The sequence below is a fragment of the Rhinatrema bivittatum genome, chromosome 12, assembly GCF_901001135.1.
Source record: "Rhinatrema bivittatum chromosome 12, aRhiBiv1.1, whole genome shotgun sequence".
Lineage (NCBI taxonomy): Eukaryota > Metazoa > Chordata > Amphibia > Gymnophiona > Rhinatrematidae > Rhinatrema > Rhinatrema bivittatum.
The window spans coordinates 31,568,074-31,712,252 of NC_042626.1; the positions used below are offsets into that span (position 1 = coordinate 31,568,074).

At 41.8% G+C, this 144,179-nt stretch overlaps 1 long non-coding RNA gene across 1 annotated transcript; it reads right to left on the bottom strand.

Annotated features, from left to right (window-relative positions):
- Nucleotides 1-16,579: 16,579 nt before the first annotated feature.
- LOC115074556 lies at nt 16,580-106,951 on the bottom strand. The gene is made up of 4 exons (XR_003852273.1): nt 106,898-106,951; nt 33,586-33,762; nt 25,638-25,733; nt 16,580-16,787 (listed from the first exon to the last, which is right to left on the bottom strand). It is a non-coding gene; the product is annotated as an uncharacterized LOC115074556 (long non-coding RNA).
- Nucleotides 106,952-144,179: the final 37,228 nt, after the last annotated feature.

Sequence of the window (144,179 nt, forward strand, 5' to 3'; positions counted from 1 at the left end):
CAAGCCAGGAGATTCACGCATGATTCGGAAGTGCGTGGGCCGTGCAAATTTTAAAAGGCCTGCGGCCACGCACATATCTCCCAGTACGTGCATTACAAAAGGTAATGTGGGCGGGCCAGGATAGCACCATGAAGTCAGTATCGCGCACACGTGCATGCTGGGATCCCACAACCGCGTAAATTTGCTTCTGCTACACAGACTGCGTGTAAGTACTGAAATTAAAAAAAAAAAAATTAGAGTAGTCCGTGGGGTCGAGGCTAGTAGAGTAAAAGGGAGGCAAGTTAGGTAGGGGGTTTAGGAAGTCCACTTCTTTACTGGGGCGAACTGGGAGGGGATAAGGAAATAAGCCTAACGTGTTTCCGTGCGTACCAACTAAAATTCCGCCCACTTATGTGCACGAGACTGCATTCGCAAGCACATGAGCTTGTCAATATAAAATCATGCGCATGTACATGTGGGTAGCCGATTTTATGACATGCATGTATAAAAATGCGCATGTTATAAAATCGGTGCACCCATGTGCGAGCTGGCAAATGCACAATGTGTGCACACGCTCGGGTATTAAAATTCACCTAAGTAAAAGAAATCAAAATGACACAAAAATATCCAAGAAAAGTGAAAATACAGTGGCAGCTAAGAGGAAGAGAGAGAGTATGATATTTTCACTTCAGCTGAAGAAGAGAGACTGAGGAGGATTGTGCGGCAGTGGCTGTGTGGGAACACCCGTGCATGCTCGGAAAAATTCCCAGTACTTTCTGACCTCGAGAGAGCGTGCTCCATGTCGTTGCCATCAAACGTCGTCACCCACCTGTGTGGTTGAATTCATTCTGCTTGTCCATGGAGAAAATTGGTTTTCATCAGAAAAAAAATTCTTGAGAATTTATGGGGCTTAAGTTGACAAAAATCAATGGACAAATCAAATCATATGATATTTAGAACAGCATCACAAAATGAAAACTTTTAATGATCAATTTTTCTTACCTTACTTCTACATTACTGTAAATGCAGTGCATAGCTTATTGACAGACCCATATATTTCAGATAAAGTTTAAAAATATTTTCTAATCCTAATGGTTTCTTGCCACCTAAATTATTATAAAACCACAGAAAGCAAGACATACAAAATTTGTGCAGTGTTGACCCAGCCATAAATCCTCCATTCCCCTCAGGTCTTTCATTTGACTGGGTTTTAAATAAATCTATAACAACTGCACCACGATGGGTACCACTGGGCATTTTTTCTTCTAACCAGGGCATGTACAGACCATGGCTGAAAGGTGGATGCTGCCAGCAGAAACCCAAGAGCATCTGCAGACAATCTGCAACAGAGCTGCCTTCAGGTATGGGCCACATTTCAATAGACAAAACTGCATGATCAATCTTTGCTCTCTGAATGAGCAAAAAAAACTGTATTTTGTAAGTAGAAATTGAATACTTTAATTGATCTTTCCATATATTGTAGTGCAGGTGACACAAAGTGTCATACTACATCTTACCTGGTTCCTTCTGTCACGAGGAAATAAGTTCTTTCACGTCGTTTTGTGCAAGCCCCAGGGAAAGCTAGGAGGTTGTAGAGTTATCTCCCTTGGTATAATTCTAAACTATACAACCTACTACCTCAACTTGGATACTTGCAGTCAAACAAGCTGGAAAACACCATACAGTCAATGCAATTTCATTCTTATTTAAGGGAAATATATAGTTTTTAACATGCTTTCCTCTAGCCCTCTGCTTCATTTTTTTTTTAACCTGTTCAACTACTGCACACAATTGTGCAATAGGACTTAAGACAGTTTTTTAAGGGATGATACACTGGGTAGTTCCAGCCTAATGTCTACTGATAGCAGCTCATAAAAGTAGCAGTCTGAAGATTGCAATCCTCTGCAATAATTTATTTTCCCACCAGGTTATTTTAAATCTTTAAAGGGGAAAGATTAGTTCACTGCCGACTTCCTGAATTTAATCTGCAGGAAAAGTTGTGGGGAAAGAACAGCTGGGATGGAGAAAAATTATTACATGCTCAGCGTAATCATGCATGACCAATGTATCACATGACCAGTGTAAATGGCAGAGAAGTATCTAACATGTGGTTTATGAAGTGGCTTGATTATGAGGACACTACAAGTGGAAGACAGGCAAATTAAGTGTCAAAAACATGATTGCAGATTAATTGTGAATTACTAGAAATGTAGGGCAATATAAACATCTCAATTCCTCCTAAAATCCTTAAATTTTTTTTTTTTTTTATTCCTCCTAAAGGCTTGAGGAGATCGCAGCTACTAGTATGAACTTCATGTGGTCAGTAGTTTTGCACGTTCTGAATAGTACATTCACTAGAGAACTTAGGAACCAGAAAATCTTAGAAAAGTACATTGCTTGCTACCAGAATAAATTAGCAATAGCATCAGCATAAAGTGAATGAAGGTAACCTGAAAGAATATGTCTGCTTTAAGAACAAAATCTGAGAGTAGTTTAATCCATTTTAAAAATCAATGCACCTTTCAATTGGGTAATCCTGTCGCTTCTCAGCACTCAATGGGGCCGATGTAATAAGACCCGCGCTGAAATCCACGCTGATTTTCCTGCAAAGATTTTTTTGGACGCAAGCAACAAAAACCAGCGGAAGCGTGGGATATTAATAACTACCACGTAGGCCAATTAGATATGCACATAAAATCCACGCACACCAAAACATATGCGCCATAATGCACACAGTAACATGCACACTCATGGCCCTATGTAGTAAAATGCGCAGACTTCCGCACAGAAACCCGTGTGGACACCCATCGGTGTGTTAACACCAGCAATTGATTCTTGGAGCGAAGGCCTTTCTTTTCCATAACAATAAATAAATTAGTGGTCCAGAAGTTGAGGTGAGATGGGTAGAGTAATAGCTAACCCCTTGATGATCAGACTCAGATCACCAGCAAGGGCATGAAATGCAGATCGGCGATTCTGCCTTCTCTCTACCAGTTCCATCCGCTGCTTGGCTGACCTGCAAAAGCATCAAAAAACTGGTCTCTACACCAACGCTTTCACTTATTTCCTGCCCTGATCCAGGTGCTAAAAACCCGGATTAAAAAACATGCACTAACCCGATCTCCCTGCTAGCGCAGCACCCTGCATTGACTGTAAATAGATAATCGCCTCCTTTGCATGCCATTAGCATGCACTCGCACAGAAAAACCGTGGGTCTGTAAGCGCACTTGTACGCACTTTATTCCTGCGCACAAAACCGTTAGTAGATACCCATCTAGGGCTTTGCATGGGAAAACGCACGTTCCAATGCACACAAACCCGCAGCAGCTTCAGTGCACCTTATTACATCGGCCTCAATATCTGCAAACATTGGTTTCTTTACTCTATATTCAACTGTAGCATGTAATGGTAAATCAGGGGTCTCTGTAGACAGCTACAGATTTATAACAATGGTCCCAACGTTTATGCTTTCACCAATATTTTGAATTCCATAAAGAGAACTCACCTTCAACAGTTTGAGCATCTTTCCTAGTCTCCTTTTTGAAGATGCTTGTGAATCTCGATACACAACACGACAGGATGACCATCCATCACACTCCCAACCTGCAGTATCAACAGATCCTTAAAGCTTGCAGACCAGACATTGGTGTAAGATCTCAACGAGCTCCTGGGCTACTCTTGTTGAACTGGAAGGAATATGAGGCACATGCAATACATTTTTCCTGTTCTGAAGGAAATCCCATGGGAATACTCACATAAAGATGCAATCTGCGCCAGTTTTCTACCCTTCCTCTTTATAGGACATTGCAATAGATTTTTCTAAGGGTATTTGCCACTTGCTTACGAGAAGCAGCAATCCAAAGCCCTTGTACATACATAATGTTCTGTTATTCACATGGAGTTGGATTGATCAAAGGTTTTTTCCCCCCCACAGGCACACAGTAGGAGAAAGCCCTTGATGAATCAGGCACATCACTCCATGGAACTGTTCTTTGGGATCATATTGCGAAGCGTTTTCAAATTAGCCAGCTTATAACAAATACTTTTCAGAAGACGAGTAAGAGAAGGGTTCACGAACAGTGTGCCAAATGGGGACATATGTTATATGTGGAGGCAACTTTCAGAAAAATGATAGGTACTATACCTACTTTGTTTTCTAGTAAATGATTGGTTTGCAGAAAATGTGCACAGATTTAAAAGTCTAATTTACACATATTGCTTATGAAACCCGCTCTCCCCCCCCCCCCCCCTCCCCTAGGAATGCCACTTCTGTGCCCAACCAGATGTATGTGGAGTCTGGGCCAGTTTACCGGGGTAAGAGAGCAAGTTCCAAAGCCTTTATTTTCACTACCATAGAACTTTAGAGATTTGCCCATTTCCACTTTTTACATCAGGAGATTGGGAAATATACTTTCACAGTAGCTAATCAAAAGCATGTTGGAAACACAAGTCCTCAGACTAGGATGTGGCATAACCATAACAAAATTTCTCCTCTAGCTGAATACCAAGAATGCATCATAGCTGCCCACAGTTAGCAACTGTGATTCTTCTGCTGGGTTTGCCACTCTGTGATCCAAGTGGTGTTATAATATAGAATACAGGAGTTTCCCTTACAGAGAATCCATAACAGGCATCTTTGGTTATAGAAAGTGAAAGCCTTGCTCCCCAAATAGTTCTTTCACTGTGTTTAGAGCCAAATTCTGCTATAATAAATGTTCTATATAACTAGGGACCTTTGTTTTCAGTTTTTATTTTTCCTGTGACTTTATCAGTATGTATTATAACAAGAACAATAAAGATATATACCAGGAAAAATGACATCTTGTTTCCACTTCATTTCTCCTGTTTTGGTTATAACAGACTCATAAATTATGAAACTATGATGGAAAAACAAAACGAAATATCAACATATATAATATGAGCATAAGAATATGCACTGTCATAGACGTATAATGCATCATGCAACAGTTACAAATGGGACATATTATCAGCTGCAGCATGAGGTCACCACAATACATGAGATACTGCAAACAAAACAAGGACACTGGAACTGCGCCTCATGGTATCATTAGGACATTCTCCCATGGAAAGGTATTATAACAGGGCCAAGAGGCAGAATAGAGATGCAAGTCAATGAGGCAAAGATTAAAATTAGGCATTATCTCCTAGTTAGAGATGTGAATTTATAAATAAGCTTGCAAATGTGCTAAAACCTGATGGAAGTAAAGCATAGGGCAGGGCTCTTGAAAGGTGTGAATGACTTTGAAAAGGAAGTGCTGGTGGTGGAGTGGGGGTGTATATATGGGGATGGAGAGAAAGGGGTGAGTGATAAGTAGAAGAGAAGGTCACAAAGTGCACTAAAGGATCAACTGGATCACATTTTCCCTGTATCATCTTCACTGGCTCCTGGAGCTTACAGGGGTTTCTTCACTTTCCCTTGAAATATTGCCTATGAGAAAAGAAGGTGAGGAAGAGGATGATTGCAAGAACAGCATTAGGTATCTTGGCAGCTTCTTTCTGACATGGACTTGCTATAATTACTATAGCAGTTTGCATAAATTGCATTGATTTATTACCACTGGTAATTGTGATTTCCGACTGTGTTAAGCTGCCTTCTTTGCAATCAATCCTTGCATAATAAATATATATTTTTTTTTTCTAGCAAGATGGCAGGAATAGATGAGTACAGGCATTCAGGGGTCAATATGATTTGTTCCATGTAAATGGCCATGTTAACTGTTCCTTGTAAACTGTTCCTTGTAAACTGTTCCATGTAAACTGTTCCATGTAAACTGCCACCCGGCAGTAATTATTACTGTTCTCTGTGAACCGGAGCGATATGTATTGTATACAGGAGCTCCGGTATATAAAAAAACCATAAATAAATAAATATTCAAAGCCATTTTGCCAGATAGCTGACACATTATTCAGCTAAATGCTTACTTATGGAATATTGGGCAGCTTATACAGCTAGATTTTTGCCAGATAACCCAATTATTTTTTGGATATAGACAGAAAATTAAATTGAAGAAAGGCAAAATAAACTGGAGAAAATGAATTTTACATGTCCAAGGCCTCACATATATTAGGGATAATGGAAGATGATCAGATATGAAACTATATGGGAGAGATGAATAAATTATATATATATATATTTTTTTTTTTTTTTTTTTATTACACACCAACATCGCAATTAATTGGCTCATTTCCTAAACTAACCACTCACCAACAAAATTGTAAACATTTATTCAGTGTTATAGGGATCACAAGGACTTCTATTTTCAACCATATTTCTTACAAAACTCTAGTATTTGTAGATTTAAAATGTGAGAATATCAGAGGGGAAAAACACATTTAGCTCATTTTTTGAAAAATATGACATGATACTATTTGTTGTGATTTTTTTCATTCTGTTTGCTTTTTCATGACTGTGGAGGTAAGTTTCTAAATGATTTATGCTCGTAAATGGGCTTTTGAAAATTGCTATTTTTAGATGCATATGTACTTTGAAAATTCAGTCCAGAGGGCTGAATTTTCAAAAGGTTTTACACAAGTAAATGGACTTTTGAAAACTTTTGATATATATACTACTTTTGTGTGTGTATCTCCTTTGAAAATTCACTCCTCTATTATGGCTTTTTAAATTTTTGTCATAAGTAGTGTGCTTTTGATTTTTGATAAAAACGAAGAAGAGAATCGGTATAAAAAGGACTTTTATTAAATCTTTCCCTTCGTTTTTATCACTGCATAGCTATCTTGGATCGGCTTCCGCTTTGATTTTTGATATGCACAGTATTAGTTTGATTTTATATTTATATAATTATGTTTGTCTGCTATTATGTTTATACTATAGATTTGTGCTCATTTTCAGATCCACCTTGAGTTTAATTTGTGGGTTGGTGGAACATTTTATATATATCTATGTAAACATAAAAATACCTACCTACCATTGTGTAGCACTGGCATTTGTTTTATTGTTGTTGCATATTGCTTATGTTACACTGTACCTTGCCTAGAGTGTTTTTGAACAAACTGTGTGCTAAATGTAATTAAAAAAAAAATTTCAGTAATTGTACTGGTTCTGGAAGAACCTTTTTCTTTTCAGATTGTGATACACCTCATATATGCTTACTAACATGACATATTAAGAGCAACCCATGCAATCTCAAAGACATATGATTAACACCATCTTTGCATAAATAAAAGGCTATTACAAGTTGCAAGGACTCCATGAACTGGGATGGGAGGATTCAGGAATTTACTGATCAAGTTTCTGCTCTTGACTTCTACAAACATACACTACAAACATCTTGTTCTTAGGGCAGTGTTTCAAGGAAATTCTAATGAATATGCATGAGATATTTGCATACATTGGAGACCCAGGGTATGCAAAACTATTTCATGCATATTCATTGTGGCAATCCTGAAAACGCAATGGTTAGGTGTGCCTCCAGGAGAGGGTTGGAAACACCATCTTAGAGCATGGGTGCGATCAAGCCTCAAATACAGTGAAAACCCAATCAATCCATAGATAGGAAATTTTCCAAATGCAATTTATTTTATGTGGGCAAAACAAAGAACATGGTTAAAAGCCACATCATTGAACATCAGTGCTGTATTTGAACAGGAAATGCACGTTGTTTTGAACAGATGTCCTGATTTGTTATCAATATAGTAAAGGAATCATAGAAGGGCGATGATAGGAAATCATGCCTTTTTATTTAGAACAATGGATTTGTACTTAATTGTGAGACTGAATGTGACTACTTTATATATTATTAAAGTCTCAGAATGGTACAGTAACATACAATTAGTGTTAATAATTTGACAAGACCTATTAGATACATGGAAACTGTTTCTTCCAATCAGAGCACCCTATTTTGACATTTTTCATTGGCTCTGAATGAAATATTTGATTGGTCATTAATTTATGTATCTTCCCAACAGAAGCACTGGTGCACTTTAAATCCTGTAATGAAAATATATACAGTACCTGAATGTAATATGCGTTGAAGTGTCTGAAAGGCAGAATATTAATCAAATTTAAAAAAAATAAAATAAAAACAGAAGAAAAGAAGTCCACTGCCTTCTGAGATGTGATTCCCCAAGGCAGGCACCATTTGGGCGCTGAAACAGAATTCATGTTGAGGATTACAATAACTAGAGACTAGCATAGACGTTTGAATAATCAAAGCCTCAATGAGCACCTCGAATAAGCATTGTATACTAAGGATAAAATGATGGAGCTGTGACTTAGGTAAGACTGCTGTTTTATTTGTACGAAACACCTTTATTGTAAAACATGGGTGATTGAATGCAAACCGAGAGGGTAAAACATGAGCATTATTGAAAAATGACAAAAAAAAAAAAAGGAGAGCCTATATTGCTTGGTGCTATGATTAGAAATACTTACCTCCTGCCCTAGTTAAATTGAGCCCACAGATTTTCAGCAATTTTTATGAGCACTAAAAATAATTAAAAAAAAAAAAATGCATCTCATCTTGAATAACAGAGTGCATTAATACATTACCCAGTTTTCTGGGCAAATCTACTGTTGTTTTTAAAATGGAACCTCACAATAAAACAAAAAAAGATTTCATAAAAGTGCAACAGCGTTATAGTACAACACAGAGACGGAGTTTTTTCCTTCCTAGCTGCAAATTATCTACATATTCAGCTGCCGAAAACGTGAAGCATCAAACTGGCACCAAGAACAAACAAAAAAAAAAGTGGTTCTGCAGAGCAGATGACATGCACTCAAAGGGTTAAATGCGTTTTCAAAAATTGCCTCTGCTAAAACTGCAGAGAAGTATTTTTTTCTTCTCATCTTAAACAGAGGAGATAATTGGAGAACAAGACTTGGAGTCCTCTTGTTAGGACTTTAAAAAAGGAGGGAGAGTGGTAATCTGACCACGTGATCTGTTGCAAACAGACTGCGATGCTTTTGCCACGCAGCCACCGCCCTGCAGATACGAGCTTGTGAGAGATCGGACCACAAGTTCGGATCTACGGGTTTGTGGCAGCAGGCACCGAGGTCTTCTTTTGTTTGCAGCTGCAGGAAATGAAAGGTTAAAGCAGTTAGTAAGTGGCAGAGCTCCTGTTCATGCATGCAAAAGTCTCAATGCATCTATCTGGAGAAATATCTCGCAAGCTACACCACCCTTGGATCCTTCTTACACTGGCCCAATAAAAGCTCTTGGGGCCTGTTGAGAATCCACACTGCTTGAGCAATGCTTTATCAGATCTACCAATGTCAACCCCCATTGGTGGGGCAGCACTGAAAGCCTTGGTCACCTTTGCCACTCAGCAGCAGCAATTGAAGGAGGAAAAAAAAAAAAGAAAAGAGATTGCATAGGCTATTTCGACAAAGGTTCAGTTCAAATCTTTAGAGATCCTGGCACTGTACAGATGCATGCCAGAAAAAAAAATAAGCCAGTTCAGTCCTCCTTCCAGTATTCAAGTCCCCATTATGCTGGGGTTATGTACCCAACTCCAAAGGTTCAAACAAAGCCCCAGATGAGTTAGTGCTCAGTTTTCCCTTAACTTCCAGTTTCAAATTCTCAGTTTTTCCACTGAAGATGCCAAAATGCCATAGCAAATTCTAAGCGGTTGCTGAAATCTTCCCACCGAAACAGAATCAAAAAGGAAGACAGAAATTGTATTGTACATTAACTTCTACGGGGCCTGCAGCTCCATCTGAATTATGGAATTAAGATAACTGTGTTATCTTACAGGAAGTAACCTTATCCTCTTCGTCCTTTTTTGTACTCCATAAACAGCAAACTAAAGGCAAAAAAGAAGCAGTTATAGTGTGAATTATTGCAGTGCTCGAAGAGAACGCATGCACACACGTTGTGGATGAGAAATCCACATACTCCATGTATGAAAATGGATTTTATTTTTTTTTATAGTGGTTTATTCCTTGCAACCGTGAAACCACAAAATACCTTTCAAGCAAAAGTTGGTAAGTAAAAAATAGAAATTGGATTTTGTTTTTGTACACAATAGGGAACAGCCCTTGAGCAATCATAATGGAACAAGCTGTTACGTGGCTGGTAACCTCAGTATTCGATATTCTCCATAAACATCTTTATTTTAGTAAATAAAACAGTGAAAGAATAATATTAGCATGCAACAGCTTGTCCCATCCTTGAGGGATTGGCCTTTAGTGGTTTCAGTTTTATTTATAGTGTCAAAGAAATAAATTTTATAATGATTTGCGGGTTAACATATTTAGAGAAGAAAAAAGTGCCATACTGAAAAAGTATAGATAATGGATAGCTATTTTGCAATTTCTTGTACACAGCCATTAGGGTGATATGACCTGGCAGAGAGCAAAAGCCCAGTAATTGTTTGCTGTGTCTGATATGTATTGGTTGTAGTTAATTCAGATCATGTATAATATTAGCAGAAATATGTAAAGAAGGGTCTGTGCCAGTGTTTTTATTACAATCAAACAAAGAGATTTGTTAAGACATTTCTCCACTTTATTTTTTTGGCAGCTCTGCAAAACAGCTGGAGTAAACTTTTATGCAGACAATAATAGAAGCAATCTGGTTTCCATTAGATTGCAATTATTCTTACATTCTTTCCCTACCTAAATTAAAATGTGAGCTACAGATAAAATGCTTTCACTTATTCAGACAAATCAGCACGGAAACCTACTAAAGAGAACCCCTTATATAATAGTTCTTTATATGGAGAAATATATAAATCCATTTGCAATAAAATAAAAATATATTTTGATATGTTATATACTGGCCGATTTAATTTTAACCATAAGCGAGTCGTTTCAGACTTCAAGTCTCATGATTCTTTTTTTTCTTAATAAAGCATAAGACACAACCCTGATGTCCCAAGGCAGTCACTAAGAGGCCTTTAGGCCTGCACAATATGTTGAAGAATATGCTGAAGAGGCTTGGATTTTTTTTTGTTTTTTTTTTTCCGGGAGGGGGATCTACTGATTTTACTGGAGATTCCAACACATGAAACTGATGCAGAGTAGTGAACATGGGGAGGGGGGGGGGGGGAAACCCTGGTAAAGGGTAGACAGCTCAAGCTCAACAATACCGAAAAACTAGAGGCGCTCACAATGCCAGGGACCCCTGCAAGGACTGCAAGCACTGAAAATGGTTAGGGACCTTCGTTTTCAGCTTTTATTTTACCCAGGAATTTATAAGTGTTTATTACAAAAAACAAAAATGGGAGAAATCGGCAGCAAAAAAAAAAACCCCATCATTTTCCCAGGTAAATACTATGATAAATTATGGGGAAAAATAAAATAAAAACTGAAAACAAAGGTTTCCTACAAATGGTTCAGTCTCCAATAATAAGAAGAGTGCAAGAGCTAAAAATTCAAGAGGCCTGGAAAAATGCACACAGATCAACAGAAGATTAATTCTGGGGTAATTTTTCAGAAACCCACATAAAGTTGGCAGATACGCTCACAAGTGATACCAATTTATTATTATTATTATTTTTTTTTTTTTTAAAGTTAACGTACACACGTAAGTTCGCTTTGAAAGTTACCCCACCAAACCTACCTGCATACAATTACACTGTTAATTTGTATGCCGAAATTGTTTGGAGAAAAATTACAACTTAGGGGGTAACTTTCAAAAGGAGTTACATGCTTAAACATAACTACTTTATAGCAATTGTCAAAAGGCATTTACTCAAGTAAAGTGCACTTACACAAGTAAATTCTATTGACAATTCAATGGCATTTATTGCAGCAATTTTCAAAAACTCACTTAGTAAACTGCATTTACTCAAGTAAATGATTTTTAAATTAGCCCCTTAGGAAGTAATTTTCAAATGAGTTGTGCATATAAATGTAACATACTATCATTGCAATTTTCAAAAGCCCATTTAGAGTGCACTAACGTATGTAAAACCTATTGATAATTCAATGGCATATATCATAGCAATTTTCAAAATTCCACTTAGATGGGTAAAGTGCATTTACACTTGTAAAACCCAGTTTTAAGCATGTAAATGCTTTTGTAAATTATCCCCTTAATTTTGAAAATTCAAAAATGTGCCCCCAAGTCCAAGCCCTTGCCCAAGTCCGCTCCAGGGAATGCCTCCACTCAGTTTGCGTGTTCACAAATATACATGACATATGTGCATTTGTCTATTCACATAATCACATAGGCAATTTCATAACAAGCCATTGCTATGGGTAAAACAGAGTTTTACAAGTGGAAATGCTTTTGAAAATTACCCTCCCTATTTTGTAGCACTATCCTTATCTAGAACTAAACCAGCAATAGTCATCAACTGCATCCCTTGGACCAAAAGGTATCAATTTCAAGATGTCATTCAGGGTTTAGAAAATTTAAGGATTAAGGAGGTAATTTTCAAAGGCGTTACATGTGTAAATATAAAATACTGTCGTAGCAATTTTCAAAAGTCATTTACTCAAGTAAAGTGCACTTACATGAGTAAATCCTATGGCAAGTATTGTGTCAATGTTCAAAAGCCCACTTACTTGAGTAAATGCTTTTTAAAATCAGACCCTAAGGGAATAATTTTCAAAAAGCACTTGCGTGACAAACAGAGTAACATGCTATGTGGTTCTTTAAAAATTACCCTGGCTTGTATTCACATAAAAATATGCATATGATTTCCCATGTACTAAATAGATGTTATGGAGGCAGAATTGGCATGGGATCAGGATTTACATTTATACTTTTGATTTTCTAAAGAATGCGTGAATGCCACAAGGGTTCCACATGCACCTGCAAATTTTCAAAACAGATTTATGCACATAAATCCACTTTGAAAGTTCTGGGTGGAGTCTGTAGATAAAAAGTACCTGCAGACTTTAGCCCACGTGGGCTGTTTGAAAATTACCCTCTAAAATCTTTGTTGCTACTGCTGCATGACAAAAATGTACTCGATAGATTGCACTATCCCTCTATGCTCAAGAAATGCACTTCACAGCTTCCAGTCAATTGTTGTTAGAGGTCTGAAAGGCTGGGTTTCTCTCATTGTGTTAACTAATAAAGTCAACTAAAATCTCCCACATTCAGAAAATCAAAATTATATATCTGGAGTCATTCGTATCGGCCTTTATAAATTTAATCTCAATTGGGCCGCAGTGGTCTCTTAGTTTCGTTTTCTTTTGTTAAAAATTAGTAGCCCACTACATCACAAGTTTCATAGTGGCCAAAAAGAGATCACAAATACATAATTTAAAAACAAAGACAGAAAAAGTAACAATACAAAATAATCAAAAGAAAAGCTTCTACTTCTTACTACTTAACAGAGGCAGTGTGTACCTTCACAGAGGTGTGTGTACCTTTAATGCACAGACATTAACCCTGAATTTTCAAAGCAAACATATTGACATTTCAAAACAAACTTATGTGCATAGGTGGGCTAGAACATGCACAAATTCACCTGTACAGCATTATGCCTGCTCTATTAAAAATGTAACTTCTATAGGTGCGAAGTTACATGCATGCTTTTTAAAATATAAAAGTATGTGTGTACGATCAATTTCAACTCCCAGAATACTTCTTCCCAGTGCTTGAAAAGAATGCATAAAAACTGAGTTACACCCATACATTTATGTGCACTGAGCCTCAGACAGTTTTACAAATCGCCATTTATGTGTATAACATCAGATTGTGTGTGTGTGTAAATTTCTTTGAAACCTCAGCTTTTAATTATTAGGGGCCTTATCAGCCAATCAAAATCCAAGGGACTAGAATGGTGAGACCAAGGTGAACTGTTTTATGCAAAACCCCAAATGGTGAACCAAAACCCCTACAGTCTAATTCTAGAAGCATCTGGAGCCTTGCAATCACATTATAAACTCATATTTTATTCACGGGATGTTTATAAAGTCAGTAGGGAGCACCTATCTTGTCAGAGTGAGCTCCTGTGAAAATTCTGGAATCATCAGGATTACAAAGCACAGTTGGGCAATCAGAGAGAGATGTCTCTGGTAGTATAGTGGTAGAGTCAATGCCTTGAAAATGACCGTATAGACTTGCAGCTCAGAAACAGAAAACAACAAGTAATAAAGAAAATATAACCAATACTTTTTAAACCGGCACACCCTCTCTGATCCCCACAAGAAAATAATTAATTGCAACACATAACCAATCTCCTCTCCCCGCTGCCAGCTCTTCTGAAATGTTTAATTATCAGAAGGTGGTACATTCTGCATTGGACCTCCTCTAGCCTTTGGGTCTATCACAAATCAAAATAATGTGCTCCATTTTTAAAGGTCCCTTGACCTCCTTTCCTCAGGAACCAGGGATCTCCTCAACGTTCTGCCTAACTGTAAATTGGTTTCCATAATGTGTACATCTTCATTTAGACTAAACAAAGTTCAACTGTAACTATGCATTCTTGATGGCCGACAAAATTTACAAATATTTTGTGCCAAGACCCCGAATTACTGAATGTTTTCTACCTACTAACAACATAGCAAGCTGTGAATCCCGAACACTCAGTCTTGACCCACTGCTTAACCATCTCCTCAGAGTTTCAGTTGTTTGGGGTGCAGAGGTCCTGTAATTGTGCGAGTCTGTTAAACTTGTACATAATACACTAATTTTATACTTGTTATCTACATGTTAATATTAGAGAAAACAAATTATTTGCATTTAACAACTAAAATTAATTGCTGGTAGGGTAGTTAGAACAAGTCCCAAGTGGTGAAAATATGAAACCTGAGCAAATTACTGACTTATTTCAACTGATTTTTTATTTTTTTTTTAAAGGGGGGGGGGTTAAACCACATTTCTTATTTGTAAACACCACCAATGAATTCTTCCCAGCCAAAAAACACGAGCGCCGCTTTCTTTTTATGGGCGACAATCTGGAAAGTCTAGGAATACTCAATTTCAAACTACAGAACTGATTACAGATTATTTTTTTCTACTGTCCAGGGGCACGTGCAATGAGTTTTACTGTTCCAACCTTTCTTGCCTCACAAAAAAAAAAGATGACTTGGCTGTTGGCACATTGGAAAGTAAGAAAAGCAACTAACATTTTGTATACTTTTGTAATTTGTTGAGTTGCATTCACGGCAAGCTGAGTAGCAATGCATCCCCATCAGAATTCCTCCTTTAAACTTTAGAATGTAAATATGGACATTTTCATCTATGATTCAGCAAATTTTAAGCTGTACCAAAGGCCTTTATTTAATTCGACTTCTAAATCGCCTAATCACATCATGTTCTAGATGGGGTATAGCTATTACCTTAACCCATTATCTCTGGGGCCTCTAGCACCTCCTGCACACCATAAAATGCACTGTGACCTTGTCTTATATAATGTCATGCACTAGGTTCTACGGGGTTTCTAGAGATATATAAGTGGATATGTCAACCCAGCATTGCACGGTAATCAGATATCACATCGTATTGCAAATTCTCCTTTCCTGCTACAGAAAAGACCTCCATAGATACATTTATTCCCTGGCACTTGCTTGCCAGGAGTGATAGCTGCCCATTCCTGAGCTGGGCAGTGCATTCATGCCTATCACTTAGTGTCACCATCTCTGAAACAGACAATATTCCGTGAATACAAAATAATCTTGTTTACCCCCTTCAGTCAAGAGCTGAGGTTTTCTCTCTTTCCAGTGCTTAACTATTAATAAGTCCAGCAGTGAAAAGCAAATGAAAACAAAACTCAGGAACTTTCCCCAATGTAAGCTGTTAGCATGTTACACTGGCAAAGAAATTGACAGGGCCAGCTGGGTCTTCTCTCTGGCAACACACGATACAGCCGAAAGCAGATGTGAATGATGCAGGAGAACCGCAACAACGGGAAATGCAAAAGTATCTTTGCGACACCTAAACAAGATATGCCAGTGGATATGCAATGGAAAGCCCCCTTCACTGGAATGTACTCTTACTGCACATATTTTGTGAAGCTTCTGCTACTTTCAATGTTCTTTACTCAAGCCTGTCACGATGCAGAAGCCTGGTCAGTCAGTGGGCAGAACAGTTCATGTTAATGGCCAGTCAACGTTTTATGCCCTTTGCACAGTTTTGCTCGGTATAAAAAGTTGCTTTATTTTTTGCAAGTGTGCCCTAGAAGAATGAGACAGAAGGGACAGTGCTCCTCCACCCCGTCTTCTGTAACGTCTTCATGGTTTTCTCGAATCCCCCATATAACACGATTACAAAATGTCTCGGCCAACAGAATAAAAATGTTGCTTTCCCTGCACCCCCCACCCCAAACAAAGCATCTCTATAGGAAATATCTGCCATAGGATTTCTATTTTGAGTAGAACATTGCCTGGACCACTGGACCCTTTCAATTCAGTGATTCCCGTTGTAATTAGCATGGATTCCAGTTAGACCGTAGGGTTTCTAGTCGCACAAACTGCACTGAAATGGTGACAGGCAAGCTAATAGGAACAGCTCAAACCAATTGCAAATAATCTCATTATATTTCAATTGTATTTAGATACTGTAGAAATATGATGGGAAATCAATGCAATCCAACAACTCTTGAATGCAAAATTCTAAACATATTATAGTCACGAAACCGGCAAGAAAATGTTTTCATAAAATTCTCCTACAGAGGAACTATTTTGAGCACATTCAGGCTTGTCTCTCATTCTGCATCCATGGGAAAAAAGCTTCATGAATCGAGCCCTTTATATTTTTCATCTCTCCATTTTTTTTTTTTGTCTCTAAATAACAAAACCTCCTCAGACAATGAAGAGGTAGACATACCGAGAGGAAAGGAGAAATTCTGGTACCTGACCACTTGCTCCATATGGACTTCGCATCCAAATCTGCTGCACCATGCATTGAAAGCTTGATCTGAGCATCCTAAAATAAAAAAAATTTAAAAAACGTTAAGATTTTTGCATGTGTTTTCCACATTCCTATTGGTATAACATAATTACAGACCTGGCTTGAAAGCAATATATAAGACTCTGAAGTTACAGTGATACAATGTTGGCCATAAAAAAAAAAAAAAAAAACCTCGTAGAATTGCTGTGTGTGTATTGTACGTGCATAAATATAATTTTTCACCATAAAGCTTAAAATGTATTCTTATAAGGCCAATAGGTGAACTCAAAAGCTACACCTAACTCAAAGAATGCAATTGCGCCCAGCAATAGATAAACCCTGGTATACACTGCTGTTCAAACCAACAGGTTCTTTTCTCAGGAAAGGGTTCGATTCCCAAGGGTTAAACATGGCACAGAACCCAAAGAGGGATCTCATTACTCAATGCCAGACTGCGCAGGCAGCTGACCGAGCGCCATTTTCATCTTTTTGTTTTCGACTCCCTGATTGCTAAGGAAGAGAAACCCTCCCTGCCCTGCTTGTAGGTGTTCTGGAAGCTTTTTAATTTGGTTTTCTCCTCTATGTCACCACGGTACCTTTTCCTGCCATCTCCCTGTCCTTTCGTTTGCCACGTTTAGAGGAGCAGGGAGGGTGGAGGCGGGTGGAAAGAGGGTGTTTCGCTTTCTTCTCTTCGACTGCATACGAACTCGTGCCGCAACAGCTTGCAGTAGAAGAGGAAAACTATTTTTTTTTTCAGTTCTCTGTGAAAGCGGATCCAAGTGACAAAACACAGGGTGAGAGCCTGAGTATGTGGGAAGAGAGGGGCAGATAGCCACAGCAGTGTTGCTTACATTTCAAGGTGCACCCCCCTGTAGAAGGCACCGATGGACTGTTTGGCCATGTGCCACAGATATTCAGAGGGTACCTGGGCTTATGACCTGCACCCTGTGCCACTTAACATCTTTGGCCCTTTTTTTTCCTAGGTTCTGGTCTTGCCTTCTCATTCTTTCCTTCTGTTTCCTATTGTAGCCAAAGTGCTGTCAATCCCCCCAAAATAACAGGGCTCCTTTTCGCGGGTACTTAAAACAATTTATCTGTTCCACACACGATCAGCCAGATTCCCTTTTAATAAAACAAGGCTGCCACCAAAATATGCGACACGGTGAAAGCAACATTTTACAACAGTGATCAGAGCACAATCTGCCAATTAATCCTATTGAGGGTGTCATCAACTAGAAACCATTGCCAAAAATAGCCAGAAACAGTCCTTTTACTTCACTTTCAGTTACCATAACTTTTTAAAGTTAACTAAGAATTGTTTTTGTGGATTTTCCAAGATGCTTATAATAATGTTCTACAAGAGAGCCACACTACTGTACCACAAGAAGATTCCATTGTGGCATCATCTGCTATACCTCTCACAGTACTCTTATGGTTCTGGCTCACACCATCAAGATAGATACAATTAATCATTTTAAAAACTACTTTTATATTATGAGCGATAACATGCAACAACATGGACCTGTAGCAGTACAAAGGGAAAATGCTTTTACAATTGAAGGATGCAATGTGCAAAATAAAAAAAAAAAAAGACAAAACATTTATGAAAACTACTGGTGGAGCCTTCGGTAAACTCGTTTTATGACTTCATTTAAGGTCTGTTCCACTCTATAAAGAGTTAAGAATGATGGAGCCAATGCTAATGCACTAAAAGCCTTGGTGTAAGTGAACACAAAGATGCAAGCTTTCCAAAACTGGCAGGGCTCACTTGTAATTTTTTTTTGCTTTCACTGAAACGAACTGGCCTGCTGTTGAAGCGCTGTCCTGATGCCAAGTACCTTTAACTCCTTCCTCTAAAGAAATGCACCCTGCCATCATACCTGGAAGATGACAAAACTCTAGCAATGTGCAGAAGCTAACCCGATACACTGAAATGTCTTGCTCCCCTTTCCTCCTTGCCCCAGCCACCTCTGCCACGTGTGTGACGAGGAGCTGTGCTCACCCAGCACGTCCTAAATGCACCCGCGATGAATCAGATTTCTTGCCACAGTGTAGGAGCAGAAGTAGTAGAGCCGGCGGCAGGCCCACGGTACACGCCACCGGCGCGCATAAACCAAGCAACGACGTGAGCACTGGAAGAAAAATGTGCTTGCAGAAGGAAATGGCAGCAACTGCAGAGCACCTCGCCCCCAAATCCCTCCTTCACCAACGCGCCCCCCCCCCACCCACATCTAAGTGGGGAAGTGTGGGTAGGTGCGGTGGCTCAGGGAGATGCTGGACAAGCTGACTCCCACTTACCAGGAACGGTCTGGCTATTTCCCACAGATTCTTCGCACACCAGATCGATTGCAATTAAAAAAAAACAAAAAACGGTTGTATTTCAATGTGGGTCACGTGGATTTCCTCACCCCCCCCCCCCCCCGCCCTGTTTTGCCAGCTTGAAACATGGCCCCGATAGTTCCACTTAATAATTCTGAAATAAAAATTTAAAAAAACACAGCATCCATAATTTCTCTTTAGCTTATTTTTCCCTCTCTTTCGACTTTTCAAAACTCAGCTGCAAGTTTCCCTTCTTCACCGCTGCTTTCTCCACTCCGCCGCTGCTGCTTAACAGAACAACAGAGTCACATCTGTTTGTAAAGGGGCCAAGATAAAATTTAAAAAAAAAAAAAAATTTTGGCTGGGTTTCTATTTTTTTTTCCTCTCTCTTTTTCTATGGAAAGCTTTAACAAAAAAAAAAAAAAAATAGGCTTGACTGACTCATTTGAGTTTCTTTTTCAATCACTTTCCTTTCTGCTCTCTTTTTGATGGTCAGCCTGATCAATCCTTCCTTCTCACTACAAAGTAATATATAGATGTATGTATTTATGTACACACACACGCACACAAAATACAACATACCTTACTCGTTTTTGCTAAGAGATATAGACAAACCCAGAATTCACCAGAGGACGTTTAAAGTGACTGAATTTTGCCAAACCAACAGGGGGATGCATGGTAATCACCCCACCTCAGCAACACACCCACACCCTGGCGATGGAGAATCCTCGAGAACAAGCAGTGCCAGAAAGCAACACCAGAAGCTGCCAAGGGCAAAGGGGAGAAGAGCAAATATCCCTAAGCACACCGAAGAAATAAGCAGCAAGCTAGTAGGGTAAGAGTGCTTTGTTCACCGGTAGCATCAGAGATCCGAACGGAATACAGACTTGGAGAAGTTACTAAGGAGACCCGAGTACAAACTCAGAGCTTCTCATGGCCTATTCCCTCCTTATTCTATCCTGTATTCTGATCACGCTGCACTGCGGCACCGCTGCACCAAACCACTGCATTAATCTTGGCCTGAAACATGCTGACTGGCAAAAAGAAAAACGGTGCGCCGTGTACATCGGCTTTCGAGCTGAACAAGTAAAAGCAGGTGGGGGCCAACGAGAAAACTTTATTCTGAATATCTGAGAAAAGAGAGCCTGGTTTCATCTATGGAGGAGGAGGAGGTGTTGGTGGTGGTGGTGGGGTGAGGATTGGATTTTGAAAGGCAGATAGAGCAGGTAAGATCAGAGCACTGATCACCCCCCCCCCCCCCCCTCAGAATACCCCACCTCACCTTACACGTGTCTGCAAGTTTCTGAATTGTTGCTCAGGCTTTACAATGCAGAGACGAGCACCTCTTTTTCCTGCTTGAATTTTCATAGCAACAAGAAGCTCAGAATGAGTGAGATCTTTTTGTTACCCAAAACCAATATTTCCCCCTTTATTTTTTTTTTTTACACAAAAATATTGAACTTTACTGGCTAGAATGTCTTAAAGATAAGAAGCCGAGAGATTCCTGCTCCTGCTCTTTTTATTATAAATGCTTGCTGGCATGTACTGCAGGTTGGCTGCCTGGAATGTGAAATTTATGTAATGGCTTTTCTTGTAGCCAAGGCAGAATTATTTCCTTTAACTGTTTAGGGTTACCAGTTAAAGGATGCATTTAAAAAGAAGAGCATTACAAATAATGCGAATCAAGTTCCCCCAGAAACGGTCGACAGTGTTATGCTGCATCGGGAGGGGAGTCATTTTCACCTGGAGCTGGTTACTATACCATAGCATTTTGGGGCCGGGGGGGGGGGGGGGGTGGGGGCATTCCCTCCAAAGCCAGTCCCTGCAGTGCTGCATCATGAGGGTCATTCTCTCTTGACAGGGTTGCCAATGGCTCTGTTTTTTCAGGACAGGCTGAAAGAGGCCTACTTTTACCCCCCATTGCATGCACGAACTTTAGTTCTGATTTCCTAGGGGGAAAAACTACATCTCTATGCATAGAGTGCAGTAAACCAGGACAATCAACCGGTCCTGAAAAAGATGAAGCCAATTGGCAACCCTCTCCCCAGAGCCAGTCACTGTACTGCTGCATCATGGGGTATTCTCCCCAGAGCCAGTCACTGTAATGCTGCATCATGGGGTATTCTCCCCAGAGCCAGTCACTGTACTGCTGCATTCATGAGGTATTCTCCCCAGAGCCAGTCACTGTACTGCTGCATTCATGGGGTATTCTCCCCAGAGCCAGTCACTGTACTGCTGCATCATGGGGTATTCTCCCCAGAGCCAGTCACTGTACTGCTGCATCATGGGGTATTCTCCCCAGAGCCAGTCACTGTACTGCTGCATCATGGGGTATTCTCCCCAGAGCCAGTCACTGTACTGCTGCATCATGGGGTATTCTCCCCAGAGCCAGTCACTGTGATGCTGCATCATGGGGTATTCTCCCCAGAGCCAGTCACTGTGATGCTGCATCATGGGGTATTCTCCCCAGAGCCAGTCACTGTACTGCTGCATCATGGGGTATTCTCCCCAGAGCCAGTCACTGTACCCCTGCATCATGGGGTATTCTCCCCAGAGCCAGTCACTGTAATGCTGCATCATAGCATACTGGGACTATGCACTGTGCAGGAAGAGGCAGCGTACATGATTGCTTCCAAGCATATTGCCTTTTCCAACATGTTGACAGATCTGTAATTAAACATTTTAGCGTCCAAGATAGGCAAGTGCATTAATACCCTTCACTGCTACAACTCTGATCTCTCTCCTCTCTCCCTCCACTTCTTCCTCTGACTCCCAGTCCTTTTTTGCTTTCTTCTTGCTTCCTCCTCTCCCATGGCTGAGGAAGAGCTGCACTCTTCCTGGCTTTTCATCTGCTGACCCGCACTTGCATTTCAGTCATTTTTCCACCCCTAAAGGGCTTTGCAGCTGCCCTTGCAAGGAGAAGGTGACCCCCTTGGAGTTTCTTTACAGGAAAGAGCCTTGTGCCCAGAATAAGAGCAGGGACTGCCCAGCCAGGCCAGATATCCGATTGGCCAAAAGCCTCGGTAGTTTGCAATATATTCAGTTCATTTTCATTAATTAAAATGCTTTTGAGCTACAGCATAGCTCAGTGAATTTGTCTTGCCCTGTGCAAACAAACTAAAGACATTTCAGCAACTAAAGAGTGGACATTGAACGTTCATGCGCCTGGCTTGTCCTGCATCACACTACCTACAGTGGAAAGATCCTTGGTGCATGGTCTCCATTCCTGTCATCAATGAATAATAAAGCACTTCTTTCCTGCTATGTTAAACTGCAATTCATCAAACAGTGAGTTTGCTGCCCTTAATAAATATTATGTGGAAATGCTGTACTCCATATCAATAACATTGGTTTCCGTGTGGTGCTGTTTTCAAATGGGGTTTGTACGACTATGAATTTAGGGCAAAACTTCTTTAGAAAACTGTGCCCATAGCAAATTTTTTTCTCCTTAATTGAGGTTTCTTCTCCCCTGGAGAACAGGATTAAACTCTGACTAAAGATATATCCTTTACCTGAAGATGGGAATCACTTTTATATCCTTTGACATGAAACACGTCATATATATAGAGTAACATAGTAATGATGGCAGAAAAAGACCAAATAGTCAATCCAGTCTGCCCAACAAGTTTCTTTTGGTAGTAACTGCCGCTCTGTGCAAGATGCCCCCCCCCCCCACCCCCATGTTTCTGTTAAGGGTAGTAAATGCTTCACCATGTAGGTTACCCCCAAGCCTTATGTTAAGGATAGTAATATTAACAATTAAGCCCTTAACAAAATTACTGCTAGCAACATTTTTACAAGGTAAGCAGCCTTCTTGACAATTCATACAATGCTGCAGCTTGAACGTGCTTTGCTTTTGGACTTGGCTGAAAAAGCAGTCCTGCGCTTTTTGCATCTCAGTAACCTGGACTGTAAAAGGGCCTGCATTGATCTCCCTCCCTCCTCGCAGTGGAAAGCAATGCTGCAGTTGCGTCAAAATCATGCAAGCTAACTGGTTAAGGGTAGTAATCCCCATGCTTCAAAATCACGTACGCTAATTGGTTAAGGCTATTTATTTATCTAGACACTTTGTATACAGCCGTTCCATAAAATGATCACAACGGTTTACATAAGTAACATTTATAACTGTTAATCAGCAAATCTTGACGGATTTCCTATGTGGTATTCGTAAGCAGGGATTAACGTTTCTCTAATGAAAATGTAATGTTCTAAAACATATTAGATTGTTTACTGACGTTCTAAAACTAAAAGGCAATAAATCTGGAAAATACAACAACAAATATCATATAATAGTCTGAACATGGTCTTAAGATTGTGCTCTCTTGTTATGTTTTATTCCTTGTTATTGTAGTTCATTGTGTTTTTAGCTTACGTTATATGTATTTCTGAATAGCCAGGTTTTTAACAGTGACGACAATAGGAATCGGATGATAACAAGCCCTTTATTAAAATGCCCGACTCCTATTGTCGTCACTGTTACACAGCTCACTGGATCGGCTACCGCTTTGTTTTTTGGGTCCTAGCCAGGTTTTTAAGTCACATTTAAATCCCCATGCCTTCTGTCAGGGGCAGAAGCTTCCGCTCCATGCTGTTACCCCTATGCACCCTTTTCTTAATTTCAGAATCTAGCCTTTAGGGACCCACAATGTTTATCCCATGCTTTTTCAAATTCATTTACTGTTTTCGTCTTCACTACCTCTTCTGGAAGGGCATCCACCACCTTCTCCATGAAGAAATATTTCCTGACGATGGTTCAGAGTCGTTCCCCCTGAAGTTTCATACCATGACTCAACAAAAACCACCACCACCCAAAATAAATAAATAAATAAATAAATAAAAAGGCTCAGTTCATTTTCCTAAAATAGCAGGGAACTGTGGGAGGAAGACCTATGGTCTGTGACACGCATGGCTACAGTACGCCAAACATTAGCTCTGCACACCATGCCTTCATTATGATATTTACCACTGCACTTGCCAGCTCCTGCTATGACAAAGGCAGCGGACCCACCGCTCCTCCTCTAGAAATTTCCATTTCTGGTATCATAGGAAACCAAATCCAACACAAAAATAATGGAAAGCATGTGTTTGTAGATCACAGATTTTTTTTTTCCCCAGCAGGGGTGTGGGGGGGGGGGGGGAAGGGGTGGAAAGCGTTCTGTGGTAAAGGACATTGCATGGTTCTAACTACCTGCATGCCCTCTAGCCAATTAACATGCCATCTTAATGGCTAGCATGAAGATCTTGCTGGATATATGATGTTAAGCTGATAATTAATACGGATAGGCAGTGCTGTGGCACATATTTCTTATGCAGGGAGCCCTTGCTAGCTCTGAGCCACTTGGTGACAGACTTTGTTTTCATATAATATTTTACCAAGAGGCTCACTGGAAGCCCTAAGGAGTGCCCATGCTCCACTGTAATATATTACTGCAGATAAGTATTGCTGATCACAACGGTGCATATGCCAGACAGGTAAACGTTGAGGTCATTCTCTGAAGACACCATCTTGAGAGAAATCCTTCTTAGGCTTCACTACACAAGGGCAGTGGGTGTCACCTGAGCTAGTTCCCCCTTACAGACCCTGGTTTGTGGTCAGATAAAATGAGAGCGGGGACAAACCTCTAAAGTCACCAGTGACTGTCCCATGTGATGCCCCACAGTCTTAGCTAGGACATGCATTTTTCCTTTACTGGGCACCCCCTCCCTTCATCTCAAAGCAAAAATATAGGGATCAGGCAGGTCCTGATTAGGCCCAGACTTTATAATAATAAAAGTAGCCCTCTCTGATCAAAGAGGTCATGACTGACCTCGACTTACAGCATCCTGAGCTACCTTCATTTTTCCCATCCTCTGATCCTGGCATTGTCCGGATGCAGCCTTCTGAGGCAGGAAGCTATAGTGGGCCCAAACTTTCAGCGTCCTGAGTAATCTTCTGGTTTTCTCCCCAGCACTGGAAGAAACAGGAAGTATACCTCTGATGCAGAAAGATATGGCTAGGGTTGCCACTGGAAACCCGGCAGCTGGCAGGACCAGAAAATTGGCCAACGTAACCGCCAGTTTTCTGTTGGCCATAGGCCTCTGGAACAACAGACATGTCTCCCCTCCCCCAGCTCTCCCCTGCCCCACAGGACCTTTGCTTTTATCGGCAGCAGCAGCATGTGTGAAAGCATGGGGGGGCGTGAGACTGCAGCCAGAACATGTGCTCTGCTCCCAGGCTCCAACCCCAATGACTAACTTCCTCCTCCTCCCATGGGCTGTGAATGCTGCCTTCACAGCCCATGGAAAATCCAGGGAGCAAGTCCCCTCCTCATGGCAGTGCACAGTCACTGACATTGAGTCACACAACTCATACAGTCCTTTTAACTATCTTAAAACACTTTTTCTATATATCATATAATTTCAGTTAATTGAAAAATTATTATTACTCAGTCATAATAATCAGTTTTAAAATGCAAGCTAAACATTTTTTTTTTATTCAGCACAACACACGGTCCTTTAAAAGGCATATATTGTGAATTTTGCGCCATTTAAAAAAATTATTAAACATAATTTAAATTCATACCGTACCTTTTATTCTTGGGTGATCCCAAATAATACACTATAGCTGCAGTATTTCAGAAATAGGTACAGGCACGTCCTAGCATGATTTCCGGGGATAAGAATCTGAAAGAAAGAAGGGATAATAAACACCATCACCTAATTACAGTTCGGTCAGCTGAGACCCAAGGTCACCCAGAGTCAGTGGCAGAGCTGGGATTAGAATGGAGACACAAGAGCTGTCCAGGATGGTCCCTCGCTCTTCAGCTCCCCAGGTCAGCTGGGGTTGAAAGGAGGGTCACTGCTTAAGAGCAACACCTGGTGCCTGGATTTAGGGTCCATGATTTCAGGGTTCTGAAAGGACCCTAGGTGCACAGGGGATGGTCACACTGTTTTGAGATGGGGGGAGAGGCCGGGGGGGGGGGGGGGGGGGGGGAGGAGGAGAGTGATATACAACCGGAGAAAACCCCTCTGTATAATTGCAAACGAAGGCCCGTGGTGCCACATCCCGGCCCTGGTTTCAATTGAGTTGGAAGTACAAAGGAGCACAAAGAAACTTCCAAATTAAAAAAAAAAAAAGAAGAGAGATAAAGTGACTCACTCAAATTTACACAGTGACAAAATGAGGCGTTAAATCAGCTCTCATCATCTGCAACACCCCTATAAATCTGCGAGTGGTTAGAAAAACATCTTTAGTCAGACTCATTAAATGAAATACCCCAAGCACAAACCAAAAATTAGCAATTTTAAGTTGTCAGTTTTGGCCCTGCTATTCTGTGTGCTTCCCCTTATTGCTCAGTATTGGAAATTCCTTTTGTCATCTGCTTCACACATGAACCCAGTCTTACTTTTAATTCTTCTCTGTTTATTTATAACATCTGTTCTATCCAAAGCAGGTTACTCTACATTGCATAATACAGTAGGAAATCAACATATCCACATATTTCAGTTTCAAGGAAACACAGAAAATTTGACCTTAAAACAGCGCTGTGCCCATCTGTGATTAATTCTGAAACTCATCTGGGAAAAATCAGGAGAAATCCTTTTTGTCTCCTTATCTGTGCTGTAGACCTACACTATTAAAGAATATTGGGAAAATCCAGCTAACTTTACCTTTTCTAAGACAGCTGGGTGAATTTCTTATTCAAAAAGGTGGGTAATAAATCCGAATAAATAAGTTTTCAAAGCCCTTTGTTCAGATAAAACAAGTTTGCTTACCTGAAAACAGGATTCTCCATAGACAGCAGGATATTATTCATAATGCATGGGTGATGTGGTCAGACGACGCTGACACGGACCCAGCTCTTAGAGCTCAGTAAAGACTGAGCATGCGCAGGAGCTCCCGGACTTGCATATCGCCTTGTGAATCCCTTAGCCCCTTCCAGAGTTTATGCTTCAGCAAGGTTGTTGACTCTCCAGGGAGGCAGGCAGGTATTAAAGAATAGCCATTTCAACTAGCTGTCTAAGGAAAACTCTGTTTACAAGAAAGCAAACTTGGCTTTCTCTGTCGACAAGCAGGCATGAATAAGCCATAACACATGGGGAGTGCCATGCTGAAGGTTGGCTTGTAAAGCAATTGCTAAAATCAACCCGCCCTCATCAGCTGTAGAGTGGGTGAACAGGCTGCACAAAACTGTTTAGCCAGACTGTAATGGGGCGCAAAGGTGTGTACTGATCACCAAGGAGCAGTTTTGCATATGTCTTCAATGGAAGTACTTCTCAGTCACTGTGGCTCTCTCTTGATGAGCTTTGACAGTCTAATCTGCAAGCTAGCCAGTATATAGCAGTGCACTATATAGTCTGCTAGCCAACAGGACAGAGATAGTTTGGCAACCACCTTCTCAACTGAGATCAAAGGACAAGAATAGAGCAAGATTGAATCTATTTAGATAGTATCCAGGGCTCGCTTACATTACAATGAGCAAAGAGACTGTTCTCCTCTGAGCATGTGCTCTTGGAAAAAATGTAGCTAGCACAATAGCTTGGTTAACATGGAACATTCGGAAGGAACTTGGAATGGGTTTGTAGAATCACCCTAATATGAAAAACTGAAGGTATGATGAATATGAAACCAGAGTTTGTAATTCGCTTACTCTTTGCACCAAAGGAATGGCCATGAGAAACACTTTCTAGGTGGAAAACTTCGTCCACTGACTCAAGAGCTTCGAGAGGTTTAATCAGTTGAGCTAGGACTACAATGAGATCCTAAGGCACTGAAGGTTTACTGATCCGAGATTTGGAATGCTTGACTTTTGATATGAAGGGTGTGGAGAAAGACTGGAGTCCCTTCCATGGGCTGGTAATACACCATGAAGGCACGGAGATGAACCTTGCCTGAAGAGATGCTATAGCCAGAGGACAAGAGGCAGAACAGATACTGAATTAATTCCTTAAGGATCCATTTGACTTTTCCTACACCAATATGAGCATCTCTTCCATGGCATGTTCTTATGTTCTTATTTGAAATTGAAGGATCTTCTGGTTGAAGATTTCGTGGTGGAAATCAGATCAATTACCTCTTTGGGAAGGAGTAAGGAAGAGCCTACTACATGTTCAAAATCCATGTTATGAGGGCCAGCAATGGAGGTTTAGATGGCAAAATCTGTCCTCCTGTGTGATGAGTTTGAGATTTTCCCCAATGGAACAAAAGATTGAATTGACAAACTGATGGGATAGATCTGGAAACTCAGAGTTTTTACCATCTGTCTTCATTTCTCTGCACTATAAATCAGAGTTGGCTAACCTTAGAGAGGAACTAGCTGTAATCCAACCATTCTGTCAGGTTACCAGTAAGCCCTGCGACATATCATGGTAGTGCAAATAGTGACGGGAGGATCCATTCAAGTGCAAACCCTCCCCTTGAGGGTGCTGGAATGGACATCACACTTCAGAGGTTTTATAGCAGCACTCTGCCAAGAGCTCTGGGGGCAGTATAAGCTTGCAGTTAAGGAAGAGGGTTGGAGATGTTGGGCCTATTCTTGGGATTCTGGCCCTCCCGACTGGCATCTGTGAGTAAGGGTGGGGGATCTCCCTGCCTATCCACTCCCTGGTGGGTAAGGGTCTCAACCCGGGTACTTTTTAGAATTTTGGACTTTTATATGGTAGGAGCCTTGCTGGATACTTGGGCCTTTCCTGGATTCAGGGAACGGAGAACTCTGTATTTGGGACACCCAGGAATAGGGAAGACCTCCCCTCTGAGGTGGTGACCCATTGCAATTTCCTTTTTGGGGACCAGAAGAGATTGTTTTGTGAAGATCTGGGAGGAAGTGTTTCTTCTGCCCCTCTTCCTACCCATCTAAGGACTTGTGAAGATACAGGTCTGGTTTGGATCCCTCCCATAAGGGATCCTCTTCATATTAAAAGGAAGAGATCAGTAAGAGACTGTTGAAAATCAGTGAGGACGCTCATCAGGAGTCTTTACCTCCTGGGGAGAGATAGGATTTACTCTCTTGTTCATGGACAGGATTTTGGCCATCTTTGGTTTTCCTGATCATTTTAGGATTACCCTGCCCTCTGAGAACACCACTTTGCCTAATCCAGGAGGGTGACTGGAACCTTGCCTGTTTAAAAGACTTCTGCACAGCTAGAGGATAAAGTGTAACACAAAGAAAGATCTGTGGTGCTGGATTTATATTTAATGTGCCATTATTCACCCAATTCTCAACAGTAAAGTTTTATTTTGGACACTAACCCAGTGCATCTTGCGTGGGTTTTGGCACACAGTAAACAGTGAAGAGATTACCCCTCTCCCAAGGAAATTTCAGTAAGGATGAAGTCATCCCTGCACTGGGCCCTGAAAGTTAATCTCCCCCCCCCCCCCCCATAAAAAGAATCCACGCCCTGGGGAAAGGGGCACAAAGAAGAGCTAGCCAGGGTCCCTGCCCCAAAGAGGTATATATTCTTTTATGGCCCCACTCATACAGGACAGGCACACCGGGGTGGGGGTTATATAACTATTAAGGGACCCTCCACCAGTACACACCATATAGAAAATCTTCCTCCACTCCTGCAAAGGAACAAAAAAAAATCAGAAACAGATGGGTCACAATGGGCAGTGATAGCACAAGATCCATGACACACAGACATCCTCCTCAACTCATACTCAAACAAATTGCTTTCACAGCATTAGTGACATTTTATACTCTGCAAGGTGCATCTCTCAAGTGGTAGATGAGTTGAAAAACAAACAAACAAAAAAAAAAAAAAGACACCAACTGTTCACAGAAACCCAACGGCACCTGTTAAGCTGAAGAATCCTTGTCTCAGGGGACTCCATTACTAAAGGTATTACCCTTGGGGACAAACTTGGAAGGTTACACAAATGCCAGACTACTGCCAGGATCCTCAGTTTGCAGGAAAACAAACCAGATTCTTTGTATTATATTATAGAAAATGGAATTCTGACACTCATGTCACAGTCCATTTGGGAACCAACAACCTTGCTGAAAATTAAGTCAGTGATGTACAGAATAAACTTCCAGACTTTAGAGAATGGGCTCAAGCATCAGGTAAGGACAGTAGCAGGTTCAGAGGTGTTGCCTGTTCATAGTAAGGGAGATGACGGGCTTGGTCATATGCTAATTCTAACTGTTTCAGCTCAAGGCATCCGTGATATGAATGCATTGCTGCCTGGAAGGCATGGCACAAACCTGCATACCATAGCAGTTATAAATCTAAATGGGACATAACCAAACTGGAGACGGGTTCCATGTGGGAATTTGATCTACTTTGGTGAGATGTGCATAAAATCACTGCTGGGCAAACTAGATGGGCCCTTCCGGTCATTTACTATGTGACTATTGCTGTACCCAGGCTGATGCTATAAGGATTATCCTAGTTTTATCTGAAGGACCCTTTGGATAAGTCCTGGCAGTTAGAAGAATCGATGGGCACAAAGAGCAGATTGATGTTCCAGTCTAGCTTCAAACCCTAGGGAACGGATACTTCTGCTGAGCTGCATGGAGTACAACTTTGAACTTTGTTGTCTTCTGAGGTGAATAGGTTGATCACTGGCCTTCCCCCAGTGATTGACTAAGTCACCTGCAAAACCAATGAGCATTCGTTTGAAACAAATGCAATGAATGAGGCCATTTTCGGTTCATTCCAATGAAAACTAACCAATAACAGCCTTCTACAAAAATACCCAAGCTTTCAGGTATTTTCATATTCATGGCATTTACAAAAAAAAAAAAAAGAAAGAAAGAAGATCTTCTGAAGCCCTGGAAACCTCTGTTCCAAGAAAACATGAACCCAGGGCCCGGACACCAGCCACAGGATCATGCTTTGCAGAGTGGGACGAACTTTCCCTTTTTTTTTTTTTTTTAAATTGGTTAGGTTTTTTTGTTTGTTTGTTTTGGGGGTCTTGTGGAATCTTTTTCCCCTGGCCACGAGAAAACACAAAACTATGACCTAGACAATGATAAAAGAAACTAAGGAGATCTCTGCTGATCTGAAGAAAAACATTCAATAGAAACTCAGAATGAACTGATCCCACTTCTTCTCGTTCGTAAACCCATGGAAGAGGAAGAATCCACTACCACTCCCAATGCTGGAGGTTCCTAAACAGAGCTACGCTGTGGTGTAGGATTTTGGACAGCTCTTGCTGCGAAGAAAATGTTTCTCCATCTTGGACATGAGAGGTTCTAATTTCCTTCACCAGCCTTTCGGGCTTAGAGGCAAATACATTTTTCACTAGTTCTCACAGCTGGGCTCCCAACTTGAAGTTGGAGGAGAAACAACCTCATCAGAGTGAGAGATGGAGAGGAGGAGAATTGAAATCTAAGTATGAGTGGATAGAGAAGGTGAGAAGAGAGAAATTGAATAAAGTGTTGAAAATCGTATGTCAGAGATAGATGCAGGGAAGGAACGGAGAAGACATGGATTTACTCTTAGTTACTTACAGTTACAAATCCAAGCTCAAGACAAGTTATAACCAGGCACAGAAGGTATTTCCTTGCTTCAAAGGGCTTAACAATCTAAGTACCAAGCCATTTTAGTTGCTTACCACGCAGTAAAGTAAATGCCTTGCAGTAGCAATAATACACAGTATTTTAAATATCACGTTATTTTATCCCGAAATCATAAGTATAGGCAATGTCATGCAAATAAGATAGGCTTGCCTGAAAAATCACAAGCTGTGTTATTTTAAAGAAAGTTAGGTACAATTCATAAGCTATAGCTAACTTTTCCCTGGAGCATCAGGGCACTAATGCAGTCCTGATGCTCCCAGGGTTGTCAGTTAAAGGGCCAGAGCAGCCTAACTGAACCTCCTGCCAAATGTCCTGTGAGACCCTGTCCCACCCCCTCCACCGTCCCAATTTCAAAATAAATATAAATAAGCAAGGCGGAGGCCCTCCCCCTCATTCTAAACTCTGCATCTTTATATATAAAAAAAAAATGATCCCCTCCCCAGCCTCCGAGTAACAGGGGCATGAGTTGAAATGCAGTCGACTAGCAACGTTTTAACTCTGATGGTGCAGGTCCTGGAAGCTAGGAGGCACTCCGGGCCTCACTGGACTACAAAGGATAGTAAGATATGACTGGAAAGGATTGAGCTAGGGTGGGGTGTCCAAGTGTCTATGGCAGGGGGAGGTATTTCTGAGGTTGATGGTTGACCATTATTTATTTATTTTTAACAAAGGATAGAGTTGGGAAGGAAGAGGAAGGTCCTTTGCCACATCTATTCATTTATACGTTTATGAAATCGGGCACTGGGGCCACCTCTAGGGGCAGCAGGAGAGTGGGACAGGAGTTTCACAAGACACCCCTGAAGAGGGGTGGGGTTCACACATTGAGAGGCAATTCGTTTAGGCCACTCTGGCCCTTTAAAATGGCAGCCCTGGATGAAGGAGCCACCATCATGTAGTATTTGGTGCCTACTAACCAGAGGTATTTTACCTCCAGGGAGAATACCACAGCTTAGTAAGTTCTGTGGTATTTTCCTCCTTCTGGGGAAAGTACCATGGCTTAGTAAACGATCCCCTAACGTTTGCACATGAGGAAACAGAGGGTTAAATGACACATTTGGTCCTCTTCTGCCGTTATTTCTATGCTTCATTTCTATGGTTTTTCATTTCATTTCTTCTTTTCCTTATGTTTGTTTCAGTTAGTTGAAATGAAATAAACAGAAAACAAAGAAAAAGAATGGAAAAAACAAACAAAAGTAAAAATAAAAAGAAATGGTTCCCATCACCTTCCCCTCCCTCAGTTTGCTGCAATAATTAAAAAAAAAAAAAAAAAAAAAAAAAAGAAATCCCAGGCCTTCCCCATCTCCCTGTAGATAATAGCTTTTACCATCTATGAAGTCAAAGCAGTCCAAATGGGGCAGAAGCATTCTTCAATGGCTTCTATCTTGCCGGATCACTGGCTGATCCTGAAACTGGCACTGGGGTGACTGGGCAACACTCCTGCTCCATTTGAACCTGTTATGTCCCCATGGATGGGGTAAGCTACTTCCTATGGGGAGTGGGAAAGGCAGAGGGTAGGGTTAAATTACAAAATGATTGCAATTCTTCTTAGGTCCCCGTCCCCCCCCCAACAACTTTCCGAAACAAAACTTGATGAAAAACTAATGGCGGTGGTGGATTTTTTTGTTTCATTTTCAAACAAGACTTTTTTTGTCAAGTTTTTCATTTTGTTTGAAAATGAATGCACATCCCTATTGCTTTGTGCTTCGCCAGAGGTTCATCTTGAGTTTACTGACTGATAACTAGGTTGCTTGACATGTTCTCACTCTTTTACTCCAAGCACAACGATGGCATGCACAGAGAAATGTAAAAACTATTCTACTACTCACTGAAGCGCCTTATGAATTATTACATCGCCTTTCATAAATTACTATAGTAGTATTGAAATAACATGTCATTTCTCTTTAGCTAGCACGTTGTTAACTAATACCTTCCAACAGTTGTGGTCAGAATTGTATGATCTGATTAAGGATGAGTGAGCCTTTTTAAAACAAAGCAAACCTTCTACCCACCTGAATTTAATAATGACCCGTTGGAACCAAATTGCTTCCCGTATCTTGTTCATAATCAGAGACTTGACCACTGCTACATCCAGTTAAGTGACTTTATGTTTTGCTAAACATTTTAGTTCAATGATTGCCAGTGAAATGTGGATAAATCTTCTGCAGAGTTTCATCTGGGCAAGAGTCCTGCTAGAACAAAAATAAATACAAGTTAAATCAATATGGAAAACCTTGATCGTTTTTCTTCTAAACAGTATATCATCAGCCTCTATCGACATGTAGAGATCCTGTTTAGTCTGCTATTAATATTTGAACAGGAACATACCATTTAGGTATGGGGAGAGATAGGTTGGTGTTTGCTGGGTATGCAGCTCCCCCATGTGGTACCTGGAAATGGTAGTTTCCCCAATGTTTTTCCAGAGAGATCACCATTTTGCTTTCAAGAAGGCAGCATGTCCTAAGCTGTGCTCTCATTTTTCCAATTCTTAGACTTTTGTTTTGGATGAAAGTTTTATTTCACCCTCTCATTCCATTTGAGTTTGGAGTGTTAAATTCTTCTAGACTCAGTTATTTTGAATTTTTTTCTTCTATCTGTTGGAAGAGGTTCCCTTCATGCAAGTGGAACCTGAGATCAACCAAGATCCAAGGAAAGATGACATCCAAACATCCTTAGAGGAAACGAGAGAGGAGAGGAGATGGAAACATCATCGGCCCACGAGTATCTATCAACTATGAGGAAAAGGAATAAAAGGTATCACCTTTGATACTACAAGGAGGAGGTAGGAAACCAAAGACTTAACACTTTAAACGTACATTGGGAGGGAAACACCCCACTCGCCCTGAATTCCAATGGGAGAGAAAAAAATCAAGTAACTAAAAGGAATAACTAAATTGGAGAAACATATGAACTTAAGAAAGACTGTACGAAGTCACAAACTTACTTAAAAGGGCTTGAAACAACTTAAAAATGAAGTATACAGCTGTAAAGACTTTAAACTCATCATTGCATCTTATCAGTAAAAGAAACCACTAAAGAGCTCTCTCGTGTCTTATTGAATAGTGACTTTTGTATTCTCTAATCCTGAGATTATCAGTGCTGTGTGCATGAGACTTAACTATGGGGGAAAGTAAAGAGCACTGCGAGAGCTTTGGAAGGAAATTTCGCCCCCGTGCAGAAAACTCTGGAAACTTGGAAAGTAAATCTAATGGAATGACAAGGGTCCATATAAATAGAAGTGTGAGATATGGCATCTGGAACAGTTATCCGGGTTCAACCATCACAGGGATTATAGACAAAACAAATTTGAAAATTCTTTTGCCTTTCAGCCAACGAAAACTATTGCAATATCTCTGCTACCAGTACCTGTTTCCATGACTACAGAAAAAGCAAAATATTAAATAACTTATAATGCTCCATATGACCAAAAACTGACCAAAAGGGGGCAGAGCAAAATATGTAAATTGATCTTTTCTTCCCTTAGTGCATCATGTTCCATCATAATGGAAACATATCTATGGATAGATATAGGGCATGACTCACTTAAAGTTTGATCCTCAAAAGATTTATGTGGTTAAAATCAATTATTTTAACCACATCAATCTGAAATCCAACTGGTTAAATATTGCTCCTCCCCCCGGTTTGGCTAAATTCTGTGTGCACAAAATAGCTGGGCACACATTTAGCCAGAATTGTAAAAAAAAGACCAGCTCGGGGTGTGCTAGAGGGCAGGTGTTTCAAATTTAGCTGGTCTTTATTTTAATCTGTCCGGTTGTGCGGATTGTGGCAAACGTCTGCAAATGGAATTTCCTGACACGTTAGAATGTCTCTTGCTGAGGCTTTCTGCTGTGCTGATAATTTCTCCGTCTCTCTTTGTCTTTAGCTGAACCAACATCTCCAGTTCAATACATGGAAGCTTTCAGATGGCAGTCATTATGAAACAGAGCTAGAGACTCTGTACACATCTGTAAAAACCCACTATGACATTTGCCAGCCTACTAAGCTTTTCCCCCCCTTCAACAGGCTCAGGTTCCCAAATTACGGCTAATCAGATACTTCTATCCAATCGCAATTAAAATAAGATGAAGGGTTCATTTTTGAAATGGTTTTCATGCTACCACTTGAGCTAACCTTCAAAGCTTCCTGGATTAGTCTTTAGGGGAAAGAGTCTTATATTACATATTTTCCTGCCATTTTCGGGCCAGCACAAGTCACGGTCTCTAGGATCAGAAACAGAGACACATTGCCAATAGAAAACTACTATCTGATGATTCATCGGTGACTAAAGAGCTGAATCATTCTAAGCTTCTTCCTCCTCTGTGCCCATGGGGGAAAAAAATCCATGCTGAATCACACTCAAAATATTTAAGTAAAGGTTTTCCAAACCTAGTTAAGTTGGCATAGCAAAAAGGGATTTTTTTCAATCCATTCATTCTTTAATAACTAATGTAATTCATCAAAATGAAATCACTATGCCAAGAAATTCATTCATTCACCCAAGAATTTGTGCCTAACATGAGTACCATATCCCACATGCATACAGAACATATAAACAGGCATTTTTTTCAGCCCATGTTTCCCCTCTAAAAACTTTCCCTCTCTCCTCTTCTGGAACACTTGCCAACCTACAGGACTGGGGATGTCTTCTCTGAGACAATCCCTCAAATGCAGCAAGCTGGCAGGAGCCATTACAGTAGCAGTGGCCACTATCCCTCCCTGGATCAAGCATGTTACCCTCTAGGTTGCCTTCAACCCCAGCTGGGCCTGACCGACAGCCTACTTGAACCAGAGGTTGCTACCACCTGAGGCACTAGGTCGGGCCTAGCAAGAGGAATTTAAGTTATTTCTGACTTAATACCGATGTTAGAAGTGTGCCAAGCACTGCTCCACAGTACAGGACACTAGGGAACAGGAGCAAATATTAAAGGCTAACAGATGAGTCCATTGTAGTAATCTGTGCTTCTTGGCAAAATTCCCCCACCCCTAACAGGAGACACTGATCTGAAGTCATGTTGCAAATGGACAAAACCTAAGCAGGCAATGATAGCAAAACTCTGATTCACTAGGTTTCCTATGCTTTCTATATCTGTGAGGGATAATCCTAAAAGAGGACCAGGCCGAACATAAAAAAAAATTCACCGTGACAGACAGAGATGCACAAATAAATGAACCAGGTAGACTTCTGCCTGGTTTGAGTTTGTGGAAATTTTGGATTTCCCCTCAGATCTGGGGAGGGAGAGTGGGCAAGGAATTTTCCCACTTCAACAAAACCTAGAAATATTTTTAGGTTTAATGAACCTAATTTTGAAGTAGATCACAAATGTCATAACAGGCCTCCCTGTCACTTAAGTCCCTCCATGCTGAAGTGCACTATCAACATAAGAACTTAAGACTTGCCATACTGGGTCAAGACCAGTATCCTGTTTCCAACAGTGGCCAAGCCAGGTCACTAGTAATTGGCAGGATGCCAAGGAGTAGATAGATTTCAAACTACTTATCCCAAGAATACGCAGTGGATTTCTGCAACTCCACCTTAATAATGGTTTATGGGCTTTTCCTCCAGGAACTTGTCCAAACCATTTTTAAACGCAGCTACACTAATAGCTTTCACCACATCTTCTGGCAAAGAATTCCAGAGCTTAATTATGCATTGAGTAAAAAAAATATATTTTCTCTTATTAGTTTTAAATGTATTACCCAGTAACTTCACTAGGTGCTCCCTGGTCTTTATACTTTTTGAAAGAGTAAACAAATTAACCTTTACCATTCCATTCCACATATTTTATAAAACTATCATAGCTCTCCTCAGCTGTCTCTTCTCCAAATTAAATTGAAAAGATACATTTTTATGTCGGAAAGAACTATATAAAAAGGATCAATATGCATTCATCCGTAGACACAGTGAGGCCAATATTCAAAGCCATTTAGCCAGATAATACACAAGCTAACCAGCCAAATAGCAAGTTTTAAATATTCCCATACTTATCTAGCTAAAATAGTTATCCAGGTAAAAGTTAGCGGAATATGTTATAGGCATTTCAGAGGCGTTCCAGGTTGGGAACAAGTTAGCCAGGTAACGTATCTAGCTAATTCTGATATTAGGAGATAGCCGAATAAGATTTTTGGCTAACTCTAGGCATATCCCTGCAGCAGGTCAAAAGAACAGCACCGATTAAATGGCTAAGCAGATATTAAAAAAAAAAAAAGTCCAGTAAGGGCCTGGCAGCCTGAAACATACCCCCCCCCCCACCACCACCACCACCACCACCCATTCGGTAAACCCTGGGCCCTGCCAAACCTGCTCTCCCCCTCCAAACCCCTCTGATCGCTTTTTAAAACACAAAGAACTAGGGGGTCCATAGCCAGCCCCCAATTCATCAGAAATTTCAATGAATCAGCCCTCATGTGGCTCCCTCCCTCCCTTCCCCCACCCACTCTCTCGTTACCTTCTCAGAAGTGTATGTTTCGCCATGGAGAGAGGTACGCTTCTAGTGTAGCTAACATATCAACTAGAAGATTGCCTGCAGGGGGACTGCGGTAGCGATCCCAACAGGCTTCTGAGAAAACGCCAGGAGGGTGGGAGGAGGTAGGACTGGGTCCGGTTTAAAAGCAGAAGATGCATCCAGAGAAAGGAAACCCAACCTACTCCTAGAAACAGAAAAGCTGTCGAAATAACTTGCAGAAACCTGACTGTAATCTACTCTGAAGTGCAACAAGCAAACACACTCAGACAGTGGAAAGGAAAAAGAATGGCTCTCTTGGGCCCGCTGCAGCCTGGTTAAAGCAGCTCATTTTATTAAAATGTATTCCACTTAAAATATGACCTAACAAGGGAAAGGGCGGAGTGCTGTAGAATAACGATCACTGCACATGCAGAGTGCAGGATGGTGAAACTGGGAACAGCTGTGCTAAGCTCCGCCCCCAGAAGAGTTATTTCATTTGGTTCCAGCCACTTCCAAAATCCAGCTGTGCTAGCGTTTCAGGGGGCCCAGGTAAATGGAGCTATTTTTCAGCCCTTCTGAACCAGGGAAGGGCAACAAGACGAGAGAGATGGGATTGAACAGCTCCCTCATGAAGTAAAGCTAAACAGGTTAAGGGTTCTTCACCCACAAGGTTTATAAAACTCATGAGAGAGGTGAAACTGGAAAATAGGAAACAGCTATTTACCCTTTCAAACAATACTAGGACTTAGGGAGAACTCCAAGAAACTAACTGGTAGCAGATTTAAAACATTTGAGACAGTATTATTTTCAGCTGTGGAATTTGCTGCAGAGGAGGTGGTTAAGGCTAGTAGTAGGGTGGGCTCAAAAAAGGTTTTGACATGTTTCTGAAGGGCAGGTCCATTAAACCTTGTTAATCAGACAGGCGGGGGGGGGGGGGGGATTGTGACCCCAGGTATTCAAGGCTGGGGCACCTTGCAGTAGAGCTACAAGAGCTGCTGGTCCCACTGGTCCTGTATTAGCAGCGTCCCAAAGCAAGAGCAGAATATATGCAGCCCTAGCCTGACACACCTTTGCTGCTCCAACAATCTTCTTAAGAGCTCGCTCGGGGAAAACTGCAGTTTGTCTGGCCTGGTTCCTGCTCCCCAATTGATAGCTGTTTCCTGCCTGGTAAACCCTGGAGGCCACCTACAGCCAAGAGCTCAACCCATGGAGAACAGCAGCAGCTACAGGCCGAAGACTGCATGCTCCGAACCATGCCCTCTGCCCAGGAGTGGCACCTTCCTGGCCTTACCGGATCACCTAACTTTGCCTTCAGTGATACCTGGCTGCTCCAAAGCACACCTTGTGACCAGACACGGAACCTTCCCCAGCCTCACCAGACAAAATTCGTGAGAACTGCCACCTCCTAAATTGGGGAATGAGCAACAAGTGAGGTAACTGCCAGGTTCTTGTGGCCTGGTTTGGCCTCTGTTGGAAACAGGATGCTGGGCTTGATGGACCCTTGGTCTGACCCAGCATGGCAATTTCTTATGTTCTTATGATATTCCAGCTTGGCTATGGTCAGGGGGCAGGATGCTGGGCTCACTGGACCATTAGCCCGACCCAGCATGGCACTACTTATGTAGTTATGAACACTGCCCGATGTAGTCTTGAGATATTCTGAGTATGAAAGCAGAGTAAACATCAAATGTTCTCCTGCACTCCCTGCCACACCAATTAAATAGATGCAGAACAAATCACAAAGGAACACAGTGCGGTACTCAGAACCTGGGAATTCTCCATTATTTCACTTGGAGACTCTGAGAATTTGCATACCTGTTTACCTGCAGAAATCACTTTGAATATTGCCCCCTAAGGAGGAAATTTGGTACTAGCCTGTAAAAAAGTCAGGAAATATGCACATAAGTTAACCCAATTTTCAAAGCAAACTAATGCGCATATGGAACATTACCTAACCAAAACTATCCGCACACAATTACACCTGCTAATCTGAATGCAGAAAGTTTCTGGGCAAAACTGAGGTGCATACTTATGAAAATGTGAAAGTTAACATGTAAATGCAAAAGCTTCCCACTCCCAAGAATGCTTCTGCTCAGTCCAGGTATGTTTACTCTCATATCAGATGGGCAATTTTTGTAACAGAACATTTCTCCATGTGAAGCACCATTTTACTCTCAGAAATATTTTTAAAAATTACACTGTCTATGATTAAACAGCAAGGTTTTACTCAGGGCCAGTGGAAGGGTCTGAGGCGCTCTAGGCAGAGCAATTTAACACTACCCACTGCCTAAGTCATCCAGAGTTTAATGTGCCCTCTGACAGTGGTAGATATATAGTTATTGCCATTCTCTTACAGGGCTGTTGTCCCTTCACATAAGAAAATGCCATACTGGGTCAGACCAAGGGTCCATCAAGCCCAGCATCCTGTTTCCAACAGTGGCCAATCCAGGCCATAAGAACCTGGCAACTACCCAAAAACTAAGTCTATTCCATGTAACCATTGCTAATGGCAGTGGCTATTCTCTAAGATGACGCCCTCACGTACCCCGGCAGTAACCCACCCATTCATGCCGCCCTAGGCAACTGCCTAGTCCCGCCTAATGGTTGCGCCAGCCCTGGTTTTATTTACTGTTTAACCATTTAGTATCTTCCTTAGTAGAAAGGAGAATAAGAAAAACAAACTAGGTTTCCATCTTGCAAAACTGTCTTCCCATTTTAAGCACATGAAGGAGTTGCTTCAACATCCCACTTAATCTGGTCCCAGAGAGCTCCAAATGGGTCTAGAGTTTTAGGATATCGCAATGATTGTCCATTAGATTAAATGCACAGCTTTGGTTGAAAGAAAAAGATTCAGTTAACTTGAAAACCAGGTCTGTTTTGGCAGTTTGGATCTGAGGGAGTACTGATTTGGATGGCTGGTTCCACAGTGAAAAGTAGAGGTGCAATTGCAATGCAGACCCTCAGAGGCTCTCAAGCATGCTCTAAATTGCCATGCTGCACTGATGTTGGAACAAACTGCTTCAATCTCATTTTCTTTCAAATAATGATCTCCATCCTGCATGCAGTGCTGGAGCGAGAGAATTTAGCATCCCGAGCAGAAATTGTGGGATGTGCTCCCCCACCTTCACCAAGTGGACAGCAATAACCATTCTGCCACTGTTGGTGGCCCAGGCTGCATCTGGCACCCTTGCCCCTCTTTGCTACAGCCCTTCTTGTAAGCAGGTGAAATGGGCATTTCCACAGCAAGGGAAAGATTCTGGTTTCCTTAGAGATGACACATACCCCCCTTAGCAAGCACCTGAATCAAGACTTCAGGAGGGATGGATGAGAGAAGATGAATGAAATGAAAAATGAAGAGTGTGGTGAAAGAACCAACATTAGCCCAGAACAACAAACACTCATGCAAATCAGCCACAGGATGCTACTCGCTGATCATTAAACAAAACAGCACTAAAAAATACTCAAAGAGTACAGATGGGCAAAAATGTGCAGCAATCAGAGCAGATTAAAGATCACACTTCACTATTCCTTCCATTTGCACGCGCAAGGGCCCAAAATCAGGACATTACCTGAATTGATCTCCAAGATTCTCAGCAGAACCTGCGAGGGAAAGGGGAACCATGATGGTGTCTACGTGAACAGGCAGTGTGTTTGGGGGCTCTTGCTAGTAAGCATTCCATTTCATATTTTATAGTCTAAACTTTCTGATTTTTTTTTTTTTTATAACTATTTTGACACAGATGGTCCGATGCACTTACTTTCAAACCTATTCGTGGTATTGCATTTGCGGGCAGAAGTCAATGCGTGTGTGTTTCAGTACGTACAAATATTTGCAATGCAATGAAAGCTCTTCTTACTTTCTCTGCCTATTTTATGAACATATGCACGTGTATTTTAGGTGCAAAAAAACCCCATGTTCGCATAACAACTTCAATTTAAACAGGCGCACAGATATTTCACAAAGTAAGGGTGGATACCGTTCTGAAAATACCTGCTTGCCTACTTGAAGTCACCAGTTTCTGATACCTCCACCAGTTTACCCAGACTGTCTCTAGTTCACCTAGACCCTCTCGCACTTCACCCTGAACACTCACCAATTTACCCAGACCTCCCACCCAAAAACTGTAGACAACAGACAAGTGCAATTTCACTTGCGTGAGCCAATGAGCCGGTGTAAAATCGTATGAATAAGTTTGCTCGTGTATACGCATCTCTCTCTCGTAAAACAGCACCTTCCTCGTGTGCTTTTTGACCGCGCCCTGGAACACCCCTAGGCTGTCCCTTTTTTGGGCAGGTAAAATGTGTATGCCATTTGTGCGAATACAACTTTGAAAATGTACTCAGTCAAAAACAATACAGTCAAATATCAGCATAGTAAATGTAACAAAAATAAAACTACAAAATGAATGATGTGTGACTATAAATTGCAATGTACCAGGACCTTAATAATGGGAGGAATATCAAAGAGAGGGAACTGAATTGTTATTCATATCCTTATTGTGATTCAAAATAAAAAGACCAAAATTTACTCCATACTGAGCCATATAAGCCTCAAGCGTCTTTGAGAGGGAGTACGTCAATAAGAGCAATTACAAAAACATGCGCACTCCACTTGCCCACACAGTTGGCGTTTGCTTCCAGTATTAAGCTGCTGTAAACCTAGCCGCCAATAACATTTTTTGATGGGGAGGCAAAGAAAAGTGCAAAGTTCTCCTCTCCAGCTCTGCACAGCAGCTCCTGAGGTGCAGCCTTGTACTGAATCATTCATGGTCCTAAAGCCTACCACGGTATTGGATGTATCCATTACTGGTTTCGATGAGGCAGTGGTCCTTCTGGATTTTGAAATTATATTTAGTCCCGATGCTCTGCATACTCCCCTGATTCCAGACAGATTACTACAGTGGTGTGGAAGAGTAGAAGTAAGGTGGTAGATTTTTGCAGGACTCTGCAACTGCGGGAGGTCCTTTGCCTTGTTCATCTGGCTCCCTGAGTGGTCTAACTAAGGATTCATCAGCCCCGAACCCTGGGAGTCATTAGTTTGGTTCCAGTGTGGTGCTGAAAAAAGACTTACTCAAATCCTGGAATGTCCTGGTGGCGCAGAAGGTGGGGTAAGCATTGGAATGACCCTTGATGTAAGTGGGGTTAGTGCTATATCTGTGGGTCTTACATAGTTGAAGCCAGTTTTGGTTTCATTGACTCAATTTGGTCTGCTTTGGAGAAACTGAATTGTTCTATTTCCAAATGCTCTTATGACACTGGAACTCTAACTACTACATTTGGGTGCCATTCTCATTCACTGAAGAGTGCAACTGAGGATCCCTCTGGAAAAGTAAGGGTTTGGAGCACGACTCAATGAAAATTGGACATGCTGGAGAACAATGCAAGGCATTTGAATTTAAGATTTCTGAATTTTTCCAAGCTCTCCTTGAAACGTCCTTTAAATACTTAGAAAGATTTTAGTGATGTTTTGAAAATTCCAATTGGGGTGATTCCTGAGAATAAGGCCTACTTTTTACCAGTTCTCCCAAAACTCAGAAAGACCTAGAAGTATTTAGTAAGCAATGGTGGATGTCCCTGTGCAGCCACTCCCTTCCAAGTCTCCTCAATTTGTTTTCTAGCTTAGACCAGTTCTTTGGGAAGGAGGATAGGACTCTGTGTGGCTGATTTGTCTTGCTGTTTACAGATGACACCTGTTACGGGTAAGTAACTTTGCTTTTTCTGTGGACAAACAGAACCATATCAACCACACAAGTGGGGACTCCCACAGCTAAGGGCTGCAATAAAACTATGTCTTGTCTTATTGCTTTATTAGAGGAATCGCAACCCATGCAGTAAAGAGGAAGCCAGGAAAATTTAAGTGTTCAAATAGCATTTTTTCAACTGATTGACTAAAACTATCTTGTTGTGAAACATGTTCAAGGCAGTAAGAATTTGTGAAGATGTGAACAGAAGATCAAGTAACTGCTTTACATATTTCCTCTATGGCAACAGAGCAAAGATGTTCTAAGGAAGCTGCAGTAGCTTGAATCTGATGTATTTTCACCTTGTTCTTAAGTTGCTGGTCTAATATAGAAGACAGATAATTTCCTGTATGCCTTAGACCTTTCCAAATAGAACAATAAAGCTCTTCTACAGTCCAGGGTGTGGAGAGATGGTTCACCCCTGATGTGTGGTTGTATAAGGAGGGTACTGTGAAGGGTAGTGGGTGTGTGAGCCCTTTGTGCTGTGGCATAGTTGACTCAGCCTCAAGGGTGAACCCACGAGGTCTACTCTAGCAGTTGGCAAATGTGCCCTGTAACAGGACAGTCTGGAGTTTCACCTATTCCAACCACCTTTCCCGCAGGTTGAGCCCTTGGGTTCTGGCAGCCAGTAGGACTTAGTGGGGTCCCTAGGGCCGTGACGAGAACTAAAGTCCAATGGCTCACTGGTGTCAGGGCAGGCAGCAGACTAATTAGTCAAAGACAGGCCAAGGTCAGGGCAGGTGGCTAGCAAGAATGGTCAGATCCAGGTGGCAAGCAATTATGATGAGATTCAGGGAAGAGTTCAGGTCCAAGCAGCAGGCAGTCATGATCAGGTCCATGGCAAGAGAGGTCAAGATCCGGAGAGTCAGGCCAAGGATGGACAAAAACACACTGAAGACACCGGACAAGACTGATAAGACAAGGCAGCACTGGACAAGGTGGACTGGACGAGGCAAGGCTGGATTCAGGAATGCAGAACAGGAACAAGGAACATGCAAGCAACATGTACTGCAAGGCAGAAGACCCATTGCTGAGGCAAGGTACTGCTGTGCGGCCCTTGCTTAAATAGGCCAGTCGGCCTGACATCAGAGGGCGCTGCTCAGTGTTTCCCGCCACAAGACCCATATAACATGCACATATGCATGCACGTCTAAGGAGGTTCCAGTACAGGAGCAGCACAGCGGTATGTGGGGTCATGCTCAGCAGCGTTGAGGAGAAGGTGGTGTCCCAACCATGGGTGAGTGTTGATAGCATCCTGGGCCACTCTCGGTGACACAGGGGAGAGTACAGCAGCTCATGGGCCATCCCGCAAGCCGTGCTCCTAACAGGTGCACTACCAAGGCTTGCAAGTCACTCACTCTTGTGCACTGAGGTAATTACTATGAAAAACACCACCTTTCACAGAAGAAATTTTAAGTTTAGTAGGCAAGTGCTCAAAGGATGTTTAATTAATTGAGCAAGAATGATGTTAAAGTTCTTTACTGGGGAGGATGGGCGAAGATGATTTAAGCCCTTCATGAATCTAGCTACTAAAGGATGTAGACCTTCAGCACACTGGTGATATACAGCTATAAAACAAGTGTTTTTAAACTGGAGTTAGAAAGATTTAAAAGATATGGAAGAACTATCAAAAGCTGAACATAGGAATGGGTTCTCCTTTTGTTCTTCACACCAAATGGAAAATCTTTTTCATTTAAAACTACAAGATTGGGAGGGAAGCGCTAGAGAGCGCTGATGGTGTCAGAAGCTTGTTGCTAGAGCTCCGGCTGCAGCTCCAGTAATATCCCCAGTAAATCGGGGCAGCCCATGGCCCTCTACTTTGGTGCATAAAGACTGCAGAAAAGATGGGAACCAGAAGAACTGGAATTTTTCCAGATAAAACGAGAGAGATTACAAGGAGGCAAGAGAGGCGAGTGAGCGGGTCTACTCGTGCTGAAAATATGGCTGCAAAGAACAGACAATCAGGAGAGTCTGCTTCGCAGAATGACCATATCCTGCAAGAAATATGGGAAATGAGAAAGGGATATAAATAAGGATCTACAGATAATTAAAGACTTAGTGGCAGAGATGAATAATAAATTAGACAAATTATCCTAGAGGATGGAGGGCTTGGAATTAGAGGACTGGGAAACCAGAGCAGTTAAACTGTCAGAGCTTCATAAACAAATGGCAGTGTTGCAAGGCAAAATGGTAGATTTAGAAGAGAGATCACGCTGAAACAATGTTAGAATTGTGGGGCTTCCTGAAGATATAAAAGGAGCCAATAACTGTCTTTATCAGGCAGTTCTGACTGATGTGCTGAAGGTCACTGATTCCACCCTGGAGTTTACCATGGACCAAGTTCATAGATCACTGGGAGGGCCAAGAACATAAGGCTTGCTATACTGAGTCAGGCCAAGGGTCCATCAAGCCCAGCATCCTGCTTCCAATAATGGACAAACAAGGCAGGGTCCTGGCATGAGTATATCTCGAACAAGATATATTACAATTTAAAAATCAACTTAAACAGTTTAAAATACAGAAATTACAGAGAGATGAAACAGACTACAAAAATGATAATATCTATTTTTGGAAACATAAAAAGAGTGTCAGGAGACGACCACATGTTACTTTCCAGGACTCCTCAGATGATTCAAGCCATAGTGGGAGCGAGAATGAGAATAGAAACAACAGGTCCACCACTACATCTGAATCTTTTTTAGGGGCAGGCAAAGAACCCTTCCATTCCAGACCATACAGAGGACGCAGAGGCGGGAAGAGCTCGAACTGGCAAGGTCCGACAACACGCGCACAATACCGCAATCAGCAGAATTTTTGAGGGTGAGTGAGAAACAGGAAGGCCCGGGTATAATAAATATCTCCCAGATGGCACTATCTGAGTCCACATTGATGGCACTTGAAAAAGGTTTATCCTATATACCCGTATGCAAGTACAATCCATTTAAAACAAGAATTGATTTATATCGGTTTTTTCGTAGACTTCAATTGAAATTGTTTTTCAAGGATTGTTCAGTAACAGATAATTCGATCATCACACCACGTTCTACGTGGATTCCCCCTGGCCCTATGGATCCGGCCATCGCCACGTTCATACAATTAGTACTGAGAGATTTGGTTAAATTGGAAGAACAGGGTTTTATGTATGAGCAAACCAGGGCTGTGGATTGGTCCAAGGATCAGTATGAGGCCATTAAACAACTGGCGGATGATCCACATGTTACAATAAAACCGGCAGACAAAGGAGGAGCTATTGTCATCCAAGATACCAAAGACTATTTATCAGAAATAGAACGTCAACTTAGCCAAACTGATTATTACCAAATTTTATCTGTTGATCCGACAGAAGAACTGCAGGCAACTATTGAGATTTTGGTAGAAAAAGGGCTACAAGCGGGCTTTCTCACATCGAGAGAATCCCGGGCACTGAGGGTTAGACAGCCGGTTACTCCGGTTCTATATACCCTTCCTAAGATACATAAGGACATTAAAACCCCTCCGGGTCGTCCTATTGTATCTAGCAAAGGCTCGCTGTTAGAACCCTTATCAAGATTTCTAGATCATTTTCTGAAACCAGCCGTGGTGGAAGCTGCATCATTTTTGCAAGACACTTCCCATATGTTACGAATTTTGGATGACTTACCAGATCTTCCTCAAGATTACTGGCTGGTTACTCTAGATGTCACCGCGCTGTATACGAACATACCCCAACAGGAGGCCTTCGAGCTAATGGAAAAAATTCTACATACCCGTCCGCGTCCACATGCGGTACCCACAAACTTTTTGCTTGAAATGTTACATTTGGTCTTGTTTAAAAAATTTTTCAAATTCGATAAGTCTCTGTATTTACAAATTAAGGGTGTGGCAATGGGGGCTACAGTTGCCCCAGACATTGCCAACCTATATATGAGTGAGTTTGAGACTCAAACACTCTACAAATCCCAGTGGTACCAATATATGTGGATCTACAAAAGATATATCGATGATATATTTTTTATTTGGGTATCATCAGTAGAGAATTTACAATCCTTTTTGTCTTGGTTAAATGTAGTCAACAACAATCTAAAGTTCACAGCACATTTTGATCGCAATTCTATTGCGTTTCTAGACATTTTGGTGCAACGAAATGCATGTGGTATTAGCACCACCTTGTTTAGGAAGAAGTCGGATCGGGTCAACTATCTGAAATATTCAAGTGTTCACCCTTTGGGATTAAAAAATGGCTTGCCCATTTCTCAATTTTTGAGACTGCGAAGGATCTGCTCATCAGCTCAAGAATTTCGCGAGCAAGCAGTTGATTTAATGAATAGGTTCTCGACAAGAGGATATCCAAAATCTATTATCAAAAAGGCATATAAAAGGGCACTCTATGCCAATCGGGAGCTCCTTCTACAATACCAGCAACGCCCTTTTTCCCAAAAAACTACATGCACCTTGCAATATTCAAAACAAGTGGGCAGGGTAGTTGATATAATCAAAACACATTGGCATGTTTTGACCCTCCAGCCCTCCTTTCAGACTGAACCAAGATTTGCCTTCTTCAGGGGACAGAACATTAGGGATATAGTGGTTAAATCCACGTTTGTATCCACGACTATACCGAGATCAGCCGATGGCCTACAAGCTTGTGGTCATTGTGATATGTGCGCCTTGTCCCTGCCAGGGAACCGATGGTGTATTCCCAATTCTGACAGAATTTTGAAATTAAATGGATCTACTAGCTGCGAGTCCGAGCGAGTAATTTATGTAATTCAATGCCCGTGCAATCTGCTGTACATCGGCCGCACGAAACGGAAGATAAGAACTCGCCTTATAGAACATCGAAGTTGCATTAGAACGAAGAAAGTATCTGCGCCGATAGTACCACACTGCATTAGATACCAACATGACTTCACGGACTTAAGGTGGCTGATTTTGGAACAAGTGCGTCTAGATCCACGGGGGGGTGATATTCAATCCCGTTTAAATATGCGAGAACAATTTTGGATCTTCAATTTAAATACAATGGATCCGACAGGACTCAATGAGAGAGTGAATTGGTATTCGCTGATCTAGATGGCAGTTCATTTCTTCTGCCTGAGAGGAGAGCCCGCAGTGATATCCGCTGGGTTACTCGTAGCTAACTGCTGGATAATAGGGTCCCGTACCCACGCTCTGAAATGAGCGAATTGACTACAGATTGTTGACATGTTCAAATCGGGATTGCATTCTACCTTGGCCACGCCCAGGGGGAGAAGCCTGGGTAAAGATTCAGTGCCGTGAATAGCGCTCTCGTTCAGTTAGGGAGACCTGTGCTGTATTTTGTGACGTCACACATGGACGTGAAAGAAGACTGAAGTTTCGGTTTAAGACTTCCGTTCTTAGGGTATATAACTATCACTGGAGGCGGCTGCCATTTTCAAAAGGAGATGCAGTCCAACGGGGCTGCCACGGATGATTAAGGAAATGCGGTTCCAAGGAATTACAAGGCTTCCCTACGACGCTCTCAAATAAGCAAATTTTGAAGGACACCCCCTGAAGCAGGACGATTTCGTCCGAAACACAGCTGTGTCGGGTGCACTACTACCACGGAGTAGATGAGTATCTGTGTCCTCTCTTTCAGAGTGTGTGACATTAGTTTTTAGTATAATGAAAAATTTTCGAACAAAAAATGGACTATTGTTTATTTAAATTAAAGCAAGGTGACCCTATACAAAAATAGTGTCTGTTAGACTATACAGACTCTGTAAGTAAGGGGCCTACATATATATTGGGGCTTTTGCATATAGTGTTGAATGATAAAATACATACTGGTGATACCTTTCGTTTTGAATATTGTTGGCAGACTATTCGGTACACCGGAGTACAGTGGGTGTGGGTTATTTTGTTGTGGATGAGTATATCTCTTACATCTTCCTCACTGAATACTGAAGCAAAGAATTCATTTAGTCTCTCTACTATGGCTTTGTCATCCCTAAGTGTTCCTTTTACCCCTTGATCATCTAATGATTCAACTGATTCCCTCACAGGCTTTTTAACTCAAATGTCCCTTTTCCATTTTTTGAAAGATGTTCTTTTAGATATTATAGCCTCTCTCACCTCACCTTTCAACCATGCTAGTAGTCATTTAGCCTTCTTTCCACCTTTTCTAATCTGTGGAATACATCTATTCTGGACTTCCAAAATGGTATTTTTCAACATCCATGCCTGTGCTAAACTTAATATTTTCAGTTGGTCCTTTCACTTTTTTCCTAATCATTTTCCTCATTTTATCATAGTCAACTTTTTGAAAGTTAAATGCTGTCATAGTAGATTTCTTACTTGCACTCTCTCCAGTTATTAAATCAAATTTGATAATGTTGTGATCACTACTGCCAAGTGGCTCCAACACTGTTACCTCTTGCACTGTTACCTCTTTTCTGTGTTACACAAAAGACTATGACTAAAATAGTTTCCCCTCTTGTTGGTTCTTGTACCATCTACTCCATGAAGCAGTTATTTATTTCATCTAGGAACTTTACTTCTTTAGAATGTCCTGATGTAACATTCACCCAGTTAATTACTGGGGTAATTGAAAATCACCCATTAATGTGCTGCTGATTTTATTAGCTTCCCTGTAAACCTCTTGCAATAACTAATAAGATTTCACTTTTACCAATCCAAAAAGTGGGGCAGATTTTCAAAGGGGTACGCGTGTAAGATACCTGTGTACCCCCCAAAAACCTGCCCCAAGCTCCCCCTGCGCGCCAAGCCTATGTTGAATAGGCTCAGTGGCACGCGCAAGCCCCGGGATGCGCATAAGTCCCGGGGTTTTCCTGGGGGGGGGGCATGTTGCGGCAGCGCATCATCCGGGGTGGGGCCGCAGGCGTGGTTCCGGCCTGGGGGCATGGCCGAGGCCTCCAAAACTGCTCCCGGGCCGGGGAATCGTGCACCGGCAGCTGGCCCGGCGCGCGCAAATTACGCCTGCCTTGGGCAGGCATAACTTTGCCAACGAAAGTAGGGGGGAGGTTTAGATAGGGCTGGGGGGAAGTGCGGGAGGGTGGAAGGAAAGTTCACTCTGAGGCCGCTCTGATTTCAGAGTGGCCTTGGAGGGAACGGAGGCAGGCTGTGCGGCTCAGCGCACGCTGGCTGCCGATTTTGCACAGCCTTGCGCATGCCGACCTCGGATTTTAAAAGATACACGCGGCTACGCCGGTCACGCTAACAAAAGTACACGCGGGCGCAGTTTTTTTAAATCTACCCCAGTGGGTTTTACAGAGAGCGAGAAGGTTGGAGCATTTGAAATGTAATAACTCCCACATTTTCATCTTCTCAGATTATAGCTTTGAAGCAGTGAAAAAGAGAGGAGCTTATGCAGAGGTGAAGAAACTGTTGCATAATTAAAAAAAAAAAGAAAAAAAAGCTTTTCTTTTGTTGTCTATAAAGATAAATAAGTGGCGTGCATTTTACTAATCTAAAGGATGCACAAATCTTTTTTGAAAAGCTGGAATGGATCTTCATGCAAGATGGACGGGTCCTTGAAATCTCGTCCCATCCATATTCAAGTTTGTGTAAGAGCAGTGGGAGAAAGGTGAGGAGAAGATTTGGCTCCTTGGCACTGAATGAGGAGCTTGTAAGAACGTGAGGTCTTGCTGCGACTGAACCTCCATGGAGTGGCGCAGGAAAAGTGGAACATAAGCGATAAGGGAGAAGGCATCACAGAGAGCCTGCAAAGAAAATAGAGCAGCCTTCCAGGATGTTCTGACAAATGAAGTTAACTAGAGCGAGAATATTGCTTTGGTCAGAGAAGGCCAATTTATTCTAATTGGAAAAGGTTATTTTAGTTGCAAAGTAGGTGCTGGTTTATTAAGAAGCTCTAGGAGCATTCGAGAAACAAGGGTTGTAATATGATATCTTCTATTGCTGCACGTTGGTTTATTCACTTAATGGTGATTGGCTGTTTTACTTACCGTTGGGAAGGAGGGGCTGGGTTTCAATTTAGTGTTTATAGAAACAATTTGCATCTGGATTATTTATATTTGGAGATTTTACTGGGGTGGCAAAAATACACCAGGTTGATGAGGGTGGGAAGGGTTTGTTATGATGGTGGATAACAGGGTTGGGATTAGAGCAGAGAAGGGAGGTGTGGGTGGGGATAAGATCTTGGGCTCTATGGGTAAATATTAGTACCTCAGTTCTTTTAACCTGGCAGGAGAATGTCTGGCATTGGTGGTTATTTAAAAAAATGGCAGCTATAATGTAATATTATAATGTATCTTTGAAATTATGCTCCTGGAACGTGAAAGGCCTAGATCACCTTGTTAAATGAGAGAAGTGTTACTTATTCTCCATCAGATGAAAGTTGCGATAGCTTTCTTCTAGAAATATGCTAGCCGGGTGTTGGAGGAGAGTACAGGCTCAAGGCTAATTGGATAGCTGAATGTGCTTCCTCTTCGTTTAGGGGAAGAATTAATAGACATGTTAATTTTCAATGAGAGCAAATAATATGGGATCCTGAATGTAGAATTTTATTATTTTTTTTTTAATTAGTAAATGGGAATATGGTAACTTTGTTTAACATTTATGTAACAAATGGTCAAAGATAATTTTTAATAACTTATTGGAGATGGTTAGTCTGGAATTTTGTTCTTGGGTGGGGGTTTTAATGCAATTCTGGATCAGGGGTATGACAGGGGAGGTAAGCTGCCAAAGGGATGATAAGGGAATCTGTAGAGTCTTGAAAAATAAAAATGAGGGACATCTGTCTGATCGATGCATGTCATAAATGTAACCCCAGTAAAAAAGATTTATTCGCCGCCCCACATGGTTCATATACAAGAAATGATATGTGGTGGCTTGGGAGGGAAGATTTACGGTGAGTCCTGAGCTGTGAAATTGGTGTTATAGCAGTCTCTGGTCACACGCCTATTATATTAGAATGGGAGGAGTTCAGTAGGGGAATGGGAAGATGGAAATTGAATGACTCACTGTTGCAGGATCAAGAGATTTGCCAAACCATGGACCTGATTTACTTAAGGCTTTTCTACCATTCTGTGTCTATGGGGCAAATACTTAGTAAATGAAGCCCCATAATAGATAAGTGGGAAGAATACTCTACATTTAATGGTTTATCAGAAACTGATATTAATACTTTATGGGAAGCAGGGAAGGTAACAATGAGGGCAGCTTTAAAAAAAAAAAAAAAGGCAGAGAACAACAAAATTTAATCAATTAGAAGAATCTATTAATCAAAAAGAACTTGAACAAAGATACATGGTCTGACGTTTGTTTGAAAGAATTATGTAATCTAAAAGCACAATATAATGCTTTGCTAAATGGTAGAATGGAATATTTGCTGAAACATACTAAATCTCCATTTTTTGAGAATAATAATAAACCTGGGGTTAAGCTCTCCCTGACAATTGAGAGGTAAGAGAAGAAGTAAAAAAAAAAAAAAAAAAAATCAGAGAAAAGCAAGAAGAGGGTGAAGTTTTTGAAAACCCAAAGAAGTTGCAGAGGCCTCTAAAAACCTTTTACAATGAACTGTATTCATCACAGGAAGGGAGGGATTTAGAGGGTATTAGAGAATTTCTAAAAGGACTTAAGCTACCAACACTGAGTAGGGGGGAGAACGGAAGATTGGATGCCCCTATAAGTGAATTTGAAATAATTGGTGTTATTAAAAAATTAAAGGGGGGGGGGGGGGGCGGAAGACATGTGGCACCGACTGATATGGTACAGAGTATTACAAAAAAAAAATTCGATGGCATTGGCCGCTGTCCTAGTTCAGTTATTTCAGCATGTCAGATTCTGGGATGCTTCTTAAAACACTGTACAATGCTACTATAACAGTAATTCACAAAGAGGGGAAACCAAAGAAAGCACGTATGTCGTATCAGCCTATTGCTTTATTAAATATTGACATGAAAGTTTCAGTGAAAATTTTAGCAAATAGACTAGAACATGTAATAGGGATCAAGTAGGTTTTATCTCAGGAAGAAGTGACAACTTGTTGAGGACCTTAAGCATTTTGTGCACTCAAATGATGGTGAGAAGGATAATTCAGTAATATCATCATTGGATGCTGAGAAAGCATTTGGCAGAGTTGTGCGGCACTTTATGGAAGAAGTTATGAATGATTGTGGGCATAGGTCCGGGGCCAATTTCTGAAAATGGGTGCAAGCTTTATATAGTCGCGACGCAACCGACGCGACACTTAAGATCACTTAACCAAAATTTACTAGATATCCCTTCTCCTAAACAAGCCAGATTAGACCTCACTAGAAAAAGAGCCTTTTCAATAGCCGGTCCAACACTTTACCAAACCATCTTCGCTCGATATCCAACCCTGCACATTTCAAAAAATCTCTCAAAACATATCTTTTTCAACTTGCATTCAACACGTCTTCTAATTAAACTTAATCATCAATACCGAAATTACCCTCTTAAACATAGTTACACCCATTACAATCCCATTTATACTACACATAACTACAACATACCTGCTCATTCACACGTTTCCAACTATCATACCCTTCTCCCTTCTTCCCTTTATCTCATATAATTTTTACGCTCTATTTCTCCCACTTCCCCTTCCTCCTCCCGTTCCCCTTCCCCCCCCTTTTTCCCCAAAACAATAAGCCCATGGTTCCAAACTTTTTATATTTTTAATAACCTTATATACTAGCATTCTGTCTAGTTATTACCAATTTTTATGTAAAGTTTAAAAATTCCATTTTATTTTGATTATTTTATTTTTGGTTTTAAATCTGTGAACCGTTTTTGATAAAATTTCTTTTTTAAAAAACGGTATATAAATACTTTTAAAATAAAAATAAATAAATAAATAAGTATCCGAGAGCAGAGGTGAGGCTGAACAGAATTTCATCAGATTTATTTTTTTTTAGTTGCATAGAGGGTGTCTCCTTTCCCCACTATTGTTCAACCTCATGATAGAGCCTTTAGCAGAACATATAAGGCAATCATCAGATATTTAGAGGTATTATGGTTCAGGGACAGATGCATAAAATTGCATTATACACAGATGATATACGCCTTTCTACGGATGATTTGGAGAAATCCTTACTGGTGCTTCTGTAACTGAGAGCATTTGGGGAGGTCTCAGGATTTAAAGTAAATGTTAGTAAATCTGAAATTATGCCACCATGTAAAGAAAAGTTTGATTACCTGCAGAGAAACATTTTGTTCCTCTTTAAGTGGTATATACAGTAGTAACGCAGTAATGACAGTACAAAAAGACCAAATAGTCCATATAATCAGCCCAGCAAGTTTCTTACGGTAGTAACTGCCATTCTGTGCAGGTTAACCACAAGCCTTTTGTTAAGGGTAGTAATATTAATCTAAGCCACGCACCTGTCAAACCCATAACAAAATTACTGCTAACAATATTTTTACAGGGCAAGCAGCTTTCTTGATAATTCATACAATGCTGCTGCTTGTATGCTTTTGAACTTGGCCATAGAAGCAGTCCTTCCATTTTCCCTAATGCATGTATATCAATACCCTGGATCATAAAAGTCAGGTCCCAGCATTGTCTATCATCTGAATCCAATTCCCCTTTTTTCTCCCCCTTCCAAAGTGGAGAGTGATGCTGCACTTGAGTCAAAATCATATAAGCTAATTGGTTAAGAGTAGTAATCACCATGCCTTCTATTAGAGGGTAGTAGCTGCAACTTCATGCTGGTTATCCCCCCCATTCTTAATTTTCAACTCTAGCCTTTAGGGATCCACACCGTTTATCCCATGCCTTTTTTTTTTTTTAATTTGTTTACTGTTTTCTTCTTCATCACCTCTTCTGGAAAGGCATTCCAGGCATCCACCACCCCTCTTTGTGAAGAAATATTTCCTGATGTTGGTTCTGAGTTGTCCCCCCTGAAGTTTTATATTGTGACCCTTAGTCCTACTACCTGCTTTCCTATGGAAAATGTTCAAGGATCATGCATTATTAAAACCTTTCAGGTATCTGAAGGTCTGTATCATCTCTCTACTGCACCTCCTCTCTTCCAGGGTGAACATATTCAGATCCTTCAGCCTAACCTCATAGGTCTTCCGATACAGATCCCACACCATTTTGGTCGCTCTTCTCTGGACCATCTCCATCCTGTTTCTATCCTTTATGAGATACGGTCTCCAGAACTAAACACAGTACTCCAGTTGAGGTCTCACTACGGACCTGTACAAGGGCATCACCACCTCCTTTTCCTTACTGCTTATTCCTTTATCTATGCAGAGTATGAAATATTTAGGGATAAAAGCTTCTGCAAAGGAATTACATCAACTGAATTATGACATCCTTTTGAAAAGCTTAAGAGAGAACAGCTATAACTGGAAAAGTTTGTATGTTAGCTGGTTGGGCAGAGCTACAGCCATCAGAATGCACTGGTTGCCTAGAATTTTATATTTCTTATGCAGCCATTAGCCTTGCCACCTTTTTTTCAGATCCTTAAATATGCTAGTAATAGATTTGCTGTGGGCTCATAAAGTCCCAAGAATTTGCTTGAAAACTTTACAGAGACTTAAAATAGATGGGGGTATAAACTTACCTAATTTTTATGAATACTGTTTGGCATCTCTACTCAATATTTTGCTTCTGTGGAGCCACCCTTCTCTGTTAACACTGGATCGAAATCGAAAAGAGAAGCAGGAAATAATAGGAGTTGGTATCCATAGGGACTTGTCAAACAAAATCCCTTTGGTTCTTCTATAGCTACAAAGAAATGGTGGGCTTTTCTAAAAACAAAAACCAACAAAAAAAAAAAAAAAAGGGGAAGAATTATATCCTAGAGGTGACTCCCATATTGGGTTATGATGAGCTGTGCAGGTTCTGGGACCAGAACGTTAAAAATATGATACAACGATCTAAGTTGAAGACTTTTTCCCAGTTTCTTTGATAAAGGACCTTTTGGTAAATAGTTGGATTTTAGGATTAATTTTGAATTTGAGAATTCCCCTTATTTGTTTTTCTTCAGCTTCAAAATATGGACCCAAGCACTAGGGTTTGGGAATGTTTATTAGTAAAATAAATAAAGCAATTCAGTGGGCTAAGAACTTAAAGACGATACGAATATGGGAAGCCTGGAAGAAAGAATTAGTCCTGCAAATACCACAGGATTATTAGGACCAGATATTAAACGGTATTTGAAAATGCTGCAGATCATTATATCTAGTGAAGCAACGATATCAGATTTGTCTGAGAGATTGTTTTATGCCAACTCATTTAAAAGCTATTGATAAACTGAGATCATATGAATGTTTGAGAAAGTGTGGTAGTAAAAGGGATCTGACATGGTGTTTTTTTGTCCTGTAATTAAACATTTTTGGAATAAATGTTAAAAGTTATATACAGCGTATGTTGGGACTAGACATTCCTGAAGATCCAAGGTTATTTCCACTTTATTTGCCAGAGTTGGGTGATGAGGGAAAGAAATAGAATAGCTTTAAAAAGTTAATTGCAGTTGGGAGAAGAATAATCTAATGACAATGGAATATGGTATTCCTTCCATCTATCGCTTGCCCTGAGACATTTCCCTTACTATACCTTCCTGGTGGATGAAGTGACATAATTGATAATAAGGGTATAGATGCAAGGCTTAGAGTTGATATGCTTCCTCAATCTGTGCGTAAGGTAATAGACCATCGCTCCCCCAGATCTGTCGCAGCTGACTTGCTGGAAGAGTTAAGTCGATGGATGGAGATGGAATTACTTTCAGCTAAATGCAAAAGATCCAAAAGAAATGGGAACAGGTTAAAAAATTATTGGAGAGTCCAAGTACAGTTCATATTTAATGTATGAGGGAACTGGTATGTTCACGATGAGGAGAGAGTATGTTTAAACTTATGGGCTGCTGGGAAGTGTGAGACAACTAAGAAAAGGTAACATGGAGGGACAGGAACGTGATAGGAACGATTCGTTCATTACAGGCATACGGGTGAGGGACATAGATTACAAAATGTCTGTGTTTGCAGATGACGTGTTATTTACATTAGCAGAGCCGCAAAAGTCATTAGCCAGGGTCGTTGACTTACTGACAGCTTTTAGCGCAGTGTCTGGCTTTAAGTTGAATATAGATAAGTCAGAGGTGTTGAATATCTCACTTGCTCCCGAACAGGTAGCAGTTTTGAAAACTAAATTTCAATTTAAATGGGCTACGCGAAGTATTAAATATCTAGGCGTTTATCTCAGTAGTCAATTAGAGGACTTATTCAAATTAAACTATTCTCCGTTATCGACCAAAATCTTCAAGGATTTCGAATCTTGGATGAACCATTCTATTGCTTGGATAGGGCTTATCGCCATGATTAAAATGAGTGTCCTTCCAAGGTTTAATTATTTATTCCAGTCTTTGCCGATCATATCCCTACCAAGATTTTGAAATGCTGGCAGAAACGATTGTTCGCCTTCATTTGGAAAAGACATCCACCAAGGATAACTCAAAATGTGTTGCATCAACATAAATTAAAGGGCGGTCTGGGGGTTCCAAGCCTGCAGGGCTACTATACTGCGACGCAGCTTAGTGCAATTATCACTTGGCATAAAAAGGGTGAAGTGCCACGCTGGGTAGCTATAGAGCAAACTGTGTGGGGAAGCATGCCCATTAGGGCCCTCATTTGGCAGCCTCGAGAGATATGGCGAGTTCAGGGGATGCCTACTTTACCCATGCAAACCATGTTGCGGGTTTGGTCACAATGGAAGCACGTCATAATTGGAGTTAGAAATTATTTTCACAATACTCACCTGTTTTATATTAAGAAGTTCTCCCCGGGATGGGAATCCCTTTTTTCATAATGTGGCAAGGCAAAGGTATTACTACACTCGGACAGATCTGGGGGAGCGATGGTCTCTTATCTTACGCACAGATTGAGGAAGCATATCAACTCCAAGCCTTGCATCTATACCCTTATTATCAATTATGTCACTTCATCCGCCAGGAAGGTATAGTAGGGGAGTTGTCTCAGGGCAAGTTGCAATTTGAGGGATGGTGTGAGACCGCAGACAGGATTAGGGGAGGCTTATCCAAGGTGTATGACCTTTTACAACCCAACCTTGAAAGCATTAGGTATATTACAGCATGGGAGCAGGATTTACATAAGTCTTTTTCGACGGAGGAGTGAGAGAAGATATTTTTCCATACTAAAGGATGTTCTATTTCCGCTTCCCTCATGGAGAACAGTTATAAGGTACTGTTTCGTTGGCACTTTACACCGCTAAAGCTTTACCGAGCGAAACTCAGCTCTAATGATTTGTGTTGGAAGGGTTGCGAGACGTCGGGTACTTTCTTTCACATGTGGTGGGAGTGTTCCCAAATAAGCAGTATGTGGGGGGCCGTGTCAAATACTCTACATAGCATATTGGGGAAACCTATTGTATCAACTCCTGAGAGTGCGTTATTAAATGTTCCTTATGAAGGTAATAGGAATTCTAGCATGTTAATCACTCAAGTATGTCTGGGTACCAGATGTGTATTGGCGGCTAGGTGGAAAGCAGCCCAGGCAACATCCATGGATGCGATTCTACACAAATTGGACAATATGAGTATTCTTTACCAGATGACGGCACAAATACATAGTCAATTACCTCGATTCCATTAGGTCTGGACTCCGTACTTAAAATGGAGACGAGGCAATATGGATCAGCAGCAGTCGCCTTCATGGATCAATAAATGACGACGATGGGACACACTTCTTTTAATGCACACTTGCTTGTGGGTTTATTGGTATATAATTAACGTACTCCAGATAAATGCTGTGCTGACTGTTAATCATGCTTGGTTTTCTATACCTGTTATATGTTAATGTTGTATAGCAGTGAAGAAACTGAGATCGGTGTGTATAAAATGCCCTTTATTTGAAATTTGCCCGACTCTGGCCGAGTTTTGCTCTTTAGTTGAGAGCTGCCTCAGGGGCAATAAATCTCAGCAGGGCTTATCACATGCCCATAAGATTGATGTTATCCACTTTTTGAATTTTTCAGTCTTATTCTGGCAATACTCACATGGGTGTGCTGCAGCATGTGATTATGCAGTGCGGCATAGGGTATGAAATCCACCTAATGTAATTGTTTCTGTAGCATGTGTCTCAGCTGATTCAGCCGCCTTGGCTACAGGAATATCATGTTGTTTTCAACTCATTGAAAATATCATGTTGAAAATGTTGAAAGTATCATGTTTTCAACGCATGTTTTCAACTCATGTTGTTTTAACTATGTTTGTTACCTCATCTTATAGCCCCCCCCCCCCCCCCCCGACAATATCTTAAATTTATCACTTGTACTCAATTCCATTGCTTGTACAAAAGTTAAAGATTAATGTATACATGTTCAAAAGAAGAATATTGTACTTTAAAACTTCCATCCCTAATTATAGTTTCTCCTCCCTAGTTCACCCCACTTAGTAGCTCCTTGTTTATGTTCTTCCCACTCCCTAGTTTCATAATAAGTTCTACTGTAAAGCCACTGTAGCTTCATTTCTGTTTAATGGTAACCGATGTGATGTTATTAATGAATGTCGGTATATAAAAACGTTGAATAAATAAATAAATAAAAACTCTTTCCAACCTTCTGTTTATTCCATTTTCACTTTGGATAATAGTAGTCTGAACTTTCTCCATTTCAGACACTCGAACCTCCATTTTTTCCATTTTTTGCTTCTGCTGCGTTATTTCTTCAGCATTCTGATTTACTTGATATTTTACATCCATGACTTCCTTAGTTAAGAACATAAGAACAAAAGAACATGCCATACTGGGACAGTCCAAGGGTCCATCCTGTTTTCAACAGCATCCTGTTTCCAACAGTGGCCAATCCAGGCCATAAGAACCTGGCAAGTACCCAAAACTAAGTCTATTCAATGTTACCGCTGCTAGTAATAGCAGTGGCTATTTTCTAAGTCAACTTAATTAGTAGCAGGTAATGGACTTCTCCTTCAAGAACTTATCCAATCCTTTTTTAAACACAGCTATACTAACTGCACTAACCACATCCTCTGGCAACAAATTCCAGAGTTTAATTGTGCGTTGAGTAAAAAAGAACTTTCTCCCATTAGCTTTAAATGTACCACATGCTAACTTCATGGAGTGCCCCCTAGTCTTTCTATTATCCGAAAAAATAAATAACCGATTCACATCTACCCGTTCTAGACATCTCATGATTTTAAACATCTCTATCATATATCCCCTCAGCCGTCTCTTCTCCAAGCTGAAAAGTCCTAACCTCTTTAGTCTTTCCTCATAGGAGAGCTGTTCCATTCCCCTTATTTTGGTAGCCCTTCTCTGTACCTTCTCCATCGCAATTATATCTTTTTTGAGATGCGGCGACCAGAATTGTACACAGTATTCAAGGTGCGGTCTCACCATAGAGCGATACAGAGGCATTATGACATTTTCCATTTTATTCACCATTCCCTTTCTAATAATTCCCAACATTGCTTTTTTGACTGCCACAGCACACTGAACAGACGATTTCAATGTGTTATCCACTATGACGCCTAGATCTCTTTCTTGGGTTGTAGCACCTAATATGGAACCTAACATTGTATAACTATAGCATGGGTTATTTTTCCCTATATGCATCACCTTGCACTTATCCACATTAAATTTCATCTGCCATTTTGATGCCCAATTTTCCAGTCTCACAAGGTCTTCCTACAATTAAACCCAGTTAAACCCAGAGAGCACCCCATATGGTCACCAGGGTTATTTCCTTAGTAGGTTGCAATATTGAATCCAGTTTAGGAGCTTCCCGAGCCCCGACAGCCCCTCCTCCACCCAATGCTCCGCCAGCGTTTTCCTCCAAGTCACTAGCACCAAGTCTTACAGAGAGATTCAGTCCCTCTCCTTCTCGAGACTGTACCTTCGCCTGAGACTACTTGATGGTAAAGTAGTTCAGTTATTTCACGGTACTGCGCCGCTCCTTCTCCAACTCGAGTTCCCTCGGTCGGGTCGGCGGCCTCCTTCTGCATCATCATTTCTGCTGGGCCTGGTGGCGCTGGTCTCTGAAGTGATCCGGGACTCAACAAGATTTCAGTCTGGGAGGACGGCTCATGCTCCGTGGCTAGCCCTCCAGTGACTTGGTCTCCCAGTGTAAGTGGCGGTATTGCTGGAAAAAAGCTACCAATTCAGGGTTGAGATGTCTGGAGAGGTGTAGAGGTATTTTCTGCACCTCTAACCTGTGTTTTCCGTTTAGTATGAGGCATAGAGGCAATCAAAAACACTGAAATGGGAGTCTTTCTCCAGCACCTCTGTTCAAAGCGCCATCTTGGAAGCTCTCTGAATTCAGTTTTAAGTCTCCTTCTATATACTCCCAGGTTACAGACCTGTTTGGTTTGTTTACCAAACTGAAAAAAAAATTAAATAAGACCCCCCCCCCCCCTTCCAAAAAAAAAAAAAACAGGCCAGGGAAGGCCCTGGCTGAGTCTTCCCTGGCCCTAAAACTGCCCAGGTCCAGCCCCAGCAACAAGGCCCAGGCCTAGAATGGAGGCTTAGGCCTGGGCAGAGGCCTCCAGTTGCTGCTGGCCCTCGTTCTCCTGAAGGACAGCACCAAGTGATGTCACTTCAGTGCCTTTCTCCAATGCAGATGGCAAAATTTTGATATATGTCCATGTATATAGATCTGGTAGGAAGTGAATGGGATGGCAATAGCCATTTCCCCAAAAAGTTCATGCCCACTTCCTGAGTTAACAGGACTAACCTCGCACCTCCCCACTCCCTGGGAGTTTACTGCAGTTTGTTTCTTTGTTGAGTCTGAATTTTGCTGCTACTGATAATTTCCTTCAGTAGGAAGAAATGGAATGGAAACCATGATTAGACACTGGAAAGACATTGTTATTAACTCTATCTTAGCAGTACCGATGTTGATAGATTCATTGTTGGTAAATGGGTATCCTTCAATCTTAAATGATGAAAAACTGCTTCTTAAACATAACTGAATCCTATTCTAAAGATTAGTTGGGGCAGACTCTGTTTTGGTAACTAAAAGTAAAAGGCTATCATACAAGACAAAGGCAACACTGGTCGTGGGATTTAGCAAGGAAAATTTTATCATTACAACAGCTTGGTACTAAATTGGCATCACAGGGATTTTGTAGTGGGATCCTGTTTGGCATTTTAGAAATTGATATCGTTCACATTCAAAAAGCTTGCAGGTTCAATGCTTCTACCTAATGTGTTTTTCAAAGTGGAACAGGCTAAAAAGAAAATGATTTTTAATGGGTTGCAGGATCTCTCCTGACAGCTTTTGTTGGCCTAAGCCTTAAGAAAGTGACACAATAGTGAAACAGTACATATGCTGCTATCACTGAGGTGGCAGCTCCTGGAGCTAGCTCAGTGTAATGGCTCTTGGCATGGAAAGGGTTATGGAGGGACAATTCTACCATTGATTACTGTAGTTGAATAAACTGAGACAGAGAGAGATAGAGTGACAAGACCATGGTTACAAAGAGCCTGTGACAGAGCACAGATTAGGGCTTTAACTACAAGACCGTGCATTGTTCCACAGGTAACAAGGCCACTGTCTTTTGGTGGGGGGTGGGGGATGAACACTTTTTACATTTTTGGAGCAACAATGCTCCTAAGTATTGCAGGAAAAAGCTAGCACATACAAACCTTGGATGCATATTAAAAGCTTGTGTATACAGCATGGGACATCTCTGGTGTACTGCTATCATACACAAATAGATACATAATACTGGGATACAATGAATGATTTTGAGCTGTCATACAGGCAGGGATGGATTGTGGGAAAATAGTGGCCCGGGGGATTTTTCTCCATACTGGTCCATGGGTACCCAATTACATATACAATATAATTTACATGTACACACCCCTATATTTCGGCATGGTCCTCCCGTATCAACACTCAAAGAATAACAACCCCACCTATGAAAAAGAATATCACAAATATTACACCAGAATCTAAAATATCAATACACCTCCTATCAGGAAAACAGAACAGGCCAAGCTACTACAGATCAACCACATGCTAAAAGAATGCTTCATCTCAGTCTTTGCATGCAGAACACAAACTCTCACCAAATACAGAATAAAGCCACATAACGTATAAATAGAAATGTGCAGACAAATACTAAACTGTAAAACGTATCATGCCAGACTCTATACAGTGCAACAATGGAAAAACAAAAATGTCACCATTCCTCATGAAACAATCAATAAAACCAAGATATATAAATCCTGAATCATAATTATAAAATCATACTAATAAAATAATTTCAAAACAGCTGATGAATAGAATATCCAATAATTAAAGACTCAAGCAAATTTTGAAACCTTTACCAAACACCAATAAAATATTTCAAACAGCATACACATCACATACTACCCAATAATTAAAATGGTAGTCAAGAAAAATGAACTTTAAAAGCCACCTTTACTTACCCTCTCCAGCAGTTCTCCTACTCCTTTCCCTTGCAGGCCACACCAGAAGCAGCAGTAGCTGCTGAAGCTGTCCTCACCGTCCTCTTCCTTAGGGACCACAACCAGTCTCTTCTCACACACACACACACGCACCATTCCTCTCTCACACACACACACACGCACCATTCCTTTCTCACACACACACACAAGCACCATTCCGATCTAAGGCCCCCAGCTGAACAGCTGGTCTCCGGCGGTGGTTAGCAGCACCGGTGTTTGCTTCTTCGGCCCCCACCGGCCTCAATTTTAATTTCTTCGGCCCCCGCTGGCTTGGTCTCCGGCGGGGGCTGGCTGGGTGCAGCTACCACATGTGTCGGTAATCGGCCCTGCTTCCAGGGGCGGTTTACTATACTATTGCTGCAATCGCCACCTACCTTGATGGAGGTCACTGGGCTGAGGAAGATACTGCAGTGCAGGCTGCAAGAGACCATTAGCCACGCAGTCGAGACTACGTGACCAGCTAGACCGGCCCACCGGGGAAAGCCCGATCCCCTGATAGGCCAATCTGCCCCTGCATACAGGAAATAATAGGCAAGGGACGTCCTTGTCCAACAGATCTTATAATTTAAGCAAGAAGAAAGGGATACATGCAGGAGAGGTGACTAGCATAGCAGGGTTTAAAAGAGGTTTGGACAAGTTCCTGCAGGAAAAGTCCATAACACTTTATTAGCCAGGTAGACTAAAATTAAAAAAAAAAATCTATTGCTATCCCTGGAAATGAGTAACAAGAATTAGATCTACTTTACAGGATCTTCCAGGTACTCGCAACCTGGATTGGTCACTGTCAGAGGCAGGATGCTGGGCTCGATGGACCTTGGTCTGACCCAGCACAGCAATTCTTACATTATTATACTAGGGACAGGAAAGTGACAGGAAAGATGCCGCTACAGATCACAGCGGAGACGATGGACTTTTAAGGAGACTCGTGGGATACCATTCTGAAGAAGTGAATCCGCACTTGGAGCGAGAAGCCTTGGATGATTGCAAAGATAAGTGAGCTCCAGAGATGGAGGTCAGCAAATTTAAAAAAAAAAAGAAGGCATAGATGGGAGGGTAAGATTAGGAGACAAAGGGACTGGGGCAAAGAAGACTGTGCTTAGTATAGACTGGGAGAAAGAATGAGGGATCCTCAACCTGTGTTCATCAACTGTAAGGAATCAAAATCCCAGACACAGCTAAGAACCCACCACCACCATCATCACCACCACCAAAACATCCAAAAGAAGGTTCAATATGCTGAAAGGTTTTACTATTTGGTGCCTAGAAGAAAGGAGCATGCAGACAAATTGAGACCAGAGCAGGCATATTTCAGCCTGGTTCACGTTTATTAGGAAAATTGGATTCTTTTCACTCACTCCCTGCCCTATAACAAGATAAGTTGGATAACCTCTGAAGCAGATCCACCTGGTCTACTGAAATCCACTTTGGATTTTCCAAAGAAGATCCAAAGTAAACTCTGGAAGATTCAATACAAAACCTGGAAACTCCACTTGGCTTCATTCCGTCAAGTTTAAAATCGATTTGAATTTACCAAAGTTGGTTCAAATGCACCAAAACCATTCCCACTTTTTTTTTTTTTTTTTTTTTTTTTTTTTTAATTTAACAAGAAATCTGTGGCTTTTCCATCAAACTTGTTTCTGAAATGATGTGTACATCTTTCCTTGGGGCCTGCTTACTAAGTTCTGAAAACCTGGTAAGGTGCAGTAAATGCATGTGAGATGCAAAACGGAGCCTCAGTCCATCTGGTGCCATTTTGAATGACAGTGCTGGTGAGTCAGGAGTGCTTGGTGTTTGGCTCCTCCCCTGGGGGCTGGGGGAATAATCCAGAGTCTTCATGGGGGAGTCGTGGAGAGAGGTAGCATATGGTCTTCAGCCCTTTTTGATATATTCGATGGGGTTGGGGGTGGGAATTAAATGAAGGACTTAAATTGGGGGGGGGGGAACTGGAGAAGGATCTGCTTTGGGAGAGGGCTTGAATGTGCGAGGGGCTGCAATTTTGGGTTTACTGTTCCTTTACTGGGGACGCACACTGCCACAGGCACAAACGTGTGCTTTCCCGGCCGTAGCAACGTGCGTTCCCAGCACCACCGCAGAATTTATTATATTGTGGTACCCACATACCACAGTTTAGTAAATTCCGCAGGTAATGACTGGCATTAAAACAGCGTTGTCAATGTGCTGTTTTAACACAGCTTAGAAAGCAGGCCTCTTTTTTAGAAGAACTGTGAAACCTGGATACTCTAGTTCTCCTAAGCCTTCTCTTTCATTGTCCGACCGTCAGCAAATCACTTAACCTCCCTGTGTGCAAACTTAGGCTGTAAGCATTTTTGCGCAGTACAATCTTATGAAAGTCACGAACCGTCTGTCCGGCATGCTGCATAGACAGACACATTTATTGTGAGAATAAGCTCCCACTAGATTTTACCCCAATATTTTAAATGGAAACCGTAGGCACAAATACGCTGGCAGCAGCAAAGGGAGCTGAGGCTTTACAGCTATCCCAGCTTTGGCTTCCTTGCTGCCCAGTTTTAGAATTTCTCTCTTTATTTAAACTCTTCAAAAGCTATGGAAATCCATTCCCAATCAGCCACTGACTAGTTTCCTTGGCTACTCCATTCTGTTCTCAGATTGTCATTTCCTCCTTATGAGGCATTCCAGGTTTGATAAGACGTGTCCCGGGGCATGAGGGAGAGGCTGTGGTTTGCAAGGGTTGTGACTCATGGCTGCAGACTGTACGGTCCTAACCACACCAACATCCTGTGTAAGTGACTGCAGCTTCTCTTCCTGGCTAGCTCACTAATGACCTTTCTCTCTTGAGCATATCCCAACTCGTACCAGAGACCACTCTCTCCCATCACCACCCCAAAGATATTTGGCCCAAGCTTGACACAGTTTGAAGTGATGAAAACTGTTTTCGTTACAACGGAGGAAGGTCGACTCATCTGCATAAAATGTTATTGTATTGATTGCAGACAAGAGAAATAGTGATTGTGCAAAGTATCTTTTATTAAAAAAAAAAAAAATCAATCTGTGCAAGGCTGCTTATCATGTGCCTTTCTATCGGGCTCTCATCATGTAGTCAACTAAGGTACTTTGCCTCCCAAATTCACTGTAGCAACATCTTCTAGGTGTAAAGGGGTCCTTTAACTGTAATGACCACAGTGGTCTCAACAAAATCCTGCCCCTGTTAGTGACGTCAGTGTAGGCAGCAGTGTTTAAAGAGGTGCAACACTCCCCAGTGGGAGATGTGATAGGTTTAACTAAACTCCTGTGCCCATATGAAGAGGTCAGGAGTGCCTCTTCTTGCAGAGAGTGCTCAGAAGGGATTTTTATTCCCCCCCTTAAAGAAAAGTCCTGGATGGTCTGGAGGAGTCTGCCTTCAGCCTGATGGTGCCTGTCTCTTCAATGAGATTAATGTTCCGGAGACTCAGGTTCCTCTGATCTGAGGGGAGAAGAGACAAAGATTCAGGACCCCCAATGATGATGTAGGCAACTGAGGTGGAGTCCTTAGTTGCCCCAGAATGGAGTACTCCTGAGGAACATCCTTTAACTGGCTGGACTCCTCTGTGAGAGAGAGTAGTGAGAACTCAAATCCCCTCGTGGAGATTCTGATGGGGGTCCCTAGAATTGGGAGTGAAAGAGATGCTTTCTTGAGGAAGCAAATCTGATACCCTGGAGAGGAGAGGTTAAAGAGTGCCTTCCTTGTCCTTAGCTGCCAAGGAGGCAAAAAAAGCCTTCAACAACTCTGCCACTTTCTCTTCAGAAACCAAAATGAGCTCCTCCTGAAGGCCCTCTGCCAAAGCTTGCCTCTTCTTTTTCATTTACCTTGGGTGCCTTTTTTATAATCTCGAGGCCCTTGAAATAGGAGGAGGTAACTGAAGCATGTCTTCCTCCACACCTCCCATCCTTCCTGATTGTGCTGAAGGGGTTGGGATTTGAGGAATAGCTGTGTCAGCAGTACAAAGGTCTGGTGCATCAATGGCGCTGAGCGATGGCAGCATCAAGGGAGGAAGCATCATTGGTGTAGAAGCTTGATACATAATCAACGGCTCCAGGGCTCAATGCACTGCCTGCAAGGGCCTTATAGATGCCCAAGAATGGTGCTTATGATGCTTACTGGACCCAGACAAGGTAAAGGGGCCCCAGACCTGCTCCAAAGGGGGGGGGGGGGGGGAGTCTACTCGAAGAGCTCCTGTTCAAATCAGCACCTAGGGAGCTATAAGAGGATCTGCTTAGGAGGAGGAATGGCTGTGGCTCTTTGAGACTTACATAGTTCCTCCATCTCCTAGGCTCTGTACTTCTGAGTTCTTGCAGCCATCCAGCTGCAGTGATAGCAGTTAGATTGGTCGTGGCCATCAGTGATGGACATCTTACCACACATGCAATCCTTGTGAGAACAACATGATTACAAATAGTCTTAGTCTATCATATCTCCCCTATCACATTTAGATCTTTAAGTCTATCCTCATATGTTTTAGAACACTGAGCATTTTAGTAGCCACCCTCTGAACCAATTCCATCCTGTTTCTATCCTTTTGAAGGTGCAATCACCAGAATTGTACACAGTATTCCAGTGAGATCTCACCAAGCATCTTTCCGGCTTTTACAGTCACTTTATCCACTGTTTGGCCACAATTAACCCCATATTCTGCTCTTTGTGCTTAGAAGAATTTTGCTACCAGTGCTGTACCTTTCCCTTGGGTTTTTGCATCCTAAATGTATCACTCTGCATTTTTAGCATTAATTTTTAGCTGCCAAACCTTAGACCATTCCTCGAGTTTTGGTAGATCCCTCATGTTTTCCACTCCTTCCTGGCTGTCCACCATGTTACAGATTTTGGTATCATTGGCAAAAAGAAAAACTTATGCTGCTCATAAAAATGTTGAAAAGAATTGGTCCAAGGACAGATCCCTGAGGCACATCACTCCTCAGAGAAAACTGCATTTACCACTACTCTTCAGGCCTGGTGTGACTGCATTTGCACGGGGTGGCACATCTGGGTTGGGGCGGTGGCAGCAGCAGAGGCTGCGGTGCCACCAACAGAAATCAACCCGTCAATGCCAAAAATGAAGAAAGGTTGTAAAAAAGAGAGAGAGGCAGGCCACCAGTGGAGGTCAACCCGCCAGTGGCCAAAAATGGGGAAAGGCTGCGGCCTTTAGCTGCACGCACAGCTTCCCACCCCCTCCCACCATCATCACAGGAAGGCTGGCAGGGCCAAAGCAAAGACAAGCCCATGGGACCATAGTGGAGCTCATTCCACCACAGCCCAAAATGGAGAGAAGGCTGGATGGGGCTGTGGTGGAGCTCATCCTGCCGTGACATGAAGAAAAGAGGAGGCCGTGGTGTGTCTGTCTGAAAGCCTGTCTACACGTGTATGTGTATCTGTGTCAGATTCTGTGTGTATGTTAGAGCTTGTGTGGCATGTGTGTACATGTGTGTCTGAGAGCCTGTGTGTATATATGTTTGTCTGTGTGCACCTTTGAGAGTCTATATTTTACATATTTATTTATTTTAATGATTTTATATACAGACATCCGTTTGCACATCGCATCGGTTTACAAATAACTTATAACCAATGTATAAAATAGGCATAGCCTTTACAATGAACAGAAGGAACAGTCAACAAGAATATTTCAATAAACCAAATATTTTAACAGGTAACTTCAATTATGGGTAGTTTACATTAGGAGATGGGGATAAAATTACTATAGGAGGGCTATGTACAGAGTTCAAAAAGTAAGTTCGTTACAATTACTGATTCTGAAATAGAGAAAGAAATTAGGGAAGAAAAGGAGGTCATATAGGCTCTCAAAGGCATCCACTCACACACAACGTATCTGAGTGAGAGGAGCCTATGTATCCGAGAGAGAGGGACTGAGGGCGAGAGCATAAGCATGTTCATAAGAGAGGGATTGTACGAGAGAATGAATTTGTTGTGTGTAGGTGTGAGAAGATAAATTTTATGTGGCCTTATCTCCCCCAATTCACGGCAATCTCAGGATGACTGGAAATCAAAAGATCCCAGGTATGAAGAGCAGGATATTTTTTAATCCTTATTAGTTTTAATTATTGGATGTAATTTGATGTTTTTTCTGTTTTGAAATATTTTGGTTTTTTGGGGGAAATATTAGAACAGTTTTTAATTATTAGATTTTTTTTATTCATCTTTTTTTCCAAATATTTTATTGGTGTTTGGAACATTTTGGATGCTGGGTTTGTTAACTGCTTTGAAATATTTTTTATGAATATGATTTTACTATCATGATAGATATTTTATATTTCTTTATTTTATTATTTGTTTTATGAAGAATAGTAATGACTTTGTTTTTCCATTGTTGCTCTGCATATAGAGGCTGGCTTGTTGTGGGTTCCAGTTCAGTTCTTCTTATGTTTCTATTTATACTTTCTAGCGTCTTTATTCTGTATTTGGACAGGGTCTTTCTGTGTTCTGCAAGTGACACAGAGGTGAGGTATTCTGCTATCGTATAATTTATCTGTAGGGATCTATAGCATGCCACCCTGAATGTACTGATCTTGTCTCATCTTGGAAGCTAAGCAGGGTCGAGCCTGGATGGGAGACCACCTCGGTATGTATTGGTGTTCTAGGGCCTGGTGTAATATGTGCAGTGTTGCCTTTTCATAAAAAGTTAGGGCTGTTTTGGTATGGGAGGTTTACTATATTGTAATGGTAATTCTGTTTAATCATGGCTTTCTGAGAGCCAAGCCCACACCCAATTCACATTACAAAAGGTCTAAATCCATAGGAGTTCCAAGTTTCTTTTTTTTGCAGTTTCCTGGTTGACACCATAGCAGTGCATGTAAATATAATATGCCTCAGAAGACTGTATTTAATGCTTTTTTTCATGTAAAATCTGTTCTAAATGAATAATTTAATTGTGATTGTGTGTGTGTGTCTGCAAGGCTGTAAGGTTTGCCTAGGGTACTTAATATTTTTCTCTTGAGCATGGATTCTATTGGGGGGGGGGGGGGGGGTATCAGTTTTTAAAAACATAGATTGCTGGAGGGAGCTGTGCTTTTTGTGAAGGGCCCAGGACAGAGATCAAAATAATCAGGGGGGGGGGGGGGGAGGGGAACAGCACAATAACTGTTCACAAAGTCAGCAAAAAAAAAAAAAAAAAAAATTTGCACCTGCCCTACTACCCTTGGAATCCTGCCAGGTACTTGTGACCTGGATTGGCCATTGATAGAAACTGGATACTGGGCTTGAAGGACCTTTGGTCTGACCCAAAATGCATCTTCTATATTCTTATGTTCTTTGTTGCCTCCCACTCAGTCAGTTTCTAACCCAAATCAGTCACTCTAGGATCCATACCAAGGACTCACAATTTATTTATAAGTCTTCTGTGCAGAACCTTGTCAAATGAATTGCCGAAATCCAAGTTCACAAGTCTAGCGCTCTCCATTGATCCAACTCTCTGGCCAACCAATCAAAGAAATTGATCAGATTTGGCCCACAAGATTTACTTCTGGTATAACCTGGCCTCCCTGGATCTTGCAATCCATTGGATTAAAAAAATTGCTCTATCCTCTGTTTTAGCAGTGGTTCCACTAGTTTGTTCACCACAGAAGTCAGACTAAGTGGCCTGTAGTTCCCCTCCTCCTCACTTCCACTTTTATGAACAGGAATCACATCTGCCCTTTTCCAGTCCTCCAAAAACTACTCCAGACTCTAAAGAAGCATTGAAAAGGTCAGCCAGCAGAGCTGCCAGGACATCTCTGTTCCATTAGCACCCTTGGATGAATCCCATCCTGCCCAGTCCTGCTGCTGGTTAATCTCTGCCCATTCCGCTGGGTGCTAAATCAGAGTGCATTTCAGTACACCCCACCCACAGCATTTTGGATTTCTTAGAATTACGTTTAAGACATAACAATAAATGCTCTGTTGTTCATCTAGACCACTGGATTCAATGGAAAACGGAAACTGCACATCATCATAGCCTAAGGAATGCACCTCCGAAGGATTTTAACAATTTACAAAAAGATGACATAAAAATGTTAAATAGGGTAGACATGATTATTGAACCCTGTGGAACTCCAGAGGAGGGCACCCAACGATCAGACATGTATTGTCTACTACAAATGCTTGGAGATGACCAGTAAGATATGAATGAAACAGATGTAAACCAGTGATCCCGGCTGCCTCCACCAGCTGATGAACAAACAGTGCTCAACTGCATCAAAGGCATCAGAAAAACTGAGTTAACATCAGCAGTCAGTTTCTTTGCTATAAAAAACTTTCCCTAAATTCTGACTGATCATCATCTAATAAGGCAGAAGAAATCAAACTCCTGCAGTTATAATACAACAACCTTCTCCAAGATTTTAGTCAGGAAAGAAAGACTGGCCACCGGATGATAATTACTTCAAAATCCAAGTGTTTTTGTTCTATTTTTTTTTTATTTTTTTTAAGAAAGGGTGAACGCCTGACTTCTTAAAAGACTCAGACAACGTCCCTGTTACTAACAAGGTATTTATCACAAATAAAAACCTCTGCAACAATAAACCATCAGCTCTTAAAAAAAAAAATGGGCTGGACACCAATCCAGGTTAGAATAAGTAGAGTCTAAAGTTCCCTGGTACCAAATTCAAAAATTAAAAACATCCCACCTATAGCATATGGCTTTTAAAGGTTCAACTATATTCCCAGCAACCTCACTGATCCCTTCAACCAATCCTGTTGACAGCTCAGCATCTTCCAGAAATCCCTCGGTTAATTTGTTTTTACTATTAGAAACCTCTGTCTGAAAATATTCTGCAAACTGATTACACAGACGTAAAGAAAGCACAGATTTGGAATGAAGTCTGTAATGGGAAGTCATCTAACAACAACAAAAACAACTCTCTCATGCTATCAGCTTGAATGATCGAGTCTTCTAGACAAAATTTTCTTTAAATTTTTTTTTACCAATCTTATTTGCTTGGAAATAATTAAGATGAAACCACTTATAGACTAATCTACCGGTAATAGAATCAATTTTGTGGTTTTTTTTGCCATTGGTCCTCCAGTCTCCTTAAATTCCTTTTCATTGATCACAATTCCTCTAAATACCACTATAGACAGCAACTCATCGTACACTTAGCAGTGTGGACTGGAATAACTGGGAAGACTGGATGGGCCAATTAGTCTACTGGACATCATAGATAATGTAGTTGAAATGGCATTGTGTGTGTAATTGCTACATTCTGGTTCGTTAGTCATGCTCAGGGCAGCAATTGATCAAGAAAGAGGCATTCTTTTACAAAAATATATTTGGTACACTTTACTAGTTTCCCTTTCTTCCCCCAGTTTATATTTCTGCTCACACGAAAACCAGTCTACCCATTCCTAGCTGTCTTTAAAAAAACAAAAAACCAAAAAAAAAACCCCATTAAGGGGCAATTTAAGGGGCAATTCAGCACACTGTAATTAATTGTTATTGTCACTGAGTTACTTTCTGCTGTGTCTTCTTCTCCCCCCAGTCTCATTGTAACTTTTGCCTCTCTTCGCTATGTTAATGTTTAAGGTTATTTTACCCCGGTTCCTTGTAAACCGACATGAAATGATTGCATCATGAATGCCGGCATAAAAAAAAGCACTAAATAAATAAAATAAAAAATAAAATTTTGAATAGCCTGAATTTTTCGTGTACACTGAATCCAGTTTTCAAAGGGAAACCTCGCGTGTGGGATCCCTTTGATAATTAGCGGTCACACAGTATCTACTCTAAAAGTTCTCACATGGTGTGGACAGCCAATGAGAGATAAAATAGCTTGCGTAGGATTTAACGATCGAATGTACACGTTGCTTTAGCCCCCCCAATCTAAACATGCCCTTCGCCCCTCTCCTCAGGGAAAATCCTTTTTTTTTTAAAATTCAGCTAAGACGTATGCGTGCTATGGAAGCTTGCACCTGCTTTTTGGAGACCAACTTTCCAATCTAGCCTTTCTACTCCCAAAATTGGCTTTGAAACGTATCCTCTGAATGCCTGGCTCTGCGCTCCCTGAGTGGCAGCTGTTGCTCAGCCTCACTGGTGGCAAGTAACACTCTCGGTGGTGGGCAGGGCTGGATTATAGCTGCAGGCAACATTGGCACATGCCTTGGGTGCGAAATTCTAAAGGCGCCTGAAAACTGGGGCTCCCCGCACTATTAGCGTGATTTCCAGAGGAAAATTCCCCCTACCTCACGTTCTCTGCCCGTGGATGCCGTAATTTTAAATTCAGCCCTGTCTGTGGGGAAGGAGAGAAGCCAACACTTACAGAGACATTTTAAATCTGATTAAAGTGGCAGTGGGTCCCCTTCCCTCCCTAGGGTAGGCACTTACAGTCAGGGGGACAGGAGTGCACCGACTGCATCCTCCTTTGACCTTGGACTCAGGTGTCTGGTCAGATCCATTTTCAAGTCACCTTTAACCTGTGCTGTCTCTGAATTTTATGGGCAACTCAGATTTTCCCGGTTCAGTTTGGTTCCAAATTTTAACGCAAAGCTGGGGATATTTGCTCAGATGTCAGCGGAGTGGGGGTGGGAGAGGTCCCATGCAGGAACATGACTTTTAGCCCAAGTCTGGGTCCCATCTCAGCTGTGACTTTCAGCTGCAATGTTACTACATTTAGACAGGCTCACAGCAGTCACACACCTCTGTCCTGGCTCATAAAACTGAAAATAAAAAAAATCCCTACATGTCAAGTTGAGACTGGATAAGATTTTGGCAGGCCAAATCACGCACAAGTTTGTAGTAATCTCGGATTCACTTCAGGCCACATCAGGTTAGAGTTGGCTGCAGCTCATATTTGGACTGCACTGAAGGTCTACTACCTCCACTTCCACTCAGATCCCAAAATCAACTGCTACTCCAAGTACCGTCACCTAAAACAACCAGACTGGTCATCACCCGCAAACGAGCTCTCTCCATTGGAGGCTCAATCACTTGGAATGCACCTTCCTCCTCAAATCAGACTCATTACCGATACTAAAGATTTCAAAAAGGCATTAAAATTCCACCTCTTTAAATCTGCATTTGCTGATTTATGAGCATCTTAATTTCTTTCACTCATTTTCTTATGAAATTTTCCCTCTTCTGGCTCACTTCTATTCTCTCTCATCTTTTCTTTTCTTCCTCCCCCCCCCCCTTATTTTTAATTGCATTGTTCTATTTTATTTTATTTGTATGTTTGTAGCATTCATTTTATGTATGTTTTATTGTAAACCGCCCTGAACTGTGGAAGGGCGTGGCATAGAAGTAATCTTAAATAAATAAATAAGACAGGAGTTTAACTCTAACCCAAACCAGCCTGGCTGTCTATAGTCACTACAGATCTTGGGCTGTTCTGAGGCAAGAGTGCAGGAAAGAAACTAATGAAAGTACTGGAGGCAGTGCACGCAGGATCCCTGATGAGAGCCAGCTGCAAAAGTAGCAAGGAAAAGCAATGCAGGGAGGAAAAGATTAAAACATAAAATTCTCTCACTGTTCCTAGAGAAGACCAAAAGCATTGCTTCTCTCTCCCTCTCTCCTATTTTTGCCTGTAATACTGTATTAACGTTTTTTTTTCCTTCAGCTGAAGTGCAGCCCAGCCTCTCTGCCTTCTATCCCACATACTGTTCTCTGCCCTGCTGCTATCAGCCCAGGACTCATCCAAGATAAGCGCGCCCCAGCACCAAAAGAACAGTTTTCATTTTTGTTGGCGCAGGTACAGCTTAGAGAATTCTTTCAGGCCCGGCCAATTAAAACAAGCTGAAAACTGCTGAGTGCATCACTTTCCTTCTGGCATCCGCTTACATTCTCCTCTCTCAGAGAAAAGCAGGAGGCCTGCTTTGCATGGAGAGTAGCATGCAATGTCAATTTTTATTTTTTTTTTTAAAGGTGGAATATATTCACGTGACGCATACAGTTCCCAATAAAGCAACTGGGAAAGAACACCACACAGATGCGTTATACTATAGGACCCTGTTACTCAAAGCTGAATCTTGTTCTTGGAAGCATGCACGCAGCACTTAGCTATTAAAAAACCAGATGCAGGCTAGTAAATATGACCATGGAAGCCAGTGTCCTTCCCTACAAATGTGGTAAATTATTCCAGGACTCATTTCTTAATCCACCGCAGAATAAGCCAACTTTGAAGTTCAGCTTTGCAGAGTTTAAAAACTCTATACCATCACCGTGCTATCCTGTTTTGCTATTTGATTTTCTTTAGTAGAGGCCAGGGCTGGTGCACTGATGCCAGACGCACACGCTATGTGCGCCCAGAATGAACGTGCGTGTTGGGTACACGCATTTAGGATGGACGTTCTTGCGCTATGCGTACGTCCATCCCGAGAGCGCGCACACAACACGAACATTCATCCTGGGCGCACATGGTGCGCGCGTCCAAGTTGGGCACGCGCATTTTGCGCGCGTTTGCTGTGGACGCCCATGCTCTGCATGTACTTCTGCGTTGGACACACGTGTTTTGCACGGTCTCATAGTTTTCTATCCATGCCCGGAACTGACACAGCTCTGTCCACCTAAATACTCCGTGATATCTATCCAGAAAAATTAACAGGTGGAGAACTGGTGGCCTGAAGCTTCTGTAAACACTGGCAACCAGTGAGCCAGGGACTCTTGATTTATTTTCTTGTTATTTGTCGCTGAGCCAAGAAATTTCCTAATCTCCTTAGCCCCTATTAATTTTATCAACTCGTTCTGTGTCTCTGGGAAAATGATGAATCAGCAACACAAATTTTAGGCACGGTGAGATAATATTTTTTTTCGGGGGTAATTACAGGCCATAGAAAATGGGAGAGCACTACTCCAATGTTAGGTTCCCTGGCTACCTAAGATATTTTGGTTTCAATTTACAATCTTGGCCCTGACATTTAGAGCTTTGTATAAGGTGGGGCTACTTATCTGACCAACAAGGTAGATTAATATCAACCTGTAAGGACTCTATGATCCATCACAGATACAAGATTACAGATTGCTTCTGTGAAGAGAGTGCAGAATGAAAGCACGAGACTATTTGTGTTTTTCTATTTGTGTTTTTCTATGCATTTTCAGGTGGCACTCTCAGACTTTGAAACGAAATAGAGGAGCACACGAAATTCTGTAAATATTTAAAAACGTGGCTTCTCTCACCTATCTGTTTAATGATGCTTATAAATACAATACCTGACATCAATTTACTCTGCTACTTAACCTAACTCTTTGATTTGATAACCTGTTAAGACCTACAAGTTTGTTTTTATTATGTATGTAGGTTTGTAAACCGCCTAGATGGACATGTAACTGCCCAATTGTGCGGTATACAAAAAGCTTTTAAATAAATAAAATAAATAAATATAGGAGATGGGTTAGGAGTTTCTGCCAGGCTGGGATTCTGAGAAAGACTGAGGATCAAGAAGTCTATTTATCAAACTGCTAAGGTCATTTTTCAAACCGCAATGATGTTAAAATTTAAATAAGAGAAAGGGGAGAAGTTTGGGCGGGATTAAGTTAAACGAGGGGCTGGTAGCGCTGCGGTTGATAATGTTTCATACATTAAATCGCCAGCAGTAGCGCCGGAAATACCTATACCTATTTCATTGGTGCTATGGGGGCGATAGTGTGCAGCCATTTACCTGGTTAAAGAGGCTGTCTGAACATTGCTTTCTCTGTATCTGGGTAAAAAAAAATGGACAGGGATCAACAAAGCGCAAATTTTTACCCATGGGAAAGGCAGGCTCCGAGGTGGAATTAGGTCCAGAGAAGCAACAACATGTATAGTTTTGCATTTCCAAAACTACATACATAGTTTTCAAATTCAAAATTATCTTCTGAAAAAAACAGGTACAAAGTACCTGCAAACTTTCCAACTCCCCCTTCAGAAAGATCACAACTTTCACAGCAAAATGCAAAAATGACAGACAAAGAAGGTTGCATATTGCAAATGGAAAAGCAGAAAAAGAGGGTATGGTCCACTGAGTCTGCCCATCCGCCCACTTAGGGAGACCCTGCGACCGGCGAGACCTCGTTATTATGTTCTCTGCACAGGAGTCAACGTTAGAAAATCATTGGAGGTGCTGAATGCAACACAAATTACAGTGCCCCCAGCAAAAAAAAAAAAACCAGTGGGTTGCAGGTGTGACTGACCAGATTGTATTTAAAATGTCCAGAGAAATTGTGATCTGGTTTAAGTCTCATGTGGTCAAAACAGAAGCTAGGGAAGCACTCAAAGTTCACCCAGTCACTCATTCTTCACCCCCCCACCCCTGTAGCCAATCCATACCACTTGCCTATCCCACCATTTTCTCTCACATTCTCACTGCACTTTTAATTCTCCTTCTACATGGGCATACTTTTTTTTTATATTTGGAGTCAGAGGGTTTAACCCCTCTGTCTACTTCACTCCCTACTCCCCCTTTAGCTTGCTCTGCTCCCCATTTCCCCTTGATCTATCCTTCTCTAATCCCCACCCCAGTTCCTCTTACCATCTCTCCACTCCCAGCAGGTTCTTCCTCACCCCTCCTTAACCAGATCTCTTCTTCTGCAAGCTTTAGTTCCCTCATCCCTCCTTCAGCAAGTCAGGCTTCCCTTCACCGACAGGCTCGGGTCACCTCACCTTGCAATTTGTCATTTCCCCTCTTCCACAGGGCTGGATCCCCTTCTTGCTCTGCACTCCTTTAAGCCCAGGTACAGCACTTTTTCTGGAACTGCTCCTGCCTCCCCATCCCTTCCAGCACCTATCCTGGCACACACTGATTCCAGGCCAGAGCCAGTCCCCATGCCTGCGGAGTCCACCTAAGACGCTCCGGCGCCTGCATATCCCCAGCGCCTCTGAGCAACTCTCCAGTTCTAGGGCCATAGCTGCATGGATGCTTCCTGTCCTCTATTTGGAAATCCCAGAGGTAACTGCTGGACCCTGTGATATAACAGGGGAATTACTATTAGTATTTTTTTTTTTTTTTTTGTCGTCTTGACCACAGCCCCTCTCCATATTGGAGCTGCCAAGGGAGAGCGATTTTTAAGAGAGACTTTCAGCCCATAGCATCGCATGCCACCACAACCTCCTCCTCTTTCCTCATCCTTCCAGCAAAATACCATATTTCCAGGTCTGGAAGAAATGGGGGGATATCACCTGTCCCACACCCTGGACCTCTCTAGTAAAGATATCTTCACCAAACTTTAAATAATTGTCTAACCTTTGTGCCTGTAGTTTGAATTTAACCTCTTCTCTGCTTGCTCTTTGCCTTTCCTCTCTGTCTCATTTCAGGTCTTCCTCATTTCTTTATCTTTTCTTTTAATTTTCTTCCATGCCTATATCTTTTTCTAGCTGCCAGTTGTCTCTCCACAACTCGTTGTCTTCTCTCACCTCCTAGTCTAACCTTCTCTCGCCACTTCCATCCCTCCATGCCTCCTCCCTCCACTAGGATTTCCTCTTCTTACAGCCCTTTGGCTGATTTACCTCGTCAGAGGAGCTGTCCCACACAGCTCCTTTCCTCTTCACCTCTCTCTCTCTCCCCCTCTTAAATTTTCTTCACCTCTCATCGCAACCCATACCCTCTCTCTCGGCCCCTTTCCCCTTCCTGCATTTCATGTCCCTCTCTCAATCCCCCACAGCCTGTCTACTAATCTCTCATTCTCACAGCCCCATTATCAGCCCCTCATCCCCTCACAGTTCCTTCCTTAGCCAACATTCCCTCCCCATCTCCCAACAGTTCTGTCAGCCCCTCTCCCACCATCATAGCCCCTCTTTTGGCAGTCCTATCAGGAAGCTAGTGTGTTCTACACTACTTCTGCTTTCTAGACCCCTGCAGCTTATTAGTCAGACATTCCACAACCAGCAGGGGGAGACAGAAGCAGAAGCAGGAAGACAGCAGCACTTCTTTCCTGCTTAGAGCCCCTAGCTCCTGTTTCATAAGCATGCAGGGGACAATATTAGGGGTGCTCAAGTACCCACAGAACTGGCACCTATGGCTCTCTGTACTTGTTTTTTTTTCCCAGAAGAATGAGGCCTCTACTTTCAAACACTGCGCAAATCCTTTAAGGCTAAAACAAACAACAGTTCAGTCTGTTTGGCTGGAGCAGTTCAGCGGCCCTGTATAAAATTGCCTAATTTTAGCTTTGGCTCCAAAACCACAAAACCACTGGAAGCAAATCCTTTACCTCTTGCTATGCGCAATGGGGTGTGTAGGAGGCATTTCCTTCAGCATGCCTTCCAGTGCCAAATATATATATATATATTCCAGTTCATTTCAAAATACAGGTAGAGAGAGAGATGGAAACCAGAGCAACCATTTTTGCTCCCCTAAGTTCCATGTCCGATGTCGTTCATATTGTGTTGCTTTTGGAACCAGTACAGTGTCAACAGAGAAGACAGCAACTCTGGAACCAGCATCACACACATTTCTTTTTTGAGTCTCACTGGCTTGCATATATCTGCCGGTCACATCTGGGTGAACAGTGTGGAATGCTTTCTTGAGTCTTGGTGCAGCCCATTCATAGAAACATGACGGCAGAAAAAGACCATAAGGCCCATCCAGTCTGCCCATTCGTCCAATTAATTTAGCATCCCTTCCTTAGAGTTCCCCTGCATTTCCCATGCTTTCTTGAATTTAGATACTGCTTTTGTCTCCACCATCTCCACAGGGAGGCTGTTCCATGCATCCACTCTCCTCTCTGTGAAGAAATATTTCCTTAGATTACTCCTGAATCTACCTCCTTTCACCCTCATCTCATGACCCCTCGCTCTAGATCCTCTTCCATTGAAAATGACTCACCTCCTGTGAATGGAAACCTTTGATGTATTTGAATGTCTATCATATATCCCCTATCTTGCCTTTCCTCTGAGGCAGTGGTTCTCAATCTTTTTCCCATCGCGACACACCTGTGACACACCGCTCATTACAATCTACGGCGGAAATAAAAAAAAAAAGCCCGTATTACTTTTATTGTTAAGAATGAAACAAGGAAAAGATAAGAGTACTATCTCTGAACATAATTTATTTAAATAGTAAACCTCCCATACCAGAAAAGCACCAGCTTCCAGCATCAAACAGTAACCACTTACCTAAGAAAAGGCAACACTGAAAACATTACACCAGGCCTTAATATTACAATACTCTTCCTATTAGGAAAATGGTATCAGCCAGGCTGCTTTAGAGCCCTACCCAGAAACTACATGCAGCAGAAATACCTCACCTCAATCACATGTGCAGACCCTCACCTAACAAAGAATAGAGAGACCATAAGGCATAACTAGAAACATGCAGACAAAAACTGAACTGGAAACCGCAACAAGCCAGAGACTCTATATGCAGTGTAACAAAGGAAAAAAAAGAGAGATCACCAGTCCTCATAAAATAAAGCAAGAAATATAAAATCAATAGCAGTAAAACCATACTAATAAAAAGAACAGATTATTTCAAAACAGCTGATGAATGGAATATCCAATAATTACAAACTCATATAAAACTTTTCTAGACACCAATAAAATATTTCAAAACAGCAGACACGAAGACCCAATAATTAAAAATAATAAGGATTAAAAAATGCTCTGTTCTCCATACCTGGAAAAGTTTGATTTCAGGTGCCCTGAGATTGTTGTGAAATTAGGAGAAAGGGGGGGGGGGGGGGGAGGTTACTTGTAACTTTCTCCTCTCAGTCACACACAAGCTGCTTCTCTCACACAGATTTTCAATCACACACATCTACACATGCTCTCTTTCATTTTCATAGGCTGTCAATCCACAAATGCTCTCTCGCTCTCTTATACACACAGGCTGTTAATCATACATACACATGCTCTCTCTCACACATAAAGGTTCTCAATCATACACTTACATAGATGCTGTCTCTCACTTAGGCTCTCAGTCACACAACACATGCTCTCTTTCTTTCATGGGAACTCTAAGGAAGTGATGCGAAATTAATTGGACGGATGGGCAGACTGGATGGGCCTTATGGTCTTTTTCTGCCGTCATGTTTCTATGAATGGGCTGCACCAAGACTCAAGAAAGCATTCCACACTGTTCACCCAGATGTGACCGGCAGATATATGCAAGCCAGTGAGACTCAAAAAAGAAATGTGTGTGATGCTGGTTCCAGAGTTGCTGTCTTCTCTGTTGACACTGTACTGGTTCCAGAAGCAACACGATATGAACAACATGGGACTTAGAAAAGCAAAAATGGTTGCTCCGGTTTCCATCTCTCTCTCAATCACATATACACATGCTCTCTCTCTCTTATACACACAGGCTCTTAATCATACATGTACATGCTCTCAATCCCTCACTTACATGCATGCTGTCTCACACACAAATACACACAAGATCTCAAACACATATGCTCACTCACTCACTCTCCCCCCCCTCCCCCCCAACGAAGAACAACTGGTAGCAGCATCAGCCTCTTCCAGCCCTCACGGCCTCGAGAAAGGAGTCCTATCGGCCACGGGGGGGGGGGGGGGGCTGATGTTGCTCCGGGCCATGCTGCTCTTCTATGGGCTGATACTGCATGCACTTGTACCTAGCAGGTCTCTTCTTCCCACGCGTGCGACCGCTACACACCACTTCCTCTACCGGGCCGTGGGGGTGGGAAGAAGAGACTGTGCTGCGAGGGCTGCTGACTGAGTGCTTCTTACAACACTCTTGCCGCGTTCCGTCCAGTCTATCAGCATTTTAAGCCCGGGCGGAGGAAGAGTTCTCATTTCACTAGGGCAGGGGGAGCAGCCGGGCCAGCGGAGGATGGGGAACTGTGGCGACACACCGGTTGAGAACTGCTGCTCTAGGGCAGGGATGGCGAACTCCAGTCCTCGAGGGCCGTGTCCCTAAAGGGACATGGATCAAGCTAACTAAACTGAGAGAGAGGCACTTTTGGACTTTTTATTTCTGTATGAAGATTATCTGAAGAATTATATTGTGAATTAGACTTTAAAGTATTTACGTTTGCAGTAAGTTTTTGCTAAATATCCAAGCAGCACGCTCAATGTGTTCTCTTTCGTGGAAAAGGTGCCCTCAAGCAAGACCATCCCACGCATGAGAACAGTGGGGCCTGCGGCCAAAGATAGACAGAGACTGTGTGACTTGGCCCCTCCCTGGTCCTCCCCTGTGAGCCTAGGGCCCCAAAGGTTTATCCTCCTCCCCGTCAGAACCACCCCAGTGGCCTACTGTGTCTGTGCTGGTGTAAATTGTTAAACAGAAAAGAACCAGGACTAAGATTTGCCCCAGGGACAGTAATTGTGTCTGTTGTATTCTGGGAGATCCCCAAAGAGGGGGTTACATAAACACCAACTTCCACACCACACCACAAATATGGTTACTAAAGTCTATAAAAGTCCAGGTATTTTTTTTGGGGGGGGGGGAGGGAGGAGAGAGGGGGGTCTGGGAGACGAGCCTTTGACATGTTTCAGCTTTCCATGAAAACTCAAATGTGTTTGTGCAATTTTAAAAAATCAAAACAGTGTATAACAAATGACCAAAGGAAGGCCTTAGGTCATTCTGCAACTATATCCTATGGCATCTATCCTCTATAGTCAGATAAATTAAGTATAATTAGAAAAAAAGAAAGAATGTATGCAATATCATCAGCAATAAGACATCCAAAACATATTTATTACCTGAAAGCAGACTGGTAAGTAATTAGCATTCTCAAAATTAAACGTTAGCAGCTTTTCAATTGATAGAACTAAAAAAAAAACTCCACAAAATGAAAACCGCCCAACAGCTTTGCAGTGGTGTATTACAAAGTATGCAAGTGTAACCAGCCTAGGAAATTCAGAGAGTTACACATAGCATACCTGCCACCTACAATTCTGTATTAAGGATTGACAAGATTCCACCAAAGGTTGGTTACACTGGACCACAGCTTTAAACCTCCAAAAAAAAAAAAAAAAACACCCCACAACTATACTGTACACTGTGGATCTCCATATATCTGTGACATGATATCAAAGCTGTATGGGTTCCACAGAGGTGACTAACTCTAGCAAAAGACAAACATCGCAATATGCAGTGGTTATTTCCACAATTTCTATTCCACTGATCCACCAATCTCAGCAGATTACAGTCAACATACACAGTGAGGCAGAACAAAACCATAAACATGCCAAAACAACTAACAAGCAACATTGCTATACATCTCTTGGAAAAAAAATAAAATAAAAAACCCATAGCTTAACAAGTTTGAGCTATACTCAGTCTGGGAAGGCTAGAGAAAAAAAAATGTGTCTAAGTCCTTCCTAAACTGAGAAAGATCTTCTCTCTGCTCTAATAGCTGCAGGAAGGCTATTCCAGAGAGCAGGGCCTAGTAATGCCATTTTCATAAATAAACACCAGACAGCTACTCTCATAGTATAAAGAGAATATTTTTCCTTTAGGTCACTGGGAAAAGATAGGACCTCTACCTCCCCCCACCCATATTTCAGCTTCTTCCTACTTCTCCTCTGGAAACCAAAGTCACTGTCCACCCTTTGGGCACTCAAAGGTCTAGCTCCAAGCTTGTAAACTTCTAGTCACCATATTGGGTCCTGGAGCAAAGTGGCTTCTTTGTAGGCTGAGATACTTTCATGGAGCCCAACATGACCATTACCTAAAGGAGATATACATGAGCTTTTGAGACCACTTAAGTCCCTTCTTCAGATGCTAAGCCCATTAAAAAAAAAAAAAAAGTTTCTAGCATTCATCATTCTACTTAAAATAAAAAAATGGAATCCAGGAAACAAAGGTTTAAAGAGGCACATTAATATACTGGAAAGGGTAACATTTGATAAGCAAATATCCATCCTTATACTAATTTTGATGAAGGAATGACTCTTTAAATACAGGACTGGCTCTGTTGAATTTTAAGTACTTTCTCAGAGCTTTTCTCCCAGAACGAATAATGCAGGCCAGTACTGAACAAGTGAAAATGTGTTTGGGTTCATGGACAAAACAATGCCAGAGAGGTAGTCCCAACACAACACGTTCAAACATTAAAAACAGATCATACTTTATCCCAAATCGCAAAGAAAAGCAGGTATCTAAAATCCTCCAAATGGACATAGAGAACAGGTCCTTTAAGCTACAAGGAGTTACAGATAAAATATCCACACATGAATCTGAAACATTAGCCATTAAAGTCAGTTTGGATACTTGTGAAGATAAGGTAGTGAAACTTAAGGATGTCAAAACATCTCTTCTTAAGGATAATATTGTGTTGAAGGATAATACTGGGTTAAAGAATAAAGTCGAGGCCTTGGAGACGGCAAGGAGGAGGTGCAATTTGTGCCTTATTAAATTTCCTTATGCTTCCAGCAGGCAACATTTAATAGAAATTGAAAAGATACCATCTGATTCAATTCTACTAATATATAAGGTATATTATTTATCAGCATTCCAAAGAAGAGAACTGAATGTTAGATTTGGCTGGATTACTTAGAAAATCAGATTCTGAAGTGGTTATTCCCTCCTGCTACCTTGGTGGTGTGTTTAGCACTGAATTCTGATCAATACTGGATATATATACCGATATATATATATATATCTTGTTTAGCATGACTAATATATAATATATTAGTCATGCTAAACAAGAGAAACATAACCACCATAAAATATAGTCTAGTACTGTCTACCAACTATCAATAAATGTTACAATCAAATTGAAAGAATAGCAAATAGAAAACAGAAAACATGAACCTATCCAATCTATACAAGCCTAATCCTCTACTACTGCAAATTCTAGAATATATTGAAGACTCAAGCAACAGAAAAGCACAGGTTCAGAATCCAGCAAAAACCTTACAAAATAACCAAGCCCTGCACAGTTTACGAAATAGGATGAAGTCCACAATAGCTCTAATCTATTTTGGTATCAAATTCCAAAGATGCATAAGAAAATGCACCATTTCTTGTATCTATCAATCTTAACAATGAAAGTGAGCCGTTGAGATATTACCTTGTGGGTCCAGCTGGTGAGAGGCCCGAGAAATTCTTCCTGCATCCGGGTCCTGAGGCGCTGACGTCGGAAGGAGGAGCCAGGTAGGTGATAAAAATCTAGCCTACGCCGGCGCGACGGCCAAGCCGCGTGCGGCCAAGGGGCGCGCAGTTTTGCCCAGCTTAGCTTGGATTGGAACAGAGGGGAACCGGAACTTTTGGTTCAATGGCCTTAAAGAACATTGGCAAGTTAAGTATATGCTTTTTTGTTGTCTAATTTGATCGCATCTCCGCTTGGGTAAACTTTTGGACTGAAAAATTACTTAAAATATAACACTAATTGTTATGCCTCATACCAAGAGGAAAGCAAAATTGAGAGCGTTCTCTTCGACCTCTACGCCAAGCAAAATGCTTCAACCTAGTATTGCGGATTGCTTTCAAATTGCTTCCACACCTACACCAGGAGGGGCCGCTAGTACTGTGGCTCAGGAGCAGGAGCCAAACTACCAGACATTTGAAACATCTCTTACCCCTGGTGCCCCAGAGAAACCAGTCCCCCCCCCCATCTGCAAAGTCTGAGATAAAATTTAATATTTCTTCTAAAGAATCCTTTAATTCCCAGAGAGATGTCGTGAATTCGACTAAAGCTTCAGAGGACATTGAAGAACGAAGTCCCGGGGAACTTAAAGACTTGCCTTTACTTGTTGCAGATGGAATTGGAGGGACATTAAAGCAGTCAAGAGTTGATATACAATTTCCTCCAAATAGTATTGAGGATATTTCTATCATCGTACCTAAAAAATTTTCTATTGAAGAATTAGGCTCTATGACGGTTATTATGCAAAAATCTATAAATTGCTATTACAGTTCAGGAAACATTAAAAAAGAATACTTATATACAGGAAAAAATAGATAATTTGGAGAAAAATATGAATATATTTGATTCGAAATTGGGAGAAATTCAAAAATTTCAAACCAATTTGATTAAATCAGAAGAACATGAAGGGAAAATTGAAATGTTAGAGAATCAAATTAGGAAATTAAATCTTAGATTGCTGAATTTTCCAAAAATTCATTTAGTAACTCCAACTGATCTATTTAATAGTTATTTGAAGAATATTTTAAAATATTCAGAATCTTCTTTACCTATATTATCTAAGATTTATTACTTACAGCAACCACAAGATGGAAAAAATGGAAAAATTGTAGAGGACCTGAACTTAACAGATTTCATTGAGAAATCATACGAGTCAAAAATAGATACAAGGGCTACCCTTTTAGTTCAGTTTTCAATCGGTTTTAGAGAGAGATGCAGTGTTAAAACTGCATTTTAAAACAACAAAACAAGACTTTATGGGCAACCCATAAGAATATTTCCTGACGTTGTTCGTAAAACTCAGTTACGACGTAGAAAATTTAAAGCAATGCGAACAGAAGTATTAGAAAGAGGAGCACAATTTTCTTTAAGATACCCTTGTAGGTGTCTGATAAAGCATTTGGATGCTAGATATATCTTTAATCAACCAGATCAGTTGCGTGCCTATTTAGATACACACTCTTGAGTACTGCTTTAGGAGGGTTAAAATAATTTAAATTGTGGAATTAGCTAAGACAGTGTATAAGTAAAATATGGTATTTCTTGATGTAATGCTCCATGGTTACTTGACAGCTAATGTTTTTTAATCTGCTAATGATTTCCTTTATTTAGTGGATAATATGATAAATAATATTGTACTTAGTTAAAAAAAATTTCTGTTAAATGTTTTGTGAGTACATATATCCAAATTATTTGTGTTTGAATATTGAAAAGCAATAAAAATAACATTAAAAAAAAAAAACAATGAAAGTGAAGGGACATTTAATAGGATTTAGGGCCTTATTTTCCAAGGCTATCGCAGGCTTGCGCTAAACATTGCAAGCCTGCAAAGGTAGCGCACGCCTGAGCTATCTAAATCGGGGCAGAGTCGGCCTCGGAAGTCTGGGCGTCACTGTGGCTGACTCCGCGAAGATGCCGCGGACAGCGAAAAGGTAGGTGCCTTTTCGCGTCCTATTTGGCGCCCAATAGCTACACCTTCTATGGTAGCACTATTGGGTGCGAAACCGGCAGCAATCGCACCGTGGCAGTGCGATGGCTGCTAGCTAGCACAGGACCACCCCCCCCCGCTAGCGCGATTTTCTAAAGTATTGCAGGCCTGCGATACTTTAGAAAATGAGGCCCTTACTGAGATAAATGCCTAAGTATTATAAGGGCACAAAACTGAAGTTGATCTGAAAGATATTATGGACGCGTGGTTACGAAGCCTTCATTTGCAACTAGCTGGGGGTTATATCCATTTTTTCTCTAAATACGAGCTTACACACATATACACACACACACGGATAGCCCAAACATCATAACAATTCTTGTCCAGAGGTCACAGACCCAAATGGTATGCATATACCTCAAATCTGCTCACTAGGTGTCACTGTCAATGGCTGAGGCTCTCAGCGCTCACAATCCTTGGGGAGATATTTCTTAAACATTGCCAACTCAGAGCAGAAGCAAAAAACTAAAAAGAAAAAAAGAACTTCTTCTCCACTCCCACCAAACCCACTCATATCCAAAGGCCCCCTATGGCTCCCAGAACCCCTCTGACCTCCTTCTAAACCCAGCTCTTAAGCCCATCAGCAAGTTTTCTATGGGCAGGAACGATTCGCAGTCACTTCTGCCTCACAGCTCCAGATTTTGAAAATGGTTACTGGTCAATCTGACAGCATCAATGGTTATGGTGGAGGGAAATGGATTCTCAGCATTGCAATGAATTACAGTAAATTTCAAACAAGATAAAGCATTAAAAAAAAAAAAATATATATATATATATATACATATACATATATATATATATACATACACACACACACACACACACACACACACACACTTGTGAATATTTTTGTTTTGGGGAAATAGGGCCCCCTATTTCCTGAAAAAAAAAATTGACAAAATAAAACCCTCAAAACAAAGAAAAACAACACACAAAAAAAAATCCAAAATGAATACGATAAAATTTAGTGAGCATATTCCTAAAGGAGATACTAAAATCTATGGCGGCAAATATTGCAGAGCTGAGATTTTTAAGCAAGTGATGTCACTGAAGTCAAATGAGTCTAAACCAACCAATTATTCAGTATCTGGAACAAGCAGCTCAAGTTTTTGGTTTTAAAGATTACATTTTCTGTTCTGTCTTGGAAAAAAGTTTACCCACTGGAATGGAGGGAGGTTTATAGCCCTCTCTCATTTTCATTTCAAAATGCCTCACAAACTAGAGTTGGGAATTCTATGACCTTGAAAGGACACACTCTTTGCGCCACATAGTTCCTTTATTCCCTTTTACCCATTCACAACAGGACACACACAGCCTTCCATATGCAGAGTTCCTCTCCATCATTCTTGGCATAGCCATGCCACTGTGCTGAAGAGTAGAAATACAAAGCACACACCACTTCTAATCATTGGTATTTTTAATCACCGTGAGGTTTAATTAGTATCATGGCCTTAATCAGACACTAAAACAACATTTCAAATAAAGCCATTCTCAACAGAACTTAATTATGTGATGGCAATAAGTACACTTACGTGCGATTTTGCAATAAGTGATGTTAAAAGCTTGCTCAACTTTCAGAAGCCTTGTTAAAGGTGAGCTGCAAAGCTTTTCTTTAAGTTTTAAAAAACAAATTAAAAAAAAAATCAGTCAGTAAATGTGGAATGAAAAATAAGTGTGTGGAAAAAGAAACAGAACAGTCCACTTGTAGTCATTTTCTTGCAATGGGCCATTTCAGAGCAACGCTGGGAATTCAGAATTCTGAACAGCCTTGCTTTTTCCTCGCAAGAATGACTTCACACAGTCACCTCTAAATACAGGAGTCGCAGCCAAGAGGTTTCTGGATGGAGGATAAATTACTGTGCAACACAACGGGGACAAACATGAACAGAATCTCCAACAGACTCTTAAGGTGGAACCACACAAAAAAAAAAACAAAAAAAAAACCAAACGAACACTACCACCAAAGCAAATAAAAATTGGCCTTCATTCTATTCAAAGTGGTGGCCAACACTGGTCCTCGAGAGCCACAAACAGGCCAGGTTTTCAGGATATCCACAATGAACTCAGAACACGATGCCCCCTGAACTCAGATTACAGAATAATCTCAAAACTTAAGAAAAATTTAAAAACATGGCTCTTTAAAATAGCCTTCACTAAAGAGTCTGGAGGGTAGAGAATGAAAGTACATGGAAACGCAGATGAGAATGATTTTATTCAATCATACATTTAAGAAGTAATATCTCAAAGAGATAGTAACTCAATAATATACCTGGACTAGACCAACCTTGCTCAAATATTGATTTTATTTATGAAATTGTAACCGAACTTTATTGGCACCTGTTAGAATGTACGAAAACCTACATTTACTTACCTTAGTCTATGTGCCTATTTGTAAACCGTTGCGATGGTATATAACTTAGCGATGGTATAGAAAAGTTTTTAAATAAACAAACAATGAATACGCATGGAGGTAGATTTGCATGCACTGCCTCCATTATATGCAAATCTCTCTCATGCATATTTATTGTGGTAATCCTGAAACCTGGCCTGTTTGTGGTGCTCAAGGACCCGAGTTGGCCACCCCTGCTTTATGGCATGGAAACATTACCAAGTGTCCAACCTTGAATCACTAATAAGAGGGACTTGGTCTGTTATGTGAGGGGAAGGTAAGAATTCAGGTACAAAGAGGAAACTCCATAGTTATTACAGAGAGCTTCTGGCAAGAGCAAGGACAGTGTTTTCAAAGTAAATACGAGTATGTGAGAGACAGAGAAAGAGAGAGTTTGAATTGCTATGAGATGCAAGCATCACCCCAAGATGCAGGGGAGTTTTTCAGTCTTGCATATGTTCTGCCACTTGAGGTCGTAAAGACCTTGGCATGGCCCAGGTTGCTAAACTCAAGAGGGATGTACAAGTACCAAACATAACAATAGTGATAATCTGAATTTATATAGCATCCTTCATCCAAACAAAATCCCAACACAATACCCAAGCTTATATTTAAAAAAAAAAAATGTGTGCGCTCAAGGCTTGGAAGGAATGGATGGGGGGCACATTTCAGACCCAATAATATATATATGAATGCCCACCCACAGACAACGTGCAGGTCCACAGGTGCACCTGCAAGCTCATTTTCTTTTCATAATTATTTTATTAATATTTTAGAATATCATACAGTCAAGAATACTTGATTAAAGAAAACTTAGCAATCAAGTCAAGTATTACAAAGAAATAATTAAAATACATTCAAAAGAGCAGGTTGCTATTACTTAGTCCACTGGGAGAGAGATAAAACAAGAAAAAAAAAAAAGGAAAAATCAGAGAAAATTAAGAAACTTAATTTTTAAGGTCTCATCCAGAAGAGCTGAGGACCTGCACATTTCTATTCTGCAGAACGTTATCTAGTTGTGAGGGATCACAGAAAATATACTTAGCTCCTTATGGAGTTTTCCTTTGAAAATCAGGGGCCAGCAAACACCAAGGGTACCAAGGCATCCACAAACTTTGCACCTGCTTTATTGCAGGTGCACAGTACAAGCAGGGAAAGGACATGCAAGAATGTAGTTTCCCTGCACTCTCCTAACCCCAACCTCCAGACCCTACCCTTTCACCCAAGACTAAGTTTGTGCATCGTGAAAAAAAAAAATATTGAAAGGAGAGCAATTCTCACATGTCAGGATTCTCCTGGGTAACTCTTGTTATCTGGGCAAATCCCTTTGAAAATTGCCCTTCCCCATGACTAGAGAAGAAGTCTGAATATTAAGAATAAGAGATATTCATTATCTGGGGGTAATTTTATAAAAGCCTGCAAAAATTAAACAGCAAATATGTGATTAAGTTACTCCAAGTTTGAAATTGTAAGTCCTCTTGAAACGTATCCCACTGCACCTCCTCTTTTGAAGATTATCCATTTACTTTAAACTCTGCAACCAATCCTGTATGCAAATCCCGCCCCCAACTCCACCCCTGGGAACACTTCCACTCGGTCTCGATAACTTTCGGGCTGATACAGTACAGTGCCACTTTCCTGTGCACGCGATTCAGTAAATTAATTTATTTAAATTAGGGCCCGCGGTAAAAAGAGGGGCTAGGGACACTAGCGCGTCCCTAGCACCTCTTTTTGGACAGGAGTGGCGGCTGTCAGCGAGTTTGACAGCCGACGCTCAATTTTGCCGGTGTCTGTTCTCAAACCCGCTGACAGCTGGTTTGGAAACCGGATGCTGGCAAAATTGAGTGTCCGGTTTTCAACCCGCAGGCCCATTTTAAATTTTTTTTTAATTTTTAACTATTTATAACTTTTGGGACCTCCAACTTAATATCTCCATGATATTAAGTCGGAGGATGTGCACGCGCCGGGAAAGCAGGCGCTCGCCCGCTCTCCCGTGATTTTTACTGTATCGGCCTGTTTAAGAGCAAACAGAATATGTGCGTGCAAGTTTATCTGCATAAATTGGGCTGATAATTTTTGTAAAAGCCCATTTAACAGACAGTTGGACCTGCAGATATCCCTTTGAAAATTACCCTCCCCATGGATAATACTAATAACCAGTTTGGCAGTTTTTGCTAATCAGGTAGGAGTCCGCTCATGTATTTACACTGGGGGCGTGTTTCAATAAGCCATTTAGCAGCAAAGTGGCCAAAATTTGGCTAAAGATAAACAGATACAAAAGTACCTGCTTTACCCGTGCTATGTGCATGGCTGGGGCTCCAGAATAGAAAATTCAATTCTACGTGCATGGTTTTCTCCCCTGACCCTAACACACACACCCCTTTGGAACACTCACTTTAACAGTGGCTAAATAGGTAGCCAGACTGCTTGTGGCAAATATCAAATCCAGGAATCTAGATGCCTAACTCCACTTTCCTTTCCCCACTCTTTCCTTTCTCACACACACACACACACACACACCCCGTAGCAGTTCCACCCCCCCTCCTATCCCCTCTAATCTTTACCCACTCCGATCCCCTTTATCCGCTCATTTTAGAATATAATATGTATCCTATTATACCCTTAATTCGCATATGTTAAGATACTACCTTTTGAATCTTGTAAAACCGTTGTGATGGCTTCACCGAATGACTGTACATCATAGGATGTACAGAAAAGCAGTTTTTACTGCTTTTCTGAGCACTTTCCCGGTGCCGAGAGAAATTAACGCCTACCTTTGGGTAGGCACTAATTTCTGAAAGTAAAATGTGCGGCTTGGCTGCACATTTTACTTTCTGAATCTCGCGGGAATAACTAATAGGGCTATCATCATGCATTTGCATGTTGCGGGCGCTATTAGTTTCGGGGGGGTTGGACGCGCGTTTTTGGCACGCTATTACCCCTTACTGAATAAGGGGTAAAGCTAGCGCATCGAAAACGCGCGTCCAAATGCGATGGTGCCGGAATGAGATGTACTGGAGACGGCTTAATTTGCCTCACCCGCTCCTGTGTCAATGTGCGCCACGTGTGCATCGATGATTGCTTCCCTGGCAGCGCCTGCGCACGTTTCCGGTTGTCATCCATCTTCTGGTCGGGCACAGTCTTCGAGCTTCGCTTCTGCATCAGCGCCGCTGGACTGGGTGCGCCGTGCCTCGGCGTCGATGAGGATGCGCAGTGTGCCTGCGTCGATAAGGATGCGCCTCTTGACTCATGCACGCCGTGCAGCTTGACTGAAGCCTTGGTCTGCGGCACAGGCTTCCGGACTGTATGGCTCACAGACGTCGTTGAAGCGTCACGACCATGACGGTCAGCGCATTTTTGGTCTTGGCCTCGAGACCTGTCATGCTTGGGCTTCTTCCGTCTTTCTTCCCCCGACTTGGATGCCGCCGGTTCCAACGACGATGCTTGACACATCTGTGGGGGCGTCAGGGTGGCCGGTCCTGGGGAAGATCGGGCCTCCAAGGGTGGAGCATAGGAGCCCTGTCACGCTGTCATCTTTTCGTGACGCTGATGGCGCGCTCTGGGGGGACGTTTTGCCACACAGCGGGCAGGTCTGAATCGGGTGGTCTGTGCCCAGACACCGATAACATTGGTCATATCCATCTGTGATGGATATGACTTTGCCGCAGGGGCAAGGTTTGAAGCCAGAGGGCCTTCCCCCATCTTTCCTACCATGCTCCTTCATTTTTGGAGGGGGTTTTTTTTTGGTTTTTTTTAAGAAGTTTTTCTCTTTCAGAGCCGAGGAGGTCTGAAGCTCCGCTTGCGATCCCGCCCGTGGAAAAACAGACTGAGGAGAGTCGATTCCAGCGCGGGAACTCACGTGCAGCCTCAGAGCAAAGCTCTGACATCACTTTGAAACTCCGCCTCCTGGGCCTGATTGACAGTTCCCATGACAGCATGGCTAATTCAGCCCTGCTATCGATGGGAAAAAATCCATACACCAATATTGGCCATATAGACTTGGAAAAGCCACTGCTTATCCTTGAAACATAGAAACAGAAATGACGGCAGAAAAGGACCAAATGGTCCATCCAGTCTGCCCAGTAAGCTTATGGTAGTTTGTGCTGTACCGTGTAGGTTATCCTATGCTTATATGGTTCCCAGACCATAAGAGTCAAAGCCCTCATTGGTTGCTGTTTGAATCCAATTCCCCGTAACCCCGTGCTTATCCGTTTCCCACACTAGCCCTCGTCGATAGCTGTTGAATCAATTTCCCTGTTATGCCTTGCTGTTGAAGCAGAGAGCAATGTTTGAGTTGCAAAGTATTAGTCTTATTGGTTAAGTGTAGTACCCGCCACATCAGCAAGTTACCCTCATACTTGTTTCTCCAGACTGTAAAAATTGGGGCCCTCAGTTGCTGAATGAATCCAATTCCCCTTTTCCCCCTGCCGTTGAAGCAGCAATGATTAACATTATCAAGGCTTATTGATTAAGGGTAGAAACCGCCACACAATCAAGTTACTCCATGCACTTTTCTTCATCTCCAGCCTTTAGGTTTCCACAGTATTTATCCCATGCCCTTTTGAATTCTATCACTGTTTTGGTTTTCACCATCTCCTCCGAAAGGGCATTCCAGGCATCCACTACCCTCTCCTTGGTTATGAGTAAGAAGGATTGGAACTACTCTTCGGGAATCTGCTGAGTACTCATGACCTGGATTGGCCACTGTTGGAGACAGGATGCTGGACTTGAAGCACCTTTGGTCTGACCCAGTATGGCACTTCTTATGTTCTTATTCCTGTGACCAGTGAGGGAAAATCCAAGCAGCTCCATGGAAAGCAACAGATCCAAATTTTGTAGGATATTCTTGGCTTCCAGGTATCTTCATTTTGCTAGTTGCCACGGAAAGAAGGCTTTACTCTAATGCAAGGTATTTCAGCCTAATTTGCAGAACCTTAGAAATGTGTAGGATTATTATTAGCCTGGGAACAAATGCAGGAAGTTTCCCAAACAGTCAACACTGCTACCAAAAGATAGCAAACAGAACTTGGCTGGCATCCCATACTGTCCTACATCAGCCCTAAAATCTCATAATGTTCTCCCTTTATTTGAAGCTACTACATATCATTAACGTGCTCACACAGTGCTACTCGTTATTGTACTTGGTAAGCTGGTCCTTTCACCTGACTGGGCTGACTGTTCTTTTGGAAGGATGCAAGGGTGGAGAAAGAGGGGGAAAAATATCCCACATCAACCTAAGCACAAAAGAATGCAAGCCAGCCTAAGCTAGATTTAATGATGGACTGATGACAGCTGACTAAATTCTCCAACAGTGTAGCCAAAGGCTTCCTGACCTAGACCTGGATTGGGTACACTCCTAAACCCGAAGCAGATAGGTCTCTGGGGCGGCCTCTCTATAATTGCACTCATTGCCTTGACAGATGCAGGACTACGGAATCCATGCCTGCTCTCAGCATGCAAAAACAGCGAGTCCAAACTGCGGATACTCCCAAGCTTTATTTAAGGAAGAGAGGGAGGCAGCCATTTCAGCAGAGGGCAATGAAGGTCATTTGCTACAGCCAAAAGGACAAAAACTTTTTTTTTTCCCCCAGTAAAGATCCAGCCAGAAATGTAGCCAAAAGATCTTGAACTGAAACAAACTTAGCCAGTCAGGTTTTCAGGGTATCCACAATGAATATGCATGAGATAGATTTGCTTGCACTGCTTCCATTGTATGCACATCTGTTTTGTGCATATTCATTGTGGATATCCTGAAAACCTGACTGGCTATGGGTGTCCTGAGGAAACCCCAGCAATACACAAATTTTTTTTTTTTTTACATTTTCTACTCAGAATAGAATAACAATTGCACTTTCCTATAATTTCCTGATAAGGGGGATCTTCTTTATCCCCTCAGATAAAATCAGAATCATCCTGGGGCAAAGTAGCATATTGGGGGACAGGTGGTGTTGTATTAAGGCTGCTTAGCCTCCATCACTGTTGCTGGATCGATGGGGGGCGGGGGGGGGGGGATGTTCCCCAAATCCTCGCTGTTATTTCCTGTGTGTGGGATACAGATGTTATATTGGAGATGCCAAGCCCCTGTTCTTTGGTGTGTGGTGTGAGGGAGGTCTTGTGTTGAGGCTGCTGGTCCCCATCATCGCTTTTTTGAGGGGTGGGGGTTGTTACAGTATGTCCAGATTATGAAAGTAGAAAGAAGAAGTATTCAGTCTCTGATATGTTTGTATTTTGCACGGTACAGGAGGAATTGCATTTCTGTTTGTGTCTCCAGTGTTGCATTACATACAGAGTTTGGCTTTTGTTTGCATGTTTCTATTTCTAATTTGTGGTTACTGATTCTCCATTAGGAGAAGGTCTGTCTGTGAGGCGAGCGTATGACCAGCTGTTCTACTTGCATGCAGTTTCTGTGTAAGGAAGACCAGCTTGTTTTTCCATTTCCATCCCTCCCCATTTTCTGCATTCCCTGTCCTTCCTGAACAGATTATAATCCAGTATGACTGTGCCCCTGTAATGGGTCTCACAGATCCACATCTCTAACACAGCAGCATGTAAGGGAATGTTTGTGTCCTATCATTTGGGAAAGAAGCAACAGTTCTCATCTTATTTCTCCAGTGTTGCATTTCATACAGAGTCTGGCTTCTTGGGGTTTCCAGTTCAGTTTTTGTCTGCACATTTATATTTCTAATTTGTAGTTCCTTATTCTGTATGAGATGAGGGTCTGACCTTGTTCCACCGAGGGGAGCTGTTCTGCTAGCAAATAGCTTTTGCGTAGGGGATCTACAGCAGCCTGGCTTGTTATGTTTTCCCAGTAAGAGGTGTGTTAGTGTCCTAGGGACCAGGGTAATATTTGCAAATGTTGCCTCTTCATAGGCTTTGCAGCCAGTTGCTAAGGGTGCGGGAGCCCCTACTTTAGGAGATGGAGTCCAGGGCAGTGCCCTCCCAAGAATGGCCTGGCATGTGAGCATCAGCACTTTTTTTCCTAGAAAATATAAAACAAAAAACACTGCTATGGCACTTTGGCATATGATGAAACTGCCCTTTGGGCATGCATAATTATTTTAAGAAAAGATGAAGACTTTATTGTGCCCATTCTAATTATCAGTAGTGGTGAAGTTGCCCATTGGCCCAAAGCAAGGAACTCATATTCCAAGGTAGAGGCCAGGCCTTACACTTCTGTCTTCCAAGGTTGGGAGGGCTGTGAAGGCCACGCACATGGTCCCTTCAGAATAGAGAGAGTTACAGCATGCCGTCATCCAGCATCTCCTGCTAGCTGGTAAACAGCAAGGATAGCCCTGAAGGAGGCTAAACCTGCTTTTCCACAAAACCAGCTCAAAATATGATCTCCCTAGCTCCACTGAAGAGGAGGAGGATGGTCAAAAAAGGGGGAAAAATGTCTGTGTGTTTTCATGGTAAAAGCCTCAAAAGTCATCAGCACAAAGTACCCAGCACCAGCCATCTGGTAGCCCCATATGAATCTGCCTTTGATCCTCTAAGCCCCAACACTGGGGGAGCACCAATGCATTGCTCAGAGGCTGTGCAGTCGTGAGGCTGGAAAACAGAAAACTTGAGCTACCTTCCAATTAGTCACATTCAATAGAAACCACATCCCCAACTGAAAGGAAATGGGCATCAGTAAAGGAGGAGCAGCAGCCTCCAAATGTATCCTCAACCCCCCCCAAACACACACTAAAATCATGCATGTAGACATGAAGCTAGGAGGACTATCAGTTTTGCAGTATCTGGTTCTCGGTTTTTACTGCCATACAGATTACAAATTAGGAGGTGCACCTGTCTCTCCACTGGTAAAAGTCATCAATCGGTTTCTATAAAAATTATCCCAGCATTTCCTCTCTGGAAGAAACATCCATAAAACATAATTAGCTAGGCAGACAAAGTTATTTTTATCCCTGGGGATGAGTAAGAAGTAACAGACCTACTTTTTGGGAGCTGCTGGATTGCGACCCAGACTGGCCACTATCAGAGACAGGATGCTGGACTCGATGGATCTTGGTCTGACCCAGCATGGCCCTTCTTATGTAAATCAATAAATCTATGAGACAATGAAACTTGTCCAATGTACTCCCTTCACCTCTGTAGGCCACCATTTCTCTTGCACGCACTGCTAGCGCACTACTTCAGCAGCAGCGGCACCTCCTCCCAACTGCAGCAAAATTAGAAAATGTACTCCAAGTAGGACAAGAAGCCTTATTACATGGCGCTTGACCTACTGCTGCCATGGCTTTTCTTGAATGGGCCCTTCTTTTGGGGAAAACCCTCCAAAATCCAATAAAACAGGGCTTCAGAAGCTTAAGGAAAAATGCAGAGAAACGTCCAGATTGCTGGTCGTGAAACTGCGCCTGGGAGCTGTTAGCATGACTGGCGGTAGGTATGCAATCCCCCGACATCTTACATCCCTGATCCCCTAAGTAGGCGCTTTGGAAGCAGCTCTCTATAGGGAGGGGCGGTGGAAACAGAAAGAGGATGGGCAAGGTCTTGCTGGCCATCTTCTCAATTCCCATCTAATTATGATGCTTTCAAAAACATCACAACCATAAAAAGAAAAAAAAACAAAAAAAAAACCTTCTCCCACATCACTAGAGGTTGTTGTCCATCTGATTGCAGGGAAAGATCTCTGCTCCTTAACCAGGTACTGTTCCCACAAATCAAGGTACACCATAGAGAGTGAAGCAAAGTTGGGGGGGGGGGGGGGAGGGGGGGGAGAAGGGTGAAGGGTGAAGGTCTTCCCACAGTGTGCATCGTTCTGCCATGACCAAAAAACTTACTGAACAGCGCTGCTAGCTGAATCTCTGCCAACAGCTCTGCTGTAGACACTGCTGCAGCATTATCGCCTGCAGACGGCAGGAGGAGTTTGAAAATGCAGCCAGGGGCTGGGATTTACACCTCGACTGCTCCTAGACATGAGATTCTCGATGTCTTTCCTACCCCTCCCCAGTCTGCTAGTGAGGAAGGGGGGGGGGGGGAGGAAGAGGATCATGATGCTTTGATGTCTAAGCATGGGGACCCCCAGTTTTAACCTGCAGTGCACCAAGCGGCACAGGTGCTCCTAGGCATGTGCCTAATGAGAAATCCGGCGCTGAATGCAGCACATTGTTGCCTTGTACCTTCAACCGAAATAACACACATCACCAGCACCTGTCTAAGGACGAATGATGAAGACCCTGAATTCATATGCACTGCATATCCACACATCTTCCCACACCCCTACCCACCACCGTCAGTGCCCCCACAGAAAAAGAATGAAGAAATAGTCTGCAGTAACCTGAGAAATGCACAGCTGAAATACACAGAGAGCAAGCAAATGATAAAATAGGAGAGGGACCTAGGCACTAAACAAGAATAGTCAATAACTTTCTATAGAAGGAAAAAAAAAAACAACCTATGGCTTGCCCCCCCATCACAAAGTGTCACAGAGACAATTTACCTTTATCTGCACCCCCCCCCCCTCCTCTGAAGCTTTCCATTGGCTGATCCTCTGCATCGAATGATCAGAGCAGCTCTGCGTTCCACTCTTCCCATTGGCTCTCTCCAACTGCCTATTGCCAAGAAGGGGGGGGATTGGGGGGGGGGGGGGAGGGAAGGAAACAAACCGGACTTCCAATCGATATTCTCTGCAAGGGCAACGGCGAGCCAGACGCCCTTCTCCCTTTAAATATATTCCTGATGATGTCTCGGTATTCCGATAAGCATCAGAGAAATGCACACAATAACCTGCAGGACTCTTTAAGACAGCCCTGTTCATCCGTCCACAGCCCACTATGAGACTGAACTGTTACCGTGTGCATGAGGATATGCTGCAAACAGTCCTGCTTAGTTCTCATCAAATGAAATATTTAACAGTGACCTGCAAATGCAGCATTTTTTAAGCAGGTAATAAAATACATCCTCACTGTGCAGTTTAGCTATAGGAGGAGTTGCCATGTTAAGGGAAATTTAGCTTTTCTTTCTATCTAAAGGATACTATTTGGGACAAGTAAGTGAGATGCAGAACTATAGAGCATATTTGCACTCCTCTGATCCCTCTCCTCCTCTCCCTCCACCCCCTTCCATTCTGATCCTGTCCTATTTCACAGACTCTTCTATCCCTCTCCCCACCCAACCTGGATAGTACAAGAATAGGTGCTAGCTCTGTAGTTGCAGCAGGTGCTTGAACACCCCCCCCCCCCCCAATACTGAGCAAACGTCTTTACTCTATCCAGGGAGGGATAATTTGTATTGACTGTAGCACCCCCCTGTCATTTGGAAGAGCTGGCTCCTAAGAGTAGAAGAGCTGCACTCTTCCTGTCTTTTCATCTACTGCCAGCCCACACATATTTAAAATCGTTTTTCTGCCCCCACCCCAAGAGCTCTGCATCCTACGCAGCTGCCCCTCCTGACACCACTAGTTACAGCCCTGGTGGCATCAGTCACTGTGCAACAGCAGAGTCTTCTTGTCCTCAAACACACAACCCCCAACATCCCATCCCACTCATCCCAACTTCTCATACCCAGACACCTTCTTCTCATTCTAAACACAACAAAATCTGAGATTTCTAGCCATCCTTAAGATCTATATCATTTTATAAACCCTAGGAGACATAGCCAGAACATCCTCAGAAACAGGGAGTGAATGGCTAGAACTCACCGACTTCTCCAGTCAGCTGTAATTTTGCTTTTGAAACAAAACAAAAAAAAAAAAAAGCTGCGTACTCATCTGACTGAGCAGAAAGCTTCCCCTGAATTTTGAGAATGAGCATTCCCCCCCCCCCCCCCCCCCCCCACCCTGGTTTTCCTGTAATCCTCGAGAGCCACCCGTTGTATATGCAAGTCACCAGTTACGTCCGTATCACCTGAAACTTCATGGGCTGCGAGAGTTATCATGGGACCAATATAAGATGAAAAGATGGTATAGTACAATGAGCTTTCACGTTCACAGAGGTCCCTTCTTCAAACAAAGATGCAAGGAGAGTAAGTTTCGAAGGCATTTTCTCAGGTAAAATAATACTTTGTCCACAGAAATGGCGAGTCATGAATTTGCTCACCCAACAGACGGACATGCATGGGCCCTGTATGTACATAAGCTTAGCGGCAATGGCATTCTGGGAGGAGGAGTCAGAGTTGGAGAAAGATTGGGACTCTTGTGCATAATCTTAGATTTTCAAACGTAGGCATGAAAATTTCCTCAAAAAGTTTCTGCACACAAATTAGCAAGTGTAACTGTGTGCGGGCAGTACTGGTGGTTTGCTTTGAAAGCTGGTGCAGCTTATGCATTTATATGCAGACATTTTTATGTGGGGCTGATACAAAATTACCTCCTTAACATCTGAAGGAGGAACCTATGTGCTCTCGAAAGCTCAGGCACTACATAGTCTTTTTATCTTTCATGCTGGCCCAATAAATGGCACTGTAGAGAGACTCCAGTTCTCTCTGGTACCAATAGAGCTACTACTGGAACTTTCCTCATCCCCATCACTGGAATCTCATTGATCCAAACTGGTCATGAGATCACAAACTACATTAGACACCCCTGCAGCAGGAACCAATCAGAATGTATCGCACAACTTCTCATATTCTTCCAGACATGGCAGGTAAAGCTAGCAATGCCAGAGTATGGATCAGTCATTAATTACCACCAACTACTTTGCTTAGTTTTTGATTGAAGACTTAAAAGCTCTGAATATGGCGGCTATGTTTTTCATAAAGCTAACATGCTGATGAACATGGGTCATCAGATTCATAACTTACTGAAACTATTTCTTTGGAATGCCATGTAGAGTAGTTTTCACAAAACTTCTTACAAAGCTGAGGCCCAAACGAAGTCAAAGCTGACCAGCCATGTTAGACAACAATCACTCTGTTGAAGGCTTAGGAACTTGGAATATTTGTGAGTCAGCTGGTTGGAATTATTTTGGGACCGCACACATTTTCCCTGGGTGTGGCAAAGCAGTCTGTGGCTGCTCTGGTGTGACTTGCCAAACAACCATCTACTGTCCACCTACTGGAGGCCTGTTAGACCATCGGAAGTGACTCGACCACCTGCCTGCTAAAATAATGTCTGTATTTTTGTCTCTGCATAATAACCCTTAGTGTATTGCTGTGAGTAAGGGCCCTTATGTCGTGCCTGCCTGGCTAAGACCCACAGAGAAGCAACAAAGGCCCTCAGCCAAGCAGTTTCAATAATCGATTTTAACATACAAGTTCAAGCTTCACAGATTTGGGACTTGCACCCAGGTTTTCTTCATGGTATATGTAGGTGTATCAATAGGCCACAGGGACTATCCTGAATTTGACTATTTTTTCCCTAGTGAATAGTTCTTCCAATAGATATCAGAATGACAGTACTGGAAGTTGAACAGGTTATGCTAGTTCAGACCAACATCCATCGAGTCCAGCATTCTAACAGTGGCCAGTTCGGGTCACAAGAACTCAGCAGATCTCAAAAATTAGATTTGTTTCTTGTTGCTTATGCCCAGGGATAAGAGATGGCTTCTCCCCCCCCCCCCCTATCTCAAGCAGATACAACACGAGCAGCAGCAATACAAGCTTTCCTTCCACACATAGACCCCACAACAGAATATGTACGGCACAGGAAGTAGCAGCACAGGTTTTACCCTACAGACCTGCCAATGTACTTCAGTTCTGTTCTGGAGGGTCATCTCTGAAGACAGAGGGTGATTCAGTCTACATGCCTGTGTAGGCCTTTGACCTCTCTGCAGAGACTGCCAACAATAGTGCCAGTTAGTGCTAAATGGAGATAGGGATTTTTGAGATGTGGACACCTGCCTCCAGGAACAGAAGAGAGACCTCAGATTCTTTTTAACATAGATCAAAACGGCTTTCAGATAATGAGCCTGGTTGGGAAGGGATGACCTTGAAGGTAGAAGACTCTGTGATCCTGTGCAAATCTCCAAGCAATCAAGTCACATAAAAGCGATTAAAAAATAAATAAATAGATGAGCTCCTAAATTTAGGGACCTAAGTTAGGTGCCTATTTTTAGCCAAGTTTTAAGCTGAAAATTCACATAGATTTAGGAGCCTAAAACTTAAGGGGCGGATTTTCAGAGCCCTGCTCGCGTAAATCCGCCCGGTTTTGGGCGGATTTATGCAAGCAGGGCCCTGCGCGCCGGTAAGCCTATTTTACATAGGCCTACCGGCGCGCGCAGAGCCCCGGGACTCGCGTAAGTCCCGGGGTTTTCGGAGGGGGCGGGCCCGAACCGCGCGGCGTTTTCGGGGCGTGGCCGCGCCCTCCGGACCCGCCCCCAGGTCGCGTCCCTGCGCGCAGGAGGCCCGCTGACGTGCGGGGATTTACGCCTCCCCCCGGGAGGCGTAAATCCCCCGACAAAGGTAAGGGGGGGGCTTAGACAGGGCCGGGTGGGTGGGTTAGGTAGGGGAAGGGAGGGGAGGGCAAAAGGAAGTTCCCTCCGAGGCCGCTCCGATTTCGGAGCGGCCTTGGAGGGAACGGGGGTAGGCTGCGCGGCTCGGCGCGTGCCAGCTATACAAAATCCATAGCCTTGCGCGCGCCGATCCAGGTTTTTAGCAGATACGCGCGGCTCCGCATGTATCTACTAAAATCCAGCGTACTTTTGTTTGCGCCTGGAGCGCAAACAAAAGTAGGCTATTCGCGCTCCTTTTAAAATCCGCCCCTAAGTTTCTAAATCTGACCTGCTATTCATCTGCCTAGATTTAGGCCCCTAAGTTAGGTGCCTAGTTCTGAAAATCACTTCTGAGCTCCTAATGTTGTCTCCCTGATCTAACTCTGCCTCTGTAAGTCACCCACTTTTCAGGATCCTAAATTTAGTCACTCAGTCATAGTAAATTTTCAAAATGGCCAATATAGGAACTTAACTCAAAAAGATAGGAGCCTAAAGTTTTTGAAAATTGGCCCCATAGAGTTTCCCTTTGCTTTGTTAATAATATTCAATTTGCTAAACATAAGCTGAGGAGCAGCTAAGTTAAGTTAATTATTTTAAGAAAAGATGAAGACTTTACTGTGTCCATTCTAATTATCAGTAGTGGGGAAGTTGCCCATTGGCCCAAAGCAAGGAACTCATATTCAAGGTAGAGGCCAGGCCTTACACTTCTGTCTTCCAAGGTTGGGAGGGCTGTGAAGGCCACGCACATGGTCCCTTCAGAATAGAGAGAGTTACAGCATGCCGTCATCCAGCATCTCCTGCTAGCTGGTAAACAGCAAGGATAGCCCTGAAGGAGGCTAAACCTGCTTTTCCACAAAACCAGCTCAAAATGTGATCTCCCTAACTCCACTGAAGAGGAGGAGGATGGTCAAAAAAGGGGGGAAAATGTCCCTTCAGAATAGAGAATTACAGCATGCCATCATGCTAATTTAACAGGGGGGGGGGGGGGGGGGGGGGATATTCAGCAGCGTGACCATACCACCGAATATCCCCGGCTATCTTAAGCATATCCGGCCAACTTTAGGACAGCCCTATGATGCAACCAGAGATAGCCACATACGTTAAGCAGCTAATTCCGAATAACCTATGCAGCTAACTGCTCTGCCTGAAAACGCCTCCCACCTGCCCCTGGAATGCCCCCAACTTCGAATATAGCTGGGTAGCCATTTAGATCAATAGCCTTTCAGTTAATCGACCCCTTAATATCTATGCTATCTGGAAATACCTCTAAATGATAAATTCTCACCAACAACTGTATTATACCAACATAAAGCCCCAATTCACAACAATTCAACAGTATACACCATGAATTTTGTGAAGACATTTTTACTTATGGACACAGAACAGAAGCATTTTGTTTATCCCAGTTATTTTTCCCCTATGGTGTCCCTATTTCATGGACTACTTTGTCAACTACTTTGTCAACTACTTTTTCATGGACTTCATGGACTTTTTCATGGACTTTGTCAACCCTATTTCATGGACTACTTTGTCAACTACTTTGTCAAAAAACCTATGTTTTTTGTATCTTACAGTTTTTGTTGATTTATATATTTTTCTCTCTCTAATTGTTTCTTAGTTTAAACTCTGTACTGTCTTCCATTGCCCAGGTTTTATGCTCCCTGTTTAATGTAACTTTACTTTCTACCTTGATGTTAATTGGTTTCCCCTCAGTTACATTGTAAACCGGTACGATAAGACCTAGTCTTGAGCATCGGTATAGGAAAAGAAATTAAATAAAATAAATAAATAAAAATAACATATTCATAGCACTAATTGATGGGTAATGCATTAGTTCAAGGAATCACTGGGCCAATAGGTATTAGGGAGACTTTGTTAATTTTCAATTAAGAGCTGGACCTCTGGGATAGCAATAAAATTAGTAGAAGTGCCATGTGGGGCACTCATGCCACAGGATGACCAGCACTGGATTAGTTGATCTTGATGCACTGACAATGCATTCTAACAAAGCTTTAATGCAAAAATGTGCCATGCTTTAATGTCATAATCCCTTTCCCCACCACACGATCGCAAGCTGTGCAAATAAAATTACATCCCCTCTATAAAGTGCGTAGATACACAGTATAAATTTGAACCTCTCTGCAAGTGGTGGGGGCAGAATGAAGAGGTAGGTGTGCTGATAGTCGTAGAGCAATAAGGATATGCTGTTGCACAATCTGGGACCTTTTTTTTTTTTTGTTTAAAGATCATTGCATCATTCGGGTAACATTTTTTGAATTGCAGAAACAAAAGTAGTATAATGCATAACATTAAAATTGTAAATGAAATTTTTTTGTGGTCGATATGAGACTTTTTTGGGTTTAAAAGTGGGTGCCTTTCCTGATCTGGCAAGGCCTACTCAACTGAGTAGGCGGCAATTTTTGCAATTAAAACCTCGTGTTATGTTTGGGTGCTCTATTTCTGTTGAAATATCCGTGTAAATGTGTGATTAAGTTTAGTAATAATACATATATTTTTTTCTTAAAAAAATGTAGTTAAATCTGCATTAAAACTGTGCAATATGGCTTCGCAAATTGCGAAGCCAGCCCACTTGGCCAGAAATCCCACCCCAAACTCTTCCCCTTTTCCTAATTTGCATCGCACCATGTGTGATGGCGTTTTTGCATGTGTTAAAGGCATTTTCGCATGCATAAATGCTTTAATGCATGCGAAAACGCCATATAGCACTTTGATAAATGACCCCCTTAGGCATTTAAGTTTTCAGCTGAAATTTCCCTGAACTTCCCAAAACTTGGCCATCTACATTTAGGCCTGCTAGTCATTCAAGTAAATTTGGGTGCCTAGTGTTGAAAAATTGATTCTGTGCACCTAACGGTTTCACTCCTTATCCAAACCATCCTCTGGCCCTGTGCACTCTTGAACAGCCAATAGGCACTCAGCCTGGATCTATTTTCAAATGGGCAGATTCAGCTACCTAACTTCCAAAGTTAAACCCTTTGAAGATTTTATCCCCATGTAAACAAGAAATTAAGACTTACATTTCTTTTTTTCCCCCAGAGCTGTTGCAGAAGATTTCTGGCCCTTCCATCCTGTAAGAAAAGAAAAGGAAAAAAAATCATTAAGTCCCATCACAATAGACAAAATTAAATTTGACAGTTTTAATTCTGTAATGCGCATGCCTTTGCAATGTAATTGATTAAAACACAAAAATTTTAAAAATTAAAAAAAAAAAAAATCAATGGACCTTCAGCTTTAGTGGGTCCTTAGTTTTCCATTACTAAGTGGCGTTCACTAGCGAGGATGATGTGTTTGCACCAAACTTTATACTGCTTGCGACAGTTAAAGGTTTAAGCAATACTTAAACACAGGTAGTTGACTGTGCTGGAAGTATACCCTGCTCATGACCCCTACAAGAGAACGTACCAACAACACACATGCTACATCCTTCACCTGAGCACATAAAGCCTCCTATTTTGTTATTTGCAATTTTGGGACTTCTTGCATACCAGCATACCAGCCGTTGCAGTCCTGATGTTTGGCATCAGGACTGCAACGGCTTTTCTGGACCCTGATCAATGAGACCAGGCAGAACGATCAGCTCCTTGACAGATTTTAGTAGGCATCAGGGTGCAATCATTGGCAAACAACCTGAAAGAAGCCCCCGGATTTGTGGCACAAACAGCTTTAAGGCCCCAGTTTCACCACAACTTGGATTATCAGTAGCACGTTTTGATCCCATTGCCCCCTCCCCCCCAAAAAATATATATTATATGGTGGCACTTCTGTAGCAACAGCATAGAAAACTAGCCAGCATGTGATGGAGCTCATTTATATAGCATTTTCATCACCAAAGGACATAAAATTGAACTGCATATAATGAAAATGCATTCCAGGTGATTTACTGAACAAGGATTCTTTGCAGGTTCTGATATTTTCCCATTAGAAACACTTGTTGTTGTTTGTCAAACAAAGAACTTTAACTACATGCGACGAAGCAACACTTCAGCAGGAAAAATCAAAATAATAAAAAAAAAGACAACAATGGTTTTGAACAGTAAGAAAATAGAAGGGGGTGGGAACCCCAGGCTCTCACAGCCCCAGTTCCAACACCTGTTTCTGTCACGGGAAACTGCTGGACATTAGGGCACAGGAAAAGTCAGAGCACAGAGCAGACATACCTCAACGGGTATTAAATGATCTTTTTTCCTTTTTGGTTTGAAGAATAGGTCTATGAGGGGTCAATTTAAAAAAAAAAAAAAAATGCCCGGGCATCTAAATCTAAGAAGATTTTCAGTCAAAAAATTAAAGGCCTAAAGTTTTCACTGAAAATTAATCTATTATTATTTAAGCACCTAAACCTTTAAAGCCTAAATGTCAACATGGAATTCATTTGCTTACATTTAGGAGCCTTAGGATTTGATTTACAAAGACTCTTTTCCTGTTCTGTATCTATGGGGAGGGGGGGGGGGGGGGGAGAAGCTTAGTAAATCAGGTCGTAAATTAGGTGCCTAAGTGATGAAAATCTGTGCCAAGCGCCTAAAAGCTCACGCACGTAAAAAAAAAAACCAAAACATAGAGGTTACATGTGCGGCTGGGCCCTGCACGCATTTTTCAAAGGGCCCGGCCACGCGCGTAACCCTCGTTATGCGCAGAAGTGCTGGGCCAAGTTAAAGGGTGGGCCAGGGGGCATGGTAGGCTGGGACAGTGCCATTAGACGCTATCCTGGGAAGTGCGCGCCGCAGCCGGCCAGCACTCAGAGTTTGCTTCTGCTCCTGAGAAGCAATAAGTATTGAAATAAAACAATTTAGGGTACCTAGGTAGGGGTTAGGGGTCATGATGGAGAGGGGAAAATGGAGGAAGGTTAAGAAGGGTAGGGAACTGGGGAAAAAAAAAAGCCAATCACATCGCTGCACATAACTGGAAAATCCCCCCTGCACAAGTGAGTCGCGGGTTGCCCGCACATGCACACGTGGATGTTAAAATCCGGCGCGCATTTGAGCACAGACATTGTATTTTATAACATCTGCGCAGGTTATAAAATGATCGCGTCCATGTGTGCGCATCGGGAACCGCGTGCATGCTCATTTTAAACCTACCTTTAAGTGGGTTCCCGTTCCCCCCCCCCCCCCAACCCCAACTCTACTCCTGGTGCCAACTACTTGTTTTTTTAGGCTCCTAACTAAAAACGAAGCACCTAGATTTAGGAACTCAGCCCTAGTCAGTTTAGGCACTGAACTTCCAAAATCAGGTGCCTAAACCCTTTGAAAAGAGATTCCTTAAAATGAGAACAAAAGGTAACAATTGGAGTCCTGGGCTTAGTGCATGTGTGCCTCTGGACTTCCAATTCCTGCTTCTCAGAGAAACCAGGACCAGGAGACCATACATTATGAAATGGGTATGGTGGAGAGGGGGCTGTGACTGGCTCCACCTGTCCATTTTGGCACGGAGTTTATTTGTAACTTTAGGTGATCTGTTAATGTTTCTCCAACCCATGCTGAACAAAATAGAGACTCCAGAGCCTCAGCTATCATGATCCTGCCTCTTTCTACTTTGCCATTAATATTAAATCACTATTACTAAAACAAACACACAAACCAGCATTTGCAACCCAGGTTCCCTTAATTGCATATTTTTTTAAACATCAGGACCATAAAAAGAAGCATTCTCTTTCTCTGAAAATAGCCTATTCTACTATAAAAGGTAGCCTTTTCTTGTTTTAGAGGGCCTCTCATCAGGTTCAATGACATCCCTTCACTGCCTGATAAAAGCGCAGTAAAAAAAAAAAAAAAAAAAACTATTTTCCCCGAGCAAAGTAATCCCGGCTCCGTTGCCATGGCACCAGACGTCTCTCACTTCTATTCATCGACCAGACGGGGTCCTTCTCAGCTTCCAGCTTCCCAGTTCAGTGCCTGAATTTTGTTCCCTCGCCTGGAAAAGTGGCAATTTGAAAGTACTGGTTTAGGTTGAACGGTTCTTCAGGGGAGGGGAGAGAGAGGAGACCGATAGCATTTCTGTGCGACTTCTGACTCCGTCTCAATCACATAAGCTGACAACGCTTTACAATGCTGAAACAGCAGCCAGGAAAAGCAAAATCCGATTCTCTCTTCCCCCCCCCCCCCCCCCTCTCTTTTCCGCTTCATTCAAACACAGATATAGGCCATACTGAAGGGTATTGTAAAGAGTTAATGACTCAAAGCAACAATTTCATGGTGGTCCTGAAATTTTTTTTTTTTATTTTTGAGAACCATGACTTAGCAATATACTAAAACGCAAGGAGAATCACATTAATATAATTTTAAAGTACATGGTAAAAAGCTAAAAAGGTCCTGTCATTTTAATTATGCAAAAAAATAAGTTCTGATTGATTGGTTTCCTAGGTCAGTGAAATTTAATTAGATACTACTAGTTATTTTGAGAGGCAAATTTTGACCAGGATTTTTCAAGTGTTTTACGATCAGATTAAACGTGTAAACAGAACAAGTCTGTAGATACACCATAATGTATTGTGAGCTAGTGAAAGGGATGTCTGTGCCTTGTCCGTGTTTTAAAAAATAATTCACATTTAAAGATGCAGTTTCAGGACTACAGACATCCCTTTAGGCTTTGCCTGAGAAAGGGACCTTACTCATCCTGAAAACCTACCTTATTCAACATTCGTTAGCTTTTTAAAGATTCATCATCATTGAACAAACAATTTGTTAGTTCAAATTCAGCTAATTTTATAGTATCCCACATTATAACTTGGACCTGGATTTGGGAAGCACATTGCTAAGGAATCTGGCCTGCAGTATAAGCATTTCAATTCTGTATTTCCAAATGGCAATTAAAAAAAATATATCACTTTACCTGTCCCACATTATCCATCGCGCACGAACAAACTGCAATGTATAAAAATTTTGTGCACACACAGAAAATCATTTTCTAAGGAGGGCGGCCTCAGAAGACGTGCACTGAATTAAGAAGGGCGTGGACTGCAGACTGTCAGGGCTCCGGAGAATAGTGACCTATGCAGTCTAGCTTGAGCATCCCTGGGCGTCTGCGTCTCGGGGGCTCAAAGTACCTGCCGGTGCTTAAGCAATGGCCTGTAATTAGATTTCTAAGAAAGCAGAAATGAAAAGCACATCTATGGCCAAGGAGCGAGGAGATGCTACGTGAGTGGATTATGAAAAAAAAAAAAATTATAGTGTATAATATGGAGTTCATTGTTTTGCAGCATTCCTTCTAAGCTGCTAGTTCATGAAGGAGAGGAAAGGCTGGGAGTGTGTGGACGGTGTATAGGAGGGTTTTGTGTGTGTGTTTGGTGCATTTGAGGCAGCACAGAGGTGCGCACGTGTTTGTTTTTTTTAAATGAAGCAAGCTGCAAATTTGCAGAGTTCCCTGGACTAATCACAGTACACAGTGATACCCATTTTGTAGATGCAACCTCGCCCTTTGCATTAACTGGTTCATTTTACCTTGACCTGAGGGAGATTATTAAGGACCTCAAATTCCCAGGAAATAAAAACTGAAAACGATCAGTGTTTATTGCAAGAACAAATATGATATTTAACGGGACAATGTTTTTTTTCTACTGATTTCTCCTGTTCTTGTTGATAAATTCCCAGGAAAAATTAAAAATGGAACACGAAGGTCCCTACAGACAATACAGTTCATGAAAGCTTGTCTGACATGTAATTTATTGTATTACATCAGTGCAATATAAAGATCTCGCCTATAAATTTGTTGACCTTTTATTTTTGCAGGTGCAAAAGCAGGGAAGAGGGTTGCAGCCTTAAAATGCATCTGCATCCCTCTGAGCTTCAAAAAAGCGCAATTGAGGAGAGACTGCTCCCAAACCCTGTAGCCTCCCACATCCACCCCCCCAAAAAAAAAAAAAAATCTACAGCAAGCAATTCTTTCTGGAAATCTCTCACTAGACCTTCCAAGCTCTGTGTTAAGAAAGAGAGCAACCATATGCACCAGAGACACCCCTCCCTCCAAATATGGCTGCTTCCAAGGTGGCAAGAGAAATCCAGCAGAAAAGCAGTTTGGGGGCAATTCTAAAAAGGGATTACCCCTGGAAATAAACCCCTTTAAAAATGATCCCCTCCCCCAACACGGGGAAAACGGGCAGTGTAGGGGCAGGGCCATTCCAAAAAAGAAGTACACAAAGTTTATTTTATTTTATGTTTTTTATTTACATTTTTTTTTTAACACCCAGTATTTACTTAGCAAAGAGTTTGCACATGCAAACTCTGCAGGTAAAAGTTAAGTACCTGGGAAGGGAGCTTCCCTTTGAAAGCTAGCTTGCAGGCCTGCAGGTAAAAAATATCCACTCTTAAGCAGTACTAAAAATGACACGTTAGAAGCAAACATTTTTAACTCTGAAAGGAAATTACGTTTGCCCCTGTAGTGTTTTTAACAGTGAAATAATATTTTTCCAGCCTACAAATATGTTTTCACTGTGCTGATTACTGTATTTTCCAGTGTATAGGCTGCACCTTTGTATAAGTCACACCCCTTTCTCAACATCCCTTTTCATGAAAAATTCAGTAGATAAGTCGCATCGTTAGATATGGTGTGGGAGATCACGGCGATGGGCTGCGAGAGGATGAGGTGTAGTAGGCGAGTGCCGAGCATTACGAATGTATGTGGGAGGCGTCCTAGGGGAGCACCGAACATTAGTGGGCTGCGTGGTATGCGAGCGGCCGTTGGTGAGGTCGCGTGGAGGAGCGAGTGGCACGGAGGCTCTTCCAGTAAGGAGAGAGAGAGTGAGAGGGAGACACGCTGACACTGAAAGCACTGCATATTAGTCGCACCGGTGTATATGACACAGTGATGGGAATGCCAGAAAAAAAAACCGCGTCTTATACATTGGAAAATATGGTAGTTAAAAAAAAAAAATACATCGTATTAAATGCAGCTTTGCTCACTTTAGTTTTTACAAGACATTTGGACTGAGATATGCAACCTTGGGGAAGATCAGAGCTCCCGCACAACAGAATTGAAGAGAAGGAAGAAGCTGTGATCACCTGGGACATTCGTATTCCATCGATAGGAAGGTGGACACTAGAGAGAAAGTTTTGGTGAAAGAGAAAAAACACAAGAATGTCATTACTGACAGAAGTGTCAGTAACCAGTGATTATTCTTTGACTTGTATGGAGAAAGTGAAGATCCTTAAGTAGCAAGAGATGCAATTAGATTTAAAAAATTTTCCAATTATAGTGGGTGTCATCATCCTGATTAAGAAGAATTCCCAAGCGCACTTTGATAGGTTGCTGATACATGTTATATCCTTCAGAAGAAGGCTCTCTTTAGCACAATGCAAGTATTAAGAAGGGCATTAGCAGTAAATCTGAGAGACTGAGATCATTCTCAACACATACCCTGGGCTTACGAATGAGCTTCATTCTTATGGAGGTGTGTGCAAAAATCAACCCATTTGGAGAGAGACTGCTCCAAAAGAACCTCTTTCCGCCCCAGATCACCTAAAACCAAAATCTTGACAACAGCTTGAAATGAATCTCCCCCTTCCCAGGATATGCTGCTATGCACCCTCAGGAGGAGAATACTGCGTAAGTTATCGCCCCTGAATTTTAGAGTTTGGTACAGAACATGGGCTTCCTTCACCATGCTCCTTTCAGAGGCTTGCTGATTGGGCCAGAACCCAGCGGGGGTAGGGGGGGGTAAGGCATCACCCCCCAGCATAAGGCAACACAACAAAAGCCTTGGCATTAGCAAAGAAAATTACCTATGTTTTGACCCTGTGCATTTGTATTCGGAGTATTCCAGCCTACCTAACCTTAGGGCTGGCGTTAGTTACACGGGCAACCAGGGCAGAAACAAAAGGTGCAGGTTATGCCTCAGTGTCACCACTTAACTTTGCCAAGGGGCCCCCCCAGGCGTGAGGCCAGGCAGCTGCTCTGCTTGCCTCCATCTCCCCTCCAGCACCAGCACCAGCCCTGCCTAACCTTTTCCACGTCAGCAGAGTTTGTAACACAGTAACATAGTAAAATTACAGCGGATAAAAACCATAGTGGGCCCATCCAGGTTACCAGTTGAGATTCTTCTTCGGCTGTATAAATACCCTGCTGCCATTTAATATCTTCTGACCTCCTTCCAGACAGTCACAGTCACTACTCAGCATCATTTGACATACGAGGGAGATTTGTTCAGGATGGAAAGCTGCTTCGCACTTGCATGCTGTTGTCATGTTGACTGTGGAGCTCAAGGACCTTTTCACACCTTAGAGACTTTCAGGGCACCGAATATCATCATGCATTTGCCATATTAGTCCACTTTGGTACATAGAAATAAAATCTCAACAAATCAGATGTAGGCTAGACCTTTATTTTTTTTTTTTTATTGGACACCAATTATTTAAGATTTTCCAATAAAAAAAAAAAAAGTATCCTTTATAGCTTACTTGTTGATCTTCTAAGGCACAGAATAAAACTGAACCTCACACATCTGGTGGTAAGGTTAAACAATCATATGGATCTCTCCAAAATCAGATGATTCGCTGCCAAGTCAGGCCAAGGTCGAATGCGCTATATTTTTACTTGTAAGGTGACACCTTTCCAAAGGCACATGAGCTCACTGTGAGGAGCGGGAGGCGGGACGGCAGCAGGGTGTTGCAGAGAAAGCACCCAGAAACAAAAAGTACACACACGAAAGCACCCAATAAAACCAAATTGGTCAATAGGAAATATCTTTCCAGCTGATACAAGGTTCCAAGCCAGGCTAACAATGAGCAGAGTAGATTACAAAGCACGGCTCTTGTAGGCCAATCTTTTTCTACAGAAAGACAAAATAGGACGTATAAAAAAAAAAAAAAAAAAAAAAAAGCAACGTAGTCCAAAGCCACATCACAGTTTTCAAAGTAAAAGATTTCCGGGTAAGTTTTCGGTAGTGCACCTATCTACAACTTGATTTTCGAAGTTACCTGCACAGATTGTGTTTGGGGCACCAGGGCTTGATAAGAGGCAAAGCATGATATTATCGATTTCAAAATGACAGCATAAGTTCTGCGCATTACTGGCATGTGGGTTAGGCACATTCCTTGTGAAAATTTAAGTTACGTGTGTAGATGATGCATAAGCCCCCATACCCCTGTCCCCACAAGGAATACTTCTATTTGGCCACATTCATGCTTGTTATGCAGCTCAAAATCCAATGAAGCACATTCAGCCAATCTACACACACACACATCTTATTTTAAGCAGACAAGTCCCAATTAAACTGCTGGAAATTTACCCCATAACTTGTACTTCAGAAAGTTCAATGTGCTCAGTCTACACAGGAACACATCAAGCTTTCACAGTAAGAGTCAGGCAGGGATGAGCTATCTTGGTTAACTGAAGGCACTACCTTACAGGGAAGAGATGGAGAGGTATACCAGTTTGGAAACTTTTTTAATTTTTATTTTTTTTTTTTTTTTTTAACTAGAGCCATCACTGACCCAACACAATCTGGATTAGTCAAACACCCCCCCCCCCCCCCCCCCATTTTATGGCAGACCCCCTACCTTTGACTCCTGGTTTGCAAATCAGGCCAAAAAATCATTTTGATGGGCACGTGACACACAACAGCTAAAAGTTCCTAGCAAAATTCACATACTTAAGTGAGTGAGGCTCTAACGGATGCCATCTTTTTTACCCATCAAATATAACTTAGGCAGGCAAACAGAATCAGCTCAGGCTATAAACTTGAACTGGCTCACTTAAACATTTAAGAAAAATAAAATCTTCTGTTGACCCAGAAAATTCTGCAATCTGTCAGAAACTCAAGCTGGGTCTGCCCAGGCCTAGTCATGACCAACTCCCTGACCCTAAGAGCAAAGCAGTAACCTGTCTATCAAGAGGAAGCAGCCTTCATTAAAATACAATCATTGCTGAAAGTTGCCAGCAGAGGGAGCTCCAATGTAAGAAGGCTAAGCCCTGGCAGGTCAGAAAGTAGTGTACATATATTAAAAAAAAAAAATGGATTTTTTACAAGTTTGCAGTTACTGCCCATTTTAAGTCATACACCAAGAAAAATGCACAAATTTGAGAGGTCAATATTAAGTGGGGGGGGCATCCGGATAAGTTAGTTGGATATTCGGCAGCACGAGCAGACTACTGAATTAGCTGGATAAACCAGAGGCATTCAGCATGTGAGGAAATTTAAATCCTGGCTTTTGTCTGACTAAGCACCAGACTTAGGCAGACAAATGTGCTGAATAAGGACCCTCTAGTATTTTGTCAGAGCAATGAAACCTGCAAAAACCTACAAATAAATAATAATAAATTGTTTTCCTTTTGGGGCAGGGGTGGAACATGGGGGGTAGAAGGAGCCTGGCAGTTCCCCAATACTTTTCTGGGTTTCCAACTCAAATCAGAAGCAGCCGCCATTAAACTGCAACACAATGAGCCTTTACTCACAACTACCTGGGTGTTCCCTTTAACCTTACATCCCCTTTCCAACTCATCCCCAGTTGTTTCAGTTGCAGTTCCTTGGCCAAGGACCAGATCTCCTTCCCAGTCCCTGCAATAGCAGGGCCTAAGTCTAGCCTCCAGGTGTCATCTTCGCACAATGAACTGGGACCCCCCAGCCTAGAGAACAGGGAAAACCCAACAAAGAATCAAACCTAGGTCTTCTACATGGAAGTACACAGGTACTAGGCTGCCCAATAAACCAGGATTATAAACAAAGTGGACCAGAAAAATGGCCTACCAGTACCCATAGACTGCAGCGATGGGATTGGCATCCCACCATAACCCCTCCACAATCACCACTGGTTCATTTCCTGGCTTTCTCGCTAGCTTCCCAGACCCCCCCCCCCCCCCAATGCAGATACCCTCATCTCTTAAACCTTGACAAAGAGCAGAGTTTAGATGTCATTTGAACACTCCCGTGGAATCTAAGGTCAGTAGAAGTCTGCAATTGAGAGACAGAATCCCCGGGACTTGAGATAAGTACCGGTCTTCATTTCTGAATTTACTAGACCTAATTTGGGGAATTGTATTTGCATAAAAATATCTTTCTAAAAAAATATATGCAAAGAGACTGTGGGAAAACCGTGACACCCCAAGACCGATGATTATAAATAAGCACATATTTACAGGACATAAGGCACAAAAAAATATGATGCAGTCCCGGTGCTTCCTGTATGAGGTCTTTCTATATAAAGCACGTTTTCTGAAATAGTGCGTGTTTGTCAAGAAGTGAGAGATTTTGTTCATGATACGGTGATTTTTTCTTCACTCTAAAGGTTCTGTATCTTTGACAGTTGTAAAGTTAGCATCAAACACCACAGGACAGGAAATTGTGAGGCCATGAATAACTCTCTTAGGCTCAAACCTGACAATGTGCATTATAGACAGGCCATTTGTAACCATGAGTAGCATTCTTTCAATAAGACACAAAAGGAAACTTCCACTTAAAATAAAGACTGAGAAAGCGTCAAGGGTTACCACGCCTAAGAATTTTAAATCAGTTTAGTTATAATAACAAACAAAAATGGGAGAAAATCAGTGGGGGGTGGGGGGGTGGGGGGAACGACAACTCTTTTTTTTTCCATTTAGTCTTTCCTATTTTTTTGTTCCCATTATAATAAAACACTGAGAAATTCCCAGGAAAAATAAAACTGAAAATGAAGGTCCCCAAGGATAGCCAACATAATAGCAAAATGAACCTACTGAATCAGAACTATCAAACAAGCAGAAAACTCATCTAAAGAATTATTCTGAACCATTAATCTCATGCAGCCTCACTCCCCCATACTTCCTTCAGAACAGAGACTCACTGAAATAAGTTAGTCTCATTCTTCGCAGAGATTATCTCCCACATTGGTAGCAAACTGGATAACACACCTGTTCAAAACCCTGGTACAACAGACTCCACCAACACATACCCTGTCCACCTTCCATCTGTTATCAGACTCCCTGTTCTCCACCCTTAGATCTACCACCTACCTAAAGGACACTTGCCCCACCTGATTCATTAAACAAGGTCTGCTTCATCGCATCCAGGCCATAACTAGCATGTCACTTGCAAAAGTCCAACTAGCAAGCAGCTTAAAAGAACAATTGTGAAATCTACACTGAAGGTGTTTAAATCTTGACCTAAACAACTACTGACCTGTCTTGAACCTCCCCTACCTAAACAGGAACAAATATATACTACAACACTTTTGACCCCCCCCCCCCCCCCCCTTCCAATCTGGTTTTAGGCTGCATTACCATACTTAAACCACATTTCTAAACTTGATGGATGAACCACTACTCTTCCTCAATCAAGGGACGTTAGCACTGTCATCCTCTTGGACCTCTCAACAGCCTTTGATTCAGTAGATCACAATCTTCTTATCACCAGTCTATGTGATTATAGGGCTGGTTTGATCAGCACACGCCTTCACATCTTTCCTCTAGAACTTCATCCAAACCATGGGAACAGCAATCTCTGAATCATACTCACTTTGCCTCAAGCTTCCCTTCTCTTACTCACTCTGTTCAATACATCTGTATCAACTCAGACTGCCACACCACCCATTTCTCCAACTCCTAATCCCTATAGGTACAAATCAAGACTGCGCCATCACTCAAGCTCAACAGATCCTGAGGAAAAAACATCAGCTGGTTGCACTAAAACAAACAACACTTCAACCCCCATAAAGACAAAGATGCTGTGAATTGAGAAGAAAGATTCAGATCAATAACTCCCAAAAGTAGTCCTTGGAGGAACATAAGTTCAGAGTCATGGCTTCATACTGGAATCCCAATTCACTCTCAAATTCCAGATCCACACATTAAGAAAAACAGCTTTCTTAAAATTCTGCCGTCACCTCCGACCATTACTCAAAAACAGTGCCATGTGCGCTGCTGTCATCTCCCATCTGGACTACTGAAATACATTATCTATAGAATCATGGAAAACATTGAACAGCGACTCGAATGTTAAATCATCAAAATGAAAAGAAAAATGTTTCTAGTACATCAACCTTGAAAATATAAATAATATTTAGAACCAACTTGAGAAAATAGTATCAGAACATTTTTTATGCTTTTGTTTTAATCTTCAGGCTCTTGTCCACAATGGGCTTCAACCAGTATCTGTAACCAAGCATTCAATTCACGTCATTTATCAATTTTCAAGTTAGAATCTCCCTTTCTATAATTCCCTACAAAACTTAACATTTATTAAATATAAAAAACACTTATGACCTGATTTTAAATGGACAAACATCACAGAGGAGCAAATACTGCACTCCAACTATAATATCCAAGTCACCAAGAAGATGCAGAGATATAAAGTCAGTCCCAAACTTCAAAATTTGTATACACAAATGTTTAATTCATTAAATCGGCAACTCCATTGCTTAAGAGACACAAATTTTGAAGTTTGGGACTGACTTTATATCTCTGCATCTCCTTGGTGACTGATTTTAAATGGGCCATGCGTGTAAAAAAATAAATAAATAAAAATATGGAGGTTACGCACATGCCGGGCCTTGCGCGCACTGCACAGATTTTCAGAAGGGCCCGGCCACATGCGTAAACCCCAGTACAATTAGCCACTATCACGGGGAAGCGTGCGCTGACAGCCGGCCAGCACACGGAGTCTACTATTGCTCCAAAGGAGCAGTAAGGTAAAAAAAAAAAAAAAAAAATCTAGTAGTTAGATAGGGGGTAGATGGTAGGGGTCAGGGAGGAGAGGGGAAATGGTAGGAAGGTTAGATAGGGGAAAAGGGAAGTTCCCTCTTAGTCTGTTACTTAATTGGAGCAGACTGGGAGAAGACCAGGGAAGCCCTACTCATGTTGTCACACATCGCTTTGTAAAAATTTCCCCCTGCGCACGGGATGTGTGGGCTGCCCACACGGATTTTAAAATCCAGTGTGCATATGCGCATAGCCATTGGATTTTATAACATGCACGCGCCGGCCTACATGTTATAAAATCGGTGCATGCGGTCTTAAAAATAGACCTCTTAGCTTTTAGAAATCCTCCTCTTTGAAGCCCAATATTGCCAATGTTTCAGTGTTTTATAACGCCTGCATCAGGGGAAATTTTTGACAAATTCCTATAACAAAACAAAAAATTAAATCAGCATTATCTCTGACAAGAAGAACATACATATCACTAAACAATAAAACAAATGCCAACTATGGAACTCATCCATAGCTAATGGCCTAACAGGCACAATCTTGTCAGGTAGTATGGTGATTGGCTCACAGATTCATTCACAGAACTCCTTATATCTACAACCAAAGCTCCAAAAGAGACCAATCAGTGGGTTATTACATCATCATGTTCACCTACGTTGAATGACACCATTCAACCAAAACAGGATCAAACAACAGACATCACGTCAACACAATCCAAGCCACTGGATTTGTTCTTATAAAAAACAGAAAACTAATCCATGACATATATATTAGGATATTCTCAGAAAAACACTGCCCAATCTACTTCTTTATTCAGCCCAAAAGGGACAACTGTATTCAAAATAAAAATCCACTTTTGCTCTCCTTGTAAGAGTTTTTGATTCACATCACCTCCTCGTATATACTTTTTATATTCCTCTAAGACTGTGAAAACTAAAATCTTCAAAACTGTGTTTAAATTGTAAACAATGTTCAATAAGATGAGCCTCTATTTTTTGACATCTAAGGGCACTGCAATATTCAATCATACATGTTTTCACCATGTGGGTGGTTTTACCAACATATAATATTGGGCAAGGGCACCATAATAAATAAGCCACTTGATTAGTGAGTTAATATTAGTGTGTGCCTGCGGACATACAGTGCAATCACTTCATGCAAAATGGCCAATTTCCAAAGAATCATCTTCTGTAATTTGCTGTTTAAATTGTGATAGCACAATTTGGTCTTTAATATTTCTTTTTTTTTTTTATAATTTCTTTATTGATTTTCATTATTACAAAATAAAATCACATTTATTATGCATAATACAGGAAAATTATTATAGCAGCTCTAATTCCTAAAAAAGATAACAAGTAACACAAAAGGAAATACCAAAACTACTGCTATAATAAACAAATAATGTGGGAGCCCTTCTTCTAATAATATATATTAGCTAAATAAAAATAGAGAAATTGGGAGAGAATAATTCTACCTATCTTATTAGGCTAACATTGATGATACATCATTCTCTAGATGTGCCTGACTTATCTCTCAAAATATTTTCCAGGTGAGACGGTTGTGAAAAAATAAACTTTTTCCCCTGATAATTAATAAAGCATTTACTAGGGTACTTTAAGAAAAAAGTAGCCCCAAGTTCTATTGCTCTATTTTTAAGGGCCAAAAATTGCCTTCTCCTCACCTGAGTCGGTTTAGAGACATCAGGAAAGATGAAGACCTTATGCCCACAAAATAATATATCCTTATTTTTAAAAAATCTTTCCAAAATAATCTCTTTGTCTCTCTCTGAGATAAATGACACAAACATAGTTGCTCTTTTATTAATCATATCCACTGATTCCTCCAAAAAAGTTGATATTCCTGGAGACCCTACTTCTTCCCTCCCAGGAATATCTCATATTTGGAAAGGAAAATAATAAATCTTAGAAACAGCAGGTACCTAGTTTAATGCTAGTACTTCCTTTACATATTTAGAAAACATCTCAAAAGGAGATAATAATCTTGTAAATGGAAAATTTACAATACGCAAGTTCTTTATACGCATTACATTTTCTAAATTTTCCACATTAGAATGCAAAATAATATTGTCAGTTGTATGCGAAACTTCTAATTTTTTTACATTCTCAATTTCTATATTCACATTCTGAACGGAGGTTTCTATATCATTTAAACGTTTTCCCTGCTCCTGTATAAGTATCTTATTCTTATTAACTACTGCTCCAAGAAAGATATTCATCAGTGAAACATTAGAGTCCAATTTTATCATCATCTTCCACAGATCCCCCAATGTCACATTGGTTGCATCTACGGCTGATAGCCTGGCGCTGTCAATGCTGGGTATTATATTATCCACTCCTGCTCCTTGCTGTGTTGGCTCTGAACAGGGAGAATTCAAAATATTCAATGGTTGAAAGACAGATTCAACGTCACTTACTGTTGCCAACCCTATAATGGTTTCTTCTGATGTTCCCAATGGGGGCTGTAGAGGTGTTGCCCTTGTGCCAGGACTCAGAGAGACTTCCAAAAGATCTCTCCCACTGTCCTCTTGTGGCGATATCTTGTAGATGTGAGCGTCCATAGGCCCTGATCTTAATCCTGCCGGGGAAGATGTAACAACTTTGGCCTTCCTTTTCCGCCCCATAAAATTCCAATAACCAAAACTTCAAAACGTTCAAGGCGTTCAAGGCGATCAAAGTTGATCTAAGTCACGCGTGCGCCCCTTTGGCGCGCGTGGCTTAGGCGACGTGCCAGCGGCTGTGGTGCGCCGCAGTCCCACGGTCTTTTAAACTCACGGGCGCAGGCGAGTGATGTCACAGGCAAAAGGATCGCAGGTGCGACAGATCTTTCAATTCTCTCCGCCTCCTCACCGGGCAGCCTGTATCTGCTCCTTCTCTCCCAATCTCTAGCCGATCAGGCCCCCTGGTCTTTAATATTTCTACCTGATAAGCTATAAGGGGCTTTTCTTGAAAAACAGAATGCAGTGTCAGTTGATGCTTCTAGTAACCTGATACATAGATTGGGAAAAAGGGAGAACCGCAAGCGAGATGTGAAGAATAGCACGAGGATGATTCTGCAAAGGGTCTCACTATCATTCCAGCAGGCATGCTTAAGGACTTTATGTACAATAGATACAGGGTATCCTCTTGTCACAAAAACTTCTCGCATTTCTTTTGCCCTAAGTTTATAATCTCCTACAGTAGAACATAATCGATGCAATCTCAAAAACTGCCTAGTGGGAATACTGTCTCTTAATCTTACCAGATGACAACTCTCATATTTCTGAAGTGTATTCCTGTCTGTAGGTTTCTGAAATATTAAGAAAAATTCTTGTTCTCACTTAGTAATTATAATATCCAAAAAGGAGACCACTGTATCATAAGTAAATGCAAATTGTAAATGTATGGTACATCTATTGAGGCAATCTATAAATTGTTCAAAAACCTGTCTCCCACCACAAAATCAAATGTCAGTGAATCTACATAACCACATGAATGTAAATAGAAAGATTCAAATATTCAAACATACATCACTTGAAGGAATCAAATATATTTCAAAACTTGTTTTATTTAGATTGTTTTTTTATTCCACTTTTTTGTATGATTCTTAATTGATAAACAATGAATTTAAAAAAAGAATATATATAAGAATATGCCATACTGGGTCAGACCAAGGTCCATCAAGCCCAGCATCCTGTTTCCAACAGTGGCCAATCCATGCCATAAGAACCTGGCAAGTACCCAAAAACTAGGTCTATTCCATGTTACCATAGGTAGTAATAGCAGTGGCTATTTTCTAAATCAACTTAATGAATAGCAGGTAATGGTCTTCTCCTCCAAGAACTTATCCAATCCTTTTTTAAACACAGCTATACTAACTGCACTAACCACTTCCTCTGGCAACAAATTCCAGAGTTTAATTGTGCGTCGAGTAAAAAAGAACTTTCTCCAAATAGTTTTAAATGTGCCACATGCTAACTTCATGGAGTGCCCCCTAGTCTAATATCCAAAAGAGTAAATAACCGATTCACATCTACCCGTTCTAGACCTCTCATGATTTTAAACACCTCTATCATATCCCCCCTCAGCCGTCTCTTCTCCAAGCTGAAAAGTCCTAACCTCTTTAGTCTTTCCTCATAGGGGAGCTGTTCCATTCCCCTTATTTTGGTAGCCCTTCTCCGTACCTTCTCCATCAAAATTATATCTTTTTTGAGATGCAGCGACCAGAATTATACACAGTATTCAAGGTGCGGTCTAACCATGGAGCGATACAGAGGCATTATGATATTTTCCGTTTTATTCACCATTCCCTTTCTAATAATTCCCAACATTCTGTTTGCTTTGACTGCTGCAGCACACTGAACCGACAAATTCAATGTGTTATTCACTATGAGCCTAGATCTCTTTCTTAGGTTGTAGCACCTAATATGGAACCTAACTTTGGGGTAGATTTTAAAAGCCCTGCGCGCCGGAGCGCCTATTTTGCATAGGCCGCTGGTGCGCGCAAAGCCCCGGGATGAGTGTGCGGTCCGGGGGGGGGGGGGGTGTCCTCCGTCTGGGAGTGTGGCTGAGTACCCCAACACAGCGGCCTGTGTCAGGGCCTGGCCAGCCGGTGTGCGAAGTTATGCCTGCCAGCGGCAGGCGTAACTCCATCGAACAAGGTAGGGGGTGGATTTAGGTAGGGCCGGGGGGGGGGGGGGTGGGACAAAAAAAAAAGTTCCCTCCGAGGCCGCTCCGATTTCGGAGCGGCCTCGGAGGGAACGGAGGCAGGCTGCGCGGCTCGGCGCATGCAGTCTGCCAATTTTGCGCAGCCTTGCGCACACCGACCCCACGTATCTTTTAAAATCCAGCATACTTTTGTTCGCGTCTGTTGTGCGAATAAAAGTAAGCGCGTGCACTGTTTTTTAAAAATGTACCCCATTGTGTAACTATAGCATGGGTTATTTTTCCCTATATGCATCACCTTGCACTTATCCACATTAAATTTCATCTGCCGTTTTGATGCCAAATTTTCCAGTCTCACAAGGTCTTCCTGCAATCTATCACAATCTGCTTGTGATTTAACTACTCTGAACAATTTTGTATCATCTGCAAATTTGATTTTCTCACTCATCTTATTTCTTTCCAGATCATTTATAAATATATTGAAAAGTAAGGGTCCCAATACAGATCCCTGAGGCACTCCACTGCCCACTCCCTTCCACTGAAAAAACTGTCCATTTAATCCTACTCTCTGTTTCCTGTCTTTTAGCCAGTTTGTAATCCACGAAAGGACATCGCCACCTATCCCATGACTTTTTACTTTTCCTAGAAGCCTCTCATGAGGAACTTTGTCAAACGCCTTCTGAAAATCCAAGTAAACTACATCTACCAGTTCACCTTTATCCACATGTTTATTAACTCCTTCAAAAAAGTGAAGCAGATTTGTGAGGCAAGACTTGCCCTGGGTAAAGCCATGCTGACTTTGTTCCATTAAACCATGTCTTTCCATATGTTCTGTGATTTTGATGTTTAGAACACTTTCTACTATTTTTCCTGGCACTGAAGTCAGGCTAACCGGTCTGTAGTTTCCCAGATCGCCCCTGGAGCCCTTTTTAAATATTGGGGTTACATTAGCCATCCTCCAGTCCTCAGGTACAATGGATGATTTTAATGATCATTATACATGTCAGGGATCTAGTGTGGTAAAAAGTGCATAATATTCTTACAAAAATTAAATAGCAAACATTAATATGAACACCATAGCATATACCTAGAATTTTTTTTTAATTTTTTATTTTCAGAATTTTCACAACTTTACATGTAAATTTTTCAACAGAATACGGTACATATTCCTTCATGTAATTTTTTTTTAAACAAAAGGTTTCAAGTAGAAACTAAGACATATCAAGGTTATGTACCTAAATATAGCAAATATGCATAATATTCTTACAAAAATTAAATATCAAACATTAATATGAACACCATAGCATATACCTAGAAATTTTTGCATATGTATATAAAACATATATATCCTGAATATATCAACAGACCTATAGAATCTTAAAAAATAGCAGAGGCTATTGCAATAGTTGAAACATTTGTTAATCTTTTGTAGCACTAGCAATCTTAAACATATTGAAGACAGCGGAGGGACCGGCAAGTGTGAAGGTTAAAGCCTGAAATAGCTCTTTGTAAAGTTCCCTCGGTTTAACATATTATCACATCTGTACAACATTTCAGCTGATTTATAAAGGTAATGGGTGGAATTTGGTAAGGACAACTCATAACCAAATATGCTCAAATGAGCTATTAATTTGAATATTAAAAAAATCTTTTGTAGATACCAGTTTGTTTAATGGTGGATTACACACTCATCAGAAGCCACTGCAAAATTGCGTTAACAGAATCACAGCATTTTTTTTTTCATCATATGCATCTTGAATCAGCAGTTGTTTTATGTATCCCCTGAGGAAGCCGATACAGAGTGAACCAGAGAGGATGCTACTTTGTTGGGACATCTTTCAGTTTATATACAGACATTTATTTTTTCACGTGAAGCACATTGTATCATTTGTTGGCAAATGATACATTGTAATTTGAGAAAAGTTTTTTATTCTGATACATTGTAATGATTGGTTGGTTGTATGTGATTTGTGAATGTTGGAATAGGGAAAACAGGTCTAAATAGTATGATTGAGAGTATGGTGTGTGTGTAGTATATGGAATGTGAGTAATTCAATATATATATTTTTATATACATATGCAAACATTTCTAGGTATATGCTATGGTGTTTATATTAATGTTTGATATTGAATTTTTGTAAGAATATTATGCACTTTGTACCACAGTAGATCTCTGACATGTATAATGATCAGGTATATATAATTTTTTTAATTCATTGTTTATCAATTAAAGAATTATGCAAAAAAACAAGTTTTGAATATATTTGATTCCTTCAATTAATCTACACCAGCAATGAATATGTTGCTTATATGGAGTTACTGACAACCACTTCTGCTCAAAAGCTCCCACATACAAACTCACCATGCTTAGGGCCATTGTCGCACCCATAGCAGTGCCACTAAATTTGTTTATAGAATTTGCTGTCAAACAAGAAACAATTTTCTTTCAGAGCCAATGATGCCAATTTTACAATAAAACTGGCAGTTGTATGTTTCATAAATGTATTAGTTGACAACAGAACATAAAGTACTGCTAAGGCATCATCCTGAGGCACATTTGTGTATAAAGACACAATATCAATCGTGGCTAATGCCAAGCCATCAAATGGTCAATTATAGTTCTGCAAAATACTGATATCTACTGAGTCTCATATATAAAAGAGTCTAATAAAGGCACCCTAAATCCCCAACACCAGTGGTCCCCAAACCTGTCCTGGAGGGCCACCAGCCAGTCGGGTTTTTGGGATATCCTCAATGAATATGCATGAGAGAACATTTGCATGCACTGCCTCCATAAAATGCAAATGTTCTCTCATGCATATTCATTGTGGATATCCCAAAAACCAGACTGGCTGGTGGCCCTCCAGGACAGGTTTGGGGACCACTGCTCAACACCCTAAACTATCGCTTGCAACTTATACAAAATGTGCCTGCCCAATTTTGACAGTACACAAATTGATTACATTACCTCAGTCTTTAAGAAGCTTCATTGGCTACCAATACACTACTGTACCAAAATCAAAATCTTGACTCTGACCTATAAATCCCTCCATCCTACCTTAGTAATACCATTATCCCCTACAAGACAGCCCACCCAATTCTCTCTCCATCCCAAGCCCTCCCCATGAGCTATGCATCTCAGCACCATGTACAGAACCTTTGCAGGCCCTACCCCTGAAATAAGGCTGTCCCCAGACCTCCTATCCATCAGAAAAGTACTAAAAAGTATAATACTATGATGTGGCTTTTGAGCCCTAACCACACAAATCACCTTATGCGTACATATTACCTGAATTCTAAAAACCTTGGCTCAGTCTTATTTCCCGGGAATGTCGGAAATCCTGCTTTTCGCACAACTGACATCTCAACCATAGCAGAACTATGAAGCAAACCACTATCCTGATATTCCTGGGATACATTTGAATTTGCAAACTGAACTGTTGTTGTCTGGTCTCTCTTCCTCCTGTCAAACAGTCCCCCTACAAACAGTCCCAGCTTCGAAGTTTCTATTTACTTGCGAAACCGTATTGTCGTCTCTCTTTCCCCTTGTTCTGTACTTTCTTACCTGGTTATCTATTAACAAGCTGTAGCTCGCTTTCTGCTCTTTTGGTGGGAAAGTATGTCATAAATAAATGACGACGACAATACTGGGAGGATGGCACAAGTAATATTAAAAAAAAAAGTATTTTCCATTGTGTAAAAGACTCTTATACTCTACAGTTACTCGAGAGAGAATTACAGCAAAACTGGCTTTGGTAAGGTAGGCAGAATATCAGTTTTACATAAATAAAAACGTGTGGTTTAAGTGGAATTAAATATGGTGATAGGGAGTAACAGCAAGTCAGGTATCTAGAAAGGGGGCCCCAATGCCTATGGGCCCTTACCAAGTTAAAATGCCCACAAAATTTCCACAAAGACAGGGTCACCACTCATGAGAGAGGAAGGGTTGTCCCAGGGCTGGTTTTTCTCCATTGAATGCAAAGCATTGTAGTTATAATTTTCTTAAGATTAAAAAAAAAAAACACAAAACAAAACAGGATATCTTCTTAAATGCAATGGTGTAGAACTAGGACAGGCTCAGCTGGTCTCTATGGTCATGGAGGTCTGTGGTCATCCTCCTCCTCCCCATTGTTTATTTGTATCATGCTTTTCCAGCAGGAAAGTTCAAAGAATGGCCTGATTCAGGTACAATGTGAGATATAAATAGCTAATTATGGCACATGATAAAACATTTAGGTAGGGACCTTAATTTTCAGTTTTTATTTTATTTTGCCTGGAAATATCAATGTTAGAACAAAAAAAAAAAAAAGTCAATGGAAAAGTGCCTGGTATAATCCCCCTAAAAAAAGAAATCAGTTAAGTTGTCATTTTTCCACCAATTCCTATTTTGTTCTGTTTTAACACTGAAATTCCCAGGGAAAATAAAATAAATATTGAAAATGAAGGACCCTACTTATAGGGCAATCACTGCACTCTTTTGCCATCACTAGTAACTATTACTAATCATTTTGTGATGTTTTGGGAAACAAAGTGACTTAAGGAGCCACAAATGTTAATACAAAAAAAAAAAAAAAAAAAAGTATAAAAAACATAAGAGAAAAGTAAAGCACTTTCAAATGGGAATGGAATGATGAGATTTAGATCAGGATTAGTGGAAGCCTCCAGGTCATCAGAACGATCCAGTTCTAGTTTTGTCCCATTATGTCTATGAACCTTAGTTCCAGATTCTTTAATACAATGGGACAATCCTGGAAAATCCTGCCCCTGGAGACCTAGACTTGTGACCTCACACCTGATCACACATGGCAGCTTTCGTTTACCAGAATCCAAGCCCATACTGCACAACTTTCTCATATGTCATTACAGAAGGTAAACTAGACTCAATAAATACTACTTGGGGCATGGTGGCAACTCTTCCCAGTTGACTCATAGGAAACCATCTCCTGTTGCTTCAGGCGAAAGAAATTGCAACTACAAGTCCATAGATGCAATGGGGTAAAATCCAGACTGGCTCAGCCTGTCCTTTATGACATGGAGCTTATTGGCGACCCTAGTGTTGCTTCTAACAAATATTAATTGAAAACTGGCATATAACTTTTTAAAAACATATAACTTTTCTCATTACATGGAGAAACATGATGCCACCATATAGCCTATTTAATTTGCCCATCCACAAAACTGCTCCGTTCTGCAAACCACACTAATCTCAGAGATTGCCGTGTGTTTGTCCCATAATTTCTTGATTTCAGGTACCGTCTTTGCCTATACCACCTCCTCTGGGAAGCTATTCCATGCACCCGCCATCCTTTCTGTAAAGAAATATTTCCTTAGATTACTCCTGGGTACCCCTTTACATCCACATCTCTCATTCCGGAGCTTCCTTTCTGTTGAAAAAGACCCGCCTGCTGTGCATGAAAACCTTGGAGATATTTAAATGTCTATCATGTCTATCCTATGCTGACTTTCCTCTAGGGCAGAGCTTCTCAACCTTTTTCATATCAGGGCACACTAAGTTTGCTTGATCCTTGTGGCGCACTGAACCAAATTTTACGTCACATATATTCATACTTGCTGGTCACTGGTCATTGACCATGAAAATGCCAAGAAATGTACTTTTAATTAAACTGAACTGCACTACCTTCCCTCCACAAAGGCCAATCCTAACAGCACTCTTTTCTCTCTAAACCCAACCCCTCTCAAGATCCAATCCCAATCTCCTTCTCCCCAATGCCATGTGCTCCCTTTAAGGATTGGTTTGTTGTACGCAAAAGTTTTTTCATGTGAGCAAAGGTTTTTTGTTAAATTACCAAGTGAACAATACTTTCTCTGATTGAAAAAAAAAAGAAAATCTTATCACTTTTATGCGAGTAGCAACCCAGTCCTTAAAAGGAACATTGGCTAAGTCCATCCCTCATCTAATTATTTACTAACAGCAGTGAAATAAAATGTTATGAAAAAATATTTTCAGTAATAACATTCAAAACTGCTTTCTGCATGCAGGTGAAATTAATAAATAGCAAAAAACTTTGATAAATTAGAAATGAAGAAGGGATGACCATAATGCCGTAAACGCCAGCGAGAATTAACATTACACAAGACACACCCTGTTATGGACTGCTGCCCGCGGGTTTCACCGCAAGCAGACTCACCTTTCTCACGCTGCTGTTCTTCACCCGACGCGGCAGGCCGCCGTCAGGCCTTCGGCGCGGCTGGAGCCGTGGTCTGTCCTGCCACGTGGCCCGGAGGCCGCCCTGGATCCTCTTCTGCTCCGCGGTCAGAGCCGCGGCCTTCCTGCGGGGCTGGGACCGCCCCCGATGTCGCCAGCTTCTTCGTGGCGCTAAGGCCGCATCCCCGGGCTCGAGTGGCAGCTGGAGCCGCCCCCGGGACCTCCTGCAGCATCTGGAGCCGCTGCCTACGTTGGGCCTGCGTCTCAGGCCAGTCCTGCCTCTTCTGCACGCTGACGTCGGTGCAGGCCGCTGTCCGCGGTCCTGCACAGCTCTCCTGCTTCCTCTAGGCACGCGGCCGCTCCTCTTCACTGAATTTAAAGGGCCAGGCCCAGGAAGTGTGCTGGCCCCACCTTTGATGGGACTTCCTGCCTTAGCCCTATAAAGGGCTGCTTCATCAGTCTGTTCCTCGCCTTGCATCATTGTGACTTCCCTCTGGAGGCTCCTGCCTGCCAGAGCTTGTAAGGTCTTCTGTTCTTCGTGGAGCTCCTCGTCTCATCTGCCTTCTCCCACGTCTTCTTGTCCTGGTGTTCCACCTGAGGTCCCGGTCCATGGTTGATGTCTCGTCATGATAGTCTACCTCCTGATATGCCCGCCTTCCAGGATGTTCTTCCCCGTGTCTTCGTTTGGTGCTCCTGAGCCTTCTGTTCCTGTGAGCCGATTCTCTCGGATGGTGTATGCCCGAGAATGGGCTGGCTTGCAGGTGGGAAGTGTCCCTGCGCTCCGGAGCCTCCGTTTCCGCCAGCCTTAGAGGGAGCTTCGGGTGACACCAGCTTAGTCATTGGAGTCCCTCTTTACCTGGACTTTTCCTGCTCTGTCCCGTTCTCCTCGTGGTCCATGGCCAGCCTGCAAGGGCTGTGTAGGGCGTGCAGTGGGACAAGGTGGTCTGCGACTCAGTCCTGCGGGTGGCCTGAGTAGGGCGCCCTGAGACACAGTGCCAATGTCCATGTCTTGTGTTTTGCCTGTTTGGATGTCAAGTTCCTCGTTATGCCCGTGATGCCGATGCATCAACCCAGCTGTTGTCAAGTTCCTCACCCGGATGCCGTCGCATCAACCAAGTGTCTTGTTTGCAATGCCGCCTCATCGACCAGTGTCCTGTCTTCGTGTCAAGGCCTCCATCTGCCCTCAACCTCAGGCCAGACCTGCTGCTCCATGCTGTTCGCAGCAGGTCCGAAAGGGCTCGGAATGGTCGGAGGACCATTCAACTTCCAACATCCTTGGATGTTGGCCTTGGGAGCTTGCAGGCCTGGCAGAGGGTCAGCCAGTCAGCCATGCAGAGCCACCATCAACCCTCGGCTCAGCCCTGAAGGTCGGGGCCTGGGCTGAGGCCCAAAGGCACACTAAACCACCAGTAGTGTAACAGAATGCAAGGCCTTTCGAGGCCCTTCCTTAACAGAATGCAAGGCCTTTGAGGCCCTTCTCAACACACCCTCCCTAAAACAAAACAGAAAGGCTATAAAGTATAAATAGAAATGTGCCAACAAAAACTGAACTGGAAACCACAAGCCCAACTGCGTTATGCAGTTTAACAATGGAAAAATAGAAACATCATCATTCCTCACAAAATATCAAGCAATAAAATCAAGACATAAAACATTCATAATATTAAAATTATACTAATAAAAAAATAAATGTTAAAAAAGTTAAACATCCAATAATTAAAAAACAACTTGTTATAAATTTCCAAAAAAACACAAAGAAAATATTTCAAAACAGCAAAAACAAACACCACCTAATTATTAAATTAATAAGGATTTTTAAAACTCCTACTCTCTATATTTGGGATCTTTTGATTTCCAGTCACCCTATTATCGTGGATTGCGGGAGGGAGGACTGCACCAGCTTAGTCTTTTCTCTCTCATAAACACACGCACCACATTCACTCTCTCACACACTCCCTCTCTTTCAAATTCACAGGCTCTACCTCCCTCAGACACACGTGTGCCTTTGAGAGCCTGTATGTGACACATAGGCTTTTATAGGCATGCACGCTCACACAGGCACACAAACATAGGCTCCCAATCTCTCTCTCACAGGCACGCACACAAGCAGGTTGCCAATCCCTCTCTCTCTCTCTCACGCTCTCTCCCCTAAATGATCTTGCATCTCTGGGATATACAGGCAGCAGTAGCTACCTACTTAGACCCATGCAGCATCACTCATATACATGCTCTTGCTCACAAACATACCTCTTCCACACGTACTGCAAGCACACCACCTCTCGCATATACTATTGCTCACACTCACACAAGCTTTTCCCCTCTGAACATGCATTTTGCAGATGGCAGCAGTCTCTTCTCTTTGGCCCTGCTGCAGCCACCTCTCTTCCACCACGTGGATCAACTTTCTCTTTGGCGCATAGCCCAGGCCTAACGCAACAAAGTTCTCATTGGCCACACGGCCTGGGCCCAACGTGGCAACATTTTCTTTTTGCTGCGCAGCCCAGTTGCGGCCAGGAACTTTCTTTCTTTAGTTGCATGGCCCAGGCCCATTCAGCAGCCTTTTTTCCTTCAGCCTGGGCCTAGCTGGGATTGAAAAAAAAAAATAGCAGGGCTGCTGAGACTCTGAGCACTAAGCATGAGACTCAGAGTATGGGTCCCATGTACTTGGTGCTAATGATGCCCGTGCTGCAATGCAGTTCTACAGTGGAGAAAGAAGGTTGGGGGGGGGGGGGGGGGGGGGAGAAGGAGACTACCACAGCACTGCATGGATCTTGCTGCAACACACCAGTTTCCTGTGGCAAAGTGGTTGAGAAACTCTGCTCTAAGGTACACATGTTTACATATTCAAGTCTCTCCTCATACGCTTTACCATGAAGACCACTGACCATTTTGGTAGCCTCCCTCTGGACTGGTTCCATCTGATTTATATCCTTTTGAAGGCGCCGTCTCCAGAATTGTACACAGTATTCCAAATGAGGTCTCATCAGGGACTTGCACAGAAGCAATATCACCATTTTTCTGCTGACCGTTCCTCTCCCATGCACCCAAACATCTTTCTGGCTTTTGCCATTGTCTTTCCTCCATGTTTAGCCACCTTGATATCAGATATGATCACCCCCAAATTCCATTGTTTTGTGCATAGAAGAATGTCCTCCCTATTTTGTCCCACTCCCTTGGATTTCTGCAGCTCAAATGCATGACCCTGCCTTTGTTAGCTACCAGATTCCAGACCACTCTCAAACTTTACTAGATCCCTCAACTTTCCACATCTTCCTGAGTGTCTACCTTCAGATTTTGGTATCTGAAGAGAGAGACAAGCCTTTCCCGATAGTCATATAGTTCTTTTGCAGTACTGCTTACAAATGGTCCAAGGACCAATCCATGCAGCACCTCACTAGTAATACCTCTCTCCTTGGAATGAACTCTGTTTACCACTACCCTTTTTTTGGCCTTCCATTCAACGACTTTCCAACCCAATTAGTCAGTCAATTTAGGGCCCATTTCAAGGGGCATTTGGTTTATTTATAAGTCCCCTATATGGAACCATGTAAAAGGCCTTATTGAAATCCAGGTACATCACCATCTAAATACTCTCTGCAATCTAACCTTTTGGTTAAAAAAAAAAAACCACACATTTTCACTTGACCCCTAGGATCTTGTAATCCACTTGATTCCAGAAATTGCACTATCCTCTGTTTTAGCAGTGATTCCATTAATTTGCTCATCATAGTGGTCAGACTATGTAGTTCCAGTCTTCTTTTCTTCCACTTTTGTAAAGAGGAACCCACAATCACACGTCTCGAGTCCTCCAGAACCACTCTTGACTCTAAACATGTATTGAAAAAGTCAGCTGGCAAAGGCACCTTTATACATAGGTGGTGGTTGTGTCCAGGGTGCAGTTCTGGAGGGAGCTTACCCAAGAGATTTGGGTTTCCTAATTCACGTTTTGATGCAGGTTGAGCTGCTGGGATACCTGGAAGATTTTGTGGGTTGCCGAACCAACTTTTACTTGCTGCTTGGCTCACGATAGCCACCTACTGGAAAAGACATCTGTGTCTGGATTGTTGGAGAGTTCAGGTACAGGAGCTGGTTATTATGGAGCAATTGAAGTATGCTGTAAAGCATGAACAGTTCAAATATGATCAAATTTGGGTTGTGTTGCCGGATTACTGTCGATCTCAGGGGAATGCTTGAAGTTATTTTCTATGACTGTTTGCCAGGAGTCCATACTACTATTACTATGGATGTCCACTGTCTGCATCTTGTAATTCTGAGAGGTTTTATATATTCCAATATGATGTCTTTAATAGCTATTTTTGTGTTTGATGTTATGTTTCATGTGTGCCTTGAAAAGTTTATAGAGAGTTTATAAAAGATCAGCCAGCATAGCTGCCAGAAATTCTCTGGTCTCTTAAAACCCTCAGATGTATCCCACCCGGTCCCATCGCTTCATCTAGTTTAGCTAGCACCTCGCAAATAGAGTCTTCTGAAAATCGATTGAGGTTTATCTTACTTTTAAATCCTATGTGGGTACTTCTGTGATACTACTCCTAGACCTTCTTCAGCGAACACGGAACAGAAATATTGGTTAAGCAAGTCTGCTTTTTCCTCTACATATTCCTTCCCTTCTAAGTCTCACAATGCCACTTCCTCTTATCACTAGCACATCAAAAGGTCTTGATTCCCTGTTTTACCATACTTGCTGGATTATTACCCATATGCATGTCTGCTTTCCTGATTGCTTTCCCAGCTTTTGTTCTGTCTTCCCTTTTCTGAGACCTCTTGTAGTTTATGAACACTAACTTTTTCCGTACCTTTTCAGCTACTTTTAAAAAACCACAGCAACCTCTTTTTCCTCTTACTTACTTTCCTAACTTGATTAGATGCCCTTATATATCTTTTAGTTTTGCCCACTGCCCTTCTACTTCCCCTAGATTTTCCTATCCAGCTAATACCTCATTTTAACCAAGTTAGTTTTCCTGAAATCTAGGGTCCTCACCTTTGAATGAACCATCACCACCTGCTCTCCAATACTAAAACCACACCATTCAATGAACATTGAGTCTCAGGTGATCCCTCAATATGATATCAGAAACACTCACAGTACCCCATGTGGTTTCCATTACAGTTGACAATTTACATGCATTCTGCTAGAGCAAGAACACCTATTGTTGGGGGTTGCATCCATTTGTCTGTCTGTGCAAACATTGCAACTCAACAACTACCGCATGGATGTGCCTGAAATTTGGCATGGGATACAGACAAAAAATTCCAGATTGTGACTTTTATTCAAATCGGTACAAAATTACAATTGCCTGACAACTTTTACTGTCCATCCCCCAAGCTGATTTTCCACTTTCTGTAAGGATGGGAAAATGTCTCTTCATCATGCATCTAGCACACACTTTTCGACTTGTTATAATTCTACCTAGGGAAAGGATCATGGAAATTTACCAATCCATTCAGCAAATTTTGACCAGGCATCATTAGGATTTGCTGAATGGAAGCTTAAGCTATTGGCGCATACCAAATAGATGCGGTGGGGGGGGGGGGGGGGAGGGAGGAGGCTGTACTTCCCTAACCCGCATAAAGCCCAAGCTGGCTACAGAGAAGGATCATAGAGACCGCGACAGCCCTTCCCTCCCGATTCCCCCAAGCAAAAATTAAATTCCCTTTCTTTATGCTCCAGAAAAGGGTGGGGGCATGCTCCATGGTAAACTATTGTTCAAACATAAGCGTGGAAGGATGACTACACAGTGTGGCGTGAATCTCTGGCTTAAAGTCCTTGAATCCTATTACAGAACTGTAGGAATTAGATTTTTTTTTTTTTTTTTTTTTGCCTTTCAACAAAGCTCCCCATGTGTTCAAACCTGAGACACATTCGAAGTTTAGGCTTTACCATTTTCAAAAGACAAAGAAAACAGAGAGGATGGATAAATCAGGATATTTACGACTAAAATGCTTTTATTTTTCTGTTGAGAAATGCCAACGTGCACTGGAAAAAAAAATGCTTGTTCTTGAAAATAAAATACAGATGCGCGCTGGAAGGAAAGCCTTGTGTAGCCAGGGTGGCCCCAGTTGCACACAGACTCCCATCTCAAACAGGGTCAGAGTTCCTCCATCATCTTTCTTCTGAATTTGCATTTGCAAAGGCATTTTGAACAAATGCATGAATTAAAGCCAGGCACAAGAGCACAGAACAGAGGCAGATCCAAAAATAAAAGGCAAGTATTTAAATAATACAAAACATATATCATTGACAATCTGGTTTTTAAATCTCTTTAACCACTATAATTTTTTTTAAAATGTAGCTTTAAATTTATTTATTTTTTTTATAAACTCTACGGGATGTGGGGAATAAGATGTCATAACTATGTACAGAAGTAGTCATGGATCAGCATGAATGAAAACCATTTGTGTTAAATGCAGTCTGGATAGCTATAGCTTTAATTGCCAACAGCTAATCAAGGTGGGTTTCTCCCCTGCTGTTAGATTCAGCCCCTCTCACACATAGAGCAAATATATACTGCTGCAGCTAGTCATAAGGGACCTGGGTTAATCAGGATGCAAAACAAATGAAAAGTATTACATTTCGAATTAATTTTTTTTCTCCAGTTAAAACTGCAACCATGCCAAATATGTGGAGCAATTTAAGGAGCAAAAATTCCTGGCAAGCTGCAAACTCGAGTGCAATCAGCCTTACCAAGGTCAAATACCTTTTCCCAGCTCAAAGAACTATAGTGAATGCTTTTTAACTGACATGTTTTACTTGAATGCCTGATTTTCTCAACAGCCAAACATTTAAGAGCCTCCCCATCAAAGAAAACCCTTTCAAATGATCTTTTCACGGAAGGCTGACAAATCCATTGCTGTGCTCACTGCCACTGCATTTTTCCAGGCTAGTCTTGATGGCCGATACGCATAGCAGACAGAAGGGGGGAAAAAAAAAAACAAAAAAAAACACACAACTTTCCAGGCCGTGGGTACAGCACACTCTAACCTTCACAAACTTTTTATGGATCTGCTTAAGTTCCAATTGTCCCATGCAGGCAAGGGAGGCAACCGGACACACCACTGCCCATGTAAATGACAGCATGCACCGAGGGTTAAAATAACTTCTACCAAAGAATTAAGACAGGTCCCCCTCTACCACCTCCCTCCCCCTCCCCAAATCATTAAAGTCTAATTCAAGATCAAAGCATGCAGCCTAGATTTTTAAGATATTATTTCCAAAGAATAAACCAAGTCACAAAACACCTTCTTGGATTACTTATGAGCCAAGATTGTAAACGCAATAGAAATTTCTATATGTACAGTTGCATTCTATATGTACAGTTGCATTCAAGACTGCAATTTCTAAACATCTGGTTTGCATTTTTTTAAACAGCATGATTAAAATAGCAACAAGAAACATTACCTGCTAGTTGTCCGGCTGTTTCTTCACTTATCTTTCTACTTTTTCCTGGGTTTGTCCTTTCCAATTCTGCTTTTGGCAAAAACGGAGGGCAACAGATACACACAATCAATAAAGACATTTCCTATACCTTTTAAAAAAAAAAAAAAAAAAAGATACAAGAAAGAAAAAATCCTGGTTTTGTTGGAACGGCATGGGCTAGGCTGTTTTATCATAAAAAGGGACGCCCGACCCTGGCTTAATTAACCTCTCCCCCCCCCCCCCTGCTGATGGAGGCCATGGGCAGGAGGGTGGGAAAGACATTGGGGAGGCAGAGCACTGAAAGGCTAAAGGATACAATAAGCACAACCCTGGCTTTGACAATGCAGCCGCCCCCCCACCACCAGGAAACCTTTTCACTCTTGCTGACACTTGCATTCAGAAGCAAGGTGGTGGTGGTGGTGGTATTGGGGGGGGGGGGGGAGGTATAGAGGAGGCTGCCAATAAGGGTGGGGGGGGGTGGGACAATGGCACAAGGAAAAGAAAGGAAGAAAAGGAAGGCAGATGAATTTGAGAGCTGAGATCGCCTGGGTTTTCACCCTTTTTTCCTCATTATTATATACCAACTCCCCACCCCGAACACCTCTCCCCCTTTCCCCATTTATCTTGAAGAAGAAGCATCCAATGGAAAAGACTTTAAAAAAAAAAAAAATCATGTTCGGAGCTGCCCAACGATTCGGAATTTGACAATTTTTTTTTAACTTTTTTTTTTTGAATAGCGGTGGTGGTGGGGGGGGGGGGAACCCCCATTTGCAGTTCGGCGCTTCTTGTCCCTCTCTCATTTTACGTCCCGCGGTCTCTCCGTCACGTCTCTTTTATCATATAGCAGGGAGGCTTTTCTGCCCTGTGGAAGTAAGTGACAGCGCGTGTTCCTCTACCTTTGAATCCAGCTGTACATCTGCGTCTGTTACACGTGCATGCACAGCGCTGCACACGCCTGGCAGCGCCGCAGGAATGATGAGTAGTGGATCTGCATGCACTTTTAAATTCAAGGAGTTGATACCAGTTACCACCACTAGCAATTAGTCAGCAAAGGCTAAAAAGACCCACCCTGCTCCAGAGTCTGCAAAAGGTGGGAGCCCAGGCAAAAATTCTTCCAGCGCTTGAGGCACAGAACTTCAGTAGAAGGAAATTCCTTGCCAGTGTTCACGCATTCCCTGTGCTCTCTACATCTAAAGGCATGCACAGATTTAAAAACAAAAAAAACCACCCCATGAAGCTCAGAGATAGAGGGAGATGCATGGGTTCAGATAGTATAAATATTAGCAAATTATTAACATGACAACGTATAGCTTGACATGCTTTAAAATCTTTTTTTTTTTTAAAAGATAGAAATAATGCAAGCTAAAGGAGATGGACTGTGCCAGGCGAGGACGTGAAATCCTAGATTAGCCAAAGGAGTTAGCTGCTGAGGATATGCACAATATAGATTTGAATTTCAAAACTGTGTATAACTTGTTCTTTTCAATGCAAAAAAAAAGGAAAAGAAAGGGTTCAAACAGAAGCAGATTACAGCAGCATAGTGTCCCTGATAGCTAATGCAAATGCTACACACACTTCTGTACAGATAGTGAAAGAAAATGGTTGGTAATTTAAATGTTATATTTTACTGTTTTGTGATGTTTTATGTATGTTTGTGTTTTATTATGTATGTTTTTTCTGTAATCCATGTAGAACGATGTGGACATTTCAGAATATAAAATTGTTAAACCTTTGCATTGTTTGTTCGTGTAAATTTTAAGTTTTGCTGGTATTTTCCATTATTAAATACAAAATTGTATAGCAACTCCAAATCACTAATTTTAACTTTGAAAGGTATACTAAGTCTTGCAAAAAGCAAGCCATGCCTTCAAGTCACTATGAACCAGAAGTAGGCACTGGAGATGTAGTAAGGCAGACAGATGATGCATTAGGGGGCTTCAGGAACCACAAAAACCCAAAGCTAGGCCACATGTAATCTGACAGCTATAAAATTCTGTAAGTGATCTCTTTTTTAATTGTAATTTTTTCTGGAGGGTACTTTGACCACTATGTAGGTGAACTGCCCTTTGTATTAACTACAAATGTACCTAATGATCATGTTGTGAAATGTATATATAATTTGTTTCATCAATAAAGTTAATTTCACTTTTAACTCCCTCCCTCATCCTCCAAGCTATTTTTCCATGGAGGTTTGTCAGGGTGGGAGATTTTAGTACATACCAGCATCTTTTTCCTTTCATGCACCTCGAGGGCATAGGTGTAGAAGGGGGAACATGGAAAGAGAGCAAGGCTGAACACGAGATGCTCACAGTAGCCATATCTCAAGCACAAGTATGGTGAAACTTGCCTAAGGCAGCCCGTGTACACGATGGCCATCTCTTGAAAGTATGTGATTATGGGGCTGGGGGTGTTTCAGAAATCATGTAACCTGGACAGCACTGAAAAAAAAAAAATTTAAAAAAGCCCTATTCTTTTTCAAAAGCTGGCACACTTAAAAGAACAAATGGAAGAATGCCACAGTGAAAGCTGCTTGTACTGAAAGCTGATGTGAAAATGAATGCAGTATAATAGCTTTGGCAACAGCATCAGATATTGGCCTTTGTGTCACTGTTTCATAATAAAAGCAGGGCATACTCTGGAAGTTTTTTACATTTTATAACATGGGGGTCCCAGAGGGACCTATGTAATAATTAGGCCCAAACATAAACCTGACTACAGGAACCTTTACACTCTGGCCAAAACAGCTCTTCACTAGCTCCAGTACAAGTTACACCCTGTAGGATTAGTTTCAGGAAAACATAGTCAACTCATTATACAATTTGGAACTTCTGAGACAGTCCCATCAAAATCATTCTTGGAAAATTTCAGTTTTAATTACCATCTAGCATTCCTTACATGAATAAACTTTGTTCTGCTTAGGGGTGATTTGGAAATCTCATTCAATTCTCACAAACTAGTGTAGGATCATTAGAATAATCCACTATTCTACTCTACAGCACAGAAACCCTCAGAGTGCATCTGTAATCAGTTCAGGGGGCCAAATAAACTGCAAATATAGACAGATAGACCACCATTTTTTAGTCCTCAAATCTGCCTGCAATCTACTTTATGACAGCCATAATGATTTTCGGATCAGCTCCTCAAATTACAGCTATGTCTTTATTCTCAAGGATTTTCTTCTTTTGCTAAATTGAGTTGTATTGGCTATTAACATTTCTGCTGCAATATTTTATTTCACCTGAAAAAGGGACCTGTTTGGACCCAAAACCTCGTATGGTACATCAGCTCTGAATAATCCTTACACTGGTCTAATAACCCAGTGGTTCTCAACCTGGTCCCTGAAACGCCCCCTCCCACAAGACAGTGTGGTTTTCAGGATATCCACATGAATAATAATTATTTGTGTAATTTGCCTAGTGCTACAAAGCATAAACAGTGGTGTGCAGTCACATACAAGACTGCTACATGGAGCCTGCAATCTAGTCATGACAGACAAGGCATACAGACAAAACAGAAATAAACTTTGAGTTAAAAAAACAAAAACAAACAAAAACAAACAAAGTGAGGCCATGAATGGAAGAATTAACAGGCCGATTCAGTAAAGTCCACGGGAGAGCGGACAAACGCTCACTCTCCCGGCGCGTGCACAGGCCACTCGCATGTTGAGGGTGCTATTAGGTTCCGCGGGTTGGACGCGTGTTTTCCGCTCCTTACTGAATAAGGGATAAGGGAAAACGCGCGTCCAAGGGCAGGTTAACAGTGCGCTCTGTCGGAGCTCACTGTACTGTATCGGCCTGTAAGTCAGGTGGGTTATACTTGGGATTAACTAAGGAAGGAGCAGCCTTAATGGAGTGAAGCTTCAAGAAATGGGGTTTCTTAGAAGTCCATATTAGAAAACTACATTGGGAAGGAACTCTGTCTTTCACAAAAAATGTCTGAGCAATATTATAATCTGACATCCTAAATGGAACCCAGAATCACAAGCATGCCTAGTTATACAAGAGATAGATTTACATATAATAGAGGTAATGTTTGCAAATCTCTCTCATGCATATTCATTGCAGATGCCTAAAAAGCTGAGAGACTACTAGATACTCAAGGACTGGGTTGAAATAACCAATTTTCTCCAGGATGAAATGCAGCTACTACAATATTATCTATCTATATATATATACAGTGCATTCAGAAAGCCTCTTTAGACCCCTTCACTTTTTCCACATTTTGTTATGTTATTCTAAAATGGATAATATGCTTTTTCATCTCAATCTACATACAATATCCCATAATAACAAAGTGAAATCAGGTTTGTAGAAATTTGTGCAAATTAATAAAAAATAAAAACTGAAATATCACATTTACATGAAATATTTAGACCCTTTGCTATGACACTGAGTTGAGCTCAGATGTATCCTGTTTCCATTGAACATCCTTACAATGTTTCTCAAACTTTATTGGAGTTCGCCTGTGATAAATTCAATTGATTGGAGATGATTTGGAAAGGCACACACCTATCATATAAGGTCCCACAGCTGACAGCATATGTCAGAGCAAAATCAAATCCATGAAGTTGAAGGAACTGTCTGCAGATCTCCAGGACAGAATTGTATCGAGGCACAGATCTGGGGAAAGGTACAAAAAAAATATGCTGTGTCCCGAAGAACACAGTGGCCTCCATCATTCTTAAATGGATGAAGTTCAGAACCACCAGGACTCTTCCTAGAGCTGGCTAACCGATCAAACTGAACAACTGGGGGAAAAGGGCTTAGTCAGAGAGGTGACCAAGAACCAAAATGGTCACTCTGACAGAGCCCCAGAGCTGCTGTGGAAATGGGAGAACCTTCCAGAAGGACAAACATCTCTGCAGCACTCCATCAATCAGGCCTTTATGGTAGAGTGGCCAGAAAGAAGCCACTCCTCAGTAAAAAGCACATGACAGCCTGCTTCAAGTTTGCCAAATGACTCTCAGAGTAAGAGAAACAAGATTCTCTGGACTGATGAAACCAAGATTGAACTCTTTTCGTGAATACCAAGTGTCATGTCTGGAGGAAACCAGGCACCACTCATCACTTAGCAATACCATCCCTGCAGTGAAACATGGTGGCAGTATCATGCTGTGGGGATGTTTTTCACCTGCAGGAACTGGGAGACTAGTCAGGATCGAGAGAAAGATGAATGGAGCAAAGTTGAGAGATAGATCCTTGATGAAAACCTTCTCCAGAGCACTCTAGACCTCAGACTGGGGTGAAGATTCACATTCCAACAGGACAAAGACCCTAAGCACACAGCCAAGACAACACAGGAGTGGCTTTGGGGCAAGTCTATGAATATCCTTCAGTGGCTCAGCCAGAGCCTGGACATGAACCTGCTTGAACATCTCTGGAGAGACCTGAAAATAGCTGTGCATCAATGCTGCCCATACAACTTGACAGAGCTTGAGAGGATCTGCAGAAAATGGGAGAAAATCCCCAAATCCAGGTGTACCAAGAATGTAGCGTCACACCCAAGACTACTTGTAGCTGTAATCACTGCAAAATGTGCCTCAAAGTACTGAGTAAAAATGCCCTCATAATTAAAGACTGAAGCCAACAGTGGCCTCCACCTCCCACTCCAGCTGCAATGGGGAAAAGGAAGGCAGTTCAATAAAGTTCCAGGTTGGCAACTTGGCATGGCCTGGCAGAAAATCAGCACCAGTACCTGCAATCTAATTTTCAAGAGAGACACTGCCCACAGTTTAAAAAAAAAACAAAACACAAAAATCAGGCCAACAGGGGAAAGCCAGTACTTTTGTAGCCGTGTACTTTGCATCTGCTTTGAAGCAGGTACAAAATACATGTGAAAGTATGCATGATGATTTCAAAATTAATTCCTTGCATGCACGTTCCCTCCCCTAAACTAGCCCATTCTCCTTTTTTCCCTGCAGGTAAATAGCTCCTTTTACCCTCAGTGGCAGGGAGCAGCAAATTTCAAATGGCCTTTTCAGGAGGGTAAACGTGTATTTACCCACATAAGTTTTGAAACTTATCCTCCTCGAATATTGACCCCCTCCCTTTTTTTTTTTTTAGCATAGTTTCTTTTATACTTTATTATTTTAAGATTTTTGCAAACATAGAGAAAATGATAGTCACTAAATAATTTATATTTTAGAAAAAGGAAAAAAACAGCCTGCTTTTCAACAGTAAGAAAGCTAATGAGATCTCCATGTCTGTGTGACCCCCCCCCCCCCCCCCCCCCCCAATAACTTGTGTGTTTAATGTCATAGCCAAACCTGTCTGTTGTCTTGTCCTCCCTTCCCCTTGATTCCTGGCAGTCCTTTTCAGTCTTCCATCCTGGACCATGGTGGTTCTCTCTCTCTCTCTCTCGCACCCCTCTCCCCCAGCACGATTCCTGAGGTCCTCTCCTCTCCCCTGATAGGCTGCCATCCACTCTCACTCCCC